At 37.9% G+C, this 121,896-nt stretch overlaps 1 protein-coding gene across 1 annotated transcript; it reads right to left on the bottom strand.

The window, feature by feature from the left end:
* Positions 1-536: 536 nt before the first annotated feature.
* Positions 537-74,080, bottom strand: ARHGAP28 (Rho GTPase activating protein 28). Its single transcript, XM_065752387.1, has 16 exons — positions 74,059-74,080; positions 73,705-73,967; positions 32,941-33,149; positions 26,797-27,014; positions 21,245-21,332; positions 19,069-19,226; positions 15,667-15,832; positions 15,460-15,551; positions 14,131-14,208; positions 10,829-10,991; positions 9,385-9,467; positions 8,058-8,255; positions 7,224-7,367; positions 4,459-4,613; positions 3,812-3,876; positions 537-2,244 (listed from the first exon to the last, which is right to left on the bottom strand). Exons 2-16 carry the CDS (start codon positions 73,833-73,835, stop codon positions 2,153-2,155), a joined length of 2,040 nt encoding a protein of 679 aa, XP_065608459.1. The 5' UTR covers positions 73,836-73,967; positions 74,059-74,080; the 3' UTR covers positions 537-2,152.
* Between the last annotated feature and the right edge of the window lie 47,816 nt (positions 74,081-121,896).

Below are 121,896 nucleotides of genomic sequence, written 5' to 3'. Positions count from 1 at the left end.
CACAGAGGGAACTAACTGCAATCAGGAAAAGAACACATGACATGTCAATTCATAGGCCTATGAGCAAACCACAGTTCTACTCTCTCTCGAATACTTAAAATAAATAGTTGTCAAAATAAGTTGTGCATTTTATAACAAAACTGTTCTAGACATAGCCTGGCTGCAACTATGCACCCATTAGTGTTATGAAAAAAGGTAAAAAAAAGAACAGGAAGTTAAAAATTATACCACATTTTAAAGTAGACAATGACGACGACAACTACAAAAACATTGCTAAGTTTCAATTTTTTATCTGAAGAAGGAAAAATAGGCAGGATCTACCCACTGTAGACGTTGTTGCTGGAAAGAGTGCAGATTAGATGTTGATTTCTTTCACTCAGCACTAACAAAGAAAATAAACCACTGCAGATCCCAATTTGCTTAGAACCAGAGATAGGATTTCTCAAATGTGAAAATCATCATCATGCAGCTTCAGCAGCTCATCACAACCTACAGGGCTTCTCTTTAGCACAGTATATTCCATGTTCACCTAGAAGATTTGGTTCAGTAGGCTTTTACACTGCCAGCTGGTGCGTGAAGCACCAGCTTTGGCCTCATCTGTGTGTCCAGATCATGAACAGTACCTGCTGATCACAGTGAGTGAATTCACTTACTTATGTGGTGATAGCAACGTTGCAATGCATTTGAAGATGTTCCCATTCTTCTAATAAGAGAAAGATGAAAAAATTATTTGCTGTTTTACAGAGACTTGTGTGTTCCCTACTCAACAAACACAGTTTACTTACATAAAGTATAACCCAGAACCAGATGTTTGGGTGAAGAAAGGTGCTCACCCTAGTGATTGGCTGCCAACTGGACATCCATATTTGCTACTCTATACTGTCAATGCAGCTAGAAGCCACTGTTCTCTTGTCACACTGTGTTTTCATGGACTGCGTGCAACTAGCAAGAGTTAGCTGCAGTTTGCTGTGTATTTTTAGAAACCCTAGCACAACTGGGCCTGGTGTGGCTGTGGTCTTTAAGCCCCCAGTGTGAAAAAGTTAAGAGTATTAAACCCCTCTGCTCAGTGGAAGATTTTTCTTCTCTGTCCTGTGTCATACAAGATCTGGATGAAGATCTGTATTCTTCTCAATGCGGCTGAATAGTATAAAAATTGCTTACATATTGAAGCTAAAATAAAAGAAAAATAATCAGGTTACAAATTAAGAAATTCTAACATTCAACAAAAAAGATGATGTCCGTAAGTGGCACCATTAACACATAACTCATAGTGTATCATTACACAGGCTTAAATCTGAGCATATAAAGTAAAAGATGGAGCAAGAAAATATGCCTTCTCACCTACCATTCATCTCCTGAAGCTTGTGTGTGAGACAGAGGAAGGACGGAGAAAATGGTTTGTGGTGCTACAAATACACACAGTAACAAGGTCCAGACAGACGGTTTCAGAAGACTGATAGTAATACATACAGTGGTACATCCATAAAGCAGTATAGCTGTCTACACAGTAGTCCTTACCCCTGCCTTCCTCCCTCCCCCAGCACCAGGTACTCATGAGAAGTGATTGAGAGAGATAAATATTGCAGTAATGCACTCTGCACAGGTTTACTTTTGGCAGTAATGTTTGATTTTGTCACATGGCTCCTTCTTGTGACTGTGGCGGGTTGAGCTCTTCTGTTTTGTGCTTGACAGATACCTTCTCCTTTAATGTAACCGTGATGCTTCTGTGTTAGGTTGCGGTCGGTAGTGTTTCATGCATCCTCAGATGCCACTGGATTATTTCCTCCCACAGAATCTATGTTCCAATGCCAGGTCAGGAAACAAAGAACTCCATATATGATGGGCTACTTTCTGTGCCTCCGTACCTTGGTCTGTCCTCCTCAACTCCTGGGCCAACTCTAGCACAAGCACAATCCATAGGAAAACATAAGTGATGTGCAGTTTTTCCAATGGTCCAGAAAAGGGAGTGATAATTCTTATACCAAAAGTAGTACATGATGAACATCTGTTGGACAGTACGGTAGAAAGGAATGACATCCTGTAGGCAGCTACCATTTTGTTTTCATCAGTGGCAAGAGGCGAGAGCTTCTTCAAATGAGAGGCGTCGCAGTTGTTCATTTGGCCTTCATGCAGTATGCTGTTTTCTTGTGCTTCAGCTTGCTTTTGGTTTTATCACCCATTCTGCCTGAGGATTTGCACGGTAAACATCCAACATGTATGCATCTGGATCCAAACAGTGCTGACCTGAAACAAAAATTGACAACCACAAATCACATCGTGGTTTGAGTATGTTTGGTGAATAGCACACAGCTATGTTAAAATACTCTCGAGTGCATCTCCCGTGTGCAAATAGTGCATTTGGTTTACTCAGCTAATGTCTTGCCTGGCTACAGAGAGCAGCCTGGATAAACGTGCCAGTGATTTTCCTTGATGTGATTCATAATTCACTTCCAGGCAGGATGCTTTGCATTATTGAGTTCTAGATGTGGCATTTAGTCAAATGTTAAACAAATATTACGGTTTCTCTATAACCATAAACAACACTGTTACTGCTACTGGGCTGAAATTAAAACTCTGACTTAGCTTCTGCTCTGTTTTTAAATGCTTGAAATGTAAACTTCATTCCATGTAGGAACCTGCAAGATAAATGCAGACTACAACAAAGGTTTCGAGTTTTGAAGTCTGGAAGACTGAAGGTTGGCCATCTTGTTCAGTCAGGCAAAACAAATCAATAATCAAATGAAGCATTTGATGAGAATATCTTCAGTAATAAAGACTTTGTTTCTTCACTGCTTTTGAATAAGTCAGTAGTATTCTGCAATCATTTTACAGAGATTATTTAGAAATGACAGGATAGAGAGTTGGGCAGAGAGGAACATGATGAAGTTTAACCAGGGCAAGTGAAAGAATTCTACAGCTGGGGAGGAATAACCGCATGCATTGGTACAGGCTGGGGGCTGACCTGATGAAAAGGAGCTCTGCAAAGTGGGACCTGGGTGTCCTGGTGGATGACAGGCTGGCCATGAGCCAGTAGTGTGCCCTGGTGGCCAAGAAGGCCAATGGGATTCCAGGGTGCATTAAAAAGAGCGTGGCCAGCAGGTCGAGGGAGGTGATCTTTCCCCTCTACTCTGCCCTGGTGAGCCCTCACCCGGAGTACTGTGTCCAGTTCTGGGCTCCTGAGTTCAAGAAAGAAAGGGTCAGGACTGTTCAATATAAAATTAAAATCTGTTTTTTCACCTTTAGGCCTGGAACTTGTGTGGCAGTCACTGTTCTTATTACAGAAATGTCACTGCATGCAATGCAGAAGAAGAAAAATTTGCTACTGCAAGGAATTTACAGTATAAATAAAGTACATGTATGAATACAAATATGTTAGATCCTTATAAGCAGGAGTTGAATTCTCAATTCTACGTTTTTACGTGGAAAAGTTAACACAAATGCATTAAGGAAGAAAACGTACTTTAGAAAAAGAGTAGTGAGAGAGGTAAAATGTGCTTGCAAGAGGAAGACTGAGGAACTCTTAACCATGGAGAATGTTCAGTTGTGAGCGCGAAAGAGGTAAATGAAAGGTCAGATGAATTTGGCAGGGCTGCAGCAGCCACAAGGGGTCCTGCTTGGGTCTTGCCACGAGGTCACCCCATTCTGCGGGGTGCCCTTCCAGCTAGCAGGCATCATTACGTCAGTTTTAAGAGATTCTGGATCAGCTTTCCTACAGATGGGCAGGAGAGAACCAGCTGTGTGAAAATAACACTGACCTGAGGTGTTTTAGAAGTCGAAGGACATTCGGAGTTCAATTTTCAAATAGACCTACCTATATTTCCTCCAACTTCATGTAAACTTTGGATCTGGCTTCTCACATTCTGTGACAACCCACAGCTAGGAGAGGAAAACAAAGGTTTGTTTTATTTTTTTTGTGTTATAGCTGCTGCCTATCAATTGCCGTTTATGTTAAGCAGAAGTGGATATTTTTCTGTTTTCTGATGTATGAAAAGCAAGGACGTGAAGCAAACAGAGCAGAATGTATCTGCTGTGGAGGTAGTTTACCATGTCATAGTTAACTAAGCTTTCTGTTACACTATTTACTGTTTATTCACAGAACAGAATAATGTGATAGCATCAAAAGATGCTACTTACTCTACAGAAATAAAATCATGAATGTTTTATGGGCAGATATAAGACAACTCTGTATTCTTTATGCAGTATGCCTATAAAATGCATGTTTCTGGTAGAGGTGTAACAGATGGCAAGATGATTCTGTGTGGGAGCCAATTATTAAGTAAAATGTAAAATGGAAAATCAGTGGTTAAAATTTCTTTGACTGACATAAGCATAAATTAGCAATTTTGGATTGTAAACGGAATTCTTGTAGGACAACCAATCTCTGAAAAGAGGACAATCTATTTGTTAATGGTTCTGGCATTATTATTCAGGAAAAACAAAATGTTCTGTTTTACCCACCTGTTTTCACAGTGGAATCGAGCCAGGATGTCTTTGGCTTTTGTTTGGCTGTTGAGTTGAATTGCCATAGAGACTTTTGAATGCAGTGGAGCATAAACTCTTATCACTCCCTCTGGTATGTCAGACTGCAGGTATGGGGGAAAAGTGACAGCTCCCTAAAGTCAACATTCAGTAGAGTAAATCTGAGGCACACGTTACTGTAACTCCATTCAGAAGCAGTTCCGCTACACTTTAGATATTGCTTGCAAAAATCACTGGTAGAGATTCACTCAATTCTTTAAAAAGCAACAATATTTACAAACATACAACTGTACATTTATAGGTACAATATAGCAAGAAGCAATACAGAGAGAAAAATGACTTAGTTAAGTGTTACTTAATGCCATTAATTTTAGTTATTTGCAATAATAGTGTGAGTCAAGGTGTTATCTGAGATTTTTTAAAGTTATTCTGTTAACACTAGCAGTGGGCTATTAAAAATACATAAAAATGTATTTAGGAATGCCTGCTCTTCCCTTTAAAGATGGAATTATTTAGACATGAAAAAAACAGTTGTTTCCACATTATAGAACTTCAGATAGATCAAAGTTTATGTACAGTAAAATATTGAAGTAGAGATGGATTCTGTTAATTTGCAATTTGACCTTGTATAGAGTTCAAACAATCATCTGTGAAGGTTATGCACTCTTCTTTGATTAATGGCAGATAAATCAATTAGCAAGGTTTGCATTCCAGTCTTAATCCAGTTAATACCAAGCTGAGCAGAGCACAATAGTCTCTCCAGTCTCTGTAATTTAGGACATCTGAGACCCAGGGTTTTTGTTAAGTGCTCTCAAAATTCAACTCAGTTATGCAAACAGAGTTTGCCTCCAATTTACCTTTCATAATTCAGCTACCTGACATGGTTAGTCTCGTTTTTATTAGACACAAAGTCAATTACTGTGATCAATGGACTTGTGTTTCTGAAGGTTCAGGGCTGCAGTAATGGATGCTCCTTAAAAGCTCTCACTGTTCTTGCTTGAGAGAATTTTGACAGAGCAGCTTACACTGACATTAAACAAATACCTACATCTGCATCTGTGTCATAAATGTATGTCCTCCCCACAGCACGTTTCAGACAGTGTCGGCAAATGAGTTCTCCAAAAAGCTGAATTAGCATGGATTCATCATTTATACGTACCCTTTCTATTTTACCCAGACACTTTCTTCTGCTTTTTATCTCATCTGTGTTAAGTATCTTCTATATTTCTTGCAATTTCTTATCATAACTACTTCCTACTTTGTCTTTTCCTTTTTTTTTTATTCCATTCCATTCTTCATTATCTACAAGTGCCTCTACCAGTTCCTTGATTACTCTTCTAATTCACCAATCTCCAGTCTTTTAAATAACCATGAAAGATCATAAAGGTTTTCTGTGCACAAGTTGCTGTGTTGGTGGATTTATATGTTACACTTAATCTGTATGTTAATTTTAGGTTCTACTGAAGTTGCATTCCTCAAACTAAACTCCATATGCAGTCAAAGGAGAAAAGCTCATGTCTTTGAGACCTCCAGAAGATCTTTGTATCTGACTTTCCTAAACTTGAGTTAGTCCTAGAGCTCTGAAAATCCTCCAGCGTGCCCTCCTCTCGCCACTGACTGTGGTGAATACCAACAAAGATCTGAGGACGACTACTTCATCAGATGCTTAAAATTTAGAATCAGTTTTGATACCTCTGTTAGGCACACTGCATTCTCCTTCTGCTTAGGAAGTTAGTTCAGAACTGTAAAACCAAAATTTGCAAGGAGCATATTATTGAGTGTCCTGGATCAGGGCATGATTCATAGGTTCATAAGGTTGGAAAGGACCTACAAGATCATCTAGTCCAACCATTCTCCTATCACTATCCCTACCCAACTACTAAATCAAATCCCTTAGCACCTCATCTAAACGCTTCTTGAACAGAAGATTAAGTGTAACTACTCCTAATATGGACCATCCTTCTACCAAGCTACAGATCCATGTATTTTTAGAATATCTACAGATCATTGTCATAAAGGACAGCCCACATGATCATTTTCTTGTGAAACAGGTATAAAAAAAAACATGTTTGTGTAACAGTTTATAGCTTGGGCTGCTATAAATCCTTATGCTTGCATCATCTTTTCTGTCAATCCCCAGTGCTTTGTCTTTTCAAAATATTAGACTTGAAAGCAAGTCTTTCAAGACAGCTCCCCAATAAGCTTATTTTCTATGGCAAAATACACAAGCTGCTGCCTGACTGGAGAGTTAAGGGATTGTCTGTTTTAAAGGTTTATATAAAACCCAGTGTTCTAAGACCTTCACTCGTACTGCTTTTCCCTATTAAAGTATATTTGATTTACATACAGTTGAAGAATTTATCTGCTACATCAACCACAATTACTTGAGAGCAAGCTTCTTGTTGTATGAGGGACTGCACAAGCAGTCACTGCTATGAGGAAGACAGCCTATATGACAAATAAGATTCAGTAGGCAAACTTAAATCAGCCACTCAAAAAGGGTTAGAGGACAGATTGTAGGGCAGGACTGAGCAGAATTAAGGAGAAAGGCAGAATGAAGGTCTGACATTGGTCTAACTCACTGTAGGTGGGAGCACTTAACAGAATAGAAATAAAATTTGAGGAAATATTTAAATATGCATTATCTTTATATACTTCTATAGGAATTTCCTCCCCACTTCCCAGAAGCTTGTATGAGATAAGCAAGGAGGCGTATTACTTAAGATGTTATACACTGATCATACCTCTGGTCTTTCAGGTCTCTCTCTCTCCATAGTCTTTCTCCTTAGAAGCTTTCTCACTCCTTTGTCAAACATCAGCTGCCTCTTGCTGTTGTTTATTGCTGCCTCATTCATTTTCCTCACCTGGGAAATCAAGAAGGATGGGACCTAAAGGGAAAAAACCAGAGCTGAGAATAGGCAGTGAATTTTTCCCCCTCCTAAAACTTGGTGTTGGATTTTTATAAGGTCGCCAATTCGAATACAACAGAAGCTCTGCTCCCAGAAAAAAAGCCACAGGATTAGCAGCTCTCTCTCACCTTTAGTGATATCAGTTTATTTTTCATACCACATCAGTTTTTTAGTGATGTTTGCTGTTGGAGGAACTTTATTAAATATTGTCTGTTTTTGCAATCCTCAAAGCCTGTGGCATGTAGAAAAGAGTGTGTTAATATCATGGCAACTTTCAGAAGCCAGCAAGTGAAATGCACTTTTGGCCCATATTAGTATGGACTAGATTTAAAGAAGTCTTTCATGTCTCATTTCTTTCAAGTCTCACCTCGGCATCTAGATGAGATCTTTCTCCTCTACATTCTCCTATATAAACACTGGTGTTGGATAACTACCTCTAGAAGGCAATTTATGATAAAGAGCATGTCATAGGCAAGGTAAATGTTCCAGAGGTATCTGCCACTTTATTTCATTCCAGGTACGTGAGACTTCAGCTAGCTTCTAAATAGCAACTATATATCTTCTTATGCCAGTTTACTCTAATTTCTACAGATCTGCTGCATGTGTGTAGCAAAATCCTTCCTCATACTGGAGCCATAAAGAGGGAACCAGCATTACAGCATTACTTACTGTCCACAGGATGTCCTGGTACCGAATTAAAAGCCGCACAATATGTGCAGTGGTGGCAGCTGCCTGCATTTCTTGTTGGTTTGCTCGTTTCCCTTTGTAGATGAAGAGGTTTGGTGCAACAATCATAGAAACATTCCATAAATTCATTTTATTTTTCCCTTCATTAGCAACCACCTTCTTCAGGAACTGAAGAAAAGCCTGGAAAAACAGTTATTACACTCAGTCTCACAAAATATTTTACCTAATTGCAACATTTTCAAACACACAACAGATAAGGCTAGAAAGCTGCCATGTTTGTACTAGGAAATGAAATTCAGGGGGTTTTGCATTATAACTTGAATTGCTGTGACATTTGCTGGCACAGCCACCCATCAACCACAGAGAAATAGTTCATTAAAATACACTATAATAAATTCTGTACCACTTAGAGCATAATATCAAAACAAATGAAAGACTAGTGCAGTGTCTGCAGTAAGGTTCTGAACTCTGTAGTAGAGGAAAGATATAAGGTTGTTACACTGAAATAGCTAATTCATTCATAGATTCGTGTCCTATATGCATTACTACTGACAAAGAAGGTACCAAGTTTCATGAAACTATATCCAAACTGGCCAATGGGAGATCTAGAACTGGGGACCTCCAACGTTAGGATGAGCAGAAGTCCTGAGGGAACATCTATGGTTCCCAAGCAGCTTTTCTTCAAGTGGAAACAAGCCCAGAGACCCAACCAGTGTCTCTTAGGGTCAGTTCATACAGATCTGTGAATTGCAAAGAACCCAGCATGATTCTGTGATTATAAGAGTGGTAAATGGATGTGGGCACTGTGAAGGAAACAGCTGAGGCTGAGTCCCTGACATCCTTGCTGTAGACATGCATTTCTGGGTGTTTTACTTTGGAATACCTTCTCTAGTTTGGTTCAGTGGACTGGAAGTCCTTCAGCTCTTGGGGTGGCCTAGATGGTCACCTGGGGTGACAGCTTCTCTTTCAATTTCATCCCAGAGAATTTCAGTTATTCAAAAACCTCAGAAACTGAACTTTCTTCATCCAAACTATCCAAGTATCACCTCTTTAGAAAGGATGCTTCAGAATAAATAATATCTGGGGGCTAACACAAGGAGTTGGATACTTTCAGTTACTATTTCTAATTTCTTCTAAAGGAAATGCCAGACAGGGATTTGGAACAGCTCTTCAAGAAAATTCTAAGAAACACAGATGAGAGCTTTCACAGTGCAGCATCTGAACACTGACTGTTATGGAAAAACAAGTGTTTCTCATTTAAAAGTCAAAGACATTACAAATGGGAGGTGATAGCAAACAACAAACTCACCTTAGCTGTGTCCCTGTTGGCTTCAGGCAGCAGCATGATTAACAGATGCAAAGCTTGAAGTTGTAACTTGACCTTGGGGATTTCTAAGAACATGAATAGTTAATATTTTTGAAATCTCATTTACAATTGTTTTGTTCTGAAAACCTTTGTTGGCCAGAAGTTCTAGAAGGACAGTGGCCACTGGCCAGTTCAGACTAGCATGTTTAACTATTAATTAGCAATAGCATTTTTTTCAAAATATTAAATCAGTGCAATGAGTGCTTTTCTCCTCATCATCTTGGAGCTTTGACAGAGAGGGAGACAAAGACAATATGAAACTCTTTTTAAAAAAAAATAGGCAATATTTTTCAGTGCTAGCTAGTTTCTTTCTGATATCCTAGTCATAAGGTGTTGTACATGGATGAAATACTTCTCTTCCAAACTAAAAATGGATATTCTTAAGAACATTTTCATTCTAATATTTTTAAGTGAATGCTTGTTACAAAATACCATTCTATTTTCAACAGTTTGTATATATTAATTCAGTGCAGTGCTCACTAGAGCTGTAATGGAGGAGATGGGAAAGATGTATACTAAATCTATCTTCACTTCCATTCCGTGTATGAGTGAGGTTGTGGGAAAAACAAATGTGTTGTGTTGATACTGCCCATGGGAATAAAGTCACTCTATTTTGCCCAGATACCTCTCGTTCAGTCTTCTCCACATTAGGAAGTGATCTTCACTGCATACAGTCTGGGATTATAAGAAGCCTACTCAGGTATATGAAGGTTGCAGCAAGGGATCACCTCTATGTGACCTTTTAAACTACCTCAATGAAGACAAAGAAAATTTGCCTGCAATCTTATATAAAAGTTCAGAATTTTCTATAAAAATTCACCTAGTAAATTCACCGTCCTGCTAATCTCATTCTGTTCGTGCTCAAGTGAATTTACAACAAAGTAAATAGATATTGCAAGGTACTACTGCATTCTTCCTGGAAGAGAAATGAACAAAATGTACTTCAAATGTCACAGAGTGTATTTTCAGGGTGTGTACACTGAAAACAAAATGAAGTTGCCTGAAGCTTTCTGTGATTACACACATCTTGTATGAATATTCCGACCTCAGCATAAACTTCAAGAAAAGTAGAATAGATCAAATAGTATATTAAACAAAGGGAAGTGACCTTGCAGAAATTTTCATTTGTGAAATCTGTATTTTGTGTCAATTAGACTGCATATAAATGACATTGCTCAATCATTGTTTGCTCACAGGTTTCAAATCTCACCTTAAACAGTTGTGTCACTCAACACAGTACTAGAGGTATTAATATAGTAATATCTGCTAAATACACAGATATTTTTTTCCTTTTAAAAAGGAAACCTTGCAGGCAATTAAATGCTTAGGCAGGCAGTTGGACTCTTTTTTTCTACTTCAGTATGTATGATATCCTTTTTTTACCTACTTTCCACCAAGGTGATGAAAGCAGGCAGATATTCCACGGTGAACAGTGGACTTGGGAGTTCTCTTATGAACATTTTCAGCAGTCCTGCTGCGTCATTGTTTCGTACTTGGTCCCAGTCAAACGTGTCTTCATAAAACTTTGCCTCAAGCTCTTGACGGAGATTCTGAAAGATAAAAGGAACATCTGACTCTCAAATATTGCTTTCTGACCTGGTAGTTTGATATCACTTCAGAAAACCTTTCACAAGCTGCTGACATATTTACACTACAGTTCAATTAAAATAGCCCTAAACGAGTAAGGGATTTGATTTAGTAGTAGTTGGGTAGGGATAGTGATAGGAGGATGGTTGGACTAGATGATCTTGTAGGTCCTTTCCAACCTTATGAACCTATGAACCTATGAACCTATGAGTAGTGATCCAGGTACAGCCATATGGAGTTCAAACATAATTAACAAGTCAGATTCCTGGAAATACTCTGAAATGGGGGCTAAATTTGTTTTGCCGTGGCTAGATTTCCACCAACTACACATTGGAACTGCTTTAAAGCAAGACAACTTTGTACAATGTTTAGTAGGATTTTTAGCACAATTATTTCATTTTGTTTAAAGAACTTGTCCAGAGATTTTGACCCTTAAATCACAAAGGATTCACACATTCTTCTCCACTGCCAGTCAGACTGCTAGACAACCTGTTGGTATCTCAGCCAAAGGACTTTGAGTGAATGGTTTGAAATTCAGGTCTTGTCTCCAGAAGGATGCTGTCTCTCAGGATAGCTAAAACTAAATGTGACCACTTCGTAGAAAAATAAAGATATCAGATCATTACTTTCAGAAAACCTCCACTTGATGAATGCCAAAAAAACCTCAAAAACATAAAAGTTCAGATAGATAGATGACATTGATCATATTATTTTGGGTGCCCATTTACTCCTGTTGTCCAGTGTTACCATTTTGCTGTATAACAAAGCTTATATAACAAATTGATATTTCACTCGTGTATGAGTGGGAAATATTCAATAAGGTTCCTAGAAGAAGCAGAATTTGGCTTCAGATACAGATCACTGTTGGGAAAATGTAAGCTCCATTAAAAAAAAATTGGCTAAATAAGACTGAAGTATTTTTTTATCATGTAAAGTTAACCATAAATAATACAGTTTCACAATTATTACTGGACAAACACTTCCTTATCCATAGTAAGTTTGTTAATTTTTCTTTGTGAGACTTTTTGACAAAATTTATCTGTTGCTGATATTCAGATTTCAGGTCATGTTTTTGTCAAAAGAAAATTACTACAATGCAAAAAAAAAAAAAATCCAATTGGACAGAAAAGCTTTTAAAAACGAATTCTGTTTACCATGTTTCACATGAATGGAAGGAAATTACATGTCAAATATGGTCAGACATAATGAAGTGAAAAGGCTGGCAGAAACGGAAATAGAAGGTCATTCAGGATTTGGTATATAATGTTACAATCTCGTTCCTACCAGCACATTTTACAGGTTATAATCTAAGCTACCTCAGCTTCCTCTATTCACATCCTTTGCACATAATCCATACAAACACCTGAATTAGCTTTCTTTTGGTAACTGATTGGGAAATGTGAAATAGAACTCTGCACCTCATCAAAAATCAAAAGAGGAGAAAAGAACTACTCAACATTTATTCTACTGAGAAGAAGGTAAAAGATAAAAGCAAGATTTTTGAAACACAAACACCTGTACATATATCTACATAGGTATTTATATACAGGTACATTCATACACACACACACACACACACACACACACACACACATCCAAGTTCTCTTAAAAAACTTTTTGGCCAATTTTGTACCATGGCTGATCAAACGGTAGATTACTGTTCACTAGAACTTTTGTTACAAATTAGATTAGAGACAGAGGAAAAGTTGTATTTATTTCTTCAATTCTTTGTTTTATAGAAGAGTAACTTTCAATCACTTCCATATGCCTTCTCTTTCTCAAAACAAGACTGAAATAAAATTGGAATGCCCTCAAATCCTAATGCCATAATAACGTATGAAGGCTTTGAAGAATGAAATCTGGATCTGCTTTGAAAAAACATTTCTCTAGCTGGTAGGTTTGCTGGACAGACAAAACTCAAATAATTTAAAATGTTTAGGTGATCACTCAATACAAGATAGCTAGAGATAAACTCATATATCAGAAAGTCTCCCTGGGTAAAGGCAGTGAATAAGGAGTGAACAAGACAAAAAGCAAAATATGTAGAGATACTTAAGACTGTGTGAAATAATACTTAAAGAATTTGTGTGAAAAAAGGAGGAAGCCAAAAGTACAGGCTGAATTAGGAGCTTTCTCCTTTTATAAATCCACAACATTAAAGTGAGTTGGAATGTTGCTGCTTCTTGTACAATCATTTAGGATGATCTCTCCAGTCCATCAAGGTTTAGTAATCCCGAACATATTAGTCGTGTTTTCACTACATTTTGAGCCTTCCTGTTTTGTTCAGAAAGCAAGAATAGTTATCTTGAAAATGAGAAAGTGAGATTGGAAAGTTATCATTATAAACTGTTAGAATCAGATAAAAAAAAAAAAGCAAAAACAAGCAAGAAAATATCCTCAAGCCAAAGAAAAAATAAATAAAGTGGAATAAAAGTAGACACTACTAAACCCAGAAAAAGAAAGAACAACTTAATTTCCTAACTTAATTTCCTAACTTTCCTCTTCTTTCCAGCTTCTAGAATGTAGTTAGTCAGGAGAAACATTTCCAAGTGTTACTGTAATGCAATGGCATAGCCAAGGTTATTGGGCACCAGATAGCCTGTATTCTTGGCCTGTAAATAGCCTGTGAAAACACAGCATTCAAGGCTGCCAAACAGTGATCACAGGCCATACTTCTCTCAGTTGGAAGATGAAATTTTAAGATCACAGAAGACAAATGAGAAACAAAATGGCACAAATGCTAAAGTGACACAGAATTAGATCTTTATCTTAAGTTAGCTCAGTTGGCAACTCTGCATTTCTGAAATAAATTAAGGAGATAAGATCACAGCAATTTTGGATGACAGAGTTAAACTGAAATAATCATTCAGTGTTCAGCTCAATTCAGTGTTAAGACTGTGCTTTATATAGAACATTACCAAATGCAAAGCAATAGACCACATGCTCTGTGATTTATTGGTTCCCAGGAACCAATTTAACCTTCCACTGATAGAGCTGGATCTATACACATCACTATTTTTGTGCAGCATGCATTTGTGTGTTGTGTGTTATTTGACATTGAAGCTGTGGTCCATGAGACAGAAAATTGACACAGGCATCTACCTTGACCCTGGAGGCAGATCCAGGCACTCGAAGAATTCCTTCAGTTTCTAAACCAGTTTCCTCAAGCTTGAGCAGCAACTGAAAAAGAGGGCACTTTTAAATACTACTGAGTATCATTAACTATTTTTAATCTAAGTCTACTCAAAACAAACTTGAAAAAAAATTACGTTTCAACATAATCTGCTAAAGAAAAAAAGCTTAGGTAAACATGCCTTCATAATTAAATCTCTGTATTCCTGACCTTGAAATCTGATGTATAGAGAGTACAGAAAACTGATAATACAATAGGCACCTCTGTCCTTGATTTGACGCTTGACACTGCTACAGAACAAGTAACATATAAACCTATTATTAAAAGAGCAACTACACTGGGTAAAATTCAATGGCGTTTTGAGGAAAACTTAACCTCTGAGAAACGCTTAAGTTTCTCCCTGAGAAGCACAGTGGAATTCATTATAGATAACACATGTTTCCGTGACCTAAGAACTCAGATTAGAAAATGATCACGGGATATTTCCATTTTGAAATTTCTGTGAATAGAGAAATACGCTTTGCACTCTACTTATTATTAAAAAATAATGTTTTGATTGAACAAGATTTAGAATAAACAACAACCAAAAATAATTTATTAACATTTATTCTTATAGCTCTGGATTTGCAGTACTAGCTATACTTTCTATCCTTCAATTTTCAATAGTAACTTGACAGAAGAGTTGAGCATTGGAAAGTTACATAAATGTCCACGTTCTGTCAGTCTGACACTCCATACCACTTCCTCTTTTCCCAGTATTTACAGTAACATTTTTTGGAATTTCGAGACCTTGTTATTGTAAGTGCACTTGTGTCTATGCATACATATCCAAGACATCTGCTGGATGTCACCGACCTATCAAAAGACCTATATAAATGACATGGCCTCAAAGGAGAGGATACCACATCAACATCCAATCTACAAATAATAGCTAATAACATCTTTAGTTTAAATTCACATGAAATTATAACTCTTGAGAGAACTAATTTATGCAACTTCTGCGCACACATACACAGTTTTGCATGCCTTTTTCAGTTAATGAGAAAGAGAAACTGTAAGCCTGACATTTGCCTTCCAAGGTTTCCTGTATGGCACCATATAATTACAAAAATGGAAAGAGGTTTCCACTGTAGATAAAACATAAAGGAAGCAGAAATACATAGAAAAATACACTCAGAAATCAATAGATAACACCCTGAAAATTGTAAAGTTTGAACCTTAACTATCTGCATTCTGGATGCCAAAGTGAATGATGGAAATGCCAATCTTAGTGGCTGAGCAAACTGCATTATACTCACTTTTTGGAAAATGAGAGGAACTTTTATTCCAGGAACCTTCTTTTGATCATTCTCCAGCAGCACTGCGAGAGGGACTCCAAAAAGACCATTTTCTTAAAAATAACAACAACACACGTGAAAAGAGAGCAAATACAGCCTCATACATGTTTTCATGTCTCACCTGAGCAGAGCCCAGGTGGCCGCCATACAGATGCCACGGTACAGTACCTCGTCTTCGCACCCTCTCTGCACGGTTCCTCTTCAGCTCCACACCCAGGGCATCATAGAAGGCTGTTAGCTCAATCAGGGAGAGGTAGCGGATCTTCTTCATGTCTTCAGGAGAGAGATCTCCAACCTCTGTCAGTCCAAATCGGCTTTTCCGAACAATGAATTTCTACAGTAGAGATGAATTGCATCCTTATTTGCACCAGAATTCCATGTGATTTTTTGGCTTTGAGAGAATTTCCAATATTTGAGAAGTTATTTAAGAACAAAGAGCTGAACTGCAGCTCCATATTTTAGCCTGGTAGGTCAAAATAACTTGCATCCACGTGAAACTTAATCAACCTCCTTACTTATCGTGTTCCCTTATAGTTCAGTTGGTGTCACTGGAGCAGAGGTGTTAACCTCAGTGTCCTGCCTGTACTCCAGTGTGGAAGAAGGAGCTATGTGCTAACTAAACTTCTGTCCAGTTTCAGCAGAATATAACACTACTTTGCTTCCTCCTCTCACAAATTGTCTTTGAATGCTGCTGAAAGAGCAGACATTTCATCATGGATGTGGCTGTATATCCATTGGTGATGGGGAAGGGTGAATATGTTTTGCATGTTTTTATTAATTTATGAGTTTTTTTAAAGGAGAGCTCAGACTAAAGAGCTAAATAAAAATCGAGAAGTAAAACTGCTTAGTTCTGACGCCAACACGCCTCTTCTCTGGTAGCTTTTAGTACTCAAAAATTGTTTTTGCCTAGAAATAGGATTCCCAGAAGCTAATAAATAGTTTGTTTGGATAGGCTTAAACTAAATGATACTTAGTAATACTGGGGTATGTGAAGATGTCTACATATTTTAGAAACTGCACTGTCATGAACCAGAGCCAGAAGTATTGCATTATGCAATAAGCATTTGTACAAATGTCAGAAAGAAAAAGCACTCATCAATGTTTTACAAGATTGCTAGAAATAATAAAAAAATACAATATAAAGAGTGTTTTTCAAAGTATTGTGGATCTTTGGTATTGTATGAGTTTTTTTTTTTTACTTTAGTTGCAATTCAAACAAGTAATTATTAGTCAGAAGTACAAATAAATAGTATTACAAATAATCTCCTTCCTTTAAGGGACTGAGTAGAAATTCAACTTTTAAGAGTTTTGCTTCTGGAGATTACATTCCAGCCCTCTCATTTTTAACCAAATTTGGACTCAATGTGTCTTTAGATGAAGCTAATCAAACATATGAAGAAAAAATCAAGAAAAAAGGAATCTACTAGATTTCAAATGTAAGGGAAGACAAAGAAAACACAGATCATGTAGATTTAGGCTTCCTAAACTGCTTTGCATGTGGTTGGATGGCAGGATGCAGTAATTCCATTGTTACTCTTATGCTGTGACTTAATAATGTGACCAAAGTTATGTGGATTATGTAGAAGCTAAAGTATTTCTACTCTTCCAAGCCAGTCAAAGAATAATAAATCATCTTGGGGAAAAGAAATTACACAGTATACATGTTTTCTGAGGGGAAGGAACATAAAACAGGGAATAGTAAAGTCTGTTTGCAAGCATGCTTGTCAAGGCAAAATGACAAACTCTCCACTACCAATTACAAAAGGGAGCTGCAACAATTTTTCGTATTTGTTGACTTCTAGGGTCATAACGATGCGATGACATGCAGATCAAAGGTTTGGGGCTCTGCCTCTTTGTTGTGTCTTCTGTCATATTTTTCCAGTGATATTTCTTACTAATGATGGAGTTATGCTATGCAGCATAGAAAATTACAGTAGAAAATTAAATAACTACCATTTTGACTAAGGATCACGTCTGATATTGTTTGACATGTTGTCTCTGTGTGGAGCTGTACAGTGAACTCAGATGTATATGAAATGCTTACTGACTTTTAGTTGCATTAATTATGATCCTTTGTTCAGGAAATAGCACGTAACACAATGCAGAAAATTATGTTGAGCTTGCTGTTTTGGAAGCTGTACAGGACACACTAATTTATGCCATACAGTGAGCAAGAGACAATTTTGTGCAAAGGCATTTCACACACTGTGAAGCTAAGGAAAAAAAAAAAAAACAAAAAACAAATACCATGAACCAAGAAAAATGCCAACACAAACAGACATGATAATTGACTTCATTTAGAAAGTCTCTGTCTCTGATGAGCTGGCATATTTCTTGTGTACTCTTCCAAGTAATCAAAATGCTGCCCTGCATTCATAATAGTCCACCTCAAGCATAATACTGCCCTTCTAAAACTCAGTAATTATGCATCCACAAGTTCAAAATATTTCATGCAACATCTTCTCTTACCTGTCAGTCATCAGTTTCCCTGTTTTGTCTACTAGAAAGTTAGTGTCAAGAGTGGTTGCAGAGAACAATTTGTGTGTGTGTGTAGCGAAGGTGGGAGTCCTATATTTGCCATTACACGAGCCAAGGAGTAACTCTTTTGGCTTGTGAGAATTATGATGAATGTAGAGATAATCTCCACTGGATGCCAACACAAGAAAAAGAGACACATTAAATTAAATGGATATCACACTAGTTGCAATCTGAAGAGATTCTGCATCTCTCCTTTCAACAAGGATGTTTGCTTCTACATTTCTTCTTCCTTGGTGGCGCATTAGACAAATACATTGATAATTCTTGGAGAATTAGTGAATTCTGTGTTGGTAGCAACAATTCAGGACATCAGGAAACCATGTCATTCAGGAGATGTTTCCAGATAATCTACAGCTGTTTCATATGTTTTATCAAAAAAGGTGGTATCTGGAGCATGAATTTAAATCTCCAAGAAGCTGTAAGCACAGATGGAAATAAGAAATTATCTATTGAATTTGAGAGATAATTCCAGAAAGTGGCATGACTGCTTATGTAGGCCTTGTTGGATGATACAACATGGTAAACATTCCTTCATTTCATTCACATGTTATCTCCTATAGTATAAGAGAATTGAATACTGATAGGAGGCAATCAGTATTGTTGCAGGACTAAGCCTTGCTTTTCCCCTCTTTATCTGCAAAGCAATTTTAAAACCATGTGTCAACAAAAGCAGATAATCTGTGAGGGAATAAAACAGCAGAGCTGATCAGTAATGAAAATGATTGCTAGTATTAGTGCAAGTAACTGATCTGCATTTCGATAGGGAAAATGTGCATGTGATGCATTATTTGTGGATTCAGTTACACATGTTCATCTGTGATGGGTACAACTGAAAATGTCCCTCTGGGAATCAGTCATATGTCAGAATGGCAGGAGTTCTATATAAAGCACACATAGCAAAGTACAGCTAATGTGTCTTAACAGCCTCCAAGGTGCTCAGGATATAAAGTAGGAAATTAGGCAAAAATACAAAACAACAACAACAAAAACCCAACAAAAACAGTTGAAGAAACACATAGAAAACAAACTTACTGGCAAAGCAGAGTCTTCCTTTTTGAACCTCTGGCTCTTTGTCCACTCTCGGGTTTTTGGAAGGACTGTAATGGATTCTGAGAAAGAGACCTCATAGGAGAGCTCTTCTGTTATAGATGAACTGCCTTTATCTAGTCCACAGTCTAGACAGCTATTAGCTGAAAATAAGAAACCACATTACGAACCCTGAATGTATGCTTTCATTCAGGACAGACACATTAAAAAATTGAACCATGATGACAAAAGTCTTAAGAAAATAATAAAGGAAGTGCTTCAAAGAGGAATTTCAGTGTAAAACACAATATGTTCCTGTTTTGTCTGTAGGAAGTAACCTATTAAAAGTAAAATCCCTACTTTCATGTTAGATTATTTAACTTGTTGCTTTTCGTGAGAATGATAGTCAAGCTGTAACTTCCTGTTTATCAGGAATTATCAAGTTTTTGTACTCTATCCCTGTCTATCTAGGCCAGTAAACTTTGCTGGCACTTGTGTAATGAACAATTAGATCCAAAATTTCCTGACAGAAAAAAGAAGCTGTTGACACAGATTTTCAGGTCACTGTTGACTTATGTATAATCAGGAGACATTGTGCATATATTTTACATGGTCACATACATACATGCACACATTTCTCATGGTTGCTCGTTTAGGTGTGTAGCATCAAAGCAGAACTCACTGTACCCATTTGAAAAATATTATTTCTACTGGAATTTCTGACAGACATTGTGAAATGACTTAACTGCTCTACCTTTAATTTCAATTGACTCCTGAAACTAGAAGATGCCAAAGGAAAATTTCTGAAATCAATACAGTCAAGTGCAAAAATACCCTATTGTCATGGAATCCAAAGTGTGGTAACAGGCTTGAGTTCCAGTGTTACCAACTTTCATGACCAGTCTCTCACATTTCAGGACAATTTTACATTTTTCATTAAAGTCCAGCCCCTGGACTTGCACAATTGGTACAGTATAATGGTTTTCATTAAAAATGATATCAAATTTCAGCCCCCAGGACTGCAGAGAAGTTTACTAATTTGACCCAACTGTATTCAAAAGCCAAGGAAATCAGAAGTTGAACTCAAAAGCATTACATGTTTTATGAACACGTTCATGCCCTATGAGTTTTGAATAATTGGATTTACAGATGAAGGGACTTAATTATCTCTTGTGACACATTTTGCTGTGGAACCTTCGTTTGCAAATTCTGGTATGAAAAAGTGGGGTACGTTATCAGATGGCTTCTGATCTGTGGTCACAGACATTACCCAATGAACAAGGGATTTTAAGAAGCATTCCCAAACCACAGACCCTCTCACAAAGCCCTGCCTATTTGTTCCCCTGTCTGTTCTAATACAACTATATGCAGGGCAGAGGTACCAGCAGAACAGTGAAATGATCTGATTTTGCAACCAAGATAAATATCTGTGGCACTATATAAAAAGGTGAATATCTAAGGGACTAGTTTAGAAGCTCTGTTTCATATATATATATATATATATATATACATATATATAAATATACACATGCACAAAATTTAATATATTTTTTCTAGCACTAAATTAATAATTTAATTATCCTCTAGTTAAGCCCTGAACAACTGTGATGGAAAGAGCTTTCAAAACTAAAGATGGACATTCCCTTGGAAGGCTGCAGGAAGCTAATTGAAAAAACAAGTGTAACAGAGCTATCGTTCATTAGCACTGTCAAAAACTATTAGGGCAATGGGATATATCTAAACTGACACTATTAGTAAACCAGAATTATAGGGGGAACCAGAAAAATGATAATTTCTAACGTTACAATATCTGCAGTACTGGAGAAGAAATATGGAGAACACATGCATCTTTTTATGATTCTTTGCAAGAAAATATACTGCTGATATTCTGGCAAATTCTGCACCGTATTGTTTGGGGGTTACTTTCACAATCCCAGCTTGGCCAATAATCAGTACATTTTAGATATTGACACCTCAGAGGCAGCAGTCTGTGTCTGTACAACACCAGTCTTGAATGGAAAACTTTGGTTCCTACATGACAATAAGCTGAAAACAACTCTAAGAAAATATATGCAGCATAAGCCTAACATGAAGGAGGAGTCTAACCTCAGAATAACAAAAGGATCTTTCTGTCTATCATTTTTCTAGGAGGAAGTGAACACTGATTACACGGCATACTCACAGCTAACTGATTTCCAAACTGGTTTCTGCCCAGGAAGCTGGATACCATTAGAAGGAACTGGTGACACTGGAACTGTCTCAAATGTGGGCTGATAGGCAAGGAAAAATGATCAGACTACAGTGAAAGTCAATATCTATGGACAGAAACTGCTACAGTTTAAGAAACAGTGAATCATTCTCAGCTTACACTCTTTGCTAAGTTTAAACAACCTGTTGTGATTTGCCAGAGTACATTTTTCTTTCATAGCTGAGCCTGAGAATTAATCTTAGCCAAGCTGCACAGATTTGGATCATGTTGAGGTCAGTGATATTGCAGCTCACTGTAGCTAATGAGTCCTGCCCTGCATAATGACTGAAATTAGCCAAATAAATTGCTGCGTGCAACTGTACTAAGCAAAAGATCCTTGTCAAACTGTAACCCATCTTGTTTTTAATAACTCTGCTCACAAATCTTGTAAGCATTGACATATGCTGAACACCCCAAAACACTGGACTGTTCTCCACCAAAATGTTATACACTAACACTTTATCAAAGAACTGAAAAAATTGTTTTGAGGGGAAAAAAGAAATCAATTTTATCTTTCTTCTGCAGAAACCATTCTGCCCTGTGTGAAAATGAAGGAAGTATATACGTGCAACATTGTGGAGAAAGACCTCCGAAGTCTGAGCGGGCAACTAGGCAACATCACCTCTTCCTGTCTGCTGGGATTTGCCCTTGAGCTTGACAGGTTTGGGACTGATAAAGACAAATCCAAGCATGTGTGCATGTATACAGAGAGTAGCAGCCCACCTGCATTTTTGGTAAACAAAAGGCAGTAACTTAAAAATGCTTTGAATGGTACTGAGTGAAAACCACTACAATGCTCTGAGCCAGCCTTAAATATGTACTTTTTGTCTGTCCTTTGTTCCCTACTTAAGGACCCCTGTGTGAAACCTGCAGCCTCCCAACCCGGAATCTTAACAGGCAGCCCCTAACTTGCTGAACAGTCAGCTAAGAGCCCCATGAGCCTGGAGCAGCAGCTCTTAAATTGCTCTCTAAATTGCTACATCGGCTGTTTATCACCAAGCTGCAATGCCTCAGGGTAGTATTTGTTGTCTTTTCCTGAAAAAAGAAAAAAAAAAACACAAAAAAACACGTGCTTTAAGAGGCAGGCAGCTTTTCCAATTGCAAACCTGAAATAAGGGTAATAAAGTTTTGTGATTCAGTTTTATCCTCTAAGTTACTTGGGTAACAAAGTCAAATGTAACGAATACTATCACTCTTGAGAGTCCATTTAATGGGCTGTGAACTTGATAGCAAACAGGATTTGAGTCACACAGACTTCCTTTGCCAGTATAGTATAAAAAACACTGATTTCCCCCCCCCATATAGAACCGTATGATGCTGTCATCATAAAATCCCATAACATTTCCACAAATGTTTTTCAGACAAAAAAAGTAACAAACTTCAGGTGGGAGTGTGGAAGTAGACAGGTCTGATAAAATTGCCTCTACAGCTTCAGAAAATTGTGTAATTTTTCTTCTGCTTAATACCCAGATGGAAGAACTAATGGTAAACAAGCAACTGGCTCATCTACTTTTGCTACTCAAAATGTCTGATCTTTCAGTCAGAATCAGAATAAACTCACTGTGAGTCAAGTTTATTAAGGCAAAAATCCTTGCTGTGTTGATACACAGGTGAAATCAACAGTAAAGATGCTGCTGTCAGCATCTTCTGCTAAGCACAGCTGGAGTGGAAAAGGGAGCTGAAAGCACAGCTCTGCCTCTCACTCAACAATGCCTGAAGGCTGCTCATGCCTGTGGCAGCTGGATATAAAAAAAAAAAACAAAAAAATGGCAGCTGGATATAAAAAAAACAAAACAAAAAAAAACAAACCCAAACCATATTCTTTCTCTCATTTTCCAGCCTTCACAGAAAGAGTATATAAAGAAAATCTCTCATTCTTTTTGTCATGCTTTTATTATTTTTGTTATCAGTATCCCACATCATAACATCATGTAGTGCACTGGGAGTTAAAGAGTAGAAATCCCCACCAAGAGGAACCAACAGGAACTAATTTTTTAATCTTATGACTAGGGATAAAATCCTTTTAATTAATGAATTTTTCCTTCCATGTTGTTTCTGTATTGTAAAAAAAGACTTTAAAATTTTGGAAGCTCATGTCTTAATGAATGCCAAAGGCCAAGGGTCAAATTCTGTCCTTAACCAAATTAGGACAGTTTTATTAATTTGGCTGGGGCTCCAGTTAGTGCAAGACTCCATGTATCCTCTTTTCTGACTGAAAGTGATTTACTAGAAAGCTCTCATTATGTGATACTAAAAATGAGTCCAGTATAATGTACACAGGAATTTCCAGTGGGAAGAGGAAATCAGAACAGCAAGAAAAAAAATGAGATAGTCATTTCTTCAGTAGTTAACCTCATGTAGAAGATGTAAAAATAAATAATTGGAGCAACAAAGCAACCAAGTTCTGTTGCCAGCCCTATAGCTAAGGAAAACAAAAGTGAAAGACAGCCTTACAATTCTAGTCAGGATACAAGTTGCCAGTGCCTTGGTTATATTCATCTTTCCAAGTGATGCCATCATGACTGCATTCTCATGCAAATAGTTCTGGGTTAGTTAGCCATTCTTATTTACTTAGGACATGATTTTCTCATGTATTGCTCAAGTAAAATTCTATGAAAACTCTTAAGGAGTTTCAGTAAATTAAAACATGCAGGGCTAGGACTGTTAACGAGCATGATGCTTAATCTCCTTCCTCCAACAATAAATCAATGATTTTCCATGAGTTTATATGTTGCTGATTTCTTCAGGCTTTGAGCAGAGCTGATAGTGTCTGATGAAAGCAACAGGGAACCAACAATAAAGAAAAAAATCAGGCCACTGTGATTAATAAAACATCCAATTTAAATCCTTGCAGCATGGCCATCAGTGGAGCCTGCTGAGTGGCAGCCTGCCTTAAGTAGAGCAGAGGCACCTCAGCTGGGATGAGGTACTTCCCACAAAGTTCTTTTATAGGGCCAAAGTGCAACAAGTGATGGATTTTGCCCTCAGTATTCATTGAGGACAATGTAGGGAAATGTGGCTTTGTTTCCTTTCACTCCAGCCCCTCTGGGCTGTTGAGGGATTGCACCTGCCATAGACAGAAAAAGCCAGTACAACAAGCAAACATTTTCAGAACAGACAAAAAATAAAAGTAAAGATAAAAATAGGGCAAATCTTTCTTCCTTCCCTGCCCTGGGAAGTCAGCTATTTATATATAGTTTCTATGGTCCTATAAATCTCATCTCAGGTGACCCTAGTGTGCTAATCATCTCTCATCATTAGGCACTGAAAAGAGTAATCTGTCTTGCAGCCCATCCCTCTGAGCTTCTGTAACGCTCAGATTGTTGGAAAGAAGGTGTAAATTCATCCTCCTAAAGGGGAAGATTATAGAGATATCTGACACAATTAGAACTGCTTGGCTATTTACAACATTTACTTCTGCCCCACCTGCTCTTACTTCCTATAAAAAAAACAAAAAAACACAAAACAGGATGGGCAGGCTAAGAACCTCATGCATGGTCTTTATACCTGTATCTCTTCAGCAGCTGTGCTGAACAGACTTGCTCCACATTGTCCTCTGCTGCTCCTGTTTTTTTTGGGGGGGGCTTCTCTAATCCAGGTCACTTTCATAAGCCAGTTCATCATGAAGATTCCCTGACACCTGTAGTACCATGCCCACTCAGCTGAGTGTGAGGACCTGCTTCAGCTGACACTGCCTTGCAGAGTTGCTTAGGATATGGCAACCTCAGCTAATACCCCCTAAAACACTAGTTTGCTGTATTCTGTAAATGCATCCACCCATCCATCCCACAGGAGATGATAATTATGATGGGTTATCTAAATCCCATAATAAGCAGCTGAGGTAGGAGTAATGGTTAATGGAAATATCCAAAGGGTGTCAGGAACCTTGCAGGCTTTTAGAAATACAATCTGCTTTATAGTCCATTGGAGGGTGGTGATGGTGTTTTCTGAAGCTGTGTTTGTATATCTGTGTTCTTAAGCAAGCACCCTGTAGAACTGCATATTTCTGTGGGAAGACAAATTAAAGGTATTAAGTACTTTTTCAGTCTTTTGTTTTTTTCCCCTCCAGGTTCTCACTACATGGAACAAGTGGGAGAACTGAATTTCTGAGGAGGTGAAACAATGAATTAAAGGACAATGAATGGGAAGCTTCTTACTCCTTTAGCAAGTGAAAAATAGCAGAGAAAAATTTGCAGGTCAAAAAGATCAATAGTGGACAAGACACGTTACAATTGTTTGCCTGATTTAAATTCATTAGAAATCCTAGGCTTTGATAACATTATTAAATATTATAAATGCTCTAAGGTCTACCAACACTTGAAGCAGAAGAAATGTGCTAATCTTATAATAGTCATCAGCCTTTTAATGTTCATACAGACACGCTAAGGATTTCTCATGCAAGCATGAGAAGTGGACATGCAAGTCTGTCCACCGGAAACTACTGGGTGCTTCTGGAAATATTTGTTGGATCTCTCTCTCACAGAGAGATGAGGTTCTAAAAATCCCAACTACTTTAAGTAGAGACAAATAAATTAACCCCACTAGGCATTATATTTTTGTAATCTTAGAATAATCATAAAGCTATAATTTTGTTTGTTCCCTTTCCCTTCCACCCCTTTTTTTTTATTCATTCAGGATGTCAGTTCTTTGAGGAAAAGGTAGGACAAAAATAGGAAAGGATAAACCTTTTCAGATAAAAATTTCCAGAGTTTTTCTAATGACAGTCTTTAATTTTAAAGGTGAATTTGTGAGCTTATTCTTGGTCCCCTAATAAGGCATTGTGAGCCACACATCCAAAGTCAAACATGTCACTTCAGGCTGAATTCACATGGATGACTGCATTCACCAAAATAAAAATACAAAGGGATCAGAATTGGTGCTCTTAGAGCCATCCTCAGGAAAAAGTGGATGAAGCCACCAGTGGCAATGCTTGTTTCTGCGGTGATGAAATAAATGAATAGTTAATAGATTTTTGTTGGCTATGTAAGTGAAATGTAACTGCTAGCATACCAGTTGCAATTGTGCTGGCAGGTGTTTAATTGCTTATGCATATTTGAACCCCAGTTGCTTCATTAGAGAAGCTTTACTTCACTGCTGGGACTGCTGAGAAAATAGCAAGCATCCCCAGAAGTTAAAAATTTGAACAACTGCCAAGAGTAACTCATCACGTTCCAAAAATGTAAGGGAGTAAATGTTAGTCTTAGAAGGAGGTTTCAGGAGAAGGGCTGGCAACAGATACAACATTGTACAGGTTAGCTGCAAAACTGCTATTTATTTTATTTCGTTTCTTCTTTTTCTCTCAAAAAGTAGCAAATACAACCTGAAAATCCTAAATCTTGGACTTTTAATGTCCAGGAACATGCATTGGCTGGCTTTATACTGTCAGCAGAAAAGATACTTGTCTGGTAGAAGCATTCATGGGCTACTTGTGAAACACATAAGAAATTAAGCTCAAAAACATTCCTTTAAATTCATTAGGTACTTACAGAAGAGTCATTAGTGCCAAAGATGTCTCGCACATCCCGGACCGTATGCTTATTCTTCTTTCTCAGAGTCTGAGTGTAGGTGTTGTACCTCTTCTGTACAGCAGCAGCTTGTGTTCGGGTCAGAGTGGACAGCAGGGCTTGGCCATCCTCCTCCTCAGCTCCCGAGATCAAGGTAGATAAACCTACATCCTGCAGCCACTCAGCCTCCAGTTCCCCTTCTGTGGAGGAAGAAAGCATAGCATGATCTTAATGGAGTAAGAGAGAAGGGCAGGAAGGAATGGAGGTAGCACAAGGACTGATGTGCTTGCCTTTACCTCCAGAAGGCTCCACTTCCAATCTTTCTTAGGCCAAGACTGTAAGTTAATTCAGTTTTTGTCACTGTAAGGGGTGAAGTTAACAAAATGAATAATATCAAATAGCATTGTTAGCTGATATATTTTATAGATAGTGTAGTTAAAAAGAATATCAGGGTGAAAAAGAGACAATTGATATGAAGAGAAATGCTCATCCATCTCTGAGGATTGAGACTTAACAGGGAAAAACTCCCAAAAAGACAGATCTCCAATAGAATACCATTTCCTAGTGGTAGTCAGCCCTTAAATGAGGTCTTGGAGAGGTGGAGTCAGACTACATCCCTTCTGGTCACACAGGTGAATTGTCTTCACCTGTGCTCCCACAGCTGACTCAGTGCTCACCTCAGGAGATCAATCAGAGGTTCAGGCCATGATTCAACAGTTCCCATACAGTAACTATACTACCAATTCTCAGTTTGGCAACATCTGCACAAGGGAGGCTTAGGAGAAGATCAGAGGAGGTATTTTTAACCTGTACAATACCATATTTGTGCAAAGAAGGCAGCCTGACACAGCAAGTTTGCTAAAGGGTGACTCCTCATTCAAGAGAATAAATCCTCAGTTCCCACTTAGACCATGTTATATCAGGTGGCGCCATGCAGGTAGAAGTTAAATTGGCATTCTAAGCAAGCAAAAATACTGAAGTAGGGTATAGAGTACAACAGTGTGTTTGCACACAACTGACGAGAAGATTAAAGAGGCTTAAAAACCCTCCATCAGCTAGCAGTCAGACACTTTGGAAAACTGACCAATGCAGAAAAGTTTGATGTCTACACAGCCAAGCAGCCATCTGGATAAGATAACTAAGAGCTAGAGCTACACACAGGTAGGTATCCAAGAGGACAGGTAGAGGTACAAGGTGCAGAAATAGCTAAGTTTTAGATATCATCTTGATTTCTGCTAGTTAAAGACTGGCTAACACTCAACTCTCCAGGGGTTCTGGACACCCAGAACAGTGACTAATACCTCCTTTTGCCCTGCTTAGTGCTGACTTCTGAACAGGCTCCACAGTGAGATTATACACAGTGTGAAACAGTGTATTCTTTCTTTTGGTTTCAGTTTACTACTGCTAGGACCTGTTACATTAAATGAATATTCCCTGTCACTGTAGAACAGGGAGATGCTTCCAATCCACCTTCTCTGACTCAGTAGTTTTAAATTTTGTTGTCACTGCCCCTTCATTTGTCTGCTTTCTAAAGAAAACAACTGTGGTCTTTTTAAATCTCTCATCACAGAGGAGATCCTAAGGGCCTTCATTTTTATTCTGCCTGTGACTGATCTTGGTTCAGCAATATGCTACTTGTAACAAGGCAATCAAAGCAATAATTGTACTCCAACTTTGACTGAAGGAAACATATCAGAAATAAACACATCAAAGAGGAAATTGGCTAATTTTCAGACTGTTCTGTAAAGTAAATTGTCCATACAATCCTTGTTCCTCTTGCAGCACTGGTGTTAATGGCATACTTGTCTTCTCACTTTTTCTTTATGGCCTCTTCTTGACACAATTGGGCTGCAGGTAGATGGATAGACACGAGTTTGCATCACTTTGACAGTCTGATACACAAAAAAGAGGATCAGAGGCTTGGTTGGTAGGGGCAAGTGAAAGAGCGTACATGTATACCATCACTGATTTCATGGCTAACTACTTTGTCTCTTCACAAAGCTCTACAAAAATGTTTGCCTCTAAAAAGACACCTCTGTATTAGGGTGGGGTTTGACCAGTCCTGGATGCCATGAAACAGATTGTAGATACAGAAAGGATCATAGTGGAGACAGGATGACAGGCCATTCCGTTCCTCCTCCGTCAGTTTTGATCTTGAGGTCATTCTGCCATTCTCATTCTTCTTTCTAACAAGCCCTCTTTTCATTTCTGTGTGCTGCTGTCCTAGCCACAACCATTCATGTTTCATTTTCTTAATTATATTCATTTTGGCTTTTGTCCTGATGTATTATTTCCAAGAATTTTGTTTTTAATCAAACATGGTTTTTATGATGCAATGAAAAACAGTAAAGTAAACACGTAATTCTGTTCACCAGCCACACTTGTGACTGTTTTCACAGAATCACAGAATCACACAGAACCACAGAATGACCTGGGTTGGAAGGGACCTCAAGTATCATGAATCTCCAACCTCGCTGCCACAGGCAAGGACCACCACCCTCCCCATCTAATACTAGACCAGGTTGCCCAGGGCCCTGTCCAATCTGACCTTGAACACCTCCAGGGACGGGGCATCCACAACCTCTCTGGGCAGCCTGTTCCTGCACCTCACCACTCCCACAGTAATGAACTTCCCCCTGACATCTAACCTAGATCTTCCCTCCTTCAACTTAAAACCATTTCCCCTTGTCCTGCTGTTATCTACCCTTTCAAAGAGTTGAACCCCCTCCTGTTTATAGCCCCCCTTTAGGCACTGAAAGGCTGCAATTATGTCACCCTGCAGCCTTCTTTTCTCCAGCCTGAACAAGCCCAGCTCCCTCAGCCTGTCTCCGTGGGGGAGGTTCCCCAGCCCTCTGATCACCTTTGTGGACAGTCTCCAACAGCTTCCCATTTTTCTTGTACTGGAGGCTCCACACAGTATTCCAGATGGGGCCTCACAAGAGCAGAGTAGAGAGGGACAATCACCTCCCTGTCCCTGCTGGCCACCCCTTCTCAGATGAAACCTATGATACCATTTGCTTTTCAAGCTGCAAGAGCACACTGCTGGCTCATGTTAAGTTTTCCATCCCTCAGGACCCCCTTTTTCTGTTTCAGGCACTCACAAACAATAGGCTAAGACAGAGAAACTCTCAAAAAGTTTATGAAAATAAGTTCAAGTAAGAGCTATATTATTTTTAAAAATATTATTTTTATACTAGTAGCTGCTCATTCAGCAGGGTCTTGACATTGTTGCTGATTCTGCTCCATCAGAAGATTAACAGATAATACAAAAACTTGTACGCATGTCAGAAGAGTAGAATCATAGAATCATAGGGGTTGGAAGGGACCTCAAGAGATCATTGAGTCCAACCCCCCTGCCAAAGCAGGTTCCCTACACCAGGTAGCACAGGTAGGTGTCCAGGCGGGTCTTGAATATCTTCAGAGAAGGAGACTCCACAACCCCCCTGTGCAGCTGTGCCAGTGCTCTGTCACCCTCACCGTAAAGAAGTCCTTGCGCACATTTGTGCGGAACCTCCTGTGCCGCAGTTTCTGTCCATTTCCCCTTGTGCTGTCTCCACACACTTCTGAAAAAGGTCTAGCTTTGCCACTTTTTCCCCTACACCTCAGATATTTATAAACCTGGATCAGGTCCCCTCTCAGTCTTCTTTTCTCAAGGCTAAAGAGACCCAGCTCACTTAGCCTTTCTTCATAGGGGAGATCCTCCAGGCCCTTCACCATCTTTGTGGCCCTGTGCTGGACTCTTTCCAAGAGATCCCTGTCTTTTTTTGTTCTGGGGAGCCCAGAACTGAACACAGTACTCCAGGTGAGGGCTCACCAGGGCAGAGTAGAGGGGGAGGATCACCTCCCTTGACCTGCTGGCCATGCTCTTTTTAATGCATACCAGAATGCCACTGGCCTTCTTGGCCACAAGGGCACACTGCTGGCTCATGGTCAACCAGTCGTCCACCAGGACACCCAGGTCGCTCTCTACAGAGCTCCTCTCCAGCAGCTCATCCCCCAGCCTGTAGTGGTGCATGCAATTATTTTTCCCTAGGTTCAAGACTCTACACTTGCTTATGTTAAATTTCACCCAGTTTAATTACCCTAGTAATTTTCCTTCATTACACATCAAGTGTGGCAAATGTAGAGTTGTGTCTTCATCAATATCACTGATGTCTGGCTACTATAAGCCTTTTGGTTCCTTAAGGATTCTATACGTTTTCCTCCCGAAGAGATCTCCTCTCAAAGAACACAATGATGAATAATTGTTTTGAAATTATTCAATTTTTTAATTGAATAATTGTTTGCACTGGGGACTTCAACATTGATTTTCAGTGTTTTGATCCTTGGCAAGGAGTATTAACCTATTAGTATCTTAATAGAACTCATGGTTATTTTCAAGATTTATAATCCTAGAGTGAATATGTTACTTAAGTTAATAACTAGAAAAAGAACTCCCTGCTTGTGTGTGGGTGTATGTACTATGTAAGTGTTTAAAAGAACAATATAAAAGTAAATGAAGTGTGAAGATGTATTGCATTTTACATTGCGGTCTCATTTTTAATTTGGGACAGAGAGGAAAAAATCAATGCAGTGTAATGAGGTGAAATCAGATGAAGGATAATATGGAACTACTGTACAATTTGCATTGGTGTGAAGATTTAGCTGAGCAGTGATGAGAGCAACAGAAACATATTGAGAACTGGTAAAATAGGCTCCTTCATTTCCTTGTCCTACTAACTTAACTGGCTTGTGCCTTTTCCCTGATGCTGGGCACAAGCTGGGGACACATTGTTCACACTGATAATTGCATGAGGGAAATGCCATGATGTTCACAATCTCATCCAGAACTGGACTCCAGGTGTGGCCCCACCTGTGCTGAGTGGAACAGGAGGGTCACATCTCTTGATCTGCTGGTGATGTTTTTCCTAACATAGCCAAGAGTGATAGCCTTCTTAGTGGCAATAGCACATTTTCCCAATAATATCAAACTGATTGAGGCAGATTGCTTTTCTGAGTCCCTGTAACAGTAACCATAAATTTTAAACATTACACTTCTATCTATCTTTATTTGAGAGCACAGGCAAACAAAAAGAAGTGCAGTTTGGTTTTAAGCTGCCAGACCATGTCCCTTATGGGAAACGTACTTCTGGTAAATGAAACCTGGAACTAGTGAGTGGAAGTCATTCCCCATGAAAACAGCATGTAGTTAGAACTAGATACTTCTCTGTTGGATCTTATCATGGATAGTTACATATTTGATTACTGAATGAAATAGTACCCTTTTCAACTCTTTTCCTGTTAGCAAAATTAGTGATATCCTATTGCATGTAAAGGTAAGAAGAGCACACTTCTCTCATGTTAACAATTGCATGAAGAGAATACACCATTCTTTCAAAATCTAACTTTAGATCAGCTATTCCCAGGCTAGTGGCCTTGATCCACAAAATGGCTTCAACAATCAGTGGGCCTTGACCTCATTTTCAGTTTCTTCCTACATTAACACCTGGTATTTTCTGTTGTTTAATAAAATGCATTTGTAAGTAACTGAGAAAAATTAGAGGACTGCTGTTCCAGATGTTATCAAATCATATATCAAAGCTGCATGATACTCAGATAGAGCAAATTATTAAATGTTATTCCAAACACATTACAAAAAAGGGGAAGGGAAAATGTTAAGGCAACACAGTAAAGAAGTGAAACCTTCAACATAATTCGTACTAGACATCAATGAATTTTAACAAGTAAGGCAGCTGAACAATATTAGTATCTTTATATTCAGACTCATCTCTAATCTCTCCTTGATTCAAGAGAGACTCAGAGAAACAGACAGCTACCAATCTTTTGACAGCACAAATGATATCTAGCTAAAAACTGCTTCAAGATTTTCATAACTTTTGCTTTATATCCTAGCAAAAGCCAGAAAGTGGAAAATTCCAATATATTAACTGAGCTTTTCTGTCCTTTAATGGGTTTTAGTTTAGATTATTAAATGCTGGAGATAAAAGTTTTCTTCTAGCACTTCTCTTTCCTGACTCAATTAATCTGTATTTTAATCTTGCTCATACCAGGGAAAGAGAGAAAAGCTTCACTGAAGAGATCAAGAAATGCTAAGGTGTGGAGAAGAAGTGGTGTTAATGTGCTTACCATCAGCAGGTTTGAACTCCAAGAGTGTTGCTTCTTCGGGCCCGTCTTCACTGCTCTCCTTGATGCTCTCTACTTCACACCAGAAGTCCTCCATGGAGGTGCTGTCCATGGAGGCCTGGGAGTTGGAGCGAGAGAATGCTGGAGGACTTGTTGGCACTGACTCGTTGGAAAGCATCCTGTTAATTCTTCGGCAGCGAGGAAGAGATTTTCTGAAAAGAGACAGCGATGAAAACTAAGAATATCTTACTTTTCTAATGTGCAGACTAGATCTGCAACTAGAGCTTCAAAGGAGACTGCACCAGCAAGGCTGGGAACAAGATGTTGGAGGCAAAGTACAGTTCTGGTGGTCTTTATGATCCCTGTTGCTCATAAAAACCATGACTGGAGATTTGTTTTCATCTAACAATTTATCTCTGTAATGACATTTAATGGTTTACACCCTAGAGGGTAACTCAGAAGATTTCTATTTCTAATACTGCTACTCATCTAATGAGACAATGGAAAAGCATTTTAACTTCTTTGTGCCTCAGCTTTCCTTTCTATCTCTTCTTGTTTTATTTACTCTCTGAAATACTTTCATGAAAAATAATCAGACTTGGGAACACTGAAATATATTACAAACTCATCTTGTCGCCACGAACTGAATATTATAAAGAAAAAGATGAAAAACTGAGATATTTTAGTTCAGAAGAATAATCATTTTTTTTCTGTTTGAACAGTCTGTTTAAAATATTTTTAAAAACAACTTTAAAATGAATAAAATCTTAAAAAATATCTGTCATAGAATTGAAATTATATGTTATAGGCAAAACAGAAGATTTTGATCACTGTTTTTAAAAAAAATGATTCACTAAATATCAAATTTCATGTTACAATTCAATATGAGGATCTCTTCTCTTAAATTAATTTTTGGATTTTTAGTAGACCAACTAACTTGTCCCTTGTCCCTCTGTTCTTGACTTTTCCCATTGTAAATTTGTACAGCTGAAGACAGTATAACTTCCCATTTATGAAATGCCCACTGTATAATTCTTATCTAACTTTGTTCTGTCACGTTATTACAGCTGCAATACTTGTAAACAATTTTTCCAAGCATAATTACAGTAATTACAGTAAAAAGTAACACAAACCACCACGATATTTGCACAAAGGAGTCAAGAGGTAACATAATTATGACTAGAAAGCAAGACTACAGGAATTAATGGAAAATTATGTCATGAGGTCTTCTGGCCTTCACTTATCTGAAATAATTCAAATGCAGTTTCCCTTTCTCTTCCTTTCCTTTATGGCATCATCCTGCCAACAGCCCTTTGTTTAAAACCACAAACAACACTTTTACTCCATTAAAAAATAAAAAAAGAAGCTTCCTTTTTAGTATTTCCCTTCTTTTCCAAGGTCTCATAATGGATGTACAGAGACCTCACTATATATTGAAGCTGACTGGACCTGTGGTCCCAGGGCCTGCTTCCATCACTTGGGTGGGCTTTGACAGTTCCTTTCATGCTATCTCTGAGCCCAAACACAGCAGGGTGTAATGTGGACAATTTGGATGCAAAACCTGCCTATGCTACTAGCCAGCTGCTTTCAGATAGATGACCAAACTTCAGGAGATGAAAATGTACTGTTGCGCTGTGGAGACAAATGTCCTCCAGGAAGAGAGGTGCCACCTTCAGTACTTTTTTTCTTCTCACAAATAGCAAATGACTGTTTTTAAGCACAACACCAAAACTGTTATTAATTAGGATGGGTCCCCGTCATGGAATGTGAGAAGAATTTGTGACACATGCAGTTAAAGCTATTGGATGATCTCCACACAGTCTCCTGCTGGGGAAATGTGAGCTTTTCAGTGTTTGTTCAGCAAGACACAGGTGACTGAAATACCCACCAATAAACCATCACTGCAGTGGGTATAGGGTCTGAGATCTTTTTGTCTGGATTTACCTATCTCTCTTCACTGCTTCAGCAACAGAAAGAAAAAAAAACAACAAAAAACTGTGGGCCTCATTGTTATCACTAGTATTGTGCCAAATATCTTGAAACAGAGATGTTAACTAGGAGAAGACAAACCCCTGAGAAGCAGCCAGGAAAACTCTGCAGTCAGTGGGGAGAGGGCTGGGATGGGGAAGCCGTCCCTGCTAGCCAATTGCTCGCTGCTATGAGAAATTTTGCTCCTTTGTTTGAGAGGTGATAGTGAACACAAATAAGGAAAAAGGCAAAGCTTCCTGGCACTTTCAAGGCCTTGGGGCCCCTTTCCACTCAGTGCTGTGCAAGGAGAGAACCTATGCCAAGGGCTTGTGTCCCTCCCCAGCTTCCTCTGTAGTCTGGAGCTCAGCCTGAGCCCCCCACACTGCTGCTCACTGCATATCAATACCAGTCTTGGCCTAAAGTTTTGTTAAAAAATAAGTCTGCACATCTGCTGTACAGCACAGCCCAGAGGAGCACTCGCAGGAATAACACTCTCGCTGTGCTGGAGTCAAAGGCATGCTGGGATGAGCAGAGAGTTTTTCGCTTTTTTTCACTTTGCTGCCTCCCATCACTTAGTCATGATCAGGGAATTTAAACACTTCCTGCCCTCCCTGTGTGAGTCTTGACCATGACCCTTGTGCTCTTTGGGCACCACACCAGAGTGATCCCTGGGCTTTGACTCCATCAGCACTTCTAACAGCTAACTCAAACCAAGGCTTTTCATTTCACCATATTAGGAAGAAAGAGGCTTGGTGGGCTGTTTCTTTTTTCCTCACAGTGAGTTTTGTAATATTACCATACCAAAAAGTTAAATGCAAAACAGATCACGTAACATGGCAACAACTGCTGTGACAACCAGCTTTACCAAATACGTCAGAGGTTACTGGGTAATTAACATACATTTACAACAATATTGAAAGTATGGAGCTTATTTAAAAAATCAACTGAACAGAGTCTCCCGAGAATCTCATATCTGAAACTTGTTATCTCAGCTCCAATTAAATCTCACTGTATAAAATTCCTGTAACAAGAAAGATTAGGCAGAGATGCTTTATCCTTATTGGTAAACAACTGAAGACTGCTTCCAAGTGGTCTGTTACAAATCTTCTTCAATTATTCTCAGTCTCATGTGCTGGAAAAAGTTTGCTGGCTGCTATTTTGACCCATATACCTGGAGCTTCTGACCTGGAGGAAGTGGTCTTGTTTTTTGTGATAATGGCAGTTGTCTCCACTTCCTCCACTCAAAGCCATTGAAAATAGTTTCAGGAAAAAGGAAAGAATTCCTACCGAGGAAGAAAAGCATATTCCTCACTGCTTTTAATTCATTCTTGGAGGACACAATGAGTACTGACTCAGCATGCCTGTCTCAGAAATAGCTCAACGAGTCCAGGTTGCCTGCCACTTGGGAACTCTGGTAGTAGGAAACTTATGTTCCTAGTATCTTTCCCATCCTTGAAACTTTCTGGTTTGTTTGCCCTTTTCCTAGGTGTCTATAGAGAAGTTTACAAGGATATATATATTTTTTCTACTAAGCCAAGTCTGTTCTTTCAGAAAATTTAAACAGTAATCTTGCTAGAGAAGGACCAATCACAAAGCTCATGCTCCATTTCCTTTGTCTTCTCACACACATAGGCAGTGGTGAGCTAATCTGAAAGGCAGACTGAAAATGAATGCAGGAGGGGTCCCAGATCCTGGCTTCCTAGGTGGAAAACACTGGTAGAAAAAGATGAAATACCAAACAAAAATTACAGTGACTCCACTGAGGGAGCTGAAACTGTTTTCAGGATGCAATTACAAACAAAACAAAAACCCATGCAGACACAAACCAAAATACTTGAAAATGAAAGAAAACAAAAGAAAGGAAAAGTGTACTACAATGGCCAATGTTATCAAAGAACCCTTCTGTTGCTGGTTATCAGTCACACAAGAAAGGGTTGAAGTGTGCCAGTAAGGAGAAACATGATGGTATCACGTAGAGAGCATTTTTGCAAAGAAGCGGGATATTTCCATGGGACACATGGAGACTGATTCGACTGCATGTGACTCTAGTTTGCAATTTTGTTCTATTTGTAATGCTGATAAAATGCAATAGCAAAGCAGGCTCACCAAACCTATGATTTATGTTGTGTATGTCGAGCAGTAGAGAGCTGCTGGAGGCTCTCAGCACACACTGATTTCAGGATAGCCATAGTAAATCCAATAAGCACTTCTTATCCTATCTCCAAAGCAGAGGTTAGTCACACTGCATGAAGAACTGGTTCAGTGACACCTAATGATTGCTCATGGGCTGACTAATGAGAAAGCTAGGCTTGTGTTTTCAGTTTAATTAAGTAATGGGTGGTAAAGAATCCATAAAACAGACAGGGAGCAATAAAGCCACCTTGTAGCTAAAAACAGCATTTAATCCTTGTTTACACAGAGACAGGACATCTTATTCTTGTGGATCATTATGTTTGATTTAATTCAGTGAGTCCTGAATTAAGTTAATCACAATTAGTCACATTTACAGGAAAGGGGGAGATGCAGGAAACAAATTATCCTGGCCATTTGAGCACCAAAAGCCACCTTTTCATGTTACAATCATTCTATCAGTGTACTCGCTCATTCCAGTGAAGTCAGTAGTGCCTGATTAACACAATAGCAGCAGAGTTGTTGTTGTCTGTCCCCAATCTTTCTTACCATAACTATTCATCAACTTCTGACAAAATACACAATTACACTCTTTCTGCTTAATTCTTCTTGGATGTAAAAAGAGAGATAGTACTTTGCATTGCCAGGGAAACATTTCTTCCTCTTAGCTAATAACTATATTTTTGTCCATTTTGAATTTTTAGGAAGCAGTCAGGTACCAACATTTCCTTTTTCTTTTTTCCTTAAACATGTAAAAGCTCCAGACAGAGTCCAGCAAGTGGAAATAATACCTCTGTGCGCAGTTCACAGCTTGTTTTTAGCCAGCACTCTTCCCCCAAATCTCGTCTTCTGCTTCCTTCCTGGTGACCCAGTATGTCTGCTTGCTTCCTTCTCTCTGTGCTCAGTGGCTTCTAATCAGAGAGGGGTGTATCTCATGCAACATCCCCCAGCTCCATCTTCTTACTTCTGTTTCTGACTATCTTGCAGGTGTTAGAAAAAAATGTAGGCAGTTTCATCTTTCTTTCTCCGACATCTAGCATTGAACCTACCACTCTCATTAAGTTGACTGAGGCGACACAACCTCTCTTGCAACAGAGTATTTGAGTGAGATACAAAAGGCAACTTAATTTCAGCATTTATTTATTGATTGATTTTCATTCTGTTGCCTAGCAGATATTAATCTCGTTGTTACAAAACTGGGTTTGAAAATAACCTAAGCTATTACTTTATGGTATCAGCTACATTCAGTACTTTGTATGCCTTTGTATTCCACAAAACATGCTACAAGTGATACTTCTGAAAATGTTTAATTTTATTTCCAAAGTTTCTTTTTATCTCTGAAAACTTTTTTTTCTTTGGACCATAAAGACTTATTTAACAAGCCTTAGGATTCAAAGATTTAACAGAGAAAAACTTGCTAGATTTAGAGAACCTGCAAGACTCAAAAGAGTTTCATTTATTTATTCATAATTCATCTTCTGTTCATCAAAGTAGTAGCTGCAGTCAGGACATTCAACTGTGAAGCTTGAGTGTCAGTGTTACCTGCAGCATCTAAAAAATGCATTTCACCTTGTCTCCTTCAGCTCTGTGATGCAATGTTTTCGTCAATGACACAGAAGACCCCCCATCTACAACAAGGACCACATTGTGACTGCCCCGTGGCTGAGCATGGAGATTGCAGAATAATCTCTCTGTTTGTGCATGTCAGTGTGGGGGCTCTCACAATCAGACCCTTTGAGCAAGTGGAGAGCAAGGAATATGCTCTCTAGGTATTGCCTGCTGGCAACGATGACCTCTGCGGACATGACCCAGACCTCCCCTTCATGCTGGCAATCACAAAACTTCAGTGCTGCACTGATACAAAAGAGACAGTGCACTACATGGCTTCAATGCATCTATCAAAATCTGAAAGGGACTCTATTTTGCCTTCATTGTCCTAACAAAGCTGTTCCCAAAGGGCAACTGGGATTCCCAAATGATTACCGCTAACAAGAGTATGTTGTTAATCCCCCCTCCAACCCCCCCTTTTTTTTTCCAAGTAAATTGGAAGAGAATTCTTTTCTCATAGATTAAGAGACAGCAGGATATGCTGGTTTTGAATTCTTAAGACTTAAAGATGAGCAATCATGGCAGCATATGGTAGATTTAAGTCACAATTACTATGGGCAGAATAAAAAACATTTAGGCATGACAGTAGTAGGTAAAAGTTATGTCTGTGAGTAGCCATATCTGAAATGTATTTTGTTATTAGAGGTGACAGATGTTCCATCCTGTTGGTGCTTGCTTAAATCCAAGTAATTTTGTACCAGAGGAAACACCATTCTTCCAGGAAATGTTTGATCTATTGTGCACGTACAGTATAAGTGCTTTGTGCCTGAGCACTGAACCCAGGGAATCTGATAGTTCACTGTACATACACCCTATGCTGATCAAGCTCTTCAGGGCCATTGGGCTCATTGCTTGTGCACTGTACTGTTTATCAACTCATGCTGAGTAGATGTCAGAAAAATTCTAGCTGTCTGGCAGTCATCCAGAGATTCTGCTGGATAGCTGAGCACCCCAAAATCCAAAGTAAATCCTTCAGATTCCACCCAGATGTAATTTTATATCAGAATATATGATGGCCCTGAACATACTACCGTAAGGTTACTGGTACTTGGCATGAGTTACTTGGTTAAGACATACAGTAAGCATGATGCAGACATGTTTCATTCTGTAGTCAGGTGCAAGCAGCTACCTAGGGTGTTCGTCCAAGTAGCAAGCAAAAATGAAACAGAGCCATAAGAATGGAAAGGAAATTTGGTAGCACAATTGCATTGTATCCTATCTAAATTCTGGGACTGCACGAGTGCTGGTTGATGCACTGATTAGGTTGCTCCTGAGAGTCACCTGTAGCAGTGAGAGAACTCTCAGAAAAGGCTCTGGAAAATCTGTGTTTCTCTTTTGCATTTGTTCTGGCAGTGGTAAGAAAGGTAAGAGATAAGAAACAGCTCTGTACGTACTTCCAAGGAACAGCATCACCTCAAACTCACTGGGGTGCAGCAGGGCATGCATGTGTGGGCAACTATGAATAATAAGGTGGCTAGGAGGTGTCAGGTAGTGAGCAGATTGGTCCAGAATCTTCTCTCACAATAAAATCTATAAGCTTTTGTCAACAACTCACACTTAGCCAGAGTCATTATTTACAAAACAACAAGGTAGAATTAAGAATAAGGGAAATGCACATGTTTGCAAGCTTGTTCAACAAGCAAAGAAGCAAACCAAGTAAAATCCATAGGGAAGGTAAACAGGACAGTGTTGCAAGATTTTTGGGTCTGGTTCCAAAAACTAGATTTTTTACAGAGAAGAAAATATGGTATCATCAGGAATGAAGTAAGCACTGAAAAAATAAGGGGTCAAACTTGCTACGGCTCTCAGTATACCTTCTAATTTTGCTTGCACTTATGTAGTAATAGTGGAAGAATATCTAATTATTTTAATTCAGAGCCCTCTATATAAGTTCTCCCTTCAACTAACATGATTGCTGTCATTAATGAGCTCATATTGTTTATAGAACTTTGTCTCTCTGAAGCACTTCAAGAGACATACAGAGTCATTTTGGCTGAATTAAGGAAGCATCATAAAGAACTGGACCATATTATCTCCAGGAAGTCTTCTAATGCAGTTACATATATCACATGTGTAAGCTCTTTAAGCCCCTGACATAAGCAAAGAAAGGGGGCATATACTTCCTAAGAGTGAACATGTAAACTAAATGGGAGCATGAAGTCATGCAATATACTTTGAAGTTTCCTTTGTGCTTAGTTCTAAGTGAACTCCAGATGTTACTGTCTCCTGTCCTATCATCAATACACACTTTTAAGAAAACATTTTTTTTGAAGGCTTCAGGACAAAAGAAAACAAGCAGTACTTATTTTCCTAAGACAATATTTTCCTTAAATATGTTTTAATGTATACAGGAGGCAATGACTAAACTACAAAATATGAATGTTGACTCTCTGATGAATTCATTTTTATTTTAGTCATAAATTTTAACAGTTACTCTGCAATCCACAGAAAACTATTTTGAACATGATGCTTAAAAGTATTCTCAGCACTGGACTGAAATAATGTTGAAATATACAAATATACATTAATATTTTAAAGCTAAGCAACACATTGAATATTTATTTTATTGGAAAAAAAATAAAAATCTTATGAGGGGAAGTTACTGTTAAATGTTTTTACAGAGAGGGGAGTAGCTTCACACTGTCATTGCTAAAATCCTGGCTCAGATTTTCAGCTAGTTGTAAACTGTTACAGCCGCACTGGCTTAATTTATCCCTTATTAAATTCAGAACATCCTTCTTTGTGGAATTACTAATTCTGAAGTTATTACAAATTTAAAAAATTGCATGAAAAGCATTACTTCTCACCATTTCAATTTTTCTCTGCAGTTCTGGGTTGGCCGTCAGGCAATTCTGAACTCAGCTTGTGCTTTCCATGGTGTATTGTACTTTGTGGCATACTGAATCAGTGAGAAGGAATGAAAAATTTATTGGAAAATGTTGTAGCTGTGCAAAAACCAAGATGAGTCCATAATTCTATTTTTTGCCACTCAAGCATATTTGTAAAGATTGTATGAATTTGTAAAGAGTCCCACATGTGCTGAACAGACTCTACGCTTGTTAATGAGACTGATTAATAACTCAGTGTAGCTAAGGTGTCTGGAATAATTACTTCAAAAGCTATGTTCTTATTTTTAACTAAAAAATAAAAAAAATAAAAAAAAAATTAAATAAAAGTTTATATGTCAACTGATACAGAAAGTACAGCAAAATAGTTTTTCAGCACACTGTCTGTTGATTACTCTCATCCAGAAAAGTCAGTGACTTTATCCTGAATGACTTGAGCACCTCTATGGATATCTCCCTTTCAGTCCATTTTCAGCCATCTCCAGATTGTTCCTTTTCTCCTTCCTCTTTAATTTAATAGAAGGCAAATGTTGCTGGGCTGGGTGAGCGCCTTGAGTACAGGTGAAGTAATAAAGGCATTTGAGAAGGGCTTTCTGCACAGAGCCACGTGGAAGAGGCACCTGTACAGCACAGGGGGATCACAAGCACTGAGAAGGGATGAGGAGTGCAGCTGATGGGTGTGCTTCCCCAGTTTCATCAATGGTATTTGACAGTCATATTTCAGTATCAGAAACAGTCATACACCAGCCTCTCACTTCAGCAAGTTCTAAATATTTACAAAATGTTCAGGGTCAAAACATACTTCGAATTTTAAAGAAACAAATTACCAAAACATCCCAAACAGATGGGTCATATTAACAAAGGTAAATCTTCTTGGCCTTGCTGAAGCCAACAGAAATTTCACCTTTGGGCCATAAAAAGAAAGCTACATTAAAACAAGATTTGACTAACATTTCGAGGGAAACTGATCAACTGATTTCTTACTAATAAATTCATCTTCTTTGTTTCACTCATTTTAAAATTAAATAATAACATACTATTTGGTAACTTTTCTCAATCAGGACATCAGTAACTACAAGCATAGCTGTGTAAGCATAAAGACAAAGCTGAATTAAAAAGAAACAACCAACCAACAATGCTGCAGTAGACTTCTGTTGGGAATACTTTTTGAGAATTTTCATTTATAATGTAAGCACAAAAATATCTTGGCAAGTAGAACCTAAGTCATCAGATAAGTCTATTAAAGGTCATGTTCAGAGAATGGAAGATGTAACCAAAACTGAGGACAGAGCAAAGCTAAAGAGTAGAAGCTTAGAGTTGAAGGAGACAAAGCCAACAGCCAGAGAACACCAAATGAAAGATCACAGATCTTCAAAGAGCAGATATTTTCAGAGAGCAGGATGAACCAAAGATAAAACTTACTTTATTACATTACATTCTCCAGTTCTCAACAGAGGAACAAAGAACGAAATAAAAAACTACTATAGAATTCCTATCAATGAGTTATAAAAGACCTTCTGTGAACTTAAAATGATTTCAGTGTTCATAATATGGTGATAGGAGCAACATCTTCATGGGAATTGTCAAAATAAAACTTTAAACTTCAAGTGGCATTTTTTTAATTTGTGATTGAATATTTGTGCTTGTAAAAAAAAAAGATCTTTCTATGTAAGGAGACAAAAAAAAAAAAAAGTCGGTGATGCTTCCAAGTTGGACTCCTGTGAGATTTGGTAACATTTGACTAAGTCACATTTCTTTGCAATGTCGAAAAAAGAAGCAAATAACAGAACAAGAAAGATCAGTTCTTCACAGGGAACACCAATAGATGGTATCCAGTAAATTTCCAGTTTCCTCAACTACACTTTTTTCTCTCGTTAGTTTTATTTTAGATATTTATCTCAACTATTTAATCCATTAACATTCAGAGAGAACTGCAGCATGCCAGATATTACAAAGATAGATTTTTAAACACACTGAAAATCTTGAAACCACTGGAGCTAGTTGCCACTAATATTTACAAAATACAATGCCATCATTTGCAATTCCTCAGTGGTGTTAGTAATTCTGAATTCTTCAAGCAGCCTTAGTAAAGCCAGACAAATGATTTTTGTGCGTAAGTTTTGGAAATTATATCTCTTAATATTGATGTAAGGAGAGTAAAACACGACTCTTGAAAATCTATGAGGAAATCTCAGAAGAAATCTCACTAGAGAAAGTCTTCTCAGAAGTTGGTATTAACTTCAATCACATAACTCAGGTACAAAATGCTTATTAATGTTGGGCAGTACTAACACTGGATGGCCCAGAACTTCCAGGAAGTACTACTTTTCATAAACATAGTGTATTAGAGGAAGATATTATTATTGACTATTTTGAGTTACCAGTTTATTCTGGCTTTTACTAAGCTCTTCTAGGTCTGCGCCAGCTCACCTTGAGAAAAGGGGAAGAGATCTTCAGAGAATTGTATCTTTAGCTGTTTAGAGTGCTCCTCAGTCACAGCTGAGAATTTGAACCCAGATGTCAAAAACATTATGCAATGGATAATAGAAGCAGGACCACGACTTTGGTTACTACTAAAACTCCCCACCTACTTCCTGTTTAATTAACAATAAGGGAAAAAACTAATTAATCTTAACAAGAGAATCAAGAAGTTGTCAAATAAAGTGGTACCTCCAAAATCACATAGCAGTTTGCCACTGAAGAGTGTTAAAAATAGAATCCTTAGAGTGGGAAGAGACTACTGAAGGCCATCTAGTCCAACTCCATGCAATGAACAGGGATACCACAGCTAGGCAGATTGCCCAGGGCCTGAGCCATCCTTGCCTTTAAAGTCCCCAGGGATGAGGTATCCACTACATCTCTGGGCAACCTGTTCCAGTGTCTCACTACCATCACTGCAAAATATTTCTTCCTTACACCTAACCTAAATCTACCCTCTTTCACCTTGAAACCATTTTCCCTTGTTATGTCACCACAGACCCTGCTAAAGAGTCTGTCCCCCGCTTTCCTGTAGGTCCCCTTTAGACACTAAAAGGCTGCTATCAGGTCACCTCAGAGCCTTCTCTTCTCCGGGCTGAAGAGCCCCAGCTCTCTCATAGAATCTTACAATGGCCACAGCTGAAAAGGACCTCAAAGATCATCTAGTTCAACCACCTTTCCATGAGCAGTCACCAAACACTAGACCAGCCTGTCCTTGTAGAGGAGGTGCTCCATTCCATGGATTATTTTTGTGGCCCTTCTTTGGACATCCTCCTACAGGTCCATGTTTCTCCTGTACTGATGACTCCACATCTGGACACAGTACTTCAGGTGAGGCCTCACCAAGGCAGAGTAGAGGGGCAGGAACAACTCCCTTGATGCCCTGGACATGCTTTTTTTGGTGCCGCCCAGGATACAATTGGGCTTCTGGGCTGTGAGGGCACACTGCTGACTCAAGTCCAGCTTCTCATGCACCTGTATCCCCAGGTCTTTTTCAGCAGGGCTGCACTCAATCCTTTCATCTCCCAGCTTATTTTGGTAAAGGGGGTTGCCTCAATCCATGAGCAAGTATCAGTCCCAGCACCTGAAGAAGCCTTTCTTGTTCTTTTTGGCATCCCTAGACAAGTTTAGTTCAAACTGGGTGGGCCTTGGCTTTTCTGACCCTGTTATTACACAGCCTTGCAGCTTCCTTATACCCTTCCCATGGTATCAGTGCCTATGCATTTTCTTGCTCTTCAGTTTGACCAGCAGGTCTCAGTCCAGCTATTCTTTTCCTGCCTTCCTTTCCTGACTTGCTACACCTGGGGATGGAGAGCTTTCGTACACTGAAGAAAGCCTCCTTAAAGATATGCCAGCTCTGGTACAAGAGACAGTTTGTGATTTAAAAGTCTGGTACATTTTGAGTAATAGAACTGCTAATCGCTAAGTCCTACACAGCATAGCTGAAGTTTGTATCTGAGCTTTGTCAACCCTGTGCATATTTTTGTCTGGATAGCTTCTAAAAGTAGTTTGCTAGGCAAACACAGTAAATAATGTCTGAAAGCTCACATGTTCATGTCAAATGGGTACAGCTAAGCTGATGCCGTGTCCTCTGTCATGGTGAATACACGCGCCTCTTCCCGCTCCTGCCTAGATAAGAGCCATGATCTATGATAAGAGATGAAGATTCATCCATCTTGTAATGATCGTGTTAGATCTTTCACTATACAGGCACTTTATGAATGTTGTGTAGCTATAATATTATCCTTCCCATGAGGACACCAAATTACTTACCCATGCTTTTGATAAAATGCATCTTGACTCAACTGTTGCAGCTCACTAACTCTGGCAGATTTCCAGTCAAGAGCTATATTTACATCAGTTACAATTGATTCAAAATGCTTCCACAAGATTTTGAACAGGCTAACACATCTTAACATGTTTAATCAAAACCAGAAACACTAGATAGCTTTTCAATGAAATGAAGGAATAGCCATTATTATACCTCTAGTTCTTTGGTTTCAGTTGGTATCCTTGGTATTCAGCCACTGCTTGGTCTTGTATCTTATCTGTTCCTCTAGGTAAAATTTATGCATCCAAAAGGGACCAAGAGGGACAGTTGTCTAACTCAGTTTCATAAGCAATTAAAGAGTTTAAAGCACAAGCCCTATTCAGTTACAGGGAGGGCAAGTGCTCCTGTGTGCATACTTGTTTTTGAAGGTGATTCTGAGGCTTTAAGTCACAGAGACATTTGAAAATTTTCCTTCAGCTTCACTGCATGCTATTACACTCATTGTCTTTCTCTGCAGACGTTAAGTTTGCTCAGCTTCCTCAGATTTTGACTACCTAAATTCAAACCTTATCTTTTAAATTTGGCTGTGATTAAAACAGCTGTTATTTGTTCTTTTGTTTGGCATGAGTTTCTGCAAGATTGCCATAAAGTCAGTCTGTTTGTATTGTACTGTAATGTACTGTCAATCTCTTTTTCCTTTATGAAATACACACACAACATCCTAAGGGGAAGATTATTATATATGGTTTCACGCATACATGTATACATGAGTACACAGCAAAGATTCGAACAAAAATAAGGAATATTTTGGTAATCTTTTAAAAGAAGATGAAACCTCTGTGAAGAAGCCATTTAACATATGTAGCGGAATGTCATGAACCAAAGGATCAACATTAATTTGCTGCTAAATGGAAGATTGATTCAAGATAAAAATGGAATAGACTTTTTTCAAAGTATATTTGTGTAGGAGAAAGATGTATCAAATTAAGAGGCTGCTACATCACTATGATCCTTTACTCATAGTTCAACACCAAAAGTTTTCCAAAGCAATGGATTTTAGAAGACTTTCCTCTAAGGAGCAATTAAAACTTGAAGAAATTTTGATAATGTTTGGTTCATTTTTACCAGAATTTGGTGATTATCTTGAAACACCATTAACAGTAGATAAATTATAGCTATTTAGAAACATCTGCATTTCTATGTCTCAGAAATGCTAAGAATTAGGAATTGCTTTTGAAATGAATTGCAAAGCCCAGTCTGGAAAAGTTCTAGCATCTAGGAGTGTGTTAACTTATCATTGCATGGACTGGATCACCTTTATTGGGACCAATCAGGAGAAAAACCATCAATGGGAGACCCCTGAGAATTATATTAATGTGAAAAAGAAGTTGCAAAATCACAGAAGGTACTTCGGGCAGTGTCACTGATGCCAGTAAGCTGTACCATCCAACTGGATTGAACACTGTTGGGTCTCATAATGACACTTTATTTAGTGAAGAAAAATCACTTTGTGCTAGAATTTAACTGTCCAGTAGAAATTTCAGAATGAACCTGCTGATCTGATTCTTTTATTCTAAACATTCTAAATCAAAAACCTAGCTAGTGCAAGTCAGATCACCTGGGACACAAGCTGCCTGGATTTCCTTTCTGTAAAACCTTGTGTCTGACAAGAAAGTACTTTCTCATTCTGATCAAAGTCAACTAAAATCTTATATATACTCATCATATTGGATCATGATGATCATCATACTGTGCTGTTCTGCAGCATTCCATGCCATTTGAGACTTCCATTTGATACTCAGTATACGCCTTGAGATGCTCCTACAGAGTAAACAACAGGGGAAGAAATCCTTGAAAAGTTTTCCCCAAGGCAAGGAGTATTATTTCTGCCAGCGGTCATGACCCCGGCTCATGACACTTTACTGCAGTGAGACTTTGGAACTGGAAACATTGTGTTGGCCATTTCAGTGTTGGCAAACTCTAAGGGAACAGGAGTTCCTAAATGCAATTCCTCTGACATTCCTTATCTTTGCTCTGGAGATGTGGAGATGTAAACACCACACTGACCAGCCAGCAGGAGAGAAACCCCCTGGAATTCCTTCATGTGGGATGAGAAATCCTGTCCCTGAGTGCTGGACTGATGGCCTACTGTCTGTATTTTCATTTATTTAGGCTACATAAATAAGCTTGTTTGATTAAATCAATGTGGACATGTCCTGGTTTTCATCTCCCCTGATTTTTTCTGGTTTTCATGACTAGATCAAGAGTTTTACGTAGTGCTCACCAGCAGACCTTGTTGCACTGTACCAGAAAGAAGCACCTTCAAATGGAAAGCATCCATTAGAAAAGGACAGAAAATCCCTGCCTGCTAGCTGTACAGAACCAAGACAGACTTGAGCACAATTTGAAAAATGGGGATTTAGATAAAGTATTTGTGCCTGTAGAAATATTTCAGCTCATTTAGCCTTGCAATCTGTATGAAGGTATCACTTAAACTGTCAGACCTCATTCTCCTGCCACTGAATGATATGCCATAAGATTCTTCTTCACTTAAAGCTAGGTATCTATAACCCTCTACTTGTGTGCTAGTTAAATTATAGCCACAGCACTGAATGGAAATACACAGCAACATCAGACATCTGTACGCCATCCAAAAGATAAAGGCTAGAAAAGGCAAAATTCTGGATGACAAGTCAAACAAAAGCAAAAAAAGGGAGAATATGTGATTAATTCAATTTGAAGTGAAGGTTGTTCTCTCTCTGGAACATTATTCCATTAACATACATTTTAAAACTGTATAAACAGTGAGGAAAAAGTTGTACTATAAAGAAATATAATACTACAGAAAAACACTTTGTCAATAAAACCCTAAATGGTGCTGCATTAGTGGGTTTTTTATGTGTATTTTCATGCCATTTCGACTTGAATAAATAATAAAAAACAACAACATCCAAATGCCTATCTTGCAGTCTCTTCCACTTGCACTTTGTCTAGTTGTTTTTCAACAGTGGATCTTGTTTTTGTCCCCCCTTTCCTGCCTGGAAAAGCTGGAAAATTCCACTAGTGATAACTCTGTCAGCTTACTCCCTCTCCTGTCACTCTTTATTTAAGAAAACAAGAGGGAGGGAGCAGGGTCTGTGAGGCTAAGTTATTGATTTAGTAAATTCTGCAAATCTTACCTCGCAGCAGAACAAATCCTTGGTGCTATTCTTAAGGGAGCAGGGCAGAGTCCTTCTGAAACTCAACTTCTTCATGCTCCTAGTGGCAGTAATTTCTTTCTCAGCCTATGATCACAAAGTTGCTTATTCTGGGAGCTATCTGACAGCCTGTGATAGGGTATTCTGCCTCTAGTCATACAAGTGCTGTGAGAACAAAGAGCGGTGGAGCTTCTGGCCCTTGTGGGAAATGGACTGACACTGCTCCATCACTATTTAAAGAGTAGATGCCTTCAGGATAAATCCTCTTAGTGTGTTTTCCTGTTTGTGTCAGAACTTAAGCCTTTTATCCATTTCCTAAGAGGAGAAATAAAAAAGTAATCAGTGCTAGCTGTGCTGTAATTCAAGAGAGTCCCTGTGGGGTGTCTCAGAAAAAGACAGAGCCAATTTATGTGTTTTCTGCTAAAGGGATGTAAGACACTACCATTAACATAACTCAAAAATTGTAAATGACCTGATGCAAATTAACGAGGAGCTCTCTCCAGTGCACAGTGCCAGCTAAGAAAGAGAAGCAAGCCAGAGTACAGCTATTAAGAAATCAAACATTTACGGGGAAGCCTTTATTGCTTTTGTTTTTACAGTGGGAGGCACAGATGAATGCTGCCAAAAGTAAGCACCAGGTTTTGCATAAAGACTTGCAGACTTGCCCATGATTGTTTTTCTTTCTTTCTTTTTTTTTCCACATTAGGTAAATTCTTGAAATTTAGGGGATGACATTAGTTGCAGGTTAGGGAGGACCCATGTGCACTCTTCCTAACCACTGGCAGTTACTGCAGTAAAAAGAGGCTCAAGAAATTACTTTCAAACATGGAAAGCATTTGAGATGGTCCAACTAAACTCCCTTCACCAAACTTTTACTTATCCACTGCAATACTTAAACTGATCTCTCAAAAGGAAAACTGACTTATGGTTATAAGCTCTCTATTATTCTTCACTCCCACTAAATACATAGCTAAAGACCTTCAGCAGAAGAAAGGGAAAAGAAAACCTGTTACTGAATTAGTTGAACTGAATTAGAAGAAAAAGGGGAAAAAAGGCAGAAAAAAGAGAAATGAGAAGGGAAAGGGCTTCCTGAATCAGACAGCTTTCCTGTAGGAACAGAAAGCAACAAACCAGAAGTGGTTTGGGTTTACAGCTTTTCATAAAGTTCGATTTGTTTTGTGCTCTATACCGTACTGCGACATGCTTTTCTGTTTCTTCTGGTAAACCTTTAGAATTATGTAAATCCTTGAATATTTTGTAAGCCTCAGGTCATTTATTACTGCCTGTAGGTCTGCTTAGGGACTGTCAGGCGACATTTTATGAATACACTACAGGGAAGGACCTGAATGGACCAGGATTTTGGTCTATGAGTTAGGACTATCAGGCTGGTCACGCCACAAGCTCAGCTAGCATTGTTTGTGACCAGAAGCTGCCTGGCAGCTAATGCTGCTTTGCCCAGAATGACAATGTGATGCTAGTCCAATCTTTCCAGCTAAATACATCTACAGTATTACCTCCCAAAGGCATTCCATCAGAGACTGAATATTCACAAGACTGCCTCTCCTTTCTTCAAGGATGTCTACTTCCTCTTTTTAGAAAAGAGATTCACTGATGTTTCAGTTATTCTCTTTAAGCTGTTACTGTATGTAGAAATTAAAATCACTTTATAGCTAATTCTAAGTATTGTATGAACAGATAAATATAGTTTAAACACATAAGAGTTTAAAAATAAATAGAGGATCTCCTTTTCCCAAAGTTCCTCTCTGATGGGATTTAGGAAGACCTTGGTAACAGTACTCTGTAGTTTCCTAGAAATCAAGGTGAGGTTTGGTTGCATTTGGTAAATGTGAAGGCAACCCAAATCCCTAGCAGCTTGCTATCTGTGTAATGCAGAATAAGACAGGCCAGGAAGGAGGGGAAGAAGCAAGACCAGCTCACCTACAGCAATTCACAACAAGATTATCCTCTCTCAGGTTGCTGTCAGCAAATAAATTGCTCCCTCTGTCACAGTAAACACCAAGTCCCCTCATCCAACGCTGGGTGTTGAACTGGGACGTGGGGGTTTGGGCCCTGTGTGCCACAGGCTCCCAATGGCAGCCAGTGGAAAGGAAGCTTCCTCCAAAGAGCAGTTCAACTCTGCTATGGATGAAGTGTCTGCCTTGCTGTCCATAAAAGTAGAGGACAGTGAGGGACTCACAATGGGTGGTTAACTATTCACTGGACATTATGTATACTTGAAAGCAAGGGAACAGTGAGCATCTCACTGCTGTGTCCTTACATTTAGCATACCTCCAAAATAGTGTTTTACTGAACTATGATTTAAATAAATCTTTTAGATAGAACTTTTAGTTAAAAGTCTTGCCATTAACAACTTAAATATGCTTTAAATTCTTTTTTTTTTCTCTGACTTTCTGAACCAGCACAAGGGTGAGTCCTAATCACAGCTGTACTATGAAAAATAAACAGCAGCAAACTCATATACACAGGTGTTCTACTGAATCTAGTTGGGATCTGCATTACACAAAGATCTGCCTGTGCTGGTATCGTAATTCATAGAATCATTAAGGTTAGTAAAGACCTCTAAGATAATCTAGGCCAATCATACACCTGTCACTATTATTGCCCACTAAACCATGTCCCTAAGTACTGCATCTATACATTTTTATTTGACTCTATTTCGTGATCAGTTAAGAACTAGCTCTGTACTAATTCTGTATTTATTATATATAGGGACAAGAGGATTAAATATTTCAGCAAATATACTGAATGTCATACAACTAACAGTTTCTGACACACGTGGCTTCACTCTATTCTTTATTTAAAAATTAAATGCTAAGAAATAAAATAGACCTCATGTTGACTCCATTTTACAACTGCAGAAATATATTAGTTATCCCTACAATGAGACAAATGCCTAACCTCATTGCTGCATCTGGATGTAAAATAATGAATTAAATTTTATTTACAATGTACAAAACCAGTCCAAAACAATTTGCTATTAAAAGTGTCAGTGCTTCAGCCAAACAAGTAATTGAAAAAAATCTTCATCTAAAGTTCATCTGAAACAAAGCCATTTTCTTTTCACACAGAAAATCAGAAGAACAATAAACAATTTGATCTCAGAGATTTTGACTTTGTTTTACTTTTCTGTTCAAAATTAAATCTACATAAATTAAAAACAAAACAGCTCATTTAGAAGATGTTGCAATGATATGTTTCAGCTTTTTCTGATTTTGGCTCCTTTTTTTCTTGGCTCAAAAAATGCTCTGTAGGTTATTTTGATCAACCCAACCCAGATTTCTTTCTCCTTGAGAAAAAAAAAGAATTCCTTTCCTTTCTTTTTTTTTTTTTTTTTGATCCTGCTTCTAAATACAGTCTTCTGTTTTAACAGGTAACTGCTGCTAGGGAATTGCTTTGAGGACTTGTCTAACTGATGTCATATGGCAAGCATGAAAATAAAACTACAAGAAAAGAACTGGAAGAAATATTGTTGGATTAATTATTCCACAGAAATTAAACTGGCATGATCCTAATCATGTAGTGGTTTCCTCTGAAACATGACTTCTATTTCCAGGGTCTCTGTGTATTGATCTGTTCCAGCTGCCAGTGAACAAAAATCAGAGGCTCTTCTCTAGGCTGGATTTTACATTAACACTGGGATACATTAAATACACATGCTCCGAATCTATCTTGTTTTTCATGGTAGAAGAATGGCAATGTCCTAAGACTTAATAAGTGATGTATTTTAAAGCTACAATTCAGATAGGAAGAAGATAGTCATTCATGGCCAGGCAGTTCAAACTTGACCTCAGCTGTTCAGATGCCATGAAAGATTAAAACTTCATGAGATCTCTGAAGTTTTGCTTCTCTCTGAACTTTGTCAGGGAATCTGCAAAATCTCCTACCTGTAAGCAAGATCCATTAAGATTTAATTGTGATCTTAGCTCTGACCAGGAGGACATTAATCTACAGAGTAGAGATTTTTCAATAGAAACTATTTAATCTCAAGACCATTTAGATGTAAAATCAGCCACGCAAGAGAAGAGGGTTTACAGAGCATGACAGAAGAAAGGCTGTAAAATGCACAGTGTTGATATATAAAAGCTGTGGAACAGAAAAATCCTCCCAGAGACTGCAGGAAGAGTTTTATTTTGCAGTGTGCGTGTGCTGCCAGCCACCAAGTAGATTTTCAGAAATTAGCTGACATAGCACTCTCTATCTACACTAAAGCTTAGTGTCAGCTGTAAAGGTCACCTTGACAAATGAACTTATCCAGTGGAAAAAATCTCCTCCACGAGTAAATTAACAGGAAGATCCTGAGCTTGTTTTCCAGTGCCCATTGTGAGAGCCACAGGCCAGGGCCATATGTACATGGAAACAGTATGTGATTGGGGGGAAATTTTTTGTGATGAATTTACAAAACATGGGATTTTTTACTAGTGGGTCTCTGATTTTGCACAAAATTTTCAATCACCTGGTGATGTTCCACCATGTGCTCCTGTTAGGACTCCACATTAAAATCCTATCTTTCTTCTTTCATTTCTGCATCATGGAGAAGATGTTATTTTTCCTAAACCCAATGACTTACATGCAATACAGTTCTCAAGAGAAGTCACTTACTGTCCTTCAGCTGTTATTTCTTTCAAAATTGAAGAGTTCAGTTGGAAGTGACTTTCAAAGAACAGCAGGACTGAGTCCAACTGCAAGACTCCTTTGGAGCTAACCAAAACATGGAGCGTCAATCACCTTTCAAAGAAGCCTATTCTAGCGCTTGATGACCATCACAGTAAAGACATTTACCCCAGTGTCCAGTCTGACCTTCCCTTGGTGCACCTTTGTGTCATTTCAGCACTTCAAACACAGACCAAGGACAAGAAGGGAAAGAGTAAAAAAATGACAGTCTGGCGGAAGAATCACTGAATGAGGGGTAAATGAGTAAGAACCCCTATCAGTCAAATGGCAAGAAGATAAGGAAATTAGTATTATAGAAATATAATAAAATATAATATAATATATATTATAGTATATAGAAATTATGCTCATTAGTATATCTGAACTGTAATACATTGTTACTGGGAAAGAAGGATCTAAGCTGATAGCCTGCAAAGCTACCATTGCTCATCTGGACCAGCCTTTGGTATTGCTCTTTCTGCAGCCACAGCCTGACACCTTGAACCAGGGTTAAAAATGAAAAGGCTTTTCTAGGTACAGTTTGAAATGCCCCTCAAGGTCAGTGATGTTCTGACCCTTAACAGTCTTGTCTTTCATTGATCCTTTCTACCTTTACTTTTCTTCATCCCAAACAATCTTTCCAAACTGGTCTTTCCATCACTTCTGCTGTTGCTCCATGGCTTTGGCACACAGGGAAATGTTAGAGGTAGGGTTCCTGCTCTCTGAAATGATTGCCAGCATCTCTGGTCCAAAAAAAGAATATTCATAACATATGATATGGACTAAGGGTTCAAAGAGTGTTATGAAGGGTATGGAAAACTAGAATTCATTACATCAAGGGCTGAAGGATTACTGCAGTTTGAAGAGAAACAGAGGAACTTTGTCTAAAGCCAAAGCCAAGCAATGGATAAAAGTTCTAGCTTACAATTGCCAAACATAAGACATTTGTTCCCCCCTCAACCTTTAGATGTTAACCAAGCACCGCTAAACTAACTACAGTTAAACCACTGTAATATATCTGGGATATTTTTATGTTAACAGATGTTCTTCACTAATGTGACTGTAAAAGTAACTGGAACTGCCAAATTACTGTTTGGCCAGTTACCATTATTTTAAGAACTGAGATGAGTTTCTTGTGAGCATCTAACAGTCTATCAACTAGTTCACATCTTTGTAGAGGTGAGGATTTAATTTAAACAAAATGTCTTACTAGTTTCACCCATTAGGTAATGCTAATTTAATCAGCATTTTTATTGCATTTTACTTGAAGGAGACTGTAAATCGTGATATGTGTTCCAGTAAAAGGAGTCTGAAAAAATCCTTAACTAAACAGTCTGAAAATTCTGTTGGACACAAATAGAAAAAAGAAAAAAAAAGTTTTACTTTGTATACATAATTATGGTTCTGAAAAGGTTCAATCAATAGCAAATGTTCAATCTCCAAAGTTCACTTCTTCTAACAGAAACAAACATAAGGCAAAGCCATATCTAATTACTATGTATAACATAAATATTGGGTTACTCTAAGGTTTTATTAATCATTTGACCAAAAAAGCAAACTAGGCTTGGCAGTCAGGCAGAATTTGAGAGGCCACTCTTATGCAATACAGCAAAAAAGAAAGCAGAAGAAAATAAAATTTAATTAGTGAGTGTAATGAAAGAATCATTGTTAGCCTCTTCACTGTGAAACGTCACAGACAATTCAACATAATGAATAAAACAGAAGTTAAAAAAATAGTATGAAATAAAAAATATCCACAAAATAACCTCTCAAAATTCTGCATATTACTATTGTTTACCACTGTCACAATTCAATGACATTAAGAGTGACAGGAGACACAGATCTTTCTCGCTTGATTTCCTTCTGGAGATCTAACTGGAGGACAGGACTTGGAACACCCAGCATAGACTGGTTTCAGTAGCAGAGTCCAGACTAGTTATACACAGAGACACAATTTCCATCATAGATTCACACAATCACTAAGGTTGGGAAAGACCACTAAAATCATGTAGTCCAGCATCAACTCATCATCACAATGCTCACTAACCCATGTCCCTCAGTCCCATATCTACCCTCTTCCTGAATACCTCCAGCCACAGTGACTCCAGCTCCCTGGGCAGCCTATCCCAATGCTTCACCAAAATTTCTGAGAAGACATTTTTCCTAATATCCAACCTGAACCTCCCCATACACAACTTAATGCAATTATCTCTCATTCTGAAATTGTAGTACACAGCACAACACTCTTAGAGGTCTGCAGTCATCTGCCACCCTTGCTTAAATGCAGCTGGAAAGACCAAAATTAGTGTAATCACTCTCACCCATCCAAGTGTCAGTGGTTGCTGGGATTTCAAGACAGAAGAATAATGCTGACTGCAACTTATAGAAAGTGTTACTTCTGAGCAAAATATTTGATAAGAGGCTTTTAGGATGTCTAAAATCTGAGGCCATGTTGTGGTAGGGCTGATGTTCTTGTTTGCTGGCTCAGTTCCACGGTACATAGAGACTTGTTCATATCAGTCATAAAATTTCTATTGCTTACACCACCTCTGCTCATGGTATTTGTTTCTGTGTGCAGTTAAAATATTGTTGTTGTTGTTGTTGTTATCATGCACTGGAGATCTGAAGAAAAAGACTCCTGAATGCTGCGCTTTGAACAGCCACACTGAAAAATGCTGTTCACCATAAGGACAACACACTGTGTTCCCTGGCCATGTCAGGCATAAAATGCCATTTTGTGCCCCTAAGACAGAAGGATTTCAGAGATGGAATTCTTTCTCACTACATAAACTCAGGAATTTAGGGATATAAGAACAACATAACAACAAAAAACCAGTCTTTCCCAAATTCAATTACATGGCAATTTTAAAGCTGTCATCTCAGGTCCTGCTAGGCATACAGCTAGTGCTCTGACCCAGTGAGAATTATTTCTAGCCCTATAGGCCATGGATGTATGTGAGGATATCCAAACCTTTAATTTAATCAGTGATTGAAGACTGTGTTTTGTCTTTCCCAGGCCCTGGGCCAATTTTATAACTGGGGAGAAGAGGTGACTATGTCCTTTATTTGCATTTTTATTTCTGGCAGGCTGTGTAGAAAATCTAGCAGCTGTTTAAAGATGGCCAGAAGTTTGTAAAGGTGGTAAAATTTTGTTGCAGGGAATGTGGAGAGTGAGCAGAGATAACGAACACATACACATATACATGTATGGACACACAGATAGCTAGGAAGCATGGGAGAGATCATACCATGGAGAACGATGTTTTTAAAGAACTAAGTATTGATTTCTAAAGTACTACATAACGATCTGCTCATAGGGAAATTGAGGAATCATAACCCTAAAACAAAAGCCTTGAGCATGCTTGCAATGACAGCAAGAAATGCCTTGGCTTGTCTCATCTTCCTTGTCTAATCATAGTTTTCAGGCAAGTTACACATCTGGCTCTACAATTTGAAAATTTGCTTAGTTATAGTAACGTAGAGCTATTCTTCATGATTCAGTGTTACTGGAAAGAAATGGAGGCTGAGTGCGTGAAGTGCTTGCCATGGTGACAGCTGGACTGGAGTTACAGAACTGAAATATTTCATACAAGGCACTCTGTTAAACACATTGCAGGGCCTACTTCTCTAAGGGTTTTCTTTGATTTGATTTAAAAGCCAATTGCCCCTCTGGAATATAAGTTGACAATGACTGAGAATTTATTACATAGTCTCCTTTCTCTTCTGCAGCTGAAGTTGTCATTTTTCACACACTGAGTGAAAGGAGTTTTGAATAACTTCAGATAGGTCCTCTTGTTCAAGATAAAATATTGTCCTCGAAGGGGCCTATCCTGCACTATCTTCAGTGGGCAACCTGAGGCCTCACCCTGCCTGGAGGTGGCTACTAAGCTTAAAAAAGCAAAAAAGTGGGGGATAAGATGGAAGGAAAATGGCAATCAGAAGCTAGGCCTCAAAGCTGAAAAGGGATTTTTAAGAAAGCAGAAAAAATAAGCATGGGCTGATTCCTGGGGTGCTTGGCAGTCTGGCCACAGTCCTGTGAAGCACTTAAAGCATGCTCTGGACTGTGCTACAGGGAATATAGCCTGACCACCCCACAGGATCAACCTCCAAAAGGGGACAAAACATAAAGCAGATGGCATTCTGTTGGCTTCACTGTGTTAATAAACTGCTTAGTTGGCATTTTAATAACTTTATCTTAATTTCACTCTCCTTGTTATTCCCTTTTTATATAACGATCCATGCATACAGTAAGAGAACAGGGCAATATATCGGCCATTCTCCATGTCCCTTTTCATGACCATGGAGATAAGCAGGCACTGGGAACATGGATGCCTGTTTGTAACACAGATCTGGCTTCATCAGTAGTGCTTGGGCAAGGACCATCAGGAACACAGAACGTCTGATAAAGGGAAGAAAATGGTGACTGTGTCATCTAGTGAGTTCCTCAAGTGCATGGAGCATATACATGGTGAGTATACCATCCCCTCTGAGAGCACCGGTGTCTGCAGCAGGGATTATTGCAATGCCTTGGGGCAGCTATGTGCCAGTTTGAAAACTGGAGCAATATTCCTGCATCCGCTTGAGACCAACTGCCAGAAAACAGTGAGAAGAAACCGAAATCCTAGCTCAAGCTCCTGGCATTCTACCTTTTCCTTTCCATCACAATGACAGCTATCTGCAGAACTTCCTCAGACCTGTAATTTGTGCGGTGGCCAGCTTTTATGTGGATGTTTTTGAAACTGAGTGCTGCCCAACTGGGAGCAGCCTTTGCTGGAGCTGGAGCCACTCTTCGACAAGCAGCCAGCATGTGATGTGCTCTGCTTCTGAACTGCCAACACTGCTGACAATCAAGACACAGCCATCCAGGCTCAAGACTGAGCCCTGGAGACTGATCACAGCCAGTTGGCCAGTTGCCAAGGAGGTTTGGATTATTTCTTCTGCACAGGCTTGCAGACATCACTTGTGCAGGATCTGTACACATGTGTGGGCTGAATAGTGAGATACCTGAGGAAATTTCAGTGATCATTTTAGCATTCAGGCAACTGGAAAAGGAGCTGGCAGAGGCTGTAGAGCCTTTGCTTTCATTTCTGTATTAATCTTCTCCCTACCTTGGAGAGAAATCCTAAATGAACTTAGCATATGTTCTCAAACAGTTTTCTTTCTCCACGTAGTTTTTACTGTGGATTCTGTGCTGATAAACAATGATGTCAGTGAAAAGCTAATATAAATCAAACATATTTAGTAGCTGGCATAACATAATCATTTGAGCAAGGATGTCTGATGCTGTGTTATTACTTAAGTTAACAGTGACTACTGTGGCCTTCTGAGATATGTGGATTAAAATTTTTTTCCTATCTCAAAAAGTTGTAGTGGAGACATAAAGAAAGCATTAATGCCCCCATTTTTCCGCAGTCATGTATCACCTCCAAAAATTTTCCTAGAAGTAGTTATGGAGTTCTTTCGGTCCAGAGGAAAGATTTTCAGATGCATCTTATTGTAAGAACTTTGAGAAATAATGATATTGTTAACTACCAGAAAAATTCCTGAGTGTCATCTGAGCCACTTTAGATATGAGGTGTAAGTTTAGACCATGGCAAATGTGACATTATTCAAACTTATTCTGCCATGAGAGAGGTAAAATGTTAGTTAAGATATTTTGTATTTGCTCCATGAAGAGCATGTCCCTGGAAAATCTCACATTGTTAAGTGTTAGTTTGTTAAATCACCATAACTTGCTTGTATTTCTGAGTCTAATAGATGAAGTAGTTTGGAGGTATATGAACACCATATAGCATCTGTTGCATTGGAGGGAATTTGCAATATATAATCAAATAAGGAACAAGTAGAAACTAAGCCATTTTCTACCCATGATTTGCTTATTCCTCTAGAATTTCCTTTAGAAAACAGTAACATAAATGTAGTTGTCACAGTTTCAGGAAGTACATAGGTCTGTGGGCAGCTATTTTGTATTTTGCTACACTTTCTGTCTCTACATCTGTCATAGGTAGAGCTACAGTTCTAAGGACAACCAGGGAAACTTTTCTGGTCTTGCTGTAACACTGATCTCCCAATCTGGGCTGGAGATGGACCACAGGTCACTCCCCAGGTCATATTCCACAGACAAGCTTACATGTCACTTGGGTCTGTCCTTCATGAACAGCACAACTGATTCCCCCAGATGCCCATCCATAACAAAAGGACAATTCAATCTAATGTGCTAAAGAATATGAATAAAGTATATATAAAACAGACTCAGCAAACACTATGGGAAACAGGATGAATGCCTTTAAGAATAAAATCATGATAAAGTTTATGTCCAATGAAAACTAAACAACAGCAACAAAAAGGAGTCACAAAAATGCTCATTTTTTATCTTGCTACTAGGGTTAAGAAGAGCTCATCCATCAAAAGATGTTCAAAGTGTTCGTAAATAAAGCAAGTCAGAAAGCTTTCTACAGTATAGAAAGTACAAGTGTGTAAGTCAGGAATTTCCTCCCAGGATATTATCTGATTGATTTCTTGTTGCAAAATAAATTGATTTCATTTTCGTTAGACAAACATTGCAGCACGAGGTCACGCTAATCACGAAGCTGCTTTCTTATCATCATTTCCAGTAAACCAGGACTTTCCTATTTACATATTGCATAGGAAAATAGTCAGAACACAAATACAGTGTAAGAAATCACTTGATCTTAGGCATTTAAAGGATTAGATAAAAGGAGCATACAGACTTAACTGCTTCAAAAAATAAAAAAAATCCCATCAAATCTAGTATATTCTTACACTTTCTTTGTTGAAATGCCTGGTGACATCAGTGTGTTTTGGTTACATGTTTAGTCTTCTGAGTAACTGCTCTAATTTCAATAATCAGTTTCTTTTCCATATAACCCAACAATAAACTTCTCTACAGCTTTGATTCCAACAATTGTATCACCAAATCAGTAATTTAAACCAAACAAAAAAAAAACCAACCCACATCAAATCAACACGTTGTTTTTTCATTTAAAATGGTCTTCAACTAAAGAAATTTGCATGATCTTCCATCCATTTTCAATGTGCTTCTTTATCCATCACTTCACTGCTTGTTAATGGAAAACTGTACTCACTAAGATCTCTTCCTATGCTGTCAAACATGGCTCTACTTCAGAGATTTAATAATCAATTTTTTGTTGATAACACAAATGCAAAACATAAAATTTATTCTCACAGCAAAAGCATTACAATGAATGCATGGCTGGCATAAAAGTAGATTTTAGATGTTTTTAATGTGCCTCACGTATTTGCTATTTCTTTAGTAGTCACTATATCCTTCATTTTTAAGTTCTGACTTCAGTTCTTTTACGTTCTTTTAATGATTAGAGGATCTCTTGATTAAATTGCTTATTTGTTTTGTTAATTTATTTTTACATAAAATAGACATGCCAAAACTATGGGTAGAAAGGTAAAAACCATCACCAATCTTCTCAACTTAGCCCCATAAAAATCATATTTCTGCCTATTTAAATGGATGACTGTGGTCAGAATCAGTTCAGTGAACCATCCCTAGGAGATAAAATATCAACTACAATAACGAAAATAACTTTCTGGTTCTAAAAATCTACAGGATTTACTGCAAAACCACAGAAGAGTAACTCAACAGAAAACAAGAGTGAAAGAAAAAGCAGAAATAATATCACAGGTAGAGGAAAAATCTCACAGTTTGGTACTTACAGAATTTATTAAATTCTAGCCACTTCTTCCCAGCTTCTGGCCAGAGGACAGCTGCATATAAGGCAGAGACACAAACAATACATCCTTTGTTACCTGTTCGCATGGCTATTTGAAGCCTGCGAAAGAGCAAACTTATGATCAGTTACATAAGGACAAAAAAACATGAAGGAAAAACACATACATGATTTTGCATCAGCTTTTTTTCTTTCTGAAGAACAATTCCCATGAAGATGGCAATGCAGAGTATTTGCTGCTGTTAGCTTTGCCTAGTTTGAGCTTTTATAGCTGCTTGAAGATCCACATCATCGTATTTGATTTCAGCTAATCAAGCATACAAATGAACAGGAATGCAGGCACACAGCACTGTAAAAAACATAGAAGGAAGTTTTTTCAAACAAAATCCCACATTAGGCAGTGGTTCCAGTGATGCAATCAGAGTAGGAAGGAAAGTCTGTGTTGTCTCATTGTTTTGTTTGAATTTTGGGGTCCAATGTTAACTTGTGACAGTATTTCCATTTGTAAGTATGTTGCTCTGAGAGCAATCCAAAAAAATGTCTATTATGAATCTAAGAGAAAAATCCCATTGAACTTACTAACTTTTTTCCATCATGAACAACCATTACAGAGTTGCCCCACTCTATTATCTTTCCTGTGTAGTTCAGTAGGTTTTGGCTGACGTTTATTGTTTTTTATCAAAAAGTCCTATATATGCAGAAAGTGGATTAAATAGAAGTGCTATTTAATCTGCACTGAGAACTTCAATAACTGATTCATCCCTGTGATGAATTTAAGAGTTTTAAAATAGGAGAGTAAAATGAATAGCATCAATGAACCAAGAAAGACTGCAAAATGTATCAGGGAAATAGAGCTGATTGCAGAGTACTAACATTTGTATCATTAGAGACCACTCCAAAGCCTACTGCAGCCAGAAGGAGTGTCAGATCTTGCCTCAAATGTTGTGATATCTCAACTACATTATTAATAAGCCACAGATTCAACTCTCTGTAACCTCCACACTTCAACTGTTAAATCAAACATATTCTCTCTAGAGGCATGCTTTATCTGATTGGCTGAGCACCCCATGTAATTCGAAACAGGATTTTCCAATTGGCACATACAGAGCACTGTATCATCTCTCAGGCTTTAGGTAGCCAGTTTAAATGTTTAAATGTTGTAAAGGCCAATGGTGCCAGAAATATTTGCTTAAGCAAACAGGATTTTTCCCAAACATAAAATGTACAGTGGTAATTTTGCGAAGTGAGCAAATTCTTTCCCTCACATGTATAATTAATATTGAAGATCAAGAAGTTTCCTCCCTTTCTGTAAGAATATGTCACTCCTCTCAAAATATGTAACCATGTGCTACTCATTGTTTATCCTTAAGATGTAGCCTTTGCTTTCAAATTTTATTCAGAGGATGCTAAATTTGCTATGCTATAACGACATTATAAGGCACTACTCATTGTATAGACTGTCAGTAGTGATGGAAAAGTGGTAAAAAGTTAAGATTTTAGCTATATATAGATCACAGAAGAGCACAAAAAATAAACACTGAGCTTATCATCCTCAGCTATGCCAGTTGCTTAAGAATATTGATGTCAGAGAATGTCGTAAGATCTTGTGAAGATGGTCAAAGCCATAAATATCAGTTTTCTTTAAGATATCAGAACTCTTTCCACTCTCTCTTATTCTTCTGTCTGTTTCTAGTATCTATGTTCATTAATTTCACAGATTAATCCGATAATAAATATGTTCAAAGTCTTCAGAGAATTCCTATCAAATGTTACTGGTACTGCTACATTGAGAGAAGCTGTGGGATGTGGCTCTCTGAAGACTTCACAGTAGTTCCATAGATGTGCATACATCACTTTAGTGTTTGTCTTATTTCTATTAAAATAGTTGCACAGCCCGAGGTCTCCTTGCAGTATGATAAAATATAAGATCTATCACAGTGATAAAAAATCATCACCAATACTGTCAAATGAGGTAACATAATCTGGCTGTCCACTCCACTGATATAATTAGGAATGCACTTTGTCAGCCTTTAAGGCTTTAACTACAGCTGGTTGGGTCTGAGGCAGTCTCAGAAACCAATCTGTTCTTAGTAATATCATTGCCTTCACAGAATTACAGACATACTTTCAGCAGATATACCCATCTAACTGCTGAATGATGTTTTTCCACCCACTTACGCAGTAGACAGTGTCTGTTTTAGCATAGCTGCAGCCCTGGATTAATGCCTTGAAATGAATCAGTAACCAAAGGCTAAACTGACAGCTCATGAATAAAGGTTATGAACCTTATTTACAGTGTTTGAATATGTCTCAGCAGATGAGATTTAATCAGAAAAGATATTCTAATGGATAGTCAGATGCTGACTGGGCTATCTATTATTTAAGAAATAAAAGATATTTCAAGCCCTATTCCCTAGGAAAATCAGATCACCGCTCTTCACGCAGGTTGTCTAAATTATTGAAAAATATATATAACCTAATAAAAAATATAATTTTTTTAAATTTATTCATAAAGACTAGTTCTGGCTTCCTGCTGTAACCTTGACTCTTCTGCTGGAGTATGCACAGATCAAGATGATGAATTTTTTATATCTTCACAGAATTATCATTAAGTTTTGTTAATTGGATATCACTGTTGTGTTTTTTTTTTTCTTGTGTTTTGCTGCAGTAGGAATCTGATTTACACAAATGAATGAGATATTCTGTTTTGGTTTGAGTAAGTCAGATAGTTTCCCCTCCAGTCTGCAAAATATTTGAGAAAAATGCTGCAGTGTTTTTCACCTATTTACTTTAAGCTTTTAGCCCTGAAAATAGCCAGCCTAACCTATTAATCAGCAGACCAGCCTGTTCAGAAAAAACATACCCTATTTTTCTTATCAGTCCTGAAGCATTAGTCTAAACACTTTGAATTCCAGCCTCCAGTGCTGTGCCAGGAGCTGGAGAAGGGGTCAGAAGCCATACAGTTGTGGCAGTGCAATGCTACACTCACTCACTGGCTTGGGCACAAAGCTGTGCTAGTGCAGATAGTCCTTGGATGGAGGCAAAAGTGGCTGGATTTGCTTGCAGCCACCTCATAAAAAGATTTCCCAAATTCCTATGGTGTAATCACTATGTGGTAATTCACTAGTCTATGGATTTATTGTCTTGCTAATAAATCTTACGGTGTCAGACAACTTTCTGATTTTTTCCACTGTTTTATGTGTTTCCTTTTTGCCTGTAATATGAATTTTCCGTATCAGAACACAGACATCACATCTGGGCCTTATGTACACGGAGAGCACAAATTTAAGTGTCCTGTATATGAGAGCAATCAGAAAGCACTGTGATTTCAGTAAAAACACAATATGTCTCCTCCTTGCTTCAGTAAGTCTCTATTTATGTACGAGAAGTTTAACCCTGAAAACCAAAATTTACTGTATCTTCTAGAATTCTTGATATAACTAACACTTACAATTATAGGCATTTCCATTACCCACATGAATATAATACCCCTTGTTTGAATCTGGATAGATAAAATGGGTCTTGAAGGATATCCTATGACAATGTACACCCCATATGTGACTCGCTGTTGCATGGCATATAACTATAATTGACTTCAGATTTACTTGTGCTCAGTATAGACTGAGGCAAACTGGTTTGGTTTGCATGATCATCCTTAATTTCTGAGAGCGGCAGAGTTAACTTCAGTCCTGGCTTAGCTAACCTTACAAACAAAAAAAATTCCTAACTAAAAAAAGATAGAAAAGCTGGATTAAATTAAGGCTGCAACGTATCTTGACCACAAGAAACATCTGCATATTCAATGTCCCTCCCAAAAGTCTGTGGTGTATTTCATAAATACAGAACTTGAAGTTTTTGGATGCTGAAGAAGTCTTTTCAGAAAGAGACATAGTAGTTTCATTTGTTTATTTTTAATTTCCATTCTTTGTCAGAAGCAACAGATGGATAGAAGAAATAGAACTGAAGAAGATTCAAGTTAGTCTTTTGTCTTGTGGTCTATATAGATCTAATGCTTGCTGTAGATTTTGCAAATTGCCTACAATGCATGGGTAGCCTAAATTGTCATGCTCCTTATATAGCCTCGTGAATACTGTACGCAGGTAATTAAGTATAATTTAACATTTCCACAAACCTCATGTTCGCAGTAATGTTATCATTAAAATCACATTGTGTAACTGCTTTTGCTAATTGAAAGAGAGGAGGGACGAAAGCAAGCAAGGTCGGAGTAAAGGGTTGCTGAGATCACCAGGGCTGGTGGGGAAATGCATCCTCTGAGTAAAAGTTGCCTTATTACACAAGGTGGGTGTGATTGTTCCAGCAGGAGACTAAAGACTGACACATATCTAAAAGTACTCTCATGCTTGTCCAGCTGTCCTTGCTTCCTTTTGCTTACTCTCTCTCCAAAAGTGAAAACTTTCAACGTGAAATCCTTTGGCTGCCTGAGTACAAAGGCTTCCCTTGTCTCTGTTCGTCAGGATAAGCTTGCTGCTTTCCTTTCACTTCCTTGCACATGCATGATCTGGGCACCATCTGGCCTAGAAATGGCCAAGGACAGCCAAGCCTGCAAAACATCTTCAGAGAATGCCCTAAGATCTCTCATGTTTCACCTGTATCTACAGCATAGATTTTACATTTATCTCCGTTGCATCCAGAAAAATGTTTAGAACTAAAGTTTTCAGTATATTTCAGTAAAAGAGGGAAGTATTAAAAAAAAAAAAAAAAAAAAAACAACAGACCTGGACACTATTATTTTTTAAATACCTTTAAATAGACTTCATCTTGTCTTCTTTAGCAATAATGCTATTAAATAGAAAGTCAGCTCGAGCTGACAGAAGAAATGGCATAATCAGAGCAGTCATCGTCTGTAAGTAGAGTTATTGACAACATATATGAGTTCTGTCGGCTTGATCCTTCTTTCAGTGAATTCAAAGATAAATTTTCAATTGTCTGTATGCATTAACTAAGTCATTCAGTATAAACATAGATTTTATCCCAAGTTAAAGTCTCACTGTAGGGTTTATTCTTGACATTTAATTAGAGGAGAATAAAAATCCAAATAATTTCAAGTAAGAGTGAATACTACAACTATTCAGGTCTTGCTCTCATCCAAAGTTAACATTAAAAAGGATCTGACATTCTCAGTCTTAAATTCCCTCTTGACCACTAGGTTTGATCATTGGGATAGAAAATAAGCCTAGATGATATTTTGTTCTGAGCTTTTATTAGAGAGAGGAAGAAAATCTGATGGTAAGGAGGTTTCCATCACCTCTGCAACAATTTGCACAGACTAAACCAGTGTCCAGGTAACTGCAGATTCTCTAATTTGCAGCTTTTAGTAAGAAACAGTACTCAGCCAAATTCAGTCCTTCCAGAAATTTGTTATTCCTTCTCCAAATCTGCCTATTGGGATTATAGAATTTTTCCAATGAGTTGCAGTAATACATGAGGACTTACAGCTTCTCCCATCTGTGGTGACAAACTGTGCAAGTGACCTGCTGACTGATGTCCTGAGGCTGGGTCCACAGATGTTGGAAACACAGTTCCCCAGCTTGACTCTTGCTCTTCTTGTCTTTAATCTGGTAAATGATGTTGACCCAGTTGGACTTCAACATCTAATATAATTTTTCAGTATACACTCCCTTCTTTCTCTTTGCACTGGCAGCGCTATTCTATCCTCCACAGAAAGATTAATAGTCATTACTTTGCTCATAATATGCTCAGAGCAACTCCTGCAATAAGAGACGTTATAAATGGCTTGTCTAGTGCTCAGGTGGAAATGCAGTAATGACGAGGAGAGACTTACTTCTGTCTCTCTTTTGTTCTGCCTTTTTCTATTTAAACCCCCACTGGATGTCCATTCTACATTGGATGTTTTCACACATCTGAAAATCCCACAGGCTCACAGTAGCTGAGCATTACACATAGCATCCTAAATAAGAATACAGCCACCTTTGAACAAACAAGCTGATAATGGGCTCTCTGCTCCAGTGTTTGTTCCGCTCTCTTTCCTCAGAGACCAGAGGCTCTGGCGGTGTCTGGAAAGCTAACAGATAAAGGCAGGGGAGGAAGAAATGAATTACAGAGCTGAGGGTTCCTTCACAGAGCATCAGTCTTTCCCTGCATTAATTACAAGGGGTGCCAGCTCAAGCACTTAAGCTGACCTCAGCTAAAGCAGTCCTTCAGGGTAATGGGGGCTCTTTTTCAAACAACCTGTGTTAAATCATTTCAGCTTTCGACTTCAGAATCACCATCTTAAATGTCATTTGCAAACCTCTTGCTGTATTTCTCTGATGGGGCATTGGGATCAACTGTAAATGGCCCCACAACACAGCATCTTTCAGTATTTCTCACTCCTTTACTATGCACATAAGAGGAGAATCAGAATCTTCTCCATCTTTCCCTCTCTTCTCTTCCTTCTACTCCTTTTTTTCTCTTTTTGTCTCTCTCTCTTCAGAGTCTCTGGCAAGCACAGGATGACATGGAAGACCACAATGGGAACTATTGTCACAGGGAGGAGACAGAAGGAGGACAACAAAAGGGCCAGCAACCTAAAGAGGATGCCTGGCTTTAGTCATTGCCTTGAGACATGACCCTGACCACTCCTCTCCTGGTTCTTTCAGGCCCCCCAGCAGTGTTATCTGAAGCCTGCACAGAGCACAGTCCCTCCCCGACAGCAGATGCACTGCCTGCCAGCTGGAGCAAGGCACCACAGAGTAGCTGCTAGTTCTGTGGTTAGCCAAATCCAGGATGTTAACTTGATCACTTGCTATGGATACTCAGCACTATTTCAGGATGTTTTTCTATATTTGTACAGTGCTAACCAGATGCTTTTCAGATTCTGTCCTACCTAGGACTTTTACTAGTATTCCATAACTGTGTTTTGCAGTTTTCTGTGCATTAATACAGAATTATTTTGATCTCTAGTGCAAAAGAACTACTTTACAGTTCCTTATTCCTGTCTGTTTACAGTGCCAGTGCTGTCAGTGTGCCAGATGCAATCTGAAGGCATCTGAGTAGGGCACGTGGGCTCTCAGGTATTAAGCTTTTTGCAGGCAGCTCCAGCCCTGCAAAAATCAGAGATAAGTGACTTAGAAACGAATGGGGCAGCTGGCTAAATGCTCAACCAAACAAAGCGATCAAAGGGACAGTGCCAGATGTTTCCCATCAGCTGTGCATATGGAGGTACCAGGGAGAACAGCAGGAGCACCAAACTAAAAAGTAACCAGAGAAGCCAACTCCAGTTTCAACCATAACATGAGGAACAGGCTATAAATACTACATTCCTCAGTGAGTCTCCCAGAGGACATTCTGTAGGTATTTCAGAAAACCTACAGGAAAATTGTGTCTACTATTGTCTGACTTATTTATACACATCCTCTCAGTAAATGTTTCATTAAGAATTATCATTCCCGACATCTATAGAAAGTACAGTATTAAAACCATATTTTAGGAAGCTGCTGAAAATTATAAAAAGTCTTCATTTTTCCACAAAACATACTTCTTGCGCAGTCTGTGCCAGTACAATATTTTCCTAGACTACTGTTACTCACTTTTAGTACATTTTACATTTTAATTTTGTAGGTTTTGAGACCATGTTACTGCAAGAGGTCCAAACCATTTCAGTATTTACTGTAGAAAAGGGGTCAGCTTTTTATTTTTGTCTTCTGGGGAAGTTTATGGTAGTGAGAGATAAACATCCAAAATAGTTAAGGTTGTTTATCCTGCATCACTTAGAAGACATTCTTGACATCACTTGTATACAACTGAGCAGGGGAGTTACTCAATCAGCCTGACAGAAATTAAACCCAGATCTCCCAGCCTCAGGGCATACAGATCTTACTACAGTGTGATAAATTCTACTCCTGTCGGGATGAAACCTGAACTGCTCTTTCAGTTCCCTTTGTCACAAGCCAAATCTTTGTGCAAAAGGGCTTCTCTTCTAGTTTTACTCTTTTCAGAAATACAGTCAGGACACTCTACCTCACCTTGACACCTATCTACATAGGTGCATCTTGGGGCTAGCAAGAGAGGATGAACACTGCAGAAGGATCCGATGTCATGCTTGTCCAGAATAATGATTTAGCTGTTGACCACAAGTCTGCAATCCCTAGACTTGCAGAGTAGAGACCCTTGAAGCTGTCAGCAAGTAATTCAAGGTGATACAGAAACTTCAGAAGTTTTTCCCATTCTTACTTGAGTCTCCAGTTTAGTGATGCCTGCTCAAAAGCCACCTTATGCAGCAGGAGGAAGACATGCTGAACAAGAAGGGATCGGATAGGCACTTCCCAGAAACAACTGCTAGTCCCAGACTTTCCCTTGACTAGGGGCAGAGCTCCTGGCTTCATAGCTCAGTGGTGCTGAAATCCACTTTGTCCTTCACCTGTGTAGCATTGGCAAGGATTTGATAGTACATATATACTCTCTTGAGTATGAATGATTACTTATTATAACGTTGTTTGTCCATGCATAAACAGCTTGACATATCCTTTATATCTGATCTAAACCTATTCAGGAACAAAGCCTGTTAACAGTGTGACCTCTGATTCTGATCTCATGCACATCCAAGTTTAAGCCACTCATTGAAATAGAAACATTTGTGATTTGCAGTCTAGGATGAATTCTTTGCTGGTAGATATACTAGTAACAAATGGGCAGAGGAACTCACTAACTCATATTTGAGTCAAGAAAAGCTTGAGCATGACTCACTCAGGAATGCTTTGTACTACCCTAATTGCATAATTACTTTAGAGGGCTCACTGGCCATTTGGCATAGAGGTCATTCCTATTTCCTCTGAGCACAGGAATAACTCCTCCTAGCTTCTCACTTCTAGCAAGCAGGACAAAAAGAGATGTGACAAAGACATATGGCTATCCCCCCACTTTTCTACATAGTTTAGATACAATATTTGTGCACAGTACTGTGTCCTTTTTTGAAGTGACGTTGGAAAAACGACTAGTAAGCATAAACACTTCCACTTTTGGTCTGTATTGAAAGGGCTAGTGTGATATTCTGAAATATTTGGTACTGGCACTTGTGACATCTGAGTTCTAACAACGGGGATTAAAAACAAGCTAAGAGGATGTCACAAGCACACGAGCATTCCCCACTGTACTCATAAGCTGTAGAATTAAACTAACTGCTAATAGTGAAATAAAACAAAGATTGCTCAATATCTAGTTCTCAAAAAGCAATAAAATAAAAGAAAATAAAAGATAAGAATAATATGAATGTCATAGACAATTGCTATCACGTAAAGCAGTTGACAAAAAAATGAAGGGACCTAAACATTCCATGAGAAAAGTGGAGAAACAAGTTTTCTATTTTGCACGAACAGAAAGAAAGAAAGATTTTGATGGACAGTTCTCCTGGACATCTGACAATGTCAGCAGTGCTGTTTTTGGAACTTGCCCCATTTGTGGAACTGGTGAAGTCTGTGGGTGGAAAATAAAAGACTATAAAAATGAATGATATAGATAGCTGAGGAGGAGATGTGTAAATATAGTTATCTTTGGTCCATCAATACTCTCTCATTCTGGAGAATGCATGGAACTGGTGGTGTCTCTTCTTAATCCTTTTAATAATACTACAAAACAGTAAATTTGGAAGCTAGAATTCTCCCTTTGCAGATCAGCAATAGTATCACCATGTTGCCAAGTTTTCATTCTTCTCTCATATTTGTTACACCTATGAAGTTATTATCCATCTTTCTTTGCATACTGTTGTATTTTCCACTCAAACTAACTCAATCACATCTCCTGTCCGCATTACAGTTCACCATCAATATCACCTAATATATAACTGGGCAGATATGCTCCCCTTCCACTGGATTTATGGTTTAAAATACATGTGGTTGCTATAGTTTTATGCACAGGTATGTTTTGACATGCACTCAGGATGTCTGCCTCATTGGTCCTCCAAGAATTGCTGATGAATGTGAAGCCACGTGGTCTGATGTGCTGTTACATTATTAGTGTAAATTTTTGTGTCCACGGGCTTCTTAGCTGCATACTTGGGTTGGCATGAATATTTAAGATTGTTGATTTATTTTGAGATTCATGATAGGTACCTATTTCCTTCTTAAAAAAATAAAATAAAAAATTTATTAGTTCTTCTTTAAATAGTAGGAAGCAGAGCAGTTTAGTGCCGACAGAGGCTGCATTAGCTTCCCCTTCTGTGAGAAACCTCTGCATAGAGAGTTCCCAAACTGAAAGTGTTTTCAAGAGAAAACATAGCTGGAAGGGTCTCACATCAAAGCCTGGGCCTGGTAAGTGGAGTTGTTCTTCTGATGAGCAGAACATTACTCCAAAGCTAGAGATATGTTTTGGGGAGATGAAAGATCCTGATTAGTAAACTGAGAAAGAACTGATGGGCAGTTTATCAAATAAAAGGCTAAAATCCATGGCTGATTTTGTTCTGACAGATATGTATCTGAACTGTAGACTTCATTGGAGTTACATCCAAATATACCAACAGAGTTCAGAGGAAAGTCAGGCTTTGGGTCCTAAGTGCTTTTGTTACCCAACAAAAAATAGACAACACCTCTGTTTGCTGCAAGCTTTTTCAAATGATTCTGCTGGAGCTGTGGAACTGCACACTGTAGTTCAAGTGGCTGCCCTGCAGATCAAGAATCTATAGAAAAGCTTCTTGTATTATGATGGCAGCAGGGGAAACTATACAGAAAATGCAGTCCAGGAGAGACTTCTTTGAAGATGAAGTAGGGATTAAATGAGAGCCCATTTTACCATTTGCTAAAATACTCAGTGCACTTTCCTTCATGGACTCTGCATTCCAGAGGACTGCATGCTGGGTTAATAAAATCCTTCTCCTGAACAGCCTTTGGAAACTCAGATGGTCACTGACTGCCCATATGGCAGAATTTGGCTACTGCTGTTAGACAGCTGCAGGAAGCTGAAGACAAGAAAGGGGGGACAGCACCAAAATCTTATGAACATGCACACATACAAAAAGACACACCGCTTTGCCTTATGGCAGAAGGTTCCAAAATATGTTTCTCATCAAAATGCCAGGATCCTCTTTTCTTTTTTTTCTTTCAGGAACAACAATTTGCACTTCTGTTTTTTTGGTGATACGTGTGTGATTTAAATTCTCATACATTTTGGGCTTAAGTTTCAAGGGCATTCTAAAACAATGAGCACACCTACCAGAAACACTGCAAAACACCACATTTCCATTGCTCACAGTCTTAAAGGGAGGCTCAGTTTAACATTCTTCCTTGGGGAAGAAATGACATGTTCCCCACTAACTCAGTGCCAAACCAGTGCTCTCTGATTTGAGTAACAAATGCCATTTTGTCTGCTTCTAAAAGCCCAGGCTCTGTTTCTTTTCTTAACATTAAATGGTGTGTTTTGGTACTGCTCTAACAACAGTTTAATGGAACAAAGGAGTTATCTTTATGAGACAGCCAGGGAAATACACAAAGAACAGGAAGATGCAGCTAACCTAAATAATGACAATGAAAATAAAATAGCCATCACGCTATAAATAAACAGTATGAAGTAAATATCATTATTTTTATTAACAGGAGACACAAACTTAACTCCTGGAGACAATCACATCTATTTTTTCTCAGACTTTAGCTCTGGTTTCTTTCAGTCTCACCACAGAATAAAGTTTTCTTCTTTGTTCATCTTTTTACAGTATGAACTTCCACACCACTTCTACTGGAGCAAACTGTACAGAACAATCACTTACATTTAGGAGAAAGGTCAGATCTGGGGCAATAAAATTGCCCAAACTGTTACTCTAACTGTGCAAATGCGTGCACTCCTACAGAGCAGGGGAGCATACATATACACAACTGCATTAATTAAGACAATACTCTGTTTCCTGCAACACAAAGGAATTTTCTTATTTAGATTAAGTCTCTAACGATGCAATCTCCCATTGTGTATAGGGGTGTGCAGAACAGCAACTGCAGCCCTACATAAAGGCAAGAACTAGTGAGTGAATAAGGCTGGTGAGTGAATAAGGAAGGAATCAGTTAATCACCTAAGCCAAACCAGGATCAATTTTCTGTGATCCAGCCTAAATCACTGCAGCCTCCTGGCTTTCCTAAAGGATCCAAACAGATGCCTGGCCCGCACGGCAATACTGTTGGGATTCCCAGTCGGGAAACTGGCTCAATCTGTCACTTCCACAGTTTAAAGCAAGCACTTGAATTTTCCACTCCCAGCCATGACCAACAGTGCTGGGCTGAATCACTTCCCCTGCTGGAGGCAAGAAAAGTGCGAGAGCAAAGTGCCAATCAAGAGGCCAAGCAGTGCTCTTGGGCTGCCTCAGTGCACAACAGAGCCCGTGGCCCACCCAGACACGACATCAGGCCACTGCCCCGCTCCAGACCCTCGTCCTTTACCTGCTGCCAGGCGAGCGGCTAGAGGAGATGTCCTGCACGAAGCTCTGCTCCATTCCTGGGATCCTGGCAGGGCTGTGGGGGTGGTAGGCTGTCAGGACCACGCTGCCTGAGTCCTTCATCTCCATGGTCATAGGTACATGTCGGTAACAAAAGGCGGCCGGCAAGGGCTCCTGTCAGGAAAGCAGTGCGAGCCCTGACCCCACTACTACCTCTCACTGCTGTTTGCTGTCAGAAGAGCAGAGTAGCCTGGCCCAGCAGTCTCCCTGTCAGGAAAGCTGAATTAGCATATATTCAAAAACACCGCCCACAAAACAACCCACAGGGAAGTTACTTCGTCCCTAGGAAACCAGAAACCTGAGATAATCCTAACGCGGCTCTGCGCGACCGGAGTGGGGGTGAACTCCTTGCTCTGTTCCTTTTTGTTTCAGAACCCGTTTCTTAATACGCCACGTGCTCCCAAAATAGGCACAGAGAAAGGAAGTTATTTGAGTGGCGAGTGCTACTCAAACATAAGATGTGGTTTGCCAGCACAGCAACTGACATTTAAACAGCATAAACGAGAGGCTCAGGAGCGCTCTGTTTAAATAATCACGAAAGTGTAACCTTGATTTCCTATATGGCAGATCATTCCTGCAGCAGGGGACTGCGCTTGTGTTCTTTTGAACAACAGCAGAGCTCTCATTTTGCCTGAATACTGCTGCGTGCGTAATTAGAAGGGCATCGGGAAATGAGAGAATCCGTTTTACAATAGCCTGTGTTCATTTGGAGCAAGTCCATAAATATATAAACTCCAAGACTCTCAGTGGTTTTTTTTCAGGCTTATTTGTGATCTTTGAAATGATAATTAAATGCTTCTGTTTGAAAGGGTACAAACCAACAAAAATATCAGGGGAAGGAATTAACACCCAGAAAGAACAGCGTAGAAAAAAATGAGGAAACTTACACAGCCCTTAATTTTCCCATGCACTTCTTCAGTTCTTTTTTTTTTATTGTTTTGTTAATAAAAGTCTGTTCCTGAAAAGTATTGTCCTGCTTACAAAGCCATGGGAAGGCTGCTCCAAATTTTACTCTACAACTCCACGTACTTCTTTACAGACTAAGTGTGTGAGGATGTGGGTGAGACAATAGCCCCACAGCTGCTAATGACATCCTCAGCACACGTACAGTGCAAAACACCAGTTGGGGTCCTCTTTCACACCCCCACTTGTGAAAGGATGCACTGCCAATTTGATACCCAGATTTCACTAACAGTCTCTCCAGATGTCAAGGTAAGGTAGTTAGATTATGAAAGGCACAACAATGATTCATCTCACCTCCACCTTCCCCATGAGCTTCTTATCCTGTCTGAAGGAGCGTGATCGTTTTGGTAAAATACATTGCCGCGACTCATGTAGGCAGTGCCCAAGTTAATTTTCAATTAACTGGCATAGGACACTGATAGCAGTACACCTGGAAGCATTTCTTGCCAGACTCACCCAGGAAGCATAAATATTTGAACATTCAGAGCCTCTAGGCTTGCTTTTGCTGCACTGCTAATGTGTCCTGGATTAAATACTATACAGTCAGATTGCACAGCATAAAATCAGGGCTGCTTTTGTGGCAGCACAGAGGCCCTCTCAGGGTCCTTGGGTGGCCATGTAAATATGTTGAAGGAGAAGGATCTGAGCTAACTCTTGAAGTGTAGCCTACCATCCATTGGCTTCATGACCATATCCTGAAGCATAAATGCACAATCCAGTGAAGACCTCATGGTGCTCCATTACTAGTGGGAGGGAGAGGATCTGACAAAATTAAGGTAGTTGTCTTCATGGGTTTGACCTCTGTGGAGCACTGACCAAATTTCAGAATGCTGTCTTGCTGCTAGATGACTACAGAGGTTGCTGCAAATGTCATTTTTCTCCTATCTAAAGTGAATATATGTTTCCTTCCTGGAAAAGGAGGTAAGAATCCCACTTCTTGGATAGAAGAGGAGTAAATGTTGTCTGAAGCACAGAATCATGTTATCTTTAAGGTTAGAAAAGACCACAAAGATCACTTATTCCAACCTTCAGCCCATCACCACCATGCCCACTGTGACCATCAGTGCCACATCTACAGGTTTCTTGAACATCTCCATGGACCGTGACTACATCATCTCCCTGAGCAGCCTGTTCCAATTACTCGCCACTCTTTTGGAGAAGAAAATTTTCTCAATAACCAGACTAAAAAAGTATAGAACACTTAACAAATTTATGTATCATTTATGCAGCTTGTCAGCATACAACCTCAAGAGTCATTCTCCACAGTTCACACCAAGAATCAAAACATCTAAAGAAAAATATACACCAAACATCAACAGGAATGAGATAAGCATCTTTCAGAGGATCAGGACAAAGTACTGGCTGCAGCTCCAGGGAATTTTCTTTTTTTTTTCCTTCTTTTTCTATCATCACAATAGGCTTTCCTCTGTGCCATCAGACAACAAAATGATGTCTGGAAAGTTTAAGCTATGGATAGGTAAAACCCCCACTAGAAATACCATGTATTTTTAGTATTGTTTTAACTACTTCTCTTCCCATAATAAAATAAATAAATAAATAAATATGTCTTAGAGAGTACAGTTACTCTCTCAATAGTAAAATACACTTAAAAAAAGAGGCCCACATTCGTAAAATGGAATTTTCTCTCTAAGAAGAATAAACATGGAAGATTTTATTTCAATATCTATAAAGTGCTGGTGCACAAACTAGATGCTTGTATGTGAATGGCAGGCTGTTTGGCAAAAGTACAAATAGGTATTTTTTAAATTCATCAGCCAAAATGTGTATATCAAACTGAGAACTAAAAATGTTTATTTGCATAGTGGGTCTTGGGATTAGATGTCTGTGCATTACTGAAAACCAAGAATGATGCTAAATTAAGTAGAGATAGATATCAGGCACTGAACAAAACTTTAACTTGACTAGTAATAGCCATAAGAAATGTGCACAAGGCTAGGTGGGCAAGATTCCTCCTTCAGTGTTGTCTGTGTAATTTTTGTAGTTAAAGAAGAGTTTATACTCTTGTCTTGTAAATAAGCAATTGGGAAAATATTTTAGTCCAAAATGCCTGCGTTTCCACAGGATATCATTCTGTAATTAATCTTGGGATACTCAGGACTATAGTACATTTCCTTTTTTTTTCTTTTTTTCAGGTAACTAGTAGCTCCACTGAGTTTCCAAATGCTCATGAAAAATGAGGTTGCTGAGAAATTATACTTGTAAGATGTGTGTGTGTGTGTGTGTGTGTGTGTGTGTGTGTGTGTGTGTGTGTGTGAAATCAGTAAAGTGAAGTTAGAACTAGAAGAGGAGCTGTAAGGAGTCTGAAGTCAGGGTACCTGTGATTTGTCCACTTAGGTTTGGTAGGGCCATGCTGGGCTACACAATATAGATGAGAACCTTGTGCTTTCATTTTTTACAGTGTGCTCGTGCCAAGAGACATGCTTTCAACTTTCACATATTTGGCAAAAGAGTTGTTTACAGATAGGTCAATGAGCCTAGACTTTGAGAACTAGGAATGAAAACCTTTATTAACTTATTGTTTCAGAAGCCTAATCAGTGACTGTATTAATTGAGTAGTTATATCGATTGCACAAATGTACTAGTGACTGTCATATTCAAGACGTATAAATCCACAGTCACTAGTAATGCTTACTGATATGAAAAGATATTGTTAATAATGTTAATATGTAGTTGTATAATATCAATCAGTAACAATTGTGACATTAACATGACAGGTAAACTTAGAAAATTCAACGGCCATTGGAACCAATACAATTTCACGTAAATTTAACACAACCTTTTTTTTTGGCCATGTCCAAAGGGGGATCTTTGTGTCACTGGATGGAATGGGAATTATCAACTCAAAGTTCTTGTCCTGAGATGGTGAAGGCATACACCATCATAGAATAAGAGCAGAACCAGAGAGCTTTGGAAAGTGCAAAATTCCCCTTGGAACTACAAATCACTGAAAACTTTCCTGATATTGAATTTCATTGCTAGCTTCCAGCTGAAATTAGCCAGGACAAAGTTGGATGGAATTTGCAAAACTTTGAAGTTAATTTTGGACCAGTTTAATGTGAACTTGGGTTAGATTAAGTTTTAAAAGGAAGCTGTGTTAAGCACAACATTTTTCCCTGATTAAATCAGAGGAAATAGGATGGAGCAGAACACAGAAAAATGTAATCCTAGCACTGTATCTAGATTTCCTCATCCTTCTTGTTTAAGTAGTAGCATGCAATAAATTTTGTAACTGTGTGAAAGAAAGCAAAAACAGAACCACTCTATTTCTCTCCACTTTTCGGGGGAGGAGAAAAATATTTCTTACATTTAATTTCTTTTTTGAATTAAAAGATATATGGGCAGTGGTGAGTAGAGAGGCTCATCACAGCAAAGAGTTGGTTCATGCAAAAAGCACCTAGACCGTCTGAAAACAAGAAGTGCCACAAAGCCTTGAGAAAATTAAGGAAATTGGCTTGAGTCTTCTATTGCTCGGTACCGAACCCCGTCTTGAAAAAGTCTCTGAGAAGAGGCTGGCTTTTGTGTCAAGAAGATTTTCATTGGAACTGGTGGTCTGTTTGCCTAGAATGAATGTGATGCATCATGAAGAATAGTCTTTAGCAGGCTATTGCTTGGTTTAGTCTCCATGCTTTCTATTCCCATAATGCTGAAAGGATTAAAGTTTTTTTATTTGCTGTAAATGTGAGACGTTCATATGTGTCTATGTGGGCAACTGGAATGAGAGTAAATGTGTGGGATTCATCAGGAGCACTGTAACACAGACACTGCTTTTAGAATATTTAAAAATTTGAAAGCCAAAAATCTAACAAATTAGAGGAAAATTTATGTTGTCCTTCTTTCTTTGACTTTTTAAACTTCGATGGAAAACAATATTGAAATGCATGTACTTACTCTGTCACTTACAGATCTGTTAAGTAGCAAGGCTACTCATGTGAGAGATTAGAAATCAAGCATCGTGACAATTGTTGGTGTTTCAAAGACCTTTAAGTAGAGCATGAAAGTAAACATCCATATTTGTTAAATTCATATATTTCAGTCCCAGGCCTGACTTAACAATACTTCGTACTGTGATGAACTTTAAAATGGTGTTTTCTTTAATTTAGTGATTTACTGTGGATTCTTTCATCTTAAAAAAGACAAAAAGCATAGAAAAACAACTGTCAGACAGCTTTGTGTAGCTGCTCTCTTTGTAATGATCTTACTTATGTTTTGTGAGTTCAAAAGTTGCCCCTTCTTAGTCCAGATTAGATTCCTCATACATCGTTCCCAAATTAGTTACACACAGAAAAGGAAACTTCCTTAATCCATCTCTCACAATAGGGCTTTCTGGAGGTTTACTATAAGAAAAAGCTCATATCCTTTTATTTTCCATTAGATTCATGTTCCTTCATGCTATGTTGATCTAAATGCTTCAGCTGGAACAGCTGATATCCACAGCTGAATTATATGGTTTTGTTCTGAGGCAGTGAGTTAAAATTACGTGAAGGAGTATCTACAGCTGAATGCTGTGGTCTGTTTTTATGTTCTGAGACAGTAAGTTAAAATTACTTGAAGGAGTGGTGATGTGGTCAAGTTAAGAAAAGTGGCAATGGGAGAGGCTGGCTGCTTCTCTGAAATATTTCTCTGTGCACAAGACAAAAATGGGAATTGGCCTCTGCAGTATGGAAGGGAAGAACCCTCAAAAGCAATGAGCATTTTCAGTATGTGTGTGACCATCCTGATACTAGAGTATTTGCATTTTGTATGGGAAAGATGAGGCTTAGTATTATAAATGTATTTATAAATATTTGTATATTCCACACCATGTAATTAGAGTTATAATAAAAAAATAAAAAATAAAAAGTGAGTTTCTTATATAAAAAGCCCATACAGATAGAGTTTTATAACATCATCCATTTAAAAACTGAAGTTTTCCTGGGCCAATCAGATGCTTAAACAATCATACGCATATGGATATATACAGATTTGACAACAAAAAGAACAGAAACATCCTCTTTAGCCAGTGTTCAACTAGTGTTTTTTTAAATTTTATGAACAGCAAAATGCTTTTTGATGGAGGTGGTGATTCGCATTTCCTCTTACAGCATCTCTTTAGTAGAATATCTGAAGACAAAATTATTAAGAAAACAGATTTGTTAACACTTGTTACACTCATAAGTGATTTCATATTTGCATTTTTGTAGCTTTTTTAATGTGCAAACATATTCCATTTCTCAGGAAGAATTTTCATAAGCTGTAGTTGGTATTTCCCTGTAACCATGCCAATGATTTCTTCCATTGTGCCATTTCATAACAGAATCTGTTTCCCAGAAAGCAGCAGTAGAGCAAAGCTCTTCTGGTGTACTGAGAAGTTGTACCAAGCAAGAAAGTTCCCAGAGCACTGTTCCCTTAATTGACCCAAACTATGAGTTCTGTTCTTTGGAACGTGTATAAAAATTGATGAAGGTAGAGGAATGCTAGGTGAAGGGGGATGTTAGCATAAGCCTTTGATGTTTCCACAGACATGTATCTAAGATGTCTTTGTCAGCTGTCTTGCATTGACTGCATTCTACTCATTTTAAAATCAAGAGCTGATTGAAGTGTTCAGTAACACTAATTATGACCTGAATTTCCTCTCTGTATCCAAGAGGAGAAACCTGAAAGTCTCCTGCCCAGCTGGAGAAGAGCAATATATTTCTGAAATAACCATTTAGGTATTTGTAGAGATAAAGCACAGCTTATACCTTCCTCCTGCTTTGGTATTCTGCAGTTTGATAACTTGAATTCCTGAAGTTGCTAAATTTACTTCTGCCTTTCCTATGCAAAAAAATGAAGAAACACTTTTTCTTATCTGCTGTTTCCTTCATGATAGTACAATATGATCACTAAAGTGGTAGTAGAGGTCACTGGAAGAGTCTTATTCACATATTGGTCCTGTATGATAGCTGAGAACTTCCCTGAAACGCCAGTTGTGTACTGAAGAGAGATGAATATATAAAATGAAACTGTGACCTTTATGTGTTAGGATGCACAATGACCTAGTTTTTTAAGTAATGGGTCTGCACTTTATTCAGTTGAGTCTGTCCAAGCACAGCCAAACATGCTCAGATTGAACGGATAAATTCACTAATTTGTGTGTTTTAAATATAGTGATAAATTGCCATGGTCCTCAATAGGAATTAGCAAAATTCTGCATTTTGAGTTTTGGTCAGTCCTTTTAGATCTTTAACTTAGATTGTAGAATAATAACTGCAAAATTAGATCTGAGGCAGTAATAAATAGATGTTTGTTGACTTGCACAGAAAACTTTCAGTAAGAGCAGGAACAAATTTCACCTAATTAAGTATCTGTAAGTAAATTTAATACTATAATTTATATGATGAGTAACATATTTTTAAATCATATTTCTGCAGCCTCTATTGTTTATGAATGGTAAGAATAGAATGCTCTCAAACTGAAAAAAAAACCAGTTTGAATCTATTTAAACAAATCAATATTCAGCAGAAAAGCACCAGAATATGCAATGATTATCTGATAGACACTTGCATTTTGACAAGATCTTATTACCAAAGGTATGTGTTTACGTGACAGTGTTGCTAAGTTAAACAGAACTGTGGGAAAGGCATATTTCATTAATTGCTGTATGAACACTCTGGGTTTTAGGACTGGAGACACTGAACAGGAAAATGCTGTGCACCTATGATACAGCCACAGAGGGAACCTAAGCTGCCTTACTCACAGTCCTGTGCCCTAATCACATGTGAGAATGCAGCTTAACTAAACAACAGTTTGAAAAGTACTTCTGTAAAGGAAAGGGTGAAAAAGACAATGCATTTCATTATCTACAGAAAGAGAACCACAAGAAGAGATAGGCAGAATACACCGTATGAGCCACAGAAACTAAATCTTTTCCTTGTGAGTGGCTGGTTAGCAACTCACTCTGGGCAGAGGGTATGTGCTAATTCTGATGGGTCTCTGGAGAGACTAAAAGTTGTTCCATCTAATAATTATCAGATCATTCATATTAGTCCTAAGTAGAAACACCTAAAGGAGCAGAACTTGGCTAAACATGTGAAGATACGTTTTCAGTTTACTTTTAAGGCATTGAACACCATGAGCCTAAGAATATTCTGAAAGCACTAGAAATAGTTTGCCCTGGCTGTGAGTGGACAGTTGAATCACCATGATGAAGCAGCAGTAATAATCAGAGAGTGGCAGAAGGGAATTTTGCAATTCAAAGCATTTGGGAATTACTGGTGTGGGAGGTTGCAAAGAATATTTCCAATTTTTTCTTAACAAGGTCAAACATAAACCATTCCCTCTGTGGTACTGGCACCAGAAATTCTGCTTCAAAGCTGAAATTTATACTGATGTGTGATGACATGGAAATTTAGCATTAAACTTTGCCCTTGTATATCATTCATAGAAAAATAAGGATTCCCAGGGTTATTGCGTCAATTTTGTTAGTGTAAATTGCTGGCCATCTTAGCATTGGAGAAAAAGATTGCAGTTATCCCAAAGGCATTCTGTTACAGCAAAATAATAACATGCTGTTATTATTTATCGGTTTCATTTGGTTTTTGTTTTTATTCACATGTAATTTATCTGTGGCCTCAATGGGCTATCATCCATGGTATGTAGCACTATTAAAACAAAACAAAGTCTCACCAGGGACAGAATGGATCCATTTTCTCCAGATTAATTTAATAGATGGATATTTCACAGAATGAGGGAGCCAAGTCTGCAGATGACTTGCTTTTTTTTAGGTTTGGAACTTCAGAGAACAGATGGGAAAGCAGCAGCACTAATATACCTTAATGGATCCACAGGGCTGTGTTTATTGTTAGGCTTCAGTTCAGATTATCTTTTTTTCTTTTTTACTTTTCATTTTTCTGAGGATTTTTTCCTCCACTTTTGATCCTTCCTTTGCTGTCATGCTCAATCGTATGTTTCAGTTTCAAAAAAGCATGAGGAATCCTCAGCTGTTTTGCAAAGGGAGAGTCATAGTACATGAAACTGCTCAGACAACTACAGGGAATAGGCAGGAATTTGCCCTCTCAGTCTCACTCCAGGGACTGCCAATGCTGAGATCATGAGAAGAGCCAGAGAGAGATCAGCTCACATGTACTTCCAGTCTAGCATCTCCTACTGCTGCTGCTGTGGGCAAAGGACTGGCCGAGATGAACCACTGAACTGTCTATACAGTACGTTTCTTATGGTCCTCCGCTCTCAGAATTAATTTTTATTTATTACTGTAGAGCATGCCAGTACAAACTTGCTGGGAAAACAGGTTGCATGTATAGGATAAGGTTTTGTTTCCAGCAAAATTTTGGTCTCTCAAGAACATATAGCTACCAACCACAAATACTGATTATCAGTGTTTGAACATTTTTATCTGGGATCTTTGTGATATAGAAAGCCGGGAGAAAAAGCTTCATGCACTTAATTAAAAAACAGTTTTTCACCTGTTCATGGCAGTGATTGTGTACAGTTACAACAAAGCTAAGGTTCAGATCTTGGTCGGAAAAATGAAATTGCAAAGGTTGAGCCTTTGCAACTAGAGGATAAACTCAAGAGTGCCTGGAGATGAAAAAAGATTTAGAAATAAAAGAGAAAATGTATCCTCATGACTCCATTTATATTTGCTTTTACCATACTTGTCTGATCTAAATAAGTTGCTGTTATTAAGTAAAAAATCATCCCGAGTTTACCCATCAGTGGAGGCAAAACAGTCACTGATTTTTACCTTTGAACTTCAGGTCACCGAGGGTGAAAGCACCCCATGGGGGACCTCAAATTCAATTTCTGGATGTGCTTGTCATTTCGTTCAGGAAAGTACTGGATAAATGTGTGTCTTGTCTGCAAACACAGCTTGCTTCTAAATTTATGAAATCCTAGAGTTGCTTCTGTCTTTACCAAAGGACAGCATGAGTGTGGTCCCCTGCAGGGATCTACCTTGGAACATCACATTTGCTTTTGTAGTACATTGGAACTGCATGCCCCTGTGCAGATGACTACTGTCTGCTCTCAGTTCACATGGTGCACAGTAAGGCTTGGCTTACCTTGTACACACAGTATCAAAGTCTCTGAACTGCTGTTAATAGTGCAGTCTCTTTGCAGAGGTCATGTGCAGAATAATTGTATTTCTTTCAAGCAGCAATTTCATTATATCTCTTTAGTCATTCTAGTCGTTTACATTTGAATCCATCTTATATACCTTCTGATGAACTGGAAAACAATACCATGATGGGAAATTTGAAAATAAAGTAACAAACTCTTAATTTGTTAAGTGCAATCCAACACAACTCAAATAAGGATAATGAGGCATATGAGGAAAAAAGGAAGATTGGATACTAATAGATGAGGAGTGTTCTGTCCTCCTCGCAGTCTCATCACCTGATGAGTGGCATAGTACAGGACTCTTACTACACTGGGCACACATTTCTTGTGCAATCATACGAAGCACGGATGTCTCAGCAAAGATGTAACGACAGAGATATATGGATAAATCTGAATTGCAGAAATCACAGAATTTTATTTCATTGTCTTTTTAGTCACTGACCATACTCACATCTAAAAGTTTTGCTTGCATAAAACAGATAACTGAACCTCTGAGTAAGCCTCATTTTTCCACTCAATTACTGATATTGCAACAAACAAACAAAACGGCATTCACACACAGAATGCAAGGCTGTGCATTTTCCTGGGTGATCCATTGTACCTAGTGCCCAAAGTGTGCCTCACTGTTTCTCAAAACAAGAGCTATAAATAGGCAGGCACTTTTGTGCCGTTTTAATGCTGAGTATTACACATTCCAGAAACTTCATTTTTTCAGCTGGCTATTTTTCTTTTCTTTTGTTCTGACAGAGCAAATGAACCTAGCCTTCTGAAATGCCACCTACTCATTGAGAGAAAAATCTAGGACTAAAGTCAAAGATCAGGAAAGGGCTTCACCTAGAAATACTCCTAAAGCAAGGCATTGGGAATGCACAGAACTAAATGAGGAGGCTGATCTGAATTCAGAGTATTTTGTTAGCAAAGAGCAAAGGCAATGAACTTTCATCAGAAAAAAACCCCTGACTTTTCTGGTGTTGTTTTAATTCCCAGTCTCTAATGATGGGCATCAACTAAAGTCAAGGGGGATGAGGAAAATCTTTATGACAAGCCAGAAAACTGCCTGAAAAACATTACATATTTATTTATATATTTATTTATTTATGGCCCCCTATTGTTTCCACACCCTAGGGTCTGGCACTCAGAGAGCTAGTAATTTCCTCTGAACTGTTTTAGAAAACACCAAGATTGATAGAGAACATTAATGTCCTGTACAAGTAAAGTTTTTGTTCATGGGTGAAATGCTGTAGCATGAATACACCTTTTTAGTATATCACAGGGAGTTCCTCACCTTATTATCTGTAGCAATTTGGCTCTCAAACTTACAAACACCTTGCTGCTAGGAAAAAAAATCTTAAATCTGCGTTCGTCTCAGCAAGTTTCCCAGATCCAGTTTGTGTTAACAGACGTTGGTTCAATGCCAAATATTCAATTTTCATCTGAATAGTGAAACCTAACAGACCTCTGGTATCAACCAGAGCCTTGCATTGCCCCTGAAGATGTTCTGCACTGTGGCTGACTGGGTGTCCCATTTCTCTTGATAGAGGATGAAGACCGGACTCCTCCAGAGACAGCTGCAGGCAGAAGCAATTGCTTAATCTCAGGTATGGCAATAAGTGAGGTACAAAGGAAGAGGAAGTCAAAACAGCTGCATCATGCTGGGGCTGTTCACTGTTCACTGAATACCATTGTGCAACCAAGCATTTTAGAAAACCCAGGGTGTGTGTGATTTTTTTTCCTCTTAGTTTTGCCAGCTGATTCACTGAATCTGATCTGTTAGAATACTCCAGAGTTGGCATGCCCAACCCACAGCCCTTGGACTGTACGTGGCCCAGCACAGCTCAAAACACAACTGCTGTCCTCCACAGAAGAATAGTGGGTTCTGTTGAAGGTTTCAATGCAGTACTTTCTCTGGTGCCTCCTTAACTCTTCCCTGTACCAGCCGTTGCTCCTGGCATATTGGGTAAACACTGTCCTGTGAGCAGCAAAAACAATATTCAGCCTTGCTTTCTTTTTTCCTAAAGGAATTTGATCACAGCTTTCAAGGTTGCCAAGAAATTATCAATTTTTTATTGTATATTTGCAACTCCATTTTCAGTCAACATAAATACATGACCTGCAAATTTTCAAATGAAAAGTATAGAGCTGAATCAGATTTTTAACTCAAAAAATTTATCACATTTCCTTAACAGACTTTTAGAAGCCATATCTTTGCAGAGAGAAATATCCCTCGCTTCACAATCAACATTTCACCACTTTTGGCGGTACGCACATTTGTGAACAACTGTTTTCAAGGATGAAGCACAGAGGAAATAAAACTTCTACTAAAATATTAAAAATCAAAATGTTTTTTTACTTATATACATTAACTATATTATATTTCAATGAGGGCTGCTCTGAAAGTAATGCCTTCTATTTCATGACATTGGCTCACAACACTAGAGGTGGATGTTTGTGGTACAGCAGTAGAGGTTGAAATTTTCTGCCAATATTCCATGACATTTTGTTGCTGTGCGACAAAGGGGCAGTCTGACGGAATGGAGTCTGACATAAACGTGCACATGAAGCAAAGATGTGTTACTGAATTCCTCCAAGTGGAAAAAATTGCACCATTGACATTCACTGATACTTTCTGAACTGAACTATATAGGGAGACCAATCAGTGGATGTGAACACAGTGAGGCGGTGTGTGATGCACTGGCACCAGAGACAGTGGACCATCTCTGCTGGTGCAGGTTTTTATGAGTACGTCATAAAGGATCTTGGTCACCTCTGAAGAAAATTCATAGCTAATGGTGGTGACTATGTCAAAAAAATAGTATTACCATGCTCATTGTATGTATTGTAGTTTACATGGAAATAAATAGGAGGCATTACTTTTCTAGGGACATACATATATGTAATCCCAGACAATTCCTCTTCATACAATGTGGCCCAGGAAAGTCAAAAGGTTGGACATCCATGCTCTAGTGGATAAACACTCAGTGTGTGACCTTGACTTAACTATGCACTAAATCACTTTGCTGTCCCTCTTCTAAGAATTTAAATGTCAAACAATGTAGTATGCAAAACTTCTGATCATGGCAAACATTGTCTATGTGGGATCATAAGAATTGCTAGGCTATAATCTTTTAGTCTCATGTTGATGTCACTGAAGTTTTGTGCTGGGCTAAATTTGCCTGATTAAAATAGATTTGCTCCTCATTTATGCCACTGAAAACAAACTTAGTACAAATGGCTGATCAAAGCAACTTCTCCAACTTCTAGCATGTGGGCTGGGACAGGAGCTGGAAGCTGTGACTCAGTCCTTCCGTGCTGCTAGGGAGGTGGCTCGTTTGGATAGATCTTCAATTCCCTAAACTTCTGCTGCAGCTCTGGTCCTGGACCACCCTCCTAGACTCTTGGCACTGCTCCAGTAATGCTTCCAGGCTCATAGATGAGGTTGCAGATTTGCTGTGGTGTTTTAATTCCTGATTTTTCCTCCACAATGAATTTTGTTCAGGGTAATTGTCTTCAGGAAATTTGGAAAAGGCAGGTTTGGTGACCCTAGAGAAAGAAGTGTTTACAATTGCTAGTAAGTATACAGCAAACAATGCAGGGCACTGGACATCTGGACCTAAACACAGGAAAAAGCTTGAACATTACTGCATTTCCTATGCTTCAGTCTGCATTCTAATAATGGGTGTCATTGGATGCCAGCTTTTCCTTCATAAGCTTAGGAAAATGGGTATTTGTGTTTGTATTTGCCAGGAGGGCAACCATCCAAATGTAGTCTGCGGTGTAACAAATGCAGGGCTTTCTTTCTGCTGACAGTAACTCTTGATGCTGCATGTCCTTTCATGATTTGTCCTCAGATACGTAGTCTGACTCCTACTCCAGTTACATGCCTGTGAACCATGAACTGCAACCTTATTAAAGCTTATGTGCTAAAAATCAATTAAAACAGGCTAAAGAAGATAATAAAACAATTTTTATTTTGTATCTCTGATTATCCAGCAGGAATTTCTTTTCTTTGCAGTTATTGCACCAGCAAGGAGAGATTTTCTTCAGCATATCCATCACAAAATGCCTACCTGTCAGCTGGAGAAGCTCATTCATTTGACATGGTTATATTCAGGGAGGATGAAAGAGATTTCTTACTGTAATTAGTGAGCGGAATGTATTGGAAGATGTGTAATTTGATATACATATACCAGTTTAAATTGCAATTTACTCCTTAAGAAGCTTTAAAAAATTGTACTTTGCAGTGTACCAAAAGCACAGGAAGGGAGAATCAGTCCCCAAATTTAATGACTTCTAGCTTCGGCTTGCTGTTTGCTCTGAGTGATAAATTGTGTAATCACTTTTTGTCTTAGATGCTACTGACTTGCTTTTAAGAAAAAGCCTAGAACAGTACCGGTTATCATATTTAGGGAAGAAAAAAAACGCAGGAGCAAAGTATACACATTCAACTGAAATATATGATTAGAAAACAGAGAAGGTGACATAAGAACTGTTTGGCACAGGGACAGGAAGAGCCTGCCCAACTCAGCATGCCCAGTCTTTTCTTTTTCCCCTTGTTTATCTGAAAATAACATCCTATTTTTTTTTTCACTCCATTCCTCTAACTTACTCTGAGCAAGTCTTTAATTTCCTGCACTTTTTCCATCAACACTACATAAAATCTTGGCATTGAAGTAGTTCTCATGGAAACATTTCCTAGGTTCTAGGTCTTGAACCCTGTGGATGCTCTAATCTATTTGCCTGTAGTTTTGAAGTGCAGTGTGTCCAGTGAGTGCACAATTTTATTCTACTAGCTATCTATGCATTATAACTTCACTCACTTTTAACGCTCTTGTGCCAAATTAGATTAGCCTGAGAGCTGCTAGTCAACGTTTTAAAAACCCACAGTTGCTTATGGCTGTATTTTTTGACCAGTATAGCACTGAGCTGTTCTATCAGTCTTCATTTTCCCACTTAAGCACTGTCAGAACAAGGAATTATTGTAAAAAGAACTCTGTATTTTCCCCTGTGCATCTGATTTTAATCAACCAGGAAAATATTATCACATTTCTTGAGGCAGAGAAATCAGCGATAGCTGTGAGGGAGAAAATGGATATATTACACTGGAAACCATGACCCTTGAATTTTAGAAGACCTATTCAAATTATTCATACCTCAATACTTTTTGGATGTTAAAAGCATATACCTCAACTAACCCTGCCATAAGCAGTAACCTCTTTTCATCTTCACTAATAGCCATGCACCACTTTCTTTTGTTCTTTACTTCAGGAGACAGTTTTTATCCTACGCGACTCTAGCCCTAATCCTTTGTTCTGTACCTTTTATTCAGTAATCTTTGATGTGGAGCAACACTGACTATCTTCTAAAAACCTAATTAGATTAGAATTCTCCTTATCTATCATTGCAGTAATATCTTCAAAGAATTTCAACAGGTTAGTTAAGGTTGAATTCCTTTGCTTCAGTACAGTCTGAGTGTCTTGAGATGTTATCCCTCTAACAGAGAACTCTTTAAAATAGCTTTCAATAAATTCTTTAAAATAGTCTTCAAAATCATTGGATCACCATTTCATCTTACCTGACACATGCACCCTTTTTGATAATTGACCTTAAATTGTCTAACTTTGTTGTTTTATACAGGGATTCACTGTAAGTTTGTGAACTTCATATCAAAAATAAAATGAAATAAAATATATCTTCAAAGGTTCCCTTCTATTCTTAGCCACTAATGTTCATAGACATCATTCTGTTTAAATGAAATTCTAACCAATTACTTTACCTACCAAAAAAAATAACTAAATTCTTCCTCTGACTTTGAAGACCGATTCACAGCTGAAAGCAGCTCACTTTGTATTTCCTCTACAAAGGAAGGAAACAAAATAAAGATATAATAGTTCCATTATTTTTTACTCATAGTAACCTCCTAAGTTTTTATTTTCAAAATTCCAGTCAATTTGCAAATTGAATGCATAGATGGAAGAAGGTCAGTTGGATTCATATGATGTCCTAGTACTGAGAGCTTTCCTATCATTTATGCTTGATTACTTCCTGCTTTAATTTAATTTTTGAAAGTCTGTTCGTTTATTTTAAGGAGCACTCTGGATATTCCTGCTTGTGAATCCCTTTTTAACTTGCATACCCATAATCATACTGTAAGATTACAGAGCATCTGGAATACTTTCAGTTTTTCTAAGCAATTCCACCTGCACGTGAGCAGAACACATCCAATACTTGGCTCCGTGAAGCTGAAGGGCCCTTTGGGCTATCTCCATTTCTGCTGCTGCCTGGCGCCTCTCAGTGTATGATGACCTTTCAGTTCCTTTTCTCTACTTTCTGTGCTTACAGTAAAGCTCTGTTCTTCCACCAGCAATGAGCTAACCAGACACCAAAACTAATTCCAACTGCTTGGAGCTTGTAGGAGAGATTTTGTTTAGACCTCTCTGTAAAGCAGTTAGCCAAAGGTGTAGTTTTACAAAGACCTAAGAATTGTGGGGGTATTTAGGTGAAGGATAGAGAGACATGAGGATCTCAGGAGAGCTACTATTGCTTGCCTGTGGAGAGCACAGACATATGAGACTGCAAAATGCCTCCTGGAACAGAGCAAGGGCTCCAACCTTGCTTCCTCCAAGCTGGACTTGCCCTGCTGAGAACAGCCAACAGGAATAATCTACACAGCAGTGTGCAGGCAGGATGGACTCATCTGCCTTTTCTGAGGAGTCACAACCACCCTGTCCTCTCTTCCACTGTGCCAAGGCACGGGTTGGCTGAGCTTTTGACTGCTACAGCAAGGACGGTATGATTATTTCTGCCTGAGCATTGCATTGTAACTTTCATTGTGCTACTATTTAATTTAAATGTACAATCAAAATACACACATTAGTTGAACTAAAGTTAGGAAAAAATAATCAGAACTATCTTGAACTGAAAATCCACTTTTGAGGCCAACGTCTACTTTGTTTAAGTGGGATAACCTTTTGGTAGGTTTGCAAGCATGTGCCAGACAAATGTTTTTCAACAAAAGCATATTGCTACAATCATAGGCTGATAGGATGACTGATTATTATTTAAGAGACCCTTTGTTCTGTTTCCTCATGTGCTTATAGTCTGAGACTCATTTCTCTCTGAAATTGAATTCATATGTTCTACATAAAAAAAGATCCAGCCCCTCATTCTTCTACTATGAGGTCTGTTTTCTTCCCCATCCATGGCTACAGAATAATTGATTTTCTGAGTCACGGATTAAGATTTTATAGCTTCAGTGAGTGTAGCGCACAGAGTGCTACAAGAAGTGAAGATCAGTGCCAGGATGTGGGGGGCTGCATGAAAAAAGCCTGCCGCATGCTTTACAAAGGCAGACAGGTCACCTCTAAAAGGTGCCTGGGATATGGAGAGCAACACAAATACAGTTTCGTAATGGGGACTCCCCAGTCTCGTACCTTTTTGCACAGACCTCAAACCTGCAGGTTGATTAATTGGCCCTCTAGGGCAGTGAAGTGTTATCCCTATAAGAGTTGCCTGCAGTGACAAACTGCAACATAGCCAGGAACAGAATCTTGCTTTGGAGTTCTACTCTGGAGCATTTTACCACTTTTCTCTCTCACATGAATGTTTACATTTCTGACCTTCAGGAAAAAAACACAGATGCTTATAAATACTAATATTTGCACATAGTGCTCTCGGTTTTGAAATAGCTTTAAAGTCTCTGCAAACCAGCTGTCTCTATAAACCTCAGCCTGTCCAATGGAAAGACCATCCTGAAAGCAGAATTTGAGTTCTAACATTGGAATGGAGACAGAACAAGCCTGGTAAACTATGTTTTTGTCATACTAGTTCCCTCTGGCACAGAATAAGGGATTCCAGGGACAGCTGCTGAGTTGTTTCTAGGAAAAGCACGAGTAGCAGAGAGTTTAGGAGGTGATAGTGGCTTACCTCTGATGAGAATTTGAGAAGCACATTCTTGATATTCTCTGTTGCTCTCAGCAACACATTTATCCCATTGACTGAAGAAACAATCCCCACAATTATAAAATAAATCCTGGGATGAAAGTTTGCTTGCACATTACTTTTCTTGGCATTGCTATACAGGATGTGCATGCTCATTAACTCTATTTATTGTTTGTACTGTGTTTGCTTTAATCAGTTATTCAAATTTGATAGGATAAGAGCACCTCTACATTTTTAAGCATACAACATACTGCTCTATCTTAAATATCTACACCCAGCCATTTGCATTCTTAGTTTTCTTCTTTTCTTCAGGTTTTTGGGTATCAATATAAAACTTCATTGCCCATCAAAGTAAGCACAGGTCATTTTAAGAGGCCTAAAAGAACAATTTCAAAGGCTTCACAGTTCAGAGTAGAAAGAAGTCAGAATGTGCATACTTAAATTTCTTTTATTTTTAAACTTTCTTGAAGTATTGCAGACTGAATTGTAAATGCTTCGTCTACCTGGACAGGCTGGAGAGTTGGGCATAAAGGAATGAGATGATGACAAGAGCAAGTGTAGAATCTTGCACCTAGGGAGGAATAACTGCTTGCATCAGTACAGGTTGGGGATGACCTGCTGGAGAGGAGCTCTGAGGAGAGGGACCTGGGCATACTGGTGGATGACAGGCTGGCCACGAGCCAGCAGTGTGCCCTGGTGGCCAAGAAAGCCACTGGGATTCCAGGGTGCATTAAAAAAAGCATGGCCAGCAGGTCAAGGGAAGTGATCCTCCCCCTCTACTCTGCCCTGGTGAGGGCTCACCTGGAGTACTGTGTTCAGTTCTGGGCTCCCCAGAACAAAGAAAGACAGGGATCTCCTGGAAAGGGTTCAGTAGAGGGATACAAAGACGATAAAGGGCATGGAACTCCTCCCCTGCGAAGAAAGGCTGAGAGATTTGAGTCATCTGTTCAGCCTTGAAAAAAGAAGACTCAGAGGGTATTTGATCTGCATCTATAAATATCTAAGGAGCAGGGGGCAAAGGGATGAGGCTGAACTCTTCTCTGCAGTGTGTGGTCATAGGACAATGGGAAATGGCCACAAACTGAAGCATAGGAAGTTCTTCACAAATGCACGTGGGAACTTCTTCCCAGTGCAGTGACGGAGCAGTGGCACAGCTGCACAGAGAGGTGGTGGAGTCTCTTACTCTGGAGATGTCTACGACCCACCTGGACGCCTACCTGTGCAACCTGGGCTAGGGAGCTGCTTTGGCAGGGGGTTGGACTCGATGATCTCTAGAGATCCCTTCCAACCCCTAAAGTTCTGTGATACTGCGATTACATTGGCCTTTGTTAACAAGTTCACTATCACTTAACGCTAAAGCTTAACTGTGGTTTCAGCTGCCTCAAACATTTTCAGTAAAGCATATGGTGAACAATCTGTTTGATTGCTTTACGGAAGTAAATCCATTATTCCTTGGTTGACCTTTTCATGCAAATTTGTAAAACATTGAATTTACTGACTCTGTTGGGCTAAAGTTGAAAATTTTAGTTCACTCCAGTGAGCTTGACAACTTTACAGGTTGTAAAGGGCTTCAGCTCAGCTCTGCCACCAGAGAAGGTGCCTAACCTTCTGCAGAAGGCACACTGTTCCCTTTTGCTAAACAAATACTGCCTGATTCAGTTTAGGCTTGCTGTAGATCACCAGCCACTGCCACTACCAAATATAAAGACTGGCTTAAAGGGGGCACTGTTGGGACAGTGAACAGATGCAGTATAGCAATCCCTCTCTTCCTGGGGAAGAAGACAACCTGGGGGTCACTAGAAGCCACTATAATATAGAGGAATCCTTCTGTCCTCCTGGAAAGTGAAACCACTTTAAAGGCAGTGGCGTAACATACAAATGCTATAATTAAAAATGCTGATAAATGTTTTGGAGCACATAGGAATATAAATGAAAAATACAAAAGCTGCACATTAAGTCTCCTTCCTACCTTCTAAGGAAGGGTATGACAATCTGGCAAAAACAAAATGCAAAAATCTTTCTTACATTGTACAAAAGCCCAAATGCACAGATGATCTGTGTTTATACAAACATTGACCCAGAAATCAAAACACAGCTGTAATGCCTGCATTTAGAGGCAAATAACCTTGACCATGCTCTTTTAATAATCTTCTCATTAGGGAATCCAACTACTGAAGAAGGATATAACCTTGAAAGTTTTAACCAATCCTTAAATCTAGTATTCATAATGTGTCATCTGATCATAGAAAAAAAAAATTATCAGACTGCACTGGTAAATAGTAGCTTGACCCTGAAGTCTTCCTCTGGAGTAGGTATAAACTGAGGATGTCCTGGAAGCTGAAACTTTAACTCAAATACAAGCAATGCAGAGGGTTCCTTAAGGATGTTTCATCTGAAATAAATGTGCGAGGAGTCTAACATCACATTCCTGTATCAATCATAACACAAAATGCAGAACTAAGAATCTTCCATCGTCCAAATTCCTCCCACTTCTCCTCCCCAAGTTACATCTTTCAGCAGGTCACCTCTGTGAAGCGGAACTTTCTTAGTGGTTTCCAGTAATTGAATGAGGAATTACTGAAATAGTCCTGAAATTGATATTATGCTTGAGTCTGCTTTGCTTTTCCCCAGCATTTCCAGTTGAATCTCAGTAAATTAGAGCTTTTATACATTTTCAACCAACTGTTGGTATTACAAAAATGTAGAATTTGCTGCTTTCAAAGAGGTTGTTTATTTGAAATGTTATGTGACAATTGCTTCACATTTAACAGACAAAAAGTGTGATTAAACTGTAGCCCTTGATATAGTCTTAATCAGCTAGATCACAGAAGCCTGTGATACATGAAATTATGTGCTTTTATTAAAGAAAAAAACATATCGCAGTCTTGCAGTGACACAACAGCTCCAGGGCAGCATTTGGACAGTGACCTGTACAATCAGACTGATAATCCTAGAAACAGAATCCCACTGTGCAGCACAGAATACAGCTAAACTGAATCTGGCTTGACTTAATGCTTAAACCATCATGCATAGTATTTTTGATTGCTGTTAGGTATCTAGTGCCTGAGCATCATCTGCAGTTTTTAAATTTGCTTGTGATGGCACAGATGAATAACATTCCAGGAGGGTGCTAAAGGAAAGTTCCATGAAAAAATCCACTCCCTGTAATATTTCTACCTCATGACTACAACTCTGTGCAGTCCCTCCCACATAACTGCTCAGTTGTATTTCAAAATCAAAATGATTCCCAACATTCCTGGTTAGCACATTCAGAGGTTAAACATAAACCAGAAACCAACAGTGGCTATCATTAAGCATTCCTGTGTCAAATACCTTGCTGAAGCAAAATGATAAAAGCTCAGCACGTCATTCTTGGCAGGTATGACTGATTTTTTTTAATGCTTTTATTAATATTCTTGTTTAATTATGGTCCCATAATTACTTTTATTTATCTGTATAATTCCCCTTTGTTTAGTCTTACAAGACATTGTTTCTGGTTTAGCCCTGTGCCATGTCCCAAGTTTTCTTGGGCTGCAGAATTTCACAGCATGTTATTACATATTGTCATGAACTACTGTAGGTCTACTGTGACATACAAGTTGGCAAAATACTTTGTGAAATCTAACTCTAGAAGTCAACCATAGAAAAAGGTGTGTTTTCTCATATATTTTTTTCACTTTACTGTAATACGTATGAGATTTATGTGATGCACAATAGTTTGTTGTTTGCTTTTTGCAAAGATTTATGCTCATTTACTTTCCAGTGATTGCTTTCCTCTATATGAAGGAATACCTTTTTTCTTTTCTCCTCTCTTCTTATCCTAGCACTCCAGAAGAAGTGGAAAGGAATGAGGAGTTCACAGGCCATGGTCCATGGAGCTGAACAGGCTTTTAGTCAGAGCATCACCAATACAGTATTTTTAACAGTTATCAAAAAACATTAATTCTTGATATTGCAAGTCAATGAGGTTTACTGAACCAAGTTGAAATTAGAATCTGATATAAACCTACAAAATTATAAAACATTAAATGAAGCCTATGGGAATGACATCCTGCCATTTGTAGATGTTATACCCGGCTGTTTTGGAGCCTCATCATGCTCTAGCATTTTCTAATAGATTACATGGGTGACATTGAGAAGGAGTTCCATTCACTGGAAGGTTAAAAAATTAGGCCTCGACAGTAATCAAAAGTGACATACATTACCAGGATCTTTCCCCAAACCATTCTTTCTCTTTTGGAATTTGATAAAAATGAAAATAGTGTCAGAACATGAAGTATTTGACTGTGCAATCCATTAATTTTCCCTCCTCTGATAAGTGCAATATTACCACAGATACATAACACAATGGGTTCTGCTTACGTGATAAAATTCACCATTTTATCAGCCACTTCTGAGCCCGGCAAAGAACAGCAGATATAACAAGGAAGGCTGACAGATAGAATAAGTCATGGAAAAAGATGGAATTCTTCTAATTTTCTCCTCAAGTGGAAGAACTGAGAAAACAGGGATTGCCTTTGTGTTTCATGACATTCGAACAAATTTCCCTTATCTTCTTTGTAAAGTCTGCTTAATGCAGCAAGAAGGGAATGATAAAAAAGTCACAAAATAAGTGAAGCTGAGGATTTTTCTCTAATAAATGGAATTAAAAACTGGATTAGTTTAAAATATTTTGACTAAAATCTCTCCAATATGAAAGCAATGGGAAATCACTGACATCATATTTAAAAACAACACTGTGGGAAAGTTATTTGCTTAGCTATTTCTGAATTAGGTAAAAAATGTTGCAGAGGTATCAAAGACTGGAAAACAAATGAAGTCACATAGCTACAGGTTTTTAAAACACCGATTTAATCTCTGATTTTCAAGATCCTTATGAAAATAATCAGTCATACAAAAATCAAACTGTCCCCAATGTTTATTTTAAAATAAAAACAAATGCATTTTAGCAGAACGGGATTTTTTACCTCATTTTTTTTTTCTGATAAAATTAATTATATTTAAATAAATTAGACATTGCAAAGCAAACAGAATCTCTCCTTATCTCCCAAGAACTCTTTCTCTTTTAATCTACTCTTCCAATCACAGACACTCCCTCTATCTCACCAGAAGATCAAACAACATTATCAAAATTATAAAACCTTCCTCTCCAGTGCTTTTCCTTGGTTCTTCTTCAAGTTTTCAAGCACCTCAAATGAAACAAGAGCTTCCTCATCAAAGAGAAATCCCCCAAAACACCTCAGGAAAAGTTAAGAATAGGATTAAAAAATTCCCTCCCCTAGGGGATTTTGTTCTTCTAAACTCTTCCAATTTAAGTCAAGAGAAAAAGTTCTGCTTCTAAAATATATATCAACATTGGTTTTCTGTTTCACTCTTTTTTTTTTTTCATGTAGAAAGAGGAAAAATATTGTATGTCTTTCTGTTTCTCACATGAGTTTTGCTGTGATGGTCTAAATTTCCCATCAGTCTTAGCAGACTTACCTGTGTAATTTAGGTTGTTTAAAATTTAATTATTAGAAAAACAAACAAAACAGAAGACAATACTTTGCAATCTAGAGGTGGTTTTTTTATGTACTCCTATTACACATCCTAAGAACTACTGAGAATGCCTTTTGGAAACTTTTCTAACTTCCTTTATGGAGCAAAAGGATGGGAAAAGAATATTTGTTCACAGATAGGAGCTTTAGGAATAGTTTTTGAAATACGATCAATATTCTGCCTGTGTATCAGATTTACATTAGTTTTTTTTGCATTGTTTGGAAGGTTTTCTATTCTCATCTTGCCATGGTGTGAAAAAATAATCTCAAAACCTTTAATAAGCCAACGTTTTATATTGACAATGTCAAGCTTCCCTGTTTCTGGTATTCACTTACTATTTAACTCTCAGAGATTTTGTACATGAAAAGCTGCTGAAGAATTTGATCAAGAAAATGCATATTGACTTAGAAAGTAGTTGATTTTCATATGCAATGATATGGTACATGACAGGAGTAGCTAATGTAACTTCTGTGATGATGTACCCTTCTCCTGTGAAGCGCATGTGGCTTTTCTATAAAACATGTCTGGCTATTGCTGACTATGGGTTGAAACACCTGTGTGCTTCTCTGCCACATAGAAAGTTAGCTGTGATTGGAAGACATTACACTCATGAATTTGGATATCTTATCATGAATTTGGATATCTTAGAAAATACAGACAGTACAGTTATCTTACTGATCACAGAATAGGCTCTTAAATATTTTCAGTTCTACTTCTAAAAATAGAAAGACTCTTACTAAAAAGCTCCAATTACTATTCTTCAAAGAAAATTTGATACTGATTTAATTTTCTGTGATAATACTCGTGACCCCTTTATATGATTTTCTTCTTTCTCTTGCTAAATGACCTCATTAGGACCACATAATTTAATCTAGTTAAATCTAGTTCTAATTTTATGTAGCTCTGCTCACAGGAGCAAAAATCCGTCTGTTCACCTACTTTATGTGTGAAACCATTACATGACCCACTTTGCATGAAATAGTAAGTTTAATATACTTTTCAGCATCCCTGGGCTGAAATGAAACCCGAAATTGTAATAAAAGATGGCAATAGTTGTTCTGAACACAATGACTACTGAAGAGTGGTATGATGAGTTACATTTCATAGAGAACAGTGGGATAGATGTAGGATGTAAGGACATCATGAAAGCATAGCATTTTCCATTTGTAATGTTAACAAATAAGTTTATTTAAACTATACTGATCTCTTTGAAAATGTGGGTAGAGAGACCAATCAAACAGCTCTGTCAATCATAACAAAAGTTATGATAGAAATATATTATATTATATTACATTATATTATATTACATTATATTATATTACATTACATTATATTATATTATATTATATTATATTATATTATATTATATTATATATAATAACCAATTAAATCTAGTGACTATAGAAAAATGCCAAATAACAGTATTACTCTTCAACAATAAATGGCCAAGTTGTTAATAAGATTTATATTTTTTACTTAGTTTACATATCCTACAAAATAATGAAATGACAAACACTTGGAACTATTAATCTTTCCTGCTGTAATTAATCTTTATATAATCTTGAAATCATTTTTAAGGAATTGAGTAACATTGCTCTGAGACCAGAAGCAATTTCTGACTTGGCTAATAATATCTTTAGGTCTGAAAAACAGTTTTTTGAATGGATGTTCAACAAAAAAGAGTTTTTCACCAAGCTTCGGGAGATGAAATTCCAGAATGTCAACTTCATCCAAACGTGGTGAAAGAATAAGAAAGCCTTAGCAAAACTAATTTGGCAAGATGAAAATGGTCTTGTCACTAAGGGTGAAAAAATCCAATGCAAAATATTTCAAGCCTTTAACTCCTACTGCTATTTTAAGTGTTGGCATCTCTGGAGTGGAGAATGTCACTTCAGAGAGGGAGTAGCAGCTGCTAATTTGAGAGCAAAAAGACAGCCAAAGGTATTTATGGTAGTTGCAGTAGTATGAAGTATGACCTCCACCAAGTCTCAACAATCTGTAGGGAACTACTACAGAGTAGACTACTCTAATTATTAACAAAACTTCAAATACAATAAAGACCACATGCCAAGAACTGTCTGTGGCTACCACGGTAAAGATGTTTAGTAAATCTGAAAGGACATAGCCTAAGTTCAGTTCTTTTTGCCTCAGATGTCAGAACTTATTTATTATTAATATTTATGTGATAAAACTGGAAGTGTTCAAACATAAAACAAAGATGTTTTGCCAAACACAACCTATGGCAGATTTACTTCAATCTGTCAGAAAGTGGTGAACTGTCCAGGAAGAGAGAGGAAATTATAGTATTTGGGGAAAATTAATGACTGTGAATTCTGAATTCCAGATAAAATTCGCGATTTTAACCTGGACTTGCTTCTCTAGCATCTGCTGTTTTCTAAATGTCTCTATGTTGATTTACTCACTGATCAATGTACAGCAACAACATAAAGGCCTGCTGACAATACAAGACCTTGAAAACAGATTCATAGCAACCCCTGAGCAAGAGCTGACCATAACCAGCTGCCCACAGTTTTACAGACTACTGCATGGTGTTACATGATATAGAAAAAACGTAGGCCTAATTCAGGGTTCCTGTGCAGGCTCCGCTCTATCCTGGCTACCCTGCCCTAGCACAACAAAGGTGGTGGCTCTAGACATGGATGTGCTCCTATCATTCATCACTGTATTTCCTGAATATAGCTGCTGTATCTTCAAGGAATCCCAAGGAAAAGGTATGACAATTAGATCATTTTTTTCTTTAAGGCAATGACTGTTAAGGAGTTGACGGTGGACAAAGTTCCTCACCTAACGGAGAAGGTAGCCTAGAAAAATGAAACACCGACTTCTCATTGGCATAAGCTGATAAGGAGATCTTCAGTGGATGGATTTTGAGGAGAAATCTACCCTGTGCCAAGTTAGTGTTACTTCATTACATTAAAAGGGCAATAGTATGTTTGCCTGCATTTATGTCTGTGTTCCATTCATCTATTCTTTATACTTCTGTAGGTTTTTCTAGTGCTGCAAAGCCTTGTTCTAGCAAAAATGAATAACCTCAGTATAACCTCTAAAATCATTTTATTCCTATTTTATGGGAGCCTGATTCACTGAATGATTAGATGATTGATTACCTCCAACAGAACCATAGCAGAACTGAAAGCAGAATACTCTGGTATTGACCATTTCTTGTGGCTTATTACCCTATGACAGTTTATGGCAGAAGGTCAAGCCATTCAGCTTTTATCTCAGGCTTAGAATTCTGCCTACTGATCCCCTCAACACCTTCAAATCTTTTCATCTCATTTTCTGAGGATTATCAGAGTTCTTCAGCATTTCAATTTGAATCTGTTTTTCCCAATTAGTGATCTGTAGGCTACATGCAAAGCATGGCCTTACGTTCTGATTGATTTATCCGCAGTTAAAGCAAAAGAGATGACTATTGTGTTTCCACTTCTCAGAAAGAACACTAACTGGGTTTCTCCTCTGTATTTAGGTGACAGTTTTCATGAAACTTGTATAGAATCACAGAATCTTTAGAGTTGGAAGGGACTTCTGAAGGCCACCTAATACAACTCCCCTGCAATAAACAGGGATACCACAGCTAGATCACGTTGACCAGAGCCTGATCCATTCTTGCCTTGAAAGTCTTCAGGAACGGAGCATCCACCACATATCTGGACAATCTGTTCCAGTGCCTCACCACCCTCACTGTAAAAGACTTTCCTTACACCTAACCTAAATCTACCCTTCTTAGGCTTGAAACATTTTCCCCTTGTTTTGTCACAACAAACACTACTAAAGAATCTGTTCCCTTCTTTCTTGTAGTTCCCACTTAGATACTGAAAGGCAACCATTAGATGTCCTTGGAGCCTTCTCTTCTCCAGGATGAGCAGCCTAGGGCTTTCAGCCTGTCGTTGTTGGAGTACTGTACTGTCCTTTGGATCATTTCTGTGGGTCTCTTCTCCAAAAGATCCACGTCTCTCCTGAGGACTCCACATCTGGACACAGTACACCAGGTGAAGCCTCACCAGAGCAGAGGGACAAAATCATCTCTCTCAATCTGCTGACCATACTTATTTTGATGCGTTCCAGGATACAGTTGGCTTTCTGGGCTTTGAAGGCACATTGCTGGCTCATGTCCAACTTGCTATCCACCAGTACCCCTAGGGTCTTTTTTGGCAGAGCTGCACTCAGTCATTTCATCCCCCAGCTTGTATTGGTAGTGGGGATCTGCTTTGAACCAGGTGCAAGACTTCTCATTTGGATTTCTTGAAACTCATGAGGTACACTTGGGCCTTCTGCTCAAGCCTGTCTAAGTCCCTCTGAATGGCATCCCATCCCTCTGAAGTGTTGACTGCACCCCATATCTTGTCATCAGCAAACTTGCTGAGGTCTACTCAACCCAACTGTCAATGTCATTGATGTATTGAAGAGTAATGGCTCCAGCACCGACTCCATGGGGGCACCACTCATCACTAATCTCCGTCCAGACATGGTGCCATTGACCACCACTCTCTGGAATGGATCCTGCAGCATGTTCTCCATCCATCAAGCAATCCACTCAACAAATCCATATCTTTCCAATTTGGAGAGAAAGATGTTGTGGGATACCATGTCAAAGGCCTTACTGATGTCAAGATAGATGACATCAGTGTCAATTCCTTTGTCCATTGGAGCAGAGTCATAAAAGGCCATTATGTTGGTCAAGCAGTGTTTATATCCTTCGTGAAGCCACTCTGGTTTTCCCATATCACCTCCCTGTCCCCATGTGCCATAGCATAGCTTCCAGAAGGATCTACTCCATGATCTTTTCCAGCACAGAAGTGACACTGACAGGATGGAAGTTCCCAGGCTCATTCACTTTAGCCTTCTTAAAAGCAGGTGTAAAGTTGCCTTTTTTCCAGTCACCAGGGACTTCATCTGATTGCTACGACTTTTCAGATATCATTGAGAGTGGCTTGGCAATGACATCAGATAACTGTCTCAGGACTCTAGGATGCATCTCATTGGGATTTATAGATTTCTGGATGTTCAGGTTTCTCATGTGGTCACAAATCTGATCTTCATTTACAGTGGGAGGGACGTTGGTTGCCCAGTACCCTCCTACCAAACCAAACATTGGTTGTGTGATGAGAAGTCACCAGAGAAGACTGTGGTAGAAGTTAAGTACCTTATTGTCTGTGGTTACCAGCTTGCCTGTGTCACTTACTAGGTGAGGTGAACCCACCTGTCTTTAGGATTTACATTATTATTCTATCACACCTGCTTAAATTAGTCAATCAGCTGAAATTGATTGGATAGGGCTTGACATAACAATATGACTGCAGTAAGTCTTGCTTTCTAAGAAGGCAGTTAAAACTTCAAAACTAATTTAATTGGAATCTGTATTGAAAAATAAATTAATCCGCACTGAAAAAAAAAGTAGAAATAAACCCTTCTAGAATTATTCCTGAAATAATACTGCATTTTTATTTCTTTTTCCTTTGAAACTTCAGGTAAGTGAATATCTGAGACAAGTAGTAAGTCTTCAAAAGTCATGGCAGAAGTACTATGTTCTCATTCTTTTTCCAGACAGAGAAATCTCTGCAGAACAGATTCTCTATGACAATTGATCTGTGAAGATGGGCTACATCATTCAGCCTTTCACCTCTAATTGTTTGACATGTTCAGGATTTTTCATAGCCAATTTTTGAGTGAGAAAAGAGGTCATTGCTAGACAAATGATCCTTCTTTTTCTGTGGTGTCTGAACCTCCTGATCCCCCTTTGCTTCCCAGTCTGGCATTAGCCTTCTGTTTGGCTGAGGTGCATTTGGGCAGTAGTATTACACTAGAAATACTTGGCTTGTATAGCCACATTTCTGTCAGTATTTATCATAACAAACACTTTTTCCTTTTCAGTGGACTCCTAATTAGAATCTGAAAGCTGGCTTAAGGTTGTCTTAACATATCAAGGACACAATTTTTCTTTCAATTACATAAAAGTTAGCCCAGAGCTGTTAATAGAATCAATACAGATTTAATTCAGTGAGATTAAAATCTAAATCCTTTCTGCTAAGGAATACTTTTTCAGCTACTTAAGAGAGAGTAAATAACTTGAGATATTTGTTTTGTTAGTTGCTTGACAGGAAAATGGAAGTTTCCTTGATGAAGATACTTTACTCCCACAAAGAATATCCAGTCAGAAGTCTGCAGGCAGCATTATTTGGTATAGGCTTTAGGTGGGCTGTCTATAGCAAAACACTGTTTCATCACATTTGTGGAGCTCTAGCAAGAAGAAACAGGACAACAGACTCACTCCACAGCTGGTGACAGGGTCATCCAGGGACACAAGGTGTTTTTGGGTACTTCTGTTGCCTCCTTTGTAGATAATGTCAGGTACAGAAGATAGACGTGGATGTCTCTTGGAGGACTTTAATGTCTCCTATCACCAAAACAGAGAGTTAAACTGAAGATTCACACTCAAGAAAGCATGTGGACTAAGTCCATTAGCACTCGGGTTTGTTTTAGGAGAACATAACACCACAGAAATACCAATAGAACTTCAAGCCTTCCCCAAAGGGAATGCGGCATGTGGATAATGTAGGCAGGGACATATTCATTTCAATAGATGACTCCTTATATCTACAGATGGACTGTAGTAGAGTTTAAAGATATTCATATAAGCAAATATAAATACACTAGGCAAAAGAAGATCCTGGCCTTTTAGTCTTTACAGGAGACACAAGTTCCATAATCAGTCTCATGCTTAAGCAGTTTTTTCTTTAACTGAATTGATTCAAACCATGATCAATATGATAAAAAATGATCAATAATTTTGATTATTCACAGCAAAAAATAAAGGAAAAAAAATCATATTCTGTCTGTCATACAAAAAATCATAGGAAATTGGCCTGGTAAAGTCTCACATCAAAAAAGTTTTGAATATGATAATTCTTTTTCCAGTGTGGGTGGAGCTATTTATTCCTAAGAACTTACTATTTTTCTGTTGCTTAATTTGATACTTGGCTTTAAATTCCTAATTTAGCTTGCACATGGTACTCTATTTTAGTTACATGACATCTGAATTCAATAGTTATTTTGTCCTTGAATTCAACATGCAAATGTGGAATTAGGGCAGTAGAGCAGACAGCAGATGTCCAAACGTTTGTTGCATGACAAAGGCTTAACTGTATTAATATAAATGCTTAGCTCTCTCTTATTAGAACTGTGTCTCACCACTGAGCAAAAGGATCAAAGTTCCATATTTTGACTATCGATAACTAGAAAGATTATTGAGGAATAAGTTGTTGATAAAGGGTGAGCAGGTAGGAAGACAGCCAATACTTTTATAGACTTGGTTGATGTTTTCTTTGAAGACAAATGAAATAAGCTTTTGCTTCAGACGAGGTAGGTATTTTGATTCCAGGAACCTCAGAACTAATTAATGGATGTGTAGTTCTGGTTTGTACCACCCTTTAGCACTGCATGACCAAATTAAAAAAGAAAGCGGGCTGCTCATGTAGAATCTTACAGCCCTATCTGTATCAAATACATTTGAAGTTAGCATTAACCATTCTAGGTGCGGAAAAAAAACAAGTGTCAATATTTTCAAACTGCTGATGTGATTTTCAGAGGTCCTGCACCCTCTTCCACAGGAACAAATTGATCCTAGAGTATAATATGCTGAACAACACATTCTTGAAAGGAACTTACTGATATGTTAACAAATGGTGATCCCAAGCTGTCTTGCTTTAAACTTGATCAATGTTACTTTTCCACTGAGCCCTTGATATCCTAGCCATACTTTAAAAGGAGTTTGACTCTGATGAAGAAAATAAGTATAATCTTTTATAGACCAGCAGAGACGTATTTACAGAGGAAGCCAGATGATGTGACAGGGTGTTTTCAAAACTGTCCTTGAAGACAGATGTTCAATTGAGAAAGTTCTGATTTTTCTACAGATTTGCAGGGGGAGGCACGGGTACTCTCTGAAGTAGATCTGTTTACAAATTCTATTCTGTTTGACGTTATCCCTTCACACATGGATAACAAACAAGATAATCAAGAAAGGATCATGACTTTTAAAAAACAACTATGTCAGGAAGAAAGGCATGTGCTGGGAATTTCTCACAGAAATATTTTGAATAATACTGCTTCATTGTTGTCTGTCATGAAGATGTCTTTTCTTTCTTCCCAAAATTATATACACAAGATCAAGATATTTCACAGAAAATGTACTTGTAAAGTATACTCCTCATTTTTATATTATTTATATAGATTTCAATACCTTTTCATCACAGAAGTAGTAAAAGAAATAAATTTTCAATAAGATATTTCAGAAAGCAACAAGCCAATTAGTTAGCAGAGGTTTTCAGCTAAGTTTTGTCCATCATTAAGTGACACTGCAGAATCACTACACAGAGAGCTTCCATTTTCTTTTCCTGTTTTCTGTTTCTTTTCAGTAATTTTGGAAATGAGATGTCAATGTTCCTCTCCCCAGAATTAAAAAAAGGACTTTGACATATAGTTTTTCAAAAGCATTGAAAAACTAGTGAGGCATTAACTAATTTTTCAAAACACAAATGAAAACACAAAGCTTGTCAGGTTTCAGAAGGGGATAACCTTATGAAAAGTTTTATTATACTCAACAGTAATAAAATTTTGCAAGAAATGTCTGATGTCTAGCAAGAAATTGATTGCGGTCTATAATACATTCCAACTAACCTTGTGTCTTAACGTTTCTAATAGGTTTGTAGCCTGGAGTTAGATATTTTTTACTGTCAAGAATTTGTTGAACTTTAAGGAACGCTGAACATTAAGTCCTACTTGAACTTTAAAGCCATTTCCTTACTTAGGACTTTACAAAAGGGTGTGGGAGAAAAGATCTTCCTGATTTTCATAAGTCAAGTTTTTATCTTTGATTAATTAGTTTAATCAAAGTGTTGATACTTTAAAAAATCACTATGTTAATTTAGGCAATTATGCTGCACATATGCTTATAATTCAATCAGGTAAATATTTCATTTCTTTGGTAAGTAAATGGCTGATGCTCTTTTAGTATAAAAATATTGAATAGATTTCAAAATGCTTTTTCATGATCCATGACAGAGCTGGATTCAACTGAATGATGCTAAAGAGAACTAAAAGTAGAGCGAAAATTCTATAGTTCACAGTGTTTGGTTTTCTGCTGCAGATCCAGAGGGAATATATTTCTTAAAGTAAATTATCTGTAGATTGCAACTCCTTCTGGCCACACAATGAATTTATTTCATATTTTCTGGAACATGTTTTGTGCATTAAATTTTTTTAAAAATTGTATCTAGAACACAAATGAGAGTATCTCTAAGGTCCTATGTAAGGATACACATTGGTGAGATCCTATCTGAATAAAAGAATGTAGCATAGAAGAAACAGCAGAAATAGAAAGGTAGACAATTTGGTAAGTACTGAGGCCAAATTTGCACAGACATACAGACTGGTGTGGAATGAGGACATGTATTAAAAACACAGCTTGGCTCAGATAAGAAGCAGTAATAGCTTGTAACATTTTTATGTAACTTCTGTAAAAATAAAAAGAAACCACAGTGTTATTAGTAGAATAATAGACAATTTTGCGAGTCATTCACTAAAGGACATTTTTATTGGATTGACAAGGGCTAACTATTTGCAAAAAATGTTCCTCTCTTTCACCTTTTGGAAAACAGAAAATCTTTAGCCAGGTTTGTTTACAGAGTTTGATTGCACTCAGCTGAGTGCTGTTAAAAGGAATCATGTTGAACCTTATGTTTGTGGAATCAGCAGAAATAAGAAACCATCCTGCACAAACACGATGTCTGTAAAAACCTACATATTAGGATGCACACTATCTTATTATGCCTCTATAAAACAAAATAGCTGCTTTATTAGTTGTTTTATGTTGTCTGTAGCTCTTAGCCAATAACAAGAGAGAGGTACATCCAAATAGGTAACTTCTTTCCCAGCTGAATAAAGATTTCTGAATTGACAACTTTTCCATTAGATAGGTTAGGAAATGAGCCATAGAATCACTCAGAAGGGCAAAAGATTAAATTTTCTGAAACATAAATCCTGCATTCAATGCTAAAGGAAGGGCAGAGTGATGATTCAGACAAACATTAGTTGCAGAGCCATATGATTTAAAGTAAATAGAAAAGTACAATGTAATTCTGTCCTGAGAAAATTGTTTTGTTTTAATTACAGAAATGATAGAGATGTTTAAAGCATAATTTGTTTAATGCTCCAGACAGAAAAGCAGTGAGAATATGTGCATTTCTCACAAATTTCTCAAAATTCAAATACATTTTAGTAAGCTATGTCTTTTTAAACAGGAGGTGTAGTTGGATCCCTTGCTCATATGCCATTATTTTTCCATTCTAGTAAAACAGTTAAAATTGAGTTTTCTTCAAATGCCAAAGAACCACATTTAGTATGCAGAGATCATATTCTACACTCACTGATATTTTCTAAATCCTAAAATGAAATTTATTCCAGTGATCTTTCTTCAACAAAAATTAATTTCTTCCAATCAGCAGAGTAAAGGGTAATTGTGATAGCAGGTAAAGCGATGATCTTTCTAAATGAGAAAATAGAGGAGCCTGTATCTTGGCTGATTGTATGTGCAAGGACAAACAAGGCTTTGAGTGATACATGCAGGTTTTAGTAAGACTTTATTTAAACATTATTTCAGAAGATTTCTTGAGAAAGTAGAGATTTCCCAGAAACAGACTTCTCTTCAGTATATCTAAGTATGATGTTGTATTTAGACAAGATATTAGGAAGAAATTCTTTACTGTGATGGTGATGAGACACTGGAACAGGTTGCCCAGCAAGTTTGTGGATATCCCCTCCCTGGAAGTATTCAAGGCCAGACTGGATGGGGCTGTGAACAACCTGGTATAGAGGAAGGTGTCCCTGCCTGTAGCAGAGGGGTTGGAATAGGTGATCTTAAAGGTCCCTTCCAGCTTAAATGATTATATGACTCTATGATTCTATCTGCATTTAGAAATATGGGTTTCATGTTCTAGTTTGTTTCTGTCATTGTTTTAAGTATTCTACAGTCCATTTAGCATTATTTTTGGACCAAAAAGTATTTTAAAAAGCAATCATGCATATCCTGGAGTAATAGTAGACAAAATCCTTACAGTAAAAATGATACAATATGAATTAGGAGCCATAAAGACAGACTGAAGGATTTAGGCAGGTTTTCAGTGAGAAAGAGAAAAGCAAGAAGTTAAAAACCAGTCTAACAAATCAGCCTATTATCCTCTTATCTATTGTAGATATATTTTGAGCAATGAGAGCTTAAATGAAGATAAAAGTACAAGCAATAGTTGATATATCTGAGAAATCTCAGTTGAATGCTGATGGAAGCAAAAAAATAAGCAAAACTGCAGTTCTGAGGGGCAGAGATAAGGCAATAAGGGAACATAGGAAAATCATTATAGGCATCCACGCTGCCATGCTCTTTAGGCACATAATTATTCAAGAGACCGAAATCATCACTGTTGTTAAGTCTGTGCAAGTGTGGTGGAAACTAAATTCACTTGGTGTGATGGCAAATGTCTTGGTGCATCTTCAGTCAGACAAATGAATGTAGGCAAAACGTTTCACTGTATTCTAGAAATCTGAGCTCAGATTCAACTGACAGATCCAATTTTAGTGCTTAAACAGTTCATAAAAGTGACATGCCATCACTGCTGACAAATTTGGTTACCAAATGCTTGCCTCCAGATTCCCAAGAGGCTATTGAACATGACATATTATACATGTTAATATGTTCTTCCACACCTGGTATAATATAATACTGGCAGACCTCAGAACGTGTGTCATGACTTTGGAGCTGCCTTCTTCTAAGTTGCATGGCCCAGATAGAGTTCCCAGTAGCACAAAAAATGGTTCATATGTTCTACTGATAATATTTGCAACAATAATAGCAGCATTAATAGACATAATAGGAACTTTGATAATGTAGTTCATCCTTTTGCTGGAATATTTCTGCTATTTCTCATATAGAAGAGAACTAAAGGATAGCTCCCTATGTGTTGTAGAGAAGAATTTTTAATTTTAATTGCTAGTTTGGCACTTCCCATCCCTATTTTTCATTCATAGCCTTGCTAATTTGTGGTTAACACTAGCCTCATGGACTTCTTTAAAATTCCTCTTTGTGCTTCTATTTGTGTAATTAAGCAGTCTTACTGCAAAGTGATTTCATTATTGAAAAACATTTAAATTATTTATGAATATTTTGAACTCAATTTCATGTCTTCAAGCTTGATTGGAACCACTTGCAGACATAATAATACTTGTAAATTTTAAAATCTTCATTTTCTGTACTGCCTAGACTATTAATTTAAATGTGTAATAGTGCTAGATCCTTGAGAAATTATGGAATCTTGTCAATTATTGTGGTGTTTATCCATAATTTGAACATTAAACATAAACCCTCATTAAAGAAAACTTGTTCACAGAAATACTTTCTAATTTCAGAGTAAACCTCCAGCAATATCTCAACAAATACTCATCCATATGTTGTTTAAAATGAACCAGGTTAAAGTTCATGAAAATTAAAAGGGATGCACTCAGAGGACAATTACAAAGAGTGAAACCTGTAATTTAATTGACAAAATCAAAAGTGTTCCAAGTATTAGTAAAGTGCCTAGCTGGCTTTTTTTTGTTGTTTGTTTGTTATTTTAAATGCACACTAACCCTTCCCCATTTAATACTAGCATCTTCAAGCCTCATATTTCCAAATCTCACTAAAACTCAAGTGCAACATGTCAGAAGATGCTCTAGATCTAGGATACTGAAGAGCAAATTAATTTTGCATGGATTTCACCATGAACTCCAAGGAATGGAAAAGGGGCTTTGGAGAGTATTTATGCCCTGAAGTTTTGCGAAGTTACTCTGTATGTGATCACAGGATCACCGAGGTTGGAAAAGACCTCCAAGATCATCCAGTTGAACCATCCACTTCCACCAATATTTCCTAACTAAACCATGACCCTTAGTGAACCATCTAAACATTTCTTGAACACCTCTAGGGACAGTGACTCAGCCACCTCCTTGAGCAGCCCATTTCTGTGCCCAACCACTCTTTCTGAGAAGACATTGTTCCTAACATCCAACCTGAATCTCTCCTGGTGCAATTTGAGGCCATTCCCTCTCATCCTATTGTTAGTTACATGGGAGAGGAGGCCAACCTCCACCTCACCACAACCTTCTTTCAGGTAGCTGTAGAGAGTGATAAGGTCTCCCCTGAGCCTCCTTTTCTCTGGACTAATCAAACTCAGAATTTGATGTAATGCTATCCTGTAGGTAATACATTGATAGGATATGCAGAAAGGAGATGAACTGTGGGATGAATACTCAAAGGCAAACAAAATTTTGAAGCTCTGCTTTTGAGGTGACATGTACCCTATAAGGTTGTTGAGTTAAGGATATGATCATGACTATATGAAATTACTGTTGGGAAACTGAATTACCATATATATGAATATGGAGAGAGAAAGCTTGTGGCATCCCCTGTTGGGGAACCAATAAAATTGTACTTTACTAGGCAGGGTTTTATGGTTTAAAAAACTTTCAGATAAGTACAAAATGCAGTATGTAACGCAAAAAATGACTGAAAATTTTTTTACATAGTCAGTACTTGTTACACCAGCCTGTTCCCACTCAATCTATTGTACAGCTCTTCCATGTTATTCTATGTGTTGAATAGGGAAAGATCCATTTTAGAAAAATAAGAGTGACATAAACATAGTGTTTATGGACATTTTGTTTATTTTCAGTTAAAAATGGTATGTCTACTACAAGTTCTAAGAAAAAAGTTATTAAAGATTCCTGTTATGTTGGCTCATAATTTGTGAAAATCGTGTTAAAATTGCATTAGTTTCCATGAGAATCATCTCATTATGAGAATACATTCAGATTACTATGTTACTAGTCATGCATTTTGTAATTACTTCTTTTTCCTACATATTTGTGTTTCATAGAATGTTATCAAATGTCTTCCAAGCAGGCTTAATTAAAATTCGCAGTCTTTAGAGGTGGCATTTTTATTCCTGTTCTGCTATGTCCTCTCAGAAGTCTGGGCTTGCTCAAGGTCAGCACACCTCAGACAAGAGAGGTATGGTGCTGACTCTAGCCCCAGGCAGAGCAACACATAGGGAATCCACATGATTATTTTATCAAATTTCTTCAACATTGATGGCCTCTACAGGAAATTTCAGTTCAATGAACTTGTGATGGTGTAGGATAATGACAGGACAAAACAAAGCTGTTTCGGCAGCTTGTGTTTTATGAGAAACAGAGGTGAGCAAGAAACCACTCATGCATTTCAGAGTGCTGGGGTAGTGAGAGACAATGCTCCCCTGGAGCTTTTGAGTGCTGTGATAATCACCATATAAAATGAGGAATTCACTGAGCTTTTGGCAAGGAGAGTCTTCAGAAAAGCATAATATTACTACAAACAAACACACAAACAAATAAATAAAATAAAGATCTTGGATTTTAAAATTCTGATTACTTTCTCTAGCAACAATAAATTCTCCCTCAATTTAGCTATCCACTATATCTGATCTCTCTTTTCAGAATCAGATAAGAGAAGTGAAATTACTGTACCAGTGATCAGAGCAACTGCCTTGGCTTCCTTTTTGGATTAGGCCAATCAGAGTCTTTATTTGATGTGATAAAGTTTGTGAAACCCAAATCCAACTGTCTAGATGTGAGTATGTGGAACAGACAGTAGTACCAGGCTGGCTACTGTTAATGACAGATGGGAATATTCAGCATGACCTGGTGAGCATAGTCAGCTCAGCCCAGCAGCCAAGATCCTTTCTGCCTCTGAATGTGCACCCACTTAGAATAAGGCTCTCTCCCTCACACATTACTGCTCAAAATACTGAGTTTGTGAGATCACCTTGTGCAGAACCTTCACTCCTTTCTCTCCATATCACCAGGGAGATCCTCTATTTATTACTCTGACTCAGTGTATTCCCCTTGTGGACTGGACTGTCAATTCATTTGCCAAAAGAAGTTTGCCAGGTCTAGCACAGCATTTCTTTATCCTGTGATAGTAAGGCATGCACAGAATTTACTTGGGTAAAAAGCATTTTTTAACAGTTGAAAGATATTTTTTGAAAGTGAAAATTTCCATGTTAATAGTTCTTTAAATACTAGTGGTTAGTGACTTGCAACACATTTGTAGAAAAAGAATGTCTTAATATTTCCATGGTATTGTTAAACTTTCTGGCCAGAGATCAATGAAGCTTCATGAGATTCTGTTCCCCTCGACATTCCACTGTTTCTTAGGGGGTTCCATCTGTGGAAATCCAATAAAATATTTCCGTCTTCTCAGTTCCTCTGGATATGTGGATGCTACTCCTAAGCCTGGTCACATACCTTTCAGGAACTGGGCCCTGATATACAGTAGCTGTAAAGTTGTATGGTAGCTCTGCTCAGCTCTGCTGCAGATTATGGCTACTTCCTATTTTCACTGCTGGAACTTGCTCCAGATAACACTTATGAAGAAGAAAAGGACTTCGGCAGCTCTAGACAAAGCCAAGAGCAATACAGGACAGTTGGGAGATAAGCAACAGGATCCAGGCATGAAATGTTCAGAATTGTGACTGGAGAACTGTAAGAAGCATGCTTCTGGAACGGAAGCTCAAAAGAAGTGAGGAACAAAGCATTTTATTAATCAGCCAGACAAATCCTAATTATGAATTCTTTCAAACTATTTCCTTTTGACCAGCTGGAGGTCTGCTTCAAACTACTGCTATAGAAGCTCACTCCAGCTGAATGCTTCAACAGAAACATATTCTCTATTATTAAAGCAGAGTTAATTAATCTTTAAGGTGGAATAGCAGTAGCTCAATTCCAGTTTCCTGGTTATACAAACAACCCTCCCCCAAATCCAGCTCCTAGCATCGCCATTTCTCGATGTTAGTTTTAAAAATTTCAGATAAACAAAAATATTGGCTATTTAAATGTAAGAACAATAAATAAGTTAAGTAAGCAGGGTGTATAATGTCTGATTGGTCATAGAACGGGAGTAGATTTGTACAGTCATAGCAAAACAGCATAAGCCTTCTTTATTTCTAGATCACTCAACACCAACTCAACTTTTTCTCTGTGAGTTCCATCTGACATGAAAATGCTGGATATAGAGAGGCAGGCAAAATGTTTCACTTGTGCAACCCACATATATACAAGAGGCCTCTTGTAGAATAAGCCTTCTAGTAGAATGTAAATTAGAATAAGAATCCTAACTTTTAACTGAGAAAATGTAGAGAGGATTTTGTGAGGAACTGTCTACCTCAAATAACTGGAAGGTCTCCAGCTGATATGATTTGGGTCATGCTGGCCAGGATGCAGAGAGAAAGATAAGCAGAGAAGGGAAAGGAAGTGAGAAAACATTGCCAGTGCAGAACTGGCCTGAAGATGTTCAAAAAGTGAAGGTGTCTCTTAGTCTCAAAGCTTAGCCAGGCCCAGAGCAGTTCATGGGTCAGAAAGGTAACCAACTCTGCATCTTTTCCATTCTCCCTTCTGCATTAAGGATATCCTTGGACAAAAAAGAAGCAAATTTTCATAAGATTGGAAACATTCTTTTTCTAAGAGCTCTGAAAAAGTATCTCCTATTAATATATATATATATATATATATATATATATGTATTAAAAATAAAAACATTTTATGAGAGTAAATATATATATTTTTCTAATTCTTAGATGCAAAAGAATTATTTTAATTGGTGGTGTTTATCTCTAATTTATTATATTTTTGGTAGGATAAAACAGTTGAGAATTGAAGTTTTTCATATTTCTGAATATTGAACAGCAGTCTTACTGAAGTGGTGTTAGCTTTTCCCAGGCAGACCATATTTCTCAAGCTGTCTGCTAATCCTACTCTTGGCTTGCACTTGCGCTAATTTCCCCAGTAAAGAATTCAGACTTAGAGGCTTCTTGGTCCCCCTGGAGCTTCTAAAAATATTGGATATCACATTTACTACAGTCCTCAGTTGCCATGGGAATATTAAACCAAAGGTTAGGTAGCACTGTTATTAATTCAGCTATTTCATTGTAGAGATCTCTTGGAACTCTTGGGGTGATGCAATCGAGGCCTGGCAATTTGTTTTAATGTTCGTTTTGTCAGTTCCACAGCTTTTCATACATCCATTTCATCTTCAGACAGGCCCTTTGCTGAGGAGGAATTTCTCTTCATTTCTGAAGGGAAAGAATCTAAGGTAAAGATTTTGTGAAGCATCAAATTGTGATGATCCATTGTCCCTACCAATTGTGCACTTGTTTTTTCCTCCAGATAAGTTTGAAGAATTTAGTATAAGTTTTTATTTCAAATTCTGTTTTTATCTGCTTTATTTTTATTTTACATTTGATATGCTCAAGTTTACTTCATTCACTTTCTTATATCATCTTTCTGAAAGCTATTTTCCTGATTGTAGCAAGTTCATTTCCTTACCATTCTTTCTCTCATCTCAACTCAAGCCCTTCATAATACAATGCAATACACATATAACCTATAAGAATTTAATATTCTTAGCTCCTCCTTTTGATCTCTTTTTCCACACACCTTTTCATTTTCATATAATTGTTTCTTTATGACTTCATTAATGACTTGTTCAGATGCGTAATCCTATTCTTGTAAGTAAAAAGAAAGCAGTATGAGGCCACAAATTACATTTCTCCCTCAGCATCAATATTCATATGCTAACACTAATAAAATTCAGTTGAAATGAACTAGATGATTTCTTGAGTGGTGGCTGCATCAGTGATGATAGAGAATGATGGTCCAGATGAGATCTCCAGCTCAGGAAGCTGTTACCTAATTGCCGGAAACTGAGATGGTTTACCAAAGGAAGTATTACTTGTTATGTGTTCTCCATCTTATATGTACTTCCCCAGGCATACCAATTACTTTTCAAGATATTGAGGCAAGTGCTTTTTTTTTTTGCATAACTCCATATGCTTAGAAAAACTTATCTGAAACAGTGTTTGGGCAACCTAGAGGTGTTCAAGAAATGTGTAGAAATTGCACTGAGAAATATGGTTAAGAATGCAACATTGGTGGTAGGTGGATGGTTGAACTAGCTGATCTTAGAAATCTTCTCCAACTTTAATGATGCTATAACTCTGTGACTCTATAAATCCATTAAAAAGAAAATGCTTCTTTAAATTCCTTATATTTATCCAGAACTTTATTTCATGCGAAAACAGAGAAAAAACTCTTAACATTATTCAATCGCCCATTTTAAAATGCTTTTTAAATTTAAAAATGTCTGCTACGTTATAAAAAATAGCAAAACTAATGTAAAACAATTTTGTTGCTACATAGTATTTACTGGTTCAGAAGTATTTTTTCTTCCAATATCTTCATATCAGAAATGTGTTTGTCAGTATCTGATACTTTCAGAACATCATAGGCTTTGCAGTGTTAGAAAACTTTCACAAATCAGAACATTAAGTGCCTTGAAAATACAAAGAACCTCAAGTATACACAAAACACTGAGTTTTTCTCAGCATATGATAAGAGTTTTGGCTATATTGGAATTAAAGGTCACTGCCTTCAGTACTTTCTTGCAGTTACTATTATGAAACACATTAGGGAAACAGAAAACGAAGAAAACAGACAAAAAAATGCAAATGGAAAAGCCAGCTAAATCCAGGATATAACTCAAAGCACTTTTGTCATATATTATGCTATTCCCTTTCCAGTCACAATTTACTAAGTTTCATTACAACTTGACTTCACTTTTGTGTCTGAGTAATGATTTTTTCCTTAAAGGAGCCTAGATTCTTCACTCAGCTTTCATCCTGTTAGAAATGGCCAAGATTTTGGAATTCACCTGATTATTAATGTGAACTGACCTTGAAGCTCTTTACCGGTCATCAGTCTGGAGGAACACACACAGTGTTTGTTATGATTGTGGACTGCTTTTGATGGTCTGCCCATGCCACCTGCTCCAGTGGTCACTCCTGTGAATTTGGGAGGGTCTGTTTATTTGACCTGCTGTGGAATGTGAAAATTCTCAGTTACATAGTAAATCTTAATGGTGATCATTTCAGTGATCTCCTAATTGCTACAGAAGACATTACTTGTAGTTGCTGTTTTTTTAACCACAACAGTATAGTATAATCAATAACTTTTTGTTTTCAGACATCTTGACTACAAAAATGTAAATTCCTATGAAGGGAAGCAGAAATCTGATCATTCTTAAAAAGCATTTTATGTCTCTGAACAGAGCAGCATAACTGAGATAGAAAACCGATTTTAAAATCACACGTTACTGTTAAATGAAAGTGGTCAGTTTGTTTATGTTCAGTAAACACTTAAGTTGCAGAAGAGACTCAGTACTTTTAGTAAAAGACTTATTGACTTACTGTGAAATAAAAAGTCAAGCTAACACTTGGCCTGTATTGAGTTGGGCATTTGCCTGGTAGGAAACTTACTGTGCACATTTATTTTCATGGGGCATTTTCTCCCAGAGAAAGACTTACATTAGTAATTTTATAACCATCCCTTCAGTAATACCATGGGTGCAGATGCTTGAGGAGGTGTACATACTTCAGAATCCATGGTGCTGAGACTATTTTTCTCCTGGGGTTCAGCCTGACTTCAAAGGAAAACTTTTTTGAAAGAAAACAGTTTATATTGGCAAAAATTATCAGCAAAAGTGATGACTTTTCCTTCACTTTCAGCCATTATGTGAAGCCTGCCTTTATTTCTTTCTGAGTTTTCTGTGAAGCCCTGAGACTTCTCTGCTGGTTTGGCTGTAAAGCTGTAAAGCTGTTACTCAGCTGTCAGCTTGTTCAGGGATACTTTTAATAACTGAGATTTCTCATGGTAAGTCTTCTTAGGTTTCCAGGAAATACTTGTTTTGCCTTGGATGTGCTCAAGTGTATAGCACAGTTGTTAGTGCAGTGACTTGATACTAGCTGTCATCATATCTGTTAAATTGATGGTTTCGGATACCATCAGGAGATCAGAAACTGAAGCATTGACAGCACTGCCTCCGTTTATCGACCTGAAGTCTTGCACCCTGCTTAGTTCTTTACTTTTCCTTTTTTTCCCACTGTTAGTCTTGTGCCCACCTGCCTCCTCCGCACTTGCTCAAACTCGGAAGCAAGAGGCAAGGCCACCAGCTGCAGCACAGGAGGCCCCTGTCATACCTCTATGGCCCAACCCTATATAACAAATATCATTTCTCTTCTCTCTCATTCTCCTTGTCTCAAACTAATGCTTTGAAGATTGCTTCTATCACAGCAAGGACAGAAGACTCACATTGTCACTCAACTGTAAGAAAAGTAGCTTGAAGAAAGGGGGGAATAGTCTAATGCTCATATTAAGCTGAAAATACACCTACATTTTAAAAAACACATTGATATTGCTGAGAGGAAAAAATCATTTAGGGAAAAAGATAATCAAAAATATTATTAACACTGGATCTTTCCTATATAGAAAAATCTACTATAATATAACCGTATCTTCTAGTGTAGAGGAATCTTCTGAAAAAGGCAAATTTCCCTATATCACACAGATATTAAAATCTCTAAATGTAGTAATACTAATGTGGTCATAATCCCTCAAAAGACACTGACCTTATTTAAGTATGTATGGGCTCAGTTTTATACACTCAATCTGATTCAGCAAACTCAATGAGTACATATCTTTCTCTAAGCCAGGGTTAACTCCATTGATGTTATCAAATCTACTAGGAGATTTACTTGCTAATTTTAACTGATTTTTAAACAGAAAATGTCCCATTAAAATAAATGATATTGATGATGTAGACATTTAACACACAGTCCAGGCAAGATGTACGTGATTAATCTCTCTGCTGGGTCAAGTCCAGAGTCTTAATTGTCTGACAGCTTTACCATTTACATGCAGTAAGGTACACAATTAAATATACTTGTAGGTACATGCCTGAATCAATCTTCTGTTTGGGGAATAAATGTTTTGGAAGAAATCTATTCAGCTTGTACAAAAACACTTTCCTTTCTCACCCTGCACCTGAGCAAAATCTTCTCTACCTTGAAAGATGACCTGGATTGTCCTAGTATTTTCCTGCTTACAGACTAATAGACCTTTTACAGTCATAACAGCTAATAAAATTAAACTTGAAGGAACCATTCAATAATGATTTTAGAGAAAGTGTAGTTAAGATTCCCAAAAACATATTACACGCACAAATGTCTGAGTACATTCACAGCTTTGAAATGTACAGCCTTTTAATGACTCCTGCAATCCACTTATTGTAGTCATAAATTTCATAATGCTAGATAAAGCATTTTTAGATGGATTCTCAAAGAGGAGCTCTACAGTTTAAAATGGTGCTTATATAAAACACTATGCTAACAAATGGAAATAATTTCCTAATTAAATGTGGTACTAGTTTTATAATAGAGTGGTCACTAAATCTCTACTTCTGACTCAGGAGGAAAGCACGCTAAATTATATATGATGACTACTGGAAGTTAAATGGAAGATGTGCATATTTAACCACCAAACAAGTAGTGCCTAGAAGCATGCAAAAAAAAACAACAAACCTAACAGAGGATCTAGGAATTCTTAGTGGGACAATTTTTATTAATAAAAGGTCAATGGATGTATTTATTATATCGAAATAGAATCTATGCATATCTTACACATTTATACTGTCTACACATACATTACACGACATTTGGAAAAATTCAATAATATTAAGAAATATCAAAATAACAAAGCAAATGACCTTTACATTGTAAATTTGTAACATAGAATACCTGACATGACTGAAAGATAGCCATGTTTTCTGCTGGATAAGAGGAGTTTGCTCCACAGGAAGTCATCATAAAGTTTTAGTCAATGTGCATTAAAATAATGAAATAGAACACGAATATTAAACTGAACAATTATATGCATAGAACAAATCTAGTCATAAGGGCACATGTGCATGGCTCTAATAAGCTAGATTTTTTCAAGGACCTTTATTTCTGAAGAAACTGGTTACCTATAGTCACAGAGAAACGACCGAAGCAATGGATTTTTCTTCTGAAGGGCAAATTACTATTAGTTATTTAGTTATCAAAGGATGCTCAATAAAACTAAGTGAATGATTTCATTTAAAGGAGACAACTTTGCTTATTAGAGTTCATTCATATTTTCACTAAAACCACCCTTTGTTATGTCAAAATAACGAATACACAATAATAGTTGCTGCATGTATATGGGTTTATGCACATTAATCTGTATTCTCAAGTGTATTGACTGACATTTAACACCCATGCACCACTTGAAAAGATAAATAAGAAATATAGGAATTTACTGAATAAGCTTAAATGCAGGATAAGGTTTACTTATAGATGGATAAACAGTAGCTCTATGCAATATTGATATAATCTAATGACATGTATCAAGTGGCATTTTGAACTTGACAATATTTAACCAAAAGAATGATTTATCTAGCTAAGTATTTAGAATGTTTTCTTACAGACACTAAATGTTCATGGAAAAGTCCAAAAGGACTTTGCTGAGATTTGTGTCAGCCCTCGAAAAATCCATAATTTTGAGAGAGATTGAGTCATCCTCTCATGGCAATTTTTTTCTGCCACTCTATTGGAAAAATATGTTTAGTATAAAAGCTACGGACATTTAATAGTGTAGGGTTCTTTCAATAACCCTTGAAATATTTATCTATCTCTAAAAATCCTAGCTATGTTTAATTAAATATTAAAGATTAAGGTGCTATAAATTAGACTACAATGCTAAAGGTGCATTAGTACTGAGATACTACCTGGTCACAGTCATTAAATATCCAGTCCTTTCTAACAGCTTACATATGTGTGTGTAGTTGATAGTAGGTTTATCTTCTGCAGAAGCACTTTTATTTCTTAAGAAACATCTCTGAACTATTGTACCATTATTTTCAAATGCCTGTAAAAAGCTAAATGTGGAAACTCTGGGTAGAAGCTTTTCTTTCAGACAGTAAAAGCTTTCAGAAAAACAGCTACATTTACAAATGTGCTGAGAGTATTTTTGCTTTTTTTGTGTACAGGCAAAAACATTTTTATTAAACATCAGCAGAGAAAAGGTGAGAATACAGAACTGCTGTCCTTCACCAAGGGACAGTTTTATTTTATGCAGATAAAGTGTATCATTATAATTGATGAATGAATGTAGAGTAAGGAATAATTAATATTAAGAATTAATATTGTGAAAAATAATAATAAATCATGGGTTATTAAACATCATAATTAATTTTTTTCTGTTTAGTATGATGGATTGTAGGAAAGAATATTAGTTATAACTCTGTCATAGGTCATGTATAGCAAAAAAATAGTTTCCTGAGAAACTGGGAATATGAGTGATGCAAATCGATTTGCAAAAGCAAAAGTGAACAGTCCCCATATTTCTCTCCACAAACTTATACACCTTATTCTTTTGAGAAAAACAACTGTGAGGCCTAATGCTTTTGAAAGCTCTTTTAACAGTGCTCTACTATTAGTAGATGATAACTTCCTTCTGTATTAGGTGAAGATATACAGAAAGACTGATAAAAATGCTGGTTTTCTGCCGCAACAGTCAGGATGACATTTGTTCTTGGATCAGTCACAATATTTTGCTTGCCCGAATAATTAATTTTAAGTAAGATAACATGAATTTTCGTCTCCTAGTGCTTGACATAACCTCAGACTTGAGGATTTTTTCTGCAAGCAGGTGGTGAACAAGCAGAAGGGCTCCTTGAAGCAGGATTTCTGTCAGACCTCAGGAGTTTCAAAGGAGGTTCAGAGACTGCATCTTCTTGATGCAGTCTCTGCTTTCAAAATCTTGAGAGTGTTGCTGATTGGAAACCAAAAGACGTGCCCTATACAAACCTTGATCTTCCACTTAGATATTACCTTCTGGACTGCTCTTTGCTCTGGTTCGGCCCATTATATATTTTCTTCATCATGTGAATGTGGATAAGTCTTTTTCACACACATATCAACCAGACAAGTTTTCTGGAACCACAAAGAATGCCAAGTGCCAAAAGTGCCAAGCCTTCCTTAATAGAGTGACTTAGACCCCATGTGAGTATCACCAAGCAGGTAAATTTCTATCTAGGAAGCTGAAAATAGGTTTCTTTTATCTCAGGAAGTGTTAGAAACCAAATGTCAGTTTCTATCTGGTGAAGTAAATTTCTTGGCCATTTTATCTCCAGAAAGCCTTGGAGATTTGAATAATTTTTTGCCTCAAAAGTTCATGGGGAAAATGGTTGACCTGTGAGTTTCTCATGCAAAGATATCCTAGATAAAGTGGAATTGGAATAACATAAATGATTGAGCTCGTTTTGTAGTTTAGTGTTTCATAAGAGGTGTCAACTGGTGAAGGTGTCACATTTAAGATACCTGGCAATGCAGTAGAAAAGCTTAAAATAGTCTTCATAATCACAGCAAATTCCATACGTCCATTCACACAATCTCCTAAATGAGAATTGCTGGCAAATAGTATTGAGCAATGATGGGATGATGAAAGAGTGAAACTGTTGGTCTTGATAAACCATACAACTTGATTACTTCAGTCTCTCATTCACCAAAGTGATGACTAGCCT

The sequence above is a fragment of the Cyrtonyx montezumae genome, unplaced genomic scaffold, assembly GCF_038088225.1.
Source record: "Cyrtonyx montezumae isolate F1298 unplaced genomic scaffold, pur_monq_1.0 scaffold_8, whole genome shotgun sequence".
In the NCBI taxonomy this organism is placed as follows: domain Eukaryota; kingdom Metazoa; phylum Chordata; class Aves; order Galliformes; family Odontophoridae; genus Cyrtonyx; species Cyrtonyx montezumae.
Note: the sequence above shows the minus strand (reverse complement) of the source record. Positions and strands in the feature narration are given on the sequence as shown.

Bases quoted from the DNA above. Each gene is read 5' to 3' on its own strand.
- ARHGAP28 (XM_065752387.1), bottom strand. From the start codon at position 73,835: ATGACCATGGAGATGAAGGACTCAGGCAGCGTGGTCCTGACAGCCTAC. The intron at 15,833-19,068 runs GTAAGTTTGTTT...TCTCTACTGTAG, and splicing joins AGGAAGACTCTGCTTTGCCA to AAATTCATTGTTCGGAAAAG. The intron at 3,877-4,458 runs GTGGGTAAAACA...TTCCTCTCCTAG, and splicing joins CGATTCCACTGTGAAAACAG to CTGTGGGTTGTCACAGAATG.